At 31.6% G+C, this 144179-nt stretch overlaps 1 protein-coding gene across 6 annotated transcripts; it reads left to right on the forward strand.

Annotated features, from left to right (window-relative positions):
* Positions 1–21816: 21816 nt before the first annotated feature.
* Positions 21817–83825, forward strand: LOC143046228 (cadherin-23-like). Of its 6 annotated transcripts, XR_012969101.1 has the most exons (39): positions 21817–22009; positions 28429–28469; positions 29328–29509; positions 38610–38733; positions 46956–47033; positions 53612–53784; positions 54591–54656; positions 55025–55114; positions 56456–56542; positions 57841–57972; positions 58516–58641; positions 59622–59700; positions 60708–60826; positions 61146–61355; positions 61646–61807; positions 62244–62408; positions 62908–62972; positions 63309–63549; positions 64021–64266; positions 64633–65160; positions 65745–65886; positions 66266–66472; positions 66954–67267; positions 67993–68541; positions 69152–69334; positions 70833–71073; positions 71348–71700; positions 72373–72609; positions 73074–73162; positions 73696–73782; positions 74257–74325; positions 74924–74990; positions 75418–75545; positions 75749–75789; positions 75983–75997; positions 76551–76614; positions 77570–77615; positions 78350–78403; positions 80076–80136. XR_012969101.1 is itself a non-coding variant. In XM_076219272.1 (38 exons), exons 4-38 carry the CDS (start codon positions 38658–38660, stop codon positions 80344–80346), a joined length of 5754 nt encoding a protein of 1917 aa, XP_076075387.1. In that variant the 5' UTR covers positions 21819–22009; positions 28429–28469; positions 29328–29509; positions 38610–38657; the 3' UTR covers positions 80347–83825. The 6 variants fall into 6 exon arrangements, 5 of the variants coding, with proteins under 5 accessions (XP_076075387.1, XP_076075389.1, XP_076075392.1 ...); XM_076219272.1 differs by lacking the exon at positions 77570–77615 and having other exon boundaries at positions 21819–22009; positions 80076–83825; XM_076219274.1 differs by lacking the exon at positions 77570–77615 and having other exon boundaries at positions 21819–22009; positions 29442–29509; positions 80076–83825.
* Positions 83826–144179: the final 60354 nt, after the last annotated feature.

Here is a 144179-nt window from a genome sequence, read left to right on the forward strand (position 1 = left end):
GATAAATTTCATTTCAAAATAAGATAATATTTACATTGCATAGTTGTGTTATTTCATATATTATATATTTCATATTCCCATGGCGTATAAAATGTCATACAAATCATTTTTACTGACATTACATGTACATTGGATTTGGTGTTACTGATTAATGTTTCGTAGCCTCTGTTCAATTAATTCACAGTTTTGGATCTAGGCTCGGTGTGATGATATATGCTTCATTTCTCACTTAATTTACAAGTACAAAGCAAGGTTTAAAAAAGAGATAAGAAAAGGTAAATTAAAACAGTTAACCACATTTCTTTAAAAAAACACACAGCAATATGATACACAGACAACTTAAGATCGATCATCCTGAATCCCACCAAATCGCGTTTGCGTTAATGCTTACTTTTATTAAGCATAGGAGGAGGATAAATTGGAAAAAGAAAGACAGATTCTGCTTGAAGTTAGATCAGGCATCTTCAAAAATAGAGTATCAGTCTAATTGATTAGTTATTCTCAGTTTGCCGTTTTTGTTTCGAGATAGATAAACTCACGAGATAAATCTTCCCACATTGTCATCCTTTAATACTTAGGTGATTATTCTGTCACAAAACAAACGACGCAAATAATGAGACTTTGAATGTTCTCTGTCTAGATTCTAGTAAATTATTTCATGCTCCAAGCTAGAATACTGAATACTGGTTTCAAAACAATTTTTGTAAATATACAGTGTTGATTGTCTGTGGGAGACAGCTTTCTTATTGCTGTTTACGGAAGTCATTTCATCATGTAATTTAGTCTTTTTAAACATTAGAATACAAGTAAACAATTTTTGAACAGAAATCGTATAAACATAGTATTCCGGAATTTTATTCGTAGGTGTAAATTGGTAGCATTTTTTTTTATGTCAATGTACCACTATGAACCTATAGCTAAAAAAACCAAGTTTAAGCCACAAGAAAGTGCTTGTATTGCGTTGTCAGTTTATTTTTGATCTATGAGTTTGAATGTCCTTCTGGTATCTTACGCCCCTCTTTTGAAACAAGTCACAATATGTCCATTGGTTTGATATGTTTAAGTTTTTGATTTTGCAATTTAACAAAGAACTTTCCGGTTGGATTTTTAGCTCACCTGGCCTAAAAGGCCATGTGAGCTTTTCTCATCACTTGGCGTCCGTCGTCGTCGTCGTCGTCGTCGTCGTCTGTCGTCGTTAACAATTTTTCAAACATCTTCTCCTCTGAAACTACTGAATGGATTTGAATGAAACTTAACATGATTGTTCCTTAGTATATTCTGCACAAAATGTGCGCTTCGATTTTTGATCCGTCAAAAAACATGGCCGCCGTTACTTAAAATAGAACATAGGGGTCAAATGCAGTTTTTGGCTTATATCTCAAAAACGAAAGCATTTAGAGCAAATCTGACATGGGGTAAAAATGTTCATTAGGTCAAGATCTATCAGCCCTGAAATTTTCAGATGAATCAAACAAACCATTGTTGGGTTGCTGCCACTTAATTGGTAATTTTAAGGAAATTTTACAGTTTTTGGTCATTATCTTGAATATTATTATAGATAAAGATAAACTGTAAACAGCAAAAAAGATCAGCAAAGTAAGATCTACAAATAAGTTAACATGACCAAAATTGTCAATTGACCCCTTAAGGGGTTATTGTCCTTTAATGACAATTTTTCACAATTTGTTCATCATATTTGCTAACTTTAAAAAATCTTCTCCTCTGAAACTACTGAATGGATTTGGTTAAAACTTAGCATGGTTGTTCCTTAGATTATCCTGCACAAAGTGTGTGCTTTGATTTTTGATCCGTCAAAAAACATGGCCGCTGTTACTTAAAATAGAACATAGGGGTCAAATGCAGTTTTTGGCTTATATCTCAAAAACGAAAGCATTAAGAGCAAATCTGACAGGAGTAAAAATGTTCATTAGGTCAATATCTATCAGCCCTGAAATTTTCAGATGAATCAAACAAACCATTGTTGGGTTGCTGCCACTTAATTGGTAATTTTAAGGAAATTTTGCAGTTTTTGGTCATTATCTTGAATATTATTATAGATAAAGATAAACTGTAAACAGCAAAAAAGATCAGCAAAGTAAGATCTACAAATAAGTTAATATGACCAAAATTGTCAATTGACCCCTTAAGGGGTTATTGTCCTTTAATGACAATTTTTCACAATTTGTTCATCATATTTGCTAACTTTAAAAAATCTTCTCCTCTGAAACTACTGAATGGATTTGGTTAAAACTTAGCATGGTTGTTCCTTAGATTATCCTGCACAAAGTGTGTGCTTTGATTTTTGATCCGTCAAAAAACATGGCCGCCGTTACTTAAAATAGAACATAGGGGTCAAATGCAGTTTTTGGCTTATATCTCAAAAACGAAAGCATTAAGAGCAAATCTGACATGGAGTAAAAATGTTCATTAGGTCAATATCTATCAGCCCTGAAATTTTCAGATGAATCAAACATCCAATTGTTGGGTTGCTGCCACTTAATTGGTAATTTTAAGGAAATTTTGCAGTTTTTGGTCATTATCTTGAATATTATTATAGATAAAGATAAACTGTAAACAGCAAATATGATCAGCAAAGTAAGATCTACAATAAGTCAATTTGACCAAAATTGTCAATTGACCTCTTTAGGAGTTATTGCCCTTTAAAGACTTTTTTCACAATTTGTTCATCATGTTGACTTACTTTAAAAAATCTTCTCTCATGAAACTGCTGTATCAATTTCAGCCAAACTTAGGCTAAATGAGTTTCAGAGTTTCAGAGTATCTAGTATAAATTTTATATTTCATTTCCTTGTATGTCAAGAAACATAGCTCCTATGGCTAAAATAGAACATAGGAGAAAATGATTTTTTTTTGCTTTTGAAGAAAATAGGACGATTCAAAGAACATTTAAATAAATTGAAAAGCCAAAATAATCATTGATGAGAGATTAAACCAAAAAAATTCAGGTGAGCGATTCAGGCTCTTGAGAGCCTCTTGTTTCTTTGAGTTAAGTATTTTTGCTGTTTTATTTTTTGTCATAATTGACTCGTTTACCATGCAATGATCATTTCAGTATGCTGTGTCCGATCAAGGATTTGTATAGTGAAACTATACAAATCTTTGGTTTGACTAGACATGAGCAACATTGTAACTCAAAAAAATGTTTTTCTGATTCAACTGTTGTTTGCAAAAGACCTTGATTGATACTACATATTAGGTTTTACTGCTGTTCAGATCCAAATGGACATTAGATTTCTGAAAATGAGGCTTTTGGGGAGTTTGTTCGGTTTGAACGAAATTTGAAGATGAATATGCGTAAGACAAGCATCTTACATATTATTTATATTTGTTGACAAACGCTATCTCACGAACTGTTTTTCCATTCCTTTTATGTTACTACTGTACATACATTTGTTGTGATAAACAATCTGTTATGCGTTACAAGCCAGGTCCATAACATTTTATATCTTTCCAACTCCACGTACACCCGGTATCTTATTTAAGTTGCTTTTTGTTCTTTATTCAAGATTTCGTATCTTCAAAACTCAGTTAGTTTTCCCGTTTAAGTTTCTGAGTATTCTATAACCGTAGCAAATAAAAGGTACATACACTCGTGACATTAGCTAGGTTGTTTTAATTTGTTTTGAAAAGAATCAGAGCTCTAATATTCCGGGATACAGATTAGAATAAGTTTTAATTTAGAAATACGATTTGTTCTATAGTGAAAATCATATTTATAACTATAGCAATTCCATTCTTGATATCGATAACATTACGGAGTTTCATGACTACAAAGTTATAAATGCTATTGGCTTGGGATCTCACCACCTACGACTGTCTACCAGCACTTTAGGTAAACATCAACTTACTAAAACAACCAACGTCATTAATGAACATTTTAATAACAGGTAAAGCATATTTGAATATACCTTTACCTTGAAGACGTTATTACCTTGATAATTGCAATTTGAGGTCTTTGTCAAGTCAGCTTCTATTGATTTTAAACGGTTGCTAGGTAGAAAAAATATATAACAGAATCAGATTCTCCTCAGGTATATACTTTTCCCACATGGGCGTTGTTCGTCAGTGTTGATCAATCAGTTATGGAATTTTAAGGTAAGCTTAGACTTTTATCTTGCATGATATTGTTTTCGTAGCTATAATAGATGTTGGAAAATTTGGGTTTCAAATTGAAAGAGGTATTTCGTAGATATTTTCAAAACATGAAATAATCGAACACACAATATAAACGTTATTCCATTTTTGGAATATTAACGACGAGACATGTGTACCCTAAATATATAACAGTTATGATAAGTTTGACTATCAATTTCGGTATTCTCCGCTTCTTTTTTTTTTGTAGTTATGGTCAACTTGTCCTTGAGAAGCTTCAAAATTGGTTTTTTAACTGTTTAACTGTAATATATTTTGCATCAAATATAAATTTTCAGTTCCTCTGCATTAAATAGAAAAGAACAAGTACTACAATCTATACTCTAAAATTCAACCAATACTTTTCTGATTTAATAATACATATGGTAAACCTACTAAGACATTACATGTATATTTTAAGACAATAGTTGAGTAGTTGAACAAAGAGAAGTTTTATAATGTTGATTTTAAACTACAACATATAACTTTACAGCTGATGATTTTTCCTGTGATGTTTTTCCATTATTGTCTATGTTTGTTGTGTCTACATTTAACTCGGTAGATGCAAAATACTCTTCAAATATATAATTAATTATAAAATCATAGATAATTTCCTTACTTTGAACGGTTAAATGGGCGTTTGAATGGCACTATACCTGTTATGATTGATACAAATAATATTTGATAATTTTTGCAGCTGTTAATTTTTGCTTTTACTAAATACTTTCTTTCCATTTGAAATACATCGTAAATAGCCAAAACGTCATGATTTTTTTGCAAACAAAACACAGTTTCTAGAACAGGCAGGTTTTATTAATTTTGTTATTTCAACAATAAATTTGAAGAAGTGTGTGTGTTTTATGTTTTTGAAAATATAATTAAAACAATACAATTAAAATATAAATCTCTGATTTTAAATATTTGAGTTCTACAAACACGCGATTTCCGAACGATCTGAATTATTACAAATTGTAACTAATAGTGTACAGACTACCAAACATGACTGATTGCAAGACAAAACCATAAACACCCAGATTGGATATATTACCATGTTTCAATACGATTTTTGAAAGTTGTGTAACAACATAACAATAGAACAAACTGTCATATTCAGGTTGACATTTCCTGAAAGATAATGCAAAGCATAATTGCAGCAAATACACAAACCAAACTTAAGTAGTTTAAAGAAGATTAATTTTCATGTAATTAAATCAGGTTGAAAAACAATTATAAATGTAAATGTAATTTTTTGTTAAAATATAGAAAATAAAATACTACACGTTTTTCAAAGAAACAAAAATATCGCTTAAAATTATTTATTTAACACATGAAATAGCTATTTTTCACTTTTTTGTAATTTTCTTAGAAAATGATACTAGAATATTATTCGCATTTAAATTTTCTGCTCTTAAATTGAGCGATTCAGTAACTTACGTTTATGCAATAATTGTAATTTGCATCACAAATAGTATTGTTTATATTGGCGGGGTCTGTTTGTTCACGTCAACTATTTTAATCTTTTATCAAATGCCATTTGTATGAATGTTTATGCAATATCCGGAGTCATTTAGGTTTTGTGTAAAATGTTAATCACCCTGAAGTCCATTTTTCTATTTAATATGTTATCGTCTTCAATCACGGAATTTTAGGAGAGCAGTTTGACATATCAAATATTTTCTCGTATTACAGGTAGACGGTTATGTTTTACCGCAAAGAATTTCCCACTAGGTAAGTCCTTTTGATTGAATATTTCTATCACGCAGCGGTCTTTATCTCTGTAAAGACAGGATGCTTCGCCAAAAAAGGTCCAGCAATAAATTGGACCAGCAAGGAACATAATGATCTCGTTACCACTGTCCTATTTTTAGCGCGTTCCATTCCGTGATTCATTATAATACAATGCAAAATGTATGATATTTGCAGATTATCGGTGATCATCTCAACGAGATTACTTTTCTCGCTTGAGCCGGTACGGCGAAAGTGAGAAAAACAATCGAGATGAGATAACCAATGATAATCTGTTTATCGCTATTTTACCTATGACGACTTTTTCAATTACATGTCATTTTCATTAGCAACGCCACGTGCCTCCTTAGTTTTTAGCGATAATTTTCCATCTCAAGCGAGTAGCATGATATGAAATATTATCACAAAAAAAAGATCAAAGGCAAAATGCACAAAATAGCAATAATACCTAGTAACACCTATAAAATATGCCCATTTTACATATTTTGGTCAACCTTAAAACACCTTTGATGTAGATGTAGATGTATTTTTGCGATTAATTTTACCTTATTGCTCTTGTATTGTTCGTTGTCTTTTTCATTACTTTGTTTGGTGTAAATAGTTATCAAAGTTACCAGGATTATGATTTAATACACCATACGCGCGTTTCGTCGACATAAGACTCATCATTAAAATGTAAAAAAAAGTATGATCCATTATTAACAATATATAGACATTGCTTGAAATGATTTTGATGCTTGTGATTAAGTTTTAATCTTAACAATTACTGTGACTTAGCTGTAAGTGTTGCTCCACCCTATTGCAATATATTCAAAATTCTAACCGAGTTACAATTTTGATTTACTAGTATCAAACCAATTAACAATATATAGACATTGCTTGAAATGATTTTGATGCTTGTGATTAAGTTTTAATCTTAACAATTACTGTGACTTAGCTGTAAGTGTTGCTCCACCCTATTGCAATATATTCAAAATTCTAACCGAGTTACAATTTTGATTTACTAGTATCAAACCAAACTGTTCATCTGGTAAGAACTTTAAACAAACAACAGTGAAGTGGTGACCAACACTTACAGTCAGGTCAAAGCATGCATACATTCGATTGCTATATCAACAGAAGGAACTTTAGTTCATTTGAGACGAAATATGTACAAACATGTAAAAAGTAAAATCACAAAAATACTTAACTCCGACGAAAATTCAAGATTGAAAGTTTCTGATAAAATTGCAAAATCAAAATCTCAGACACATCGAACGAATGGATATATATATATATGTTATATTCCTGACTTGGTACAGGCGTTTTCTTATGTAGAAATTGGTGGATTGAACTTGGTTTTATAGCTGGCTCACCTCTCACTTGTATGACAGTCGCGTCAAATTCCAGTATAATGACAACGATGCGTGAACAAAACAAACAGACACAATTATAGATAAAAATGTAAAAATTAGGGGTACAGCAGTCAACACCGTGTTATAATCTTAATCACTGTAAAAACAAACAAATATGTTACAAAGAACACACAGCTTATTCATTGCCTTTTCAGTATATGCTCTTTTTTTATGTATGTACAATCTACCAATAAGGGATTTATTGATTTTGAGAACTCGGACCGAATCCTACACTGACAGGCACATGGTTAGGTTAACATTAACTCTGACGTAGAATCGCGCGATTGACGTACATTAGTTGATCAGCATATAAACGTCACGCATGTTGTAAATCCTAGTGCTTCACAAACGTAGTCCCAACAGTCATTTCAAAATTACCAGAATTAAACCCAGGAATGAATTGCATTATAAATGAATGAATAAACAATATTCAATATAAAAAAGAAGATGTGGTATGATTGACAATGAGACAACTGTCCACAAGAGACCAAAATGACACAGACATTAACAACTATAGGTCACCGTACGACCGTCAACAATGAGCAAAGCCCATACCGCATAGTCAGCTATAAAAAGCCCCGATATGACAATGTAAAACAATTCAAACGAGAAAACTAACGGCCTTATTTAAATGAAAAATGAACGAAAAACAAATATGTAACACATAAACAAACGATAACCACTGAATTACAGGCTCCTGACTTTGGACTGGTACATACACAAATAATGAGGTGAGGTTAAACATGTTAGAGGGATCCCACCTCTCCCCCTAACCTGGGACAGTGGTATAACATTACAACATAGGAACGAACTATACAAATCAGTTGAAAAAGGCTTAACTCATCAGATGGACAAACATACAAGTTCGCATAATTTAAAGTAAATATATATATTAAATTGGTCATCATTCAAATAACGTTAGACAATATATGAAAAAAAATCAAAAATGTAGTCATAAAAATATTATAATTTACGACAAGCATGACAATCCTACCAAATGTTATTCTTAAAAGATGCACTCAAATCGTGACAAGATCTTTTGACATACTGAGGCATTTTATATTAACACTCTTATCAAAATGATACCGCTGTTCTTCTATGGGGCTTTCTGTACAGGTTTATGTCAATAAGCTTGTTACTTTCAGCTGACTTTTTATTTTCAGTTTGATTACCAATAAATGTATTAACTGTAGATTGACTGATATTTTGAAAATTGTTCCATACGTTTATTTATATTTTACTGACAGGCATAATTATAATTGAAAGAAAGCTGGATTTGATTGATTTTTAAGATGTTGTAAACCGGCATTGCGTGATTTTATACCACATTATATTCATTAGGTAAGGAAGATGTAAACAAAAATAACAAATGCATCTTAAAGATAGCAAAGGACACCTGAACACCATTGACTTTAAGATATCTGATGTATACAAAAATTATACGCGTTGAAACGTTTGAACAGAAAATCCTATCCTTCTGAATTATATAAAATACTTCAAGTACACATGTGGTAAAATTTTTAATTCTTGTTAATTTTAAAAGATTTTCATATGGTGATTTATAAATTTCTTTCCCTGAATTTTGTATTATTATGAGTGACCTGTGCTCTTCGTATCATTTATAGCCTCATTTTCAAGCGAGTTGAAAGTTACAAAAGGCATATTTAAACGTACAAGTCGAAAATAAACTGAACAATGTCGTGACAAAAAAAAAACAAGACCACAAGACCAAAAATCAGAAAAAAGATATAGAAAACTAAAGACTGAGTATCTCGCTGTTTTCCCCCACAATAATACTTCAACATAGTGTCAAAGCTCACAGCTGACAATTATTAAGGCGAGGGCGACCGCTAGCATCGCTGCTCTATCTGCAACAATTCCTTAGAACGATTGTTTTAACCAACAAAATATTTCAGTTTGATTATACCAGTAAGCCAAAACATAACATTTTAATAAGACGAAATAAATTTTTCACTATTTACAGCGGTTACTCAAGGTATTGTCTATTCTGCCATTATCTCCGATTACTTAACGCAGTGTTATATGTTTTCTAATTGCATGTAGAATTGTGGTATTTTTGTGAAATCTTATTTGAGTTAAGTTTGTTCGGTTAAAGAAACGCGCGCTCAATTGATATGCATTAATAAGATTTAATAAATGCGTGTCCAAATGATACCTTATTCAGATTGCCTTTATTCTTGTCTATTAAAAATCCGTAACTGTTAAAATTGCTTTATTTATATGAATACCATGTGCAGAAATACGCTTAAACAATCGCAATTTTCTCGAAATTAGTTTAGATGAACATAAAATAGTCACACAAAGAATGATATTAGACAAATTCCTACGCTTACAAAAAATAATCTCCATTAATGCTTATTTTTCTATTATTTCAACCTTAATCATTCTTCATCTGATTGTTAACCAAAGCATCAGTAAAATCTATTACAGAAACACCCCAGCAATTTACAAAATATAAGTTGCTGAAATAGAGTATATATGGATATTAAAGGACAAACTTGCGATACCATAGTATAATATATCTGGCATCAATAATTCAGGAACAACTAACGGTCTTATCAATTGATATATCATGAATAAGATGAACACTTTTACAATTAACATATACAGTAATAAGGAGAGGAACATTTGGGTGAACACATTCTGGGGAGGATTTGTTTTACAGAAAAAGGGAACGTTATGGTAGCTAAAATATCTCTCCGACATTAATTTTAATTTAAAGGATGGGGTAGTTTTAAAACTCAATTCAATTTGCTTATTCAAAGTTGGAACACGACGTGGCGTGTACCTTCTATAATGTTTTGTCCAATGAGGAATTTGATGTAGACAGCAGAATTTTTGTTAGGCCTGTGTGTGCGTTCTTCGCTGAATACCTATCTATTTGTTGGGTTTTATTTTGTGTGATTTTGTTACTTTATAATTTACATTTTTGAAATCATCTTTTTATTCGCATTAATTGCTTACCATGAGCTGGTGTTATTTTGTAAAATATTTGTTTTTTAGAACTTCTGTTAACTACAGCTGCCTATTATATAATTGCATACACAATCTTATTTCTTGAAACTGTTGGTTTTTTTTCAACACGAATGAGATTTCGAATCATCTAACGGATGATGAAAAATTCTGTTTAGATTAAATTAGTAGTCATAAAATATGGTGTTTAAACCTGATTCAAAGTTAAGAGCTTACCTTATGCTGTCTAGATGGAGTGTTATTGATGATACTGTCATTACAAAAGTGAGAGGGTTAGCGCTATAGAACCAGGTTTAATCCACCATTTTCTACATTTGAAAATGCCTGTACCAAGTCAGGAATATGACAGTTCTTGTCCATTCGTTTTTGATGCGTTTTGTTATTTGATTTTGCCATGTGATTATGGACTTTCCCAATTGATCTTCCTCTAAGTTCAGTATTTTTGTGATTTTACTTTTTAGTGAAGATATATATTTAATGTTTTATATCATCAATATCAAATGCTGAAACATTATTTAAAAATTTGAAAGGTGTTGGAAAAAACTAAACTTAAGATATCATATGGATATGAAAAATAAGAGTCGGAGACAAACTGACAATGTCTTTGTAAAATAAAACAAAAAAACGACATAAAGACAAACAACATCACACAAAACACAACACAAAAAAGTTGAGTGTGACCAAACAAACACCGTTAAAACTTGGGTGATCTCAGGGATGTTCCGAAAACATAAGTATAGTTGGGTGCATCTGTGAGTCCCGTCGTGTTACTCATGCGAGTACACACTTGTTAATAAGTCTAATTCAAGAATGCAACATTGAAGGATAAGAGGACAAGTTGTTTCTTTCGACAATTGAAACATATCCATCTTCATCTGTGAAACCGATAATGCATAACTGTCAACTAATTCGTGATAGTGTCCGTACAATTTCATCGGCATGACTTCAACAGCAGCACTTGAAACCAATAGATGTTATAGTTGCCTTGTACGCTGCGACCTTCTATCAACTTGATAGGAAATGTAGCGCTAGAATATCGTATCATTTGTGAGATTTATATTCAATATATAGGCGCTGCACGAGTGAATTTGAGAAACTGAAACCATCTCTTTTGAACATCTGCAAACTACTGTCGCTTTTATTTATTGCAAAGTTTTGTTTTTGATCACCTTTTTTGTCATTTTCTGTATGAGATTACATATATAAGGAAGATGTAACTGTATATAATGTATATTCTATTTCAAGTTCGATAGGATAAATGCGATGCGTTCAACAAAGTCACATAATAGTAACTTTGAACTATTAAAACGACATTGAAAGTTAAAAAGAAAACAATTTCAATTTCCCGAAAACTTAACAAAAGTTGTTTTGAAACATAAATAAAAGTTCCCAAACATTTTTTTAAGTTTAGAAAGAACACACGCTCATATGTATGAACAGACACAATAGTTATTCCATCCAATTCATCAAAACATGCATCTCTAATAACATATAACTTCGATAAGTTCTAATGAATTATTTAAATATTTTATCCATTTCCTCTAATAATTATCGTGATCATATAAATTATCTAATTGAAACACGAACACCAATGATAGGATAATCCCATCAGGTATGAATAAATTCTGTAAATAATATATTATCTTCCCTAGGATTCTACCACCTACGTTAGTTAACTACAGGACAATAAGGAGTGTTCCGGACAAGAAATAAAATGGCATCACTCCCTGCTTTTGGTGCTTTTGTTGCTCAGTCTTTAGTTTTCTCTATAGTATTAGTGGAGTTTTGTTTGTTATTTCATATTTCATCTTTTTTGGCATGTCGTTGTCTGTTTTCGACAACTCAAGTATATTGATTTCACATTGTTAAAGGCATAATTCTTAAATGGAAAAAAATATATTTTTATTTTTTAATCGTCTATTGGAAATACAAGTATGCATCTGACTATTTTTTTATTTTTTAAAAGAAAAAATTATCAATTTAAATGAATAAAACGTTATTTAAAAGGTTTTTATTTCATCTTCTTATTTTATTTGGTCGTTTTGCTATATTGGAAAAATATAGATCTTAAAAAAATTATAAAATCTCGTTAACATTTGCTGAGTTGTGGAATATGTTCAGGTAAATATTATTGATTTGGATTTGTTCCCAGGTTAGCACCTAATCAGTTGTAGTTTTCCATCAAGTGGACTGTTATTGTTATTTTAGGGCGTTTTCCTTCTTTTTCAACTGCTGTATTGATAGTTATAAGGGTAAGCAGAAAATGTATTCTTTAAGAAAATATTATTTTGCTATTGGTGTGTTGTATTTTTTCATGCATGTTTGGGGTTCAATGCTGTTTGAAAATAAGAAAATGTCTGTACCAAGTCAGAAATATGACAGTTGTTATCCATTCGTTGGGTGTGTTTAAGCTTTTGATTTTGCCATTCGATAAGGGACTTTCCGTTTTGAATTTTCCACGGAGTTCAGTATGTTTGTGACTTTACTATTTTGAAAACTTGGATTATGAGTTGGCCTTTCAACTGTTTTGATTCGCGCGCCACTAAATAGCCTTACGTAGACGAATTGCTCGTCTGACGTACAACATTTTGTGACCGGTATCTTTGATGAATTTTAAAATAATATTCATTGTTTTAAAACATTAAGCTTGATTATCATTGTATTCCTTATAGGGAATTCGTTCAAATATGTTATCAAAAAAGAAATATTAAGAAATTATGAGCATAAATAAATTCCTTCTGTCAAAGGCTTTATTATCTCTTATCTAAAGAGGTATATACATTTCTAAATGATGGCTGAATGAACTAAGTTGTTACTACTGTGATTACTAGCCAGTCAACACTGAGATTGTGAGTTCGAGCTTCGATCGTGCGGGTGCACTCGAGTCATAATTGACTAGGGTTGTCAGTTTTCCTATCGAAGGTCTGTGGTGTTCTTCGGGCACTCCGGCTTCCTCTGCAAATTAAAAGTAGCCGCCACGATGTAGCCCAAAAGCGATGCTTAAAAGTGGCGTAAAACCCCGAAAATCAAAATCAAATCAAATCATTACTTGATGCTAGGTAGTAACTGATATACTTATGTAATAATAAACACGTGGAGCGTTTTTATATTTAGGAGTTTCCCAGAAATAACTTAACGTAAAAATATTATTAAATATTTATTAATTGTTGATCATTAACGTAAGATTATTAAGAGTAGCTTTAATAGCTATTGAATCTGTATTAAATATCATGAGAGTTACCATACTCTCGATTTTATTAGTTTTTCCAGATATTCGATTCCCTTGTTATGTATTACATTTGTAGATTTTCAATTATCATAAATACACAAGATGGATGATTGCTGATGTTTCAGATGGAAGATGATAAGGATCATTAAGATGGCAATAACAGTACATCGATGCTCAAAACTTATAAATTTTCAGTTTTTGATATACAAATCGCGAAAACAAAACAATATGGGAATCGCAAGAACTCCAAATGGACTAGGTGTTTCCAGAGAGTACGGATCTCTTACATTTCAAGTCAAAATATTTCTAAAAGGCAAAGATACAATTGATAAAATTTCTCAGTTAAGAAAACAAGCTTATAATTTTTGCAATATTTCTTGGATCCGATTCAATTAAGAGAAGAAAAACACTGACTATCTTTTGAGTTCAAAACTTCAATTGACAGTACCCTAAATTTACAATTAGATATCAAAATGATTCATTCTTCACTGTTTAGTCTCACCAAAGATACCAGGCTTATCTTTCCGTCAAGAATTGCTACTGATTGCCCTGGAATATATTGCAAAATTCTAAGTACATCAAGAGAGACAGAATTGAAGATACTGATGTGAAAATACCCAACAATAAACCCTATCTAATCATTGCATATCTCGTTTGATACGTAACGCTTGTGCATCATTAGTTTATACGAAATTCTTAAGTGATATGCTCCTTAAAAAAACCCTGCTCAAACAGGATTTTGAAGGAGAACTACTGGAATTGACACTTCGTTAGATTAACGGTGACAATGACTGATTGTTTGGTCAATACGACATGTTTGTGTCTGAATTTACTTGCGACGTTGTTTTTGTTACAGCCTTGTACCAGAAAAGTAGTCTTATCTCTAGTTTTATCGATTATGTTTTATTCACGATTTATAAATGTCGACTAGGTGTAGATTCGCATGTTGGTTTATGCGTGCAAATCAGTGCGCTAGCCTCTGCGACTCATCCATCTTCTTCGTTTTGTGGTTCATACGATTTCATTCTAGCGTGTTTGTCGCCTTGATTTGTCTCCAAAAGCAATGCGTGGGGTTTAAACATCGGTAAAGTACTGTTTTTATTTTGTTCAGTCCGTTAGATTCTTATGTGGTACTTCAAAATATATTTCTAGTGGCAATTTCAAACATTATTTTAATTGTTAATTGACCACAACGCTTATTTATAAATGATTATATACATGATATATGTAATATCAAATATAACTTTGAAATTATTCTAAAATGTTTGTAATTTGAGGAATTTTTCCCAAATTTAGTTTGCTTTTTGAATTAATGCCAACGACATACATTTTAAAATAATATTTCAAAAACAACTAAAACTTGAGAAGAATCAACATTAAATTAGATTTTTTATGATAGGAGAAACAAGGAAAATATTGCATATTCCCTACTAATTTTCATCTTAAAAACAGAAAATAGCGATATGATCATAAAATTCTAAAAGATGTGACAGTCCCTTTTTGAAATTCAAATAAAACAAAATAACAAACAAACAAACAAATAATCAAATATTTGATTTGCCAATTAGGACGCCCAAAATGAGCAGAATGATTTCAATATAATTTTCAAACATAATATAAAGTAAATTAAAAATAGGTTAAACCGAGTACATAATATGATGGATTTTTGTTTAATTAATATTAAATATCAAAGTAAATAAAGTAAGCAATTTGTAATAATAAAAATATATAATATGACCAATCGTCTGTTCAACAAGTATCAGTGGTAAGAATATAATACATACAATATGGTGACATTTAATGTAAATCAATTTGTCAGCTTTTTCATTTCCCTACTAGATTGCTAATTTTGTACGTAAAGCAAATTTTAATCTTTCCCAAGTTTAAGGCAAACACAGACCTTGTATAAGATTGATTAAAAAGTCTCCTCGTCGCTAATTTGAAGGCTCAATCATTCCATAACTCGGTAGCATTTGTTGAGGCTGTCATCTACATTATTTTCTGATGTAAAGCCTAACAATGGCTTGTTATTAGTTCGTAAGTTCGTACTTTTCGGTACAGTACAAAAGTGCATACGCAATTGTTGCGCATTTTGTTCATTTTAAAGATTTATTGCAATGATTTCCACATACCCTGTAGAGCAGATCTTAATAAAGACAACATACTTTAACTTCTGAATATTGATATAAACACCAAATATTTATCAGACGCTTACTGTTACATACACATAGATATATTGACATACTCTTGAAAATAAAAACAAAGATGTCAAACACTAATGACTCAACAGCCAAACAGTATTATAATGTAAAAAAAATCCGCTGGCAAATAAAGGCAACAGTAGTATACCGCTGTTCAAAACTCGTAAATATGTACGAAAACGAATTCCAAATGTTTTGTAGATACTTTATTGAGAGCACCCGTCACAGAGAGAATATAACAATCATAAGAAAACTCAGCTCCAGGGTTATAATTCAATACGCAAGACGTGTAATTTGACTGCACAAATCTAACCATTGTCATCCGAATTAAAATGGTTGGATGGCCGATTCATAGAGTATAAAAAAAAAAACTCACGTTCTAAAAAGTATTCCTCATGCCATAATTGTCTGTGTGTAAAAATACTTTTAGCCCTTTTTAGCTCACCTGGCCTAAAAGGCCATGTGAGCTTTTCTCATCACTTGGCGTCCGTCGTCGTCGTCGTCGTCGTCGTCGTCGTCGTCGTCTGTCGTCGTTAACAATTTTTCAAACATCTTCTCCTCTGAAACTACTGAATGGATTTGAATGAAACTTAACATGATTGTTCCTTAGTATATCCTGCATAAAATGTGCGCTTCGATTTTTGATCCGTCAAAAAACATGGCCGCCGTTACTTAAAATAGAACATAGGGGTCAAATGCAGTTTTTGGCTTATATCTCAAAAACGAAAGCATTTAGAGCAAATCTGACATGGGGTTAAAATGTTCATTAGGTCAAGATCTATCAGCCCTGAAATTTTCAGATGAATCAAACAAACCATTGTTGGGTTGCTGCCACTTAATTGGTAATTTTAAGGAAATTTTGCAGTTTTTGGTCATTATCTTGAATATTATTATAGATAAAGATAAGCTGTAAACAGCAAAAAAGATCAGCAAAGTAAGATCTACAAATAAGTTGATATGACCAAAATTGTCAATTGACCCCTTAAGGGGTTATTGTCCTTTAATGACAATTTTTCACAATTTGTTCATCATATTTTCTAACTTTAAAAAATCTTCTCCTCTGAAACTACTGAATGGATTTGGTTAAAACTTAGCATGGTTGTTCCTTAGATTATCCTGCACAAAGTGTGTGCTTTGATTTTTGATCCGTCAAAAAACATGGCCGCCGTTACTTAAAATAGAACATAGGGGTCAAATGCAGTTTTTGGCTTATATCTCAAAAACGAAAGCATTAAGAGCAAATCTGACATGGAGTAAAAATGTTCATTAGGTCAATATCTATCAGCCCTGAAATTTTCAGATGAATCAAATATCCAATTGTTGGGTTGCTGCCACTTAATTGGTAATTTTAAGGAAATTTTGCAGTTTTTGGTCATTATCTTGAATATTATTATAGATAAAGATAAACTGTAAACAGCAAAAAAGATCAGCAAAGTAAGATCTACAAATAAGTTAATATGACCAAAATTGTCAATTGACCCCTTAAGGGGTTATTGTCCTTTAATGACAATTTTTCACAATTTGTTCATCATATTTGCTAACTTTAAAAAATCTTCTCCTCTGAAACTACTGAATGGATTTGGTTAAAACTTAGCATGGTTGTTCCTTAGATTATCCTGCACAAAGTGTGTGCTTTGATTTTTGATCCGTCAAAAAACATGGCCGCCGTTACTTAAAATAGAACATAGGGGTCAAATGCAGTTTTTGGCTTATATCTCAAAAACGAAAGCATTAAGAGCAAATCTGACATGGAGTAAAAATGTTCATTAGGTCAATATCTATCAGCCCTGAAATTTTCAGATGAATCAAACATCCAATTGTTGGGTTGCTGCCACTTAATTGGTAATTTTAAGGAAATTTTGCAGTTTTTGGTCATTATCTTGAATATTATTATAGATAAAGATAACCTGTAAACAGCAAATATGATCAGCAAAGTAAGATCTACAAATAAGTCAATTTGACCAAAATTGTCAATTGACCTCTTTAGGAGTTATTGCCCTTTAAAGACTTTTTTCACAATTTGTTCATCATGTTGACTTACTTTAAAAAATCTTCTCTTATGAAACTGCTGTATCAATTTCAGCCAAACTTAGGCTAAATGAGTTTCAGAGTTTCAGAGTATCTAGTATAAATTTTATATTTCATTTCCTTGTATGTCAAGAAACATAGCTCCTATGGCTAAAATAGAACATAGGAGAAAATGATTTTTTTTTGCTTTTGAAGAAAATAGGACGATTCAAAGAACATTTAAATAAATTGAAAAGACAAAATAATCATTGATGAGAGATTAAACCAAAAAAATTCAGGTGAGCGATTCAGGCTCTTGAGAGCCTCTTGTTTAAATAGTTACTTATAACAATGACCTTTTATTCTACCATGTCATAATCAAGAAAGAGAACTACACAATTATTACAGCAATTGGGACATATCCGTGGCAATATAAGATACAGTTATTTATTAACTGTCAAACAAGATGATGATGTCCTTAAAAGAATCAAAAAAGATTACTTCGACAACACTACGAGAAACCTTTGTTGAATAATTTCTTTGTAAGACGCAACCCTTTTCAAGGAAATAATGATATGAATCGTTAGCTCTGGAATATTAGGTGCTGCGTGCATGTTTTTCTAAAGAAAAGGAAAAAGGTGAATTCATCTCTTTCAACCAAAGGGTTGGTTCGCAACTCGTCCTTGGTAGTCATTTGAGTAATGTTGTTTTGCAATATTGAACTTTCGTCCCATACTATATGTATTCTAACGGTTATAATACTATGAATATATTATTTCAACAGTTTAGTCGGTTCATTTTTGTATAAACTACCATACTGGTACTAATTTGATGCAGTAAAGAAATCCAAATCTTTAACGAAAAATCCATGGAATTAAAACAGTCAAAATTAAATATACTTCAACAAAATCAAGACCAAAATGCAAGGAAAATTTAGACGGAAAGTTCCTAACCAGTGGCAAACGGATTCCCTTAAATATAGGTTTGCAAATGAAAATTGCTTCCTGAACTTGTACGTACAATGTGGTAATGAGTGCCTGTGATGATGGTGAAACAATAGACAATTTGATAATAGATAAGTTCATCAATCAATTAAATCGTGACGTTAAATTATTATATTATCAGTGGAGCAAATGCAAAAATAGCAACGGCATAAGCAATTGAAAATACATTATACCCAGTAAGAATAACGATGACTCTCTGATGTAAAACGAAAACAGCCTGAATTACGAACAGCCACTACTGACACTTCAATTACACTTTGAAACATTCTGCAGAATGTTATCTGTTAATACAACAATTGTGAAGTGTATTATTTGCTTTGCACACATTGATATCAATTGTTTCCTGTTTTTGAAGGGGGGAATCTGATAAACCGGTGACATCTGTTTGTGACCATTGCAATGTAACAGGACTAATAACTCATTATCTTTTCTCTCTCTCTCTCTCTCCCAGACATTTCTGTTGTTCTCTGGATTTTAAAAGAGATAAAGGTTAAATGTTTTCTGTACTTTGACTTATCTGGGAATGTTGACATAAGTTTATGGCAACAAAACATTCAGATCGATTGAAAGCAATTTTCTGCCAGTTGTTTAAACCATAAAATGTGTTGCATTTAATTTAGCGTTCCATTAAAACGTTTAACGACATACCCACGTATGTGTGATAATTATACTAACGGAAGTATTCTTCTACAGTTTGAGTGGAATATATGAACATTGTTTGCAAAAGAACAAAAGTATAGAAAAACAAATTAAATAACAAAACCTTACAAAATCAAACGAAATCAAAATTAAACTAAAAACTGTCTTTTTGAGGATATAAAGTACACTCTGAAGTGTATGTCTGTTGTTTAGAAAGTAAATATGAAGAATAATATTAGAAAAAAATGTGTATATAGAGAATAAAAGTGACATATTGTCGGTTAAGTTTTAACTGTGTGTGAAATCAGACAAAAGAGATGCAAAGGGATAATTGCAATAATTATCTAATCAATGTAGTTGTCTTGGAATTAGCGAATTGCCGGCGCGTATATATATACCTGGTATGATAAAGTTGAGGTTGAAAAAAAATATACGACGAAACATTAGTGGATACACTTAAAGAGAATAATAAAACCGGTATTATAAAACTTAAGTTGGAATGACACAAATGCTGGTTATGAATTTAAAACAAAATGACATACAGAGAAAGAAATGAACTACTTACTTCCACTGGTAGAACCTGAGTTGAATTACCAGTTTTTTTGTGGAGCTCGTTTTGGTGGAACTCAAGTCAGGCATTTGGCATATGTTTTTTACTTGGTTCGTTAATTGATAGCATTTTTTTTAATTTGTCAGATTTTATGGACTTCGCCCTTTTTGAATTTGTCTTGTAGTTTGGTATTTTTTTTTACATTTTTATTAGTTTAGTTTTCTGAATAACTCTTTTTAATTCTATTTGTCTATTGGTTTTCCTGTCTTCTTCAATGAAAGATTCTGTGTATACTTTTAAGAATTTTGGTTCTCAATGCTCTTCAACTTTGTACTTTATTTGGCCTTTTTAACTTTCTTGGATTCGAGCGTCACTAATTAATAAGTCTTTTGTAGACGAAACGCGCGTCTGGCTTATATACAAAATTTAGTCTTGGTATCTATGATAAGTTTATTCAGTAAGACGAAAATCCCACACAAAAAGAAAAGACTTTTTTTCCTCTTAGTTAAAAAGTGGGATCATAACTTTGTAATCAAAATAACAGTGTGAGACCATAAAACTATAAAAAAGATTGAAAGACTTGTAGAAACCTAAAATTATACAGGTATTATATATAGATATGGAGTTAAGTCCGGTTTCATACACATGACGATCGAATGACAAATCTGATGTAGCACGCAATGGTTTAATGACATAGATAAGGTCATACATTGTACGATGTCAGAAGCACAATTAGACAGAAAGTAGTTAAATACGCTCATCATATATAGATACCAGGATTGAATTTTTGTATTTGTGCATGACGCACGTTTCGTCTACAAAAGACTCATCAGTGACGCTCGATTCAAAAGAAGTTTTAAAAAGACCAAATAAAGTACGAAGTAGCTCTCGTGTACTTACGTAAGAGAAAACAATCTTTTTGGATTTTTTTTTCGGTGTGGGACCATAAAACTATAAATTGGTTTTTTTTATAAAACTAGTGAATTTTGATTATAAAAAGAAGAAAGAGGTTTGTCATCCAAAAAGCAATTAAAAAGCAAGGTATCATACATCTATCAATGCACTTATACATTTAGAAAAATTCAACATGTTAATTGAAAGACAAACTCGTAACAAAATGTAAGAAAAAACCAGGGGTTAAAAAAGTGATAAAGATCATAAACTTTCCTGGGGAATGGTGTTTTCAAGAGCTACAGTTTAATAGATATAATGAAATGACATTGCCATACAATATGAGGAATGACAGCAAGAGGGGCTCCAAAACCTAATAAGAGATTAGTCAAATAAAGGTCTATAGGTTAAAGAAATCTTGATTGAGGAATGGCAAATGTATAAAACATTAACTACGAAGAAGTTGGTCTATTTAAGAGCGATAAATCGATAGAAAGAATTACATGGTTAGGATGATAATAAAACCTGTAAAATAAAGGAATGAAAGTCATGGGCCATAAATCTTTAGAGGTAATAACAACGTCAGGGGTCATAAATATATAATGAAAAATCAATCTAAGAGCAAGCATCCTCAATAGTGCATCATGTCAGATCAAGTATTGTTCATATTTGAGAAAACAAACATAAGTAATAAATTACATGCTGGAAAGGTAGTATGACTTTGTTTATACAAGCACACTATGTGTTAAACTGGTGATATTGTAATAAGTTCAATCTCGTGTTATATTTATGGTAGATGACATTTATTTTTGAAAAAGGCTACCGTACAGCGATTATGAATAATCACTTTCACTGTATTGATTTTAAAGTTTTCTTATCTGTGTAGTAAGGGGTATATAGTAAACAATATAGGAATGTTGTATCAAATGAGGTGTCTCGGTTCCGTTCTAACGTAATCTTAATCAAATGTTTGGTGAATATAGAGGATAAATTCACGTAAATATCGGACATAGTTTACAAATAACGGTTTTAATCAAACTTCTGACTGTATTGTTCAGTTTCTGTGATTTAGTTGTCAACCGTATTATATACGTATCCGAGACAGTTTCATTTCGGGATGAATATATTCTTGTAATTTTTTTCAGTTTCATGTTGTGTTCCATAAGAAGATTTTGCATGAAAAGGAAAACATATATTTGCAGGTAAGGAGATTTTAAAATAATTATACTTATTAAAAAAAGATAGGGATAATAACAATGGAAGATGGGATAATTATATGTGTTTATATTTTTTTTCAATTCTTGTCCCTTATGGCATCAATTATCATACCTTGATACGAAATTAAAAAGTATTCTTGATATCAGTCGTCATTTCTTTTAATAATATTTGTTCTAATATAAACTTCCTTTTGCATTAAACATATATAACTTACAAAACAATACCACTATTTTATATAAAATAATCAAGATGTTCTCATTATTATTTACATTTAAAGTAAATGATAAAGAAAAACTGTTTTATTTTCTTTGACTTGGATCAACTACTATGTTTTTCCCTCATATCCACGTTACCCTTAATGATCATTGTTTAATTTAAGAACAACAAAGACTATCTATATTGATAAAATAATGCTTATTTAACCCTCAGTGGCTAATATTTCACTCATATTTTAGACGAAAACTTTATCATAAAAACAAAATATCGTGAATCAAAGTCTTATGATAACGATAACGCTTAAAAAGTGTAGTTGACAATTTTTTTTTTCAATATGAACTGAACTTCAGAAAGTCGATTGATTATAGATTGAGAATTTTTTAGAATTTATTTCCTGTTTTGGCGGATTTTAAACTTTTTTGCAGCCTCAAAAGATAAGAATATTTTGTTAAATTCTATATACAAAAATTTGTATAATAAAGTTCTAAGATTTTCGTTTGATTTACAATGTACAAATAATTGATTGTTACTGACAAATAAGGTAAAAATTAGCATGGAAATAAAAGCAACGACTGATTCTATTATTCCGCTCATTTGAAGCGTTCCAGGCAGCACATTATGCAATACTGTGATAAGAATATTACAACTTAACAAGAGGATTAGTTCAGTATTATAGTTACACGTTGCAGACCTTTCATCGATTAAATGAAATATGTTTTTAAGTGTAACCTTGCACTAATACATAACCAGAAGACAACTACCTGAACAAACTGAGTATGGTATTACATAAAAACGTGTCACTCGCAGTATTCGGAATATCTTCACAACAGAACTACGTGTTGTATTACAACGATTCACTCTATGGCAATATTCCCCAATCAATGAAAGATGTAATACCTTCTGGCTGTAAAGGGATGTCAAAACTTGATAATAGTCACACCTTAATGTAAGGATTCGATAGGCTTTCGTGTTTATATGATTCAGTAACGATACCATCAAAATTCAATTTTTTAGTATGTATTCCGATTTTAATTAAGAAAAAGGGGACGTTGCAGTGATATTTTTCAACAAACTAGTCCGAAGAATAAACAAACAGTACAAAGTGGATAAAAAGCAGGAAATTAAGTATTTAGTTTCCATCACTCCATGACAAAAGTCACCAATCAATAAACGCTATAATTAGCACAGACTGTCAAACTCTGGTGCCATGTAATAACAATATATCACCTTAACACCAGGATTACAGACCTAATTAACTGGAAGATACAAAATTAACTTTAATGATAATATGTCACTGACTTATCTATTAATATGTACGCAAGAAAGATTTCATTATGTCTATCTGCGAAATGTTCAGTGGAGCTAAAATAATGAATCGAAGCTATCAGAGCCGAGGGCAGACAATAATGATCTGATAATATGTATGGGTTAGAAATGACCAACAATTATGTTTGTAGGTTTCTCCGAGGTGTTTTGGGATTCTTTAGATTGCACATTTATGGTTTTTACTGATGGGTATGATACCAAATAATGCAAACAATTTCCTCTGCATCCGATAGTCATTCTAAATTACGGCTTCAAAATCGTTGTAATTTTAGCTTCAAATCGTTGTAATTTTAGAACACTTTGTTTTAAAGCGACTCATGTATATTAAATGTGATTGAAAAATATCTACATCATGTAGATAACGTACACACTGTCGATCCTTGTTCGATAAGATCTGGTTAAAATTGCATCGTCATGAACAAAAGGCCAATATAACGGTTATTCACCAATGATCAAACAGGCACAATTGCTAGGTTATGTACAAATGAGAATTTACTAAAACAATAAAAGCCTGGAGGTAATGTAGGTGTAGATGACTGATTAAAATTGTCACTATTTTTAAGAACAAAAGATTTTGTTTAAGATAAAAAAAATATATATATGAAATAGCATACTATTTTGAATGTTTGAGTGCTATTCAAAATGCATAAAGTAAAAGTCAATCCAATATATTATGTGTGATACATATAGTATAACCACTGTAAAATATCTTTTACTGATCACAAAAATAATCAGAATATAGAATTTACTTGATACGAATTATCTGATAATCTAAATTGTTCAGGTGATTAGAAATCCTTCGTGGCAGATTTGTTCATACATAAAAAAAGACTTAGTAATTGCTTACCAATTAGCAATAAAACTGATGAACGTATATAAGTAATTAGAAAAGGGAATATACTTCAAATAGAACCAATAGGCATAAAAATCCCATGCGAGTTTTTTTTTATCATTTTGAAATACGTTGCTGTACACTTGGATACTTACTCGTTAAGATAGTAAAAATCATGTTATATTCGTTGGCACGATATAATTCTATTTCCTTGATTAAGACACCAACGAAATCGACTTATTAACGATTTTCTGCTTACGAGGAGCAAGAAGACACATACAACTATTTGGGTAGAATTTTTTCTTATCATAAGTAACTGGAACAGGAATTTTCAACTCTTCTGAAGTACAATAGATCATTTCCCGTGTTGTTTTTTTTAGTATAGTTAGTGTTTGTTGCTGTTCTGATTGGTTTGTAATTTCCGTCTTTGAAGTTCGTATTTAATTTTATTTTGGCCGTAGTGGTGTCTGTTCCTTTTAGATTTATTTGTTGCCATCTTTGTATTTCTTTCTTCTTTGTTTTGTTTTCATAAAGCCTTTATTTGTTTCCACATTTTATAGATTTTTTTCTAAAAGTTCCTCACTGGTCCAAGCCAATTAAACTAGAGGCTCTCAAGAGCCTGTGTCGCTCACCTTGGTCTATGTGCATATTAAACAATGGACACAGATAAATTCATGACATAAGTGTGTTTTGGTGATGGTGATGTGTTTGTAGATCTTACTTTACTGAACATTCTTGTTGCTACAATTATCTCTATCTATAATGAACTTGGCCCAGTAATTACAGTGGAAAATATTTTCTAAAAATTTACAAAAAATTATGAAAAATGCTAAAAATTAACTATAAAGGGCAATAACTCCTTAGGGGGTCAATTGACTATTTTGGTCATGAAAACTTCTTTGTAGATCTTGTTTTGCTGAACATTATTGCTGTTTACAGTTTATCTCTATCTATAATAATATTCAAGATAATAACAAAAAACGGCAAAATTTCCTTAAAATTACCAACTCAGGGCAGTAACCTAACAACGGGTTGTCCGATCCATGTGAAAATATCAGGGCAGATAGATCTTGACCTGATAGACAATTTAACCCTGTCAGATTTTCTCTAAACGCTTCGGTTTTTGAGTTATAAGCCAAAAACTGCATTTTACCCCTATGTTCTATTTTTAGCTGTGGCAGCCATTTTGGTTGGATTGCCGGGTCACCGGACACATTTTTTTTAATTAGATACCCTAAAGATGATTGTGGCCAAGTTTGGATTAATTTGGCCCAGTAGTTTCAGAGGAGAAGATTTTTGTAAAAGATTTCTAAGATTTACGAAAAATGGTTAAAAATTGACTATAAAGGTCGATAACTCCTAAAGGGGTCAACTGACCATTTTGGTAATGTTGATTTATTTGTAAATCTAACTTTGCTGAACATTATTGCTGTTTACAGTTTATCTCTATCTATAATAATATTCAAGATAATAACCAAAAACAGCAAAAATTCCCTAAAATTACCAATTCAGGGGCAGCAACCCAACAACGGGTTGTCGGATTCATCTGAAAATTCGAGGGCAGAAAGATCTTGACCTGATAAACAAATTTTCCCCGTCAGATTTGCTCTAAATGCTTTTGTTTTTGAGTTATAAGCCAAAAACTGCATTTTACCCCTATGTTCTATTTTTAGCCATGGGGGCCATCTTGGTTGGTTGGCCGGGTCACGCCACACTTTTTTAAACTAGATACTCCAATGATGATTGTGGCCAAGTTTGGTTTAATTTGGCCCAGTAGTTTCAGAGGAGAAGATTTTTGTAAAAGATTACTAAGATTTACGAAAAAATGGTTAAAATTTGACTATAAAGGGCAATAACTCCTAAAGGAGTCAACTGACCATTTCGTTCGTGTTGACGTATTTGTAAATCTTACATTGCTGAACATTATTGCTGTTTACAGTTTATCTCTATCTATAGTAATATTCAAGATAACCAAAAACAGCAAAATTTCCTTAAAAATACCAATTCAAGGGCAGCAACCCAACAACAGATTATCCGATTCATCTGAAAATTTCAGCACAGATAGATCTTCACCTGATAAACACTTTTAACCCATGTCAGATTTGCTCAGATTTGCTCTAAATGCTTTGGTTTTTGAGTTATAAGCCAAAAACTGCATTTTACCGCCTATGTTCTATTTTTAGCCATGGCGGCCATCTTGGTGTTGGCCGGGTCACGCCACACATTTTTAAACTAAATACCCCAAAGATGATTGTGGCCAAGTTTGGATTAATTTGGCCCAGTAGTTTCAGAGGAGAAGATTTTTGTAAAAGTTAACGACGACGGACGACGACGACGACGGACGACGGACGACGGACGACGGACGACAAGTGATGGGAAAAGCTCACTTGGCCCTTCGGGCCAGGTGAGCTAAAAAAGTCTTAGCATAAGAAATAAAAGAAGATGATGGCAATCGCCGATGAAACAGTAGTCTAACGACAAAAGTAACCCAAATAACATATTAAAAATAGTCATAAAGTACAATTAAAATTGAGATACATTAAAGCAAAAAATCTAAGACGAGTAACAACAACGATGTATTCTTCTTTTATTCTTGGATTTCTATTTGGATTTATTATAGGGCAAATTTATATCAAAAAGGATAAGTATTTATCGAAAACAACAAAACCGAAAACTACAATGGGTTTCAGTTGAATTGTGCATTGACTTTTCCATGTTCGTACAAATCCGTAATTGGTCCAATTCAATTTATTTTCCTATTTAAACATTCATTTTCTATTCTGTTCATGTTTAGGATGATATTCTAAGGTGTAGCATTTGAATTTAAGCTATAATAATCTCAAGTGTCTACTGATATTTAAAATAATGCACCAGATATCTGTATACCTCTGTTTATTAGATATATAGATATGTAAGTAGTTATACACACCCAATATTTACTATTTACCTGAAACGAAATTGTTCTTATTTGAAGATTATTTGACTTGATCCGCATTTCTCTGTTGAATCATTTTCCCACTCCATAACACTGTTTATTTTGGCGGGAACGTCGTGATCTTGTAATGTTTGGACGGCCTTTGACACCATGCACGACAACACGACAGACATTTAAGTGCGTTTGACTTCAGACGTGAAAAACATCGTTTAACTTATTTCAAATTTCTTAACGTTTAAACTGAAGGTAAAAAAAAATCTTAACTTGTGGAAGGATCGGCAGCTTTGGTGAATCCTTAAAAACCTACGAAAAATCAAGTCAAGTACGAAATTTATCCTTACAGGAGTTTTTGAACCAGATTGATTGATTGTTGGTTGTAAAAAGGCCATCGGCAAATCTTTCATGCATATTCAGGACGATTTGGAACTGGACACCGAACAGGCAATACTATTAGGCGTGTATGTAAGACCCCCTAGTAGAAACCTTTTTTAAAGCAGATACCAGAATCTATATTGCGGAATAATTTGCTCTCAAAGCTATGACCGTTAAATTCTTAATTGCAGATAAATTTTCCAAGCACTGGATCTCTTTATCCTGACGAGATTATATTGTCACTGTTCTAGAATACTAAATAACCTCAACAATAAAACCAACCATTACTCTGTGCTATTTATTGAAACTTCATTTATATAAACTAAGTTACCATGTTATCTTTTAAACGTTTTAATTGAATTAATGATAAACAGAGAGAAGGAGATATAAACGACTGTAAGTGAATTATGAAGGCAAGAGTGACTTAATCAAATAACTAGACATTCTATCATTCTTTGTGAAGAAATTAATGCTATCAAAAAGGCCAGAAATTAATGAATATTTACTCTACAGATAGGATCATGTAGCATGCTGTCCGGTGGGAGATCCATATTTGTGATGTGAATTCTCCAATGATTTATATCGCTGGGTTTTGTCAACAATCGTTTATATGATCGTCTATTGTCTTAAGGGTAGATCATGTGATTAGGACATCTGGTATGTGACCAATGAGGTGTAATTTTGATAAACATAATTAAACATTGTCATCTTTTGAATTTCAGACATCGTTTACAGTGCTTTTAGGATTAATGACTTTTTAGAGGTAAGTCTAGTTATTTTTCACTAAAATATACACCACTTGGGACACTTACGTGATATACCAATCGGGCCACTTAAATGATATGCCATTCAGAACACTTAAATATGTACTAATCAAAACAGAAGCAGCAACAGCAGTAGTGGCAGCAAAATAATAATAAAAAAACGCTTGTGACTTGAATCAATCGAGCTCTGCTATGATTATCACGTGATTCAAGCTATTTTCAACTGTGGTGTCCAAATATGCTGGATGAATAATAAAATAAATAAGTTAAAACACAGACATCTTTATGATACATGTACTTAAAATAATGATTACCCGTAAATGATATTGAACATTTCTGCTTAAATTGTTAATATCTTGAAATAATTGTTGAGTGTGGGAAACTTTAAGTGTTCAAATTATGCATAACGATAGAAAACTTTCAATTCATAAATAGATAATGGTTTAAAAATTAAAGCTGCCTTTTCAACTAGAAAATTTGACTTCAGTCGATATCAACTGTTCAGAAGGTTATTCTGAGTTTTATTCTCTTTTAATGATTTATTTATTTGGTTCTCAAACATGCAACTTGTGAAAGCTTTTTTCATACACACGCACGGGGCGCATTGTAATCATTATTATGCATTTACAATTGTAAAATCAATTGACAATAAATCACATAATCAATTGCGTATCACCATTTATGCATTTGCTTTGAAAAAAAAATAAAAATTCTCGCCTACATTGGTCTTCCCCCACCCAAAACGAGTCACAGAACAATTTTGTTTGAACATATGTACAGGATATGGATATCGAACTTAGTTTACAAATAAACAGTTTTAATCAAACAAGATAAACACCATGTTGTAATATTTTCAGAGAGACCCTGTCAACGTACATTTCGACGTATCTTAGTTTTATATTAGAATTACTTTGGAGTATTACTTGTGCTAGCCAGGAATATTTATTATTGTGAATTTTTCGAATAAACAGATTCCCTTAAACTCTTTGGATTATATGTGACGTTTGGAGTATTCAAGAAAAGAGAAACACAGAAATAGGTAAGATGGTATTTCACCAAATCAATACATTGTTGTAAAAGTTATAAAAGCAGTAAAATAAAAGATTGTTAAAATTGGAGGACTTCGATAATAAAAAATATAAAAAACAAGAAAGTTAAAAAACGAAACATTAGAAATAACCATTGCATGTACAAAACACTAAATATATCTTCAATTGTTTCTCGAGTATTGATAAAAGAAAAGAAAGCAACTAATGGATTTTTGAATTTAGATGCTTGCGTGTATTTCATTCACTGGATCTCGCCTGATTGTATTCATGTTTAAGTATGAATTGTTCAGTTAATAGAGGGTCAATAATAAGATATCCTCGTTTTTTTTTAAAATCATTACATCTTTTAAAAACCAAAGTTCAATATATTAAATTGTGCACGTTTTATACAAAACATTACACACGTTATATTAAAATGTGAAAATAGTTATCCAACTTAATGATTATAATGTACATATGCAAGGTCCAATTGCAATGCATAAACATCGATATAACTAAACACAGAAACCCCCAAAAGTTTGTAAAACTTGTTCTAACACATAAAAAATTCATTTTGATACCCTGTTGTGAGAATAATCTCTCGGACCCGAGAGTGATCAAAACAAAAGTAAGCTTTTTATCTACCCATAACTTGGGTCGTGTATATAAACTAAACTTAGATAGATTAAAGTCTTACGAATCTTTATCACCATTTTTATACAAACTGAAAACGAGTTTCAGCTTGATTAGATTCCAGTGCTTCATTCAACGTAGAATGTTTGATGGCACAGTACCATTTTATGCTTTTATATAAAAATAAGTAAATGTGGTATAATTGCCATCGAGGCAACCCAAGAGTAAGCCATTATTTCCTTTTTGAATTTTTGTTACTCTGTGTTAAATAGTGTAAGCATTATTTTTTATTTTCATTGCGTTTGATAATGGTCTCATTTGGCAACTATCATGGATCTCCTTATTCTTATATTTTGTCATAAGCATCATAGTTATTACGTCATCAATAGGGAATAATAGGTTACTCTACTGTCATCACATTACACCACAATCAATACAATGTAATAACTGTTGACTGTTAAAATCTGTCACAACCAAATAATCATATTCCACCTTAACAAAGGAATTACAGACTTAATTAACTATAAGATAGTAAGTGTGATGGTATCATGTCATTGATCACATATCTATCATTATACACGCTACATCTCAGTCCTTATTCCTATATCAGAAAACTTCGGTCAAGCAAGAAAATTTATGATAGCAATGATTCTATCTTATATTAGAACAGTGGACAATTGCAAGTACATATAGTAATACTATCCCCTGAAGGACATGCCCTTGACTTACAATAGAGGATAGCATGATTCTATCTTATATTAGAACATTGGACAAGTACATATAGTAATACTATTCCCTAAAGAACATGCCCTTGACTTACAATAGAGGATAGCATGATTCTATCTTATATTAGAACAGTGGACAAGTACATATAGTAATACTATCCCCTGAAGGACATGTCATTGACTTATGATAGAGGATAGCATGTCACATCTTAGAATGGAGATCTTTTTATGGCTGACTATGCTGTATGGGTTTTGCTCATTGTTGAAGGTCGTACGGTGATCTATAGTTGTTTAATACCTTAATGACATTTGTATTTGTTCTCTGGTTGATAGTTGTGTCATTTGCAACACTACCACATCTTCATATTTTTATATACCTGAATCGATACATCAATCAGGTATATTCTATACTATAGAAAGTCCCTGCATCAATTAACTGGTTCGGTCTGTAGACAATCCCGTATCAGATGCAGAAAAAGTTGAATTCACAGTTCTTACTCCTTACATATACTGTTGATAGTTCTGTTAACTGGTGGTTAACTAACGAAGTTAACTGGTGAATCTGCGATTAACTCTTATTTGTGATCCGATTTAACTAACGAAGAATACTAGTTTTTCGGTACATCTGGTTTTCAAACTTTCTAACATTAAATTGGTATATATTATTAATTTGTATCCTATTTTTAATCTAATTGGCAAGTAATTATTGTACCTGTGTAAAGCTCGTCATTTTTTATGATTTAAAATCACTTATATAATGTTTTTTTCATATGATTAAATTGAAATTCCAATAAAACGTATAAACAGTTAGTGGCGTATATCCAACAATATCATTAAAGCATGGATATAAATCATAACTAATAGGTTTTCAAAAAGCAAATTAAAATCTTCAAAAAGAGCTTCTGCATGCTTTAAATTATAAAAGTTATATAAATATATATGTAATGCAATTTCCGTAAGGAGGAATCATTCTAAATATTCAGATTAATATTTAGAGGTAATCGAACGGAACACGGATGAAATAATAGTAAATCTATTACATAACAGCTTTGTTGGTGTCATTACTGGAATGTTTTATTGTCAGTCAACTATATTTAGCAGTAACGTCTCTGTTATATGTTTCTTGTAATCACACTGGATTTGACTTGCAAACAGAAATTACAAATGACTGGAATTTTGTGTTATTTGGTTGCCGTCTAGTCAACGTATGTACACAACACATTTATGCATTTATAATACAACTTTGCCCATACGTAGCAATATATATTATACAACCAGTAGGGAAAAGCATCCAACACCATGCAAATTAAAACGGTTCTAAAAGACATACAACAGTATGCAAATATACACAAACCTAAATATTAAGCAACACAATTCCTACCACCAAAGAGAATAAACTAAACTTAAATAAATTAGGCAACAAAGATAAAAGGAAAAGAAAAATGCCAGACAAACGAGACGATATAATGGAATAATAAATGGCTTTGGAAACTGTTTACATCACATATCCATCTTTATATAATTTTCAATAAGACAGTTTCCAGTCACGTTCGGTTTAACTTTACAAGCTGTTCTATATGTCAGGCCTCTCTATGCGAAACCTTTGTATGATTGTATCATTGACAGTTACATAAGCTCTGAATTAAACCTTTTTTGCACGTCTCAACTAGGATTTTTCCAAATAAAGGAATCGATTGTGCTCCGGTTTTCTTGTGTTCGTTTTGATTCTTTAACACAACTGTTATGTTTTTGACTGATCAGATAAACAATCCGGCGACGAAACCAGTTTCGCTTCTTTTTGTGAAATCATGTGATTCCCTCTGTGTTTTTCTTTATTATAGATGGGTGTCTTCAATTTGTTTTTTTATTATATTTGAACATAGTAAAATACTGTTATGACACGATTGTATACTGTCTCGATTCTTTTTGCCAGAAGCTGTTATTAAGAAAGACGAAACTGAAGCAAAAAAAAAGGGTAACAGGTTGCGAGATTTGATGTTAAAAGAATATGAGATTTGATGATTAAGTTATAAGAATTGATTGTAATTAATTACGAGATTTGATAGTAGAAAGTTAAGTAATGAGATTTGATGGTAAAAAGTTATTAGAAATGTTGGTAAAAGGTTATGAAATTTTTACATTCTTCATCGTTTAAAATGATACAGGAAATGAACAGAACTAAAAGCTTATGGCATTTGTCATACAAGTATTATTCAAACAATTGTGATATCATGAATGTGTAGTATCTCTAATTTCTTATCCAACAATTAAACTAGTTCTTTGAAATGATTCATAATTCAAAGTTTATCGTTGACAAAAAGGGATTACGTATTCATCAACAGTGCGTACACAAATCGGCTCACCGAATTTTCTCACTACAGTCACGACATTTTCTTTTTATTCAATCCTTCCAGTAATAACTTGTATTCCATTGTTCACATGGAAATCTGTATCTGACATGAGCCACGTGACATGAGCACGTAAAGTGAATTAGATAACCGTGTTACTTCTTTCTTTTTCATTATCTTGTATGAAGGAACAGCGCGGTTATGTATTTTATTTTCAGTCGTATAAATTCTTTGCTTTTCTTTGATTTAATGATTTTGAATTTAAATTTCTTATTCAACATTTTAACTGCATGGCTACGTTTTAATTGGGATTTTCCCTTCATTCATCTTGCAACTGTTAAATTTAGACTTATTTATTTTCATCTGGAGCATTTATCTTTCGAATTAAGTTGTCTTGAAAAAAAAATATTCAGTAATAACTTTCAAAATTAAAAATTGATTGAACAAAAAGTAGTTTGGAAGTAACAGGGCAGAATGAATTTGATAGGGATTCGATGGCAACATTTTACGTGCAATTAGCGACATTGTCCATTACATAACATGCTCTGTTCTCTGCGTGTATGATACTATGATCGATTCGTTTTTGCTCGTCTTTATAAATGTTGCATTCTATGTTTGATAACAAACATGCAATCTGAATGCATAGCTATATATCACTCCCATAGGGTTAATGCTATATATCACTCTCGTGGAGCTATAAATCACTCTCTTGGGTTATTAACTGCCAGCTATATAAGGAACGATTAAGCAAATCTCTGTGAAAGTTTTAACTATTAATAAATCTTCGGAGATATGGTATGATTCAGGTCAATGGGACAAATATCCAGAGATGTGGTATGATTCAGGTCAATGGGACAAATATCCACCAAAATTCATATGAAGTGAATGGAGTCTGGTGCCAACCTTCACCTTAACCTTTGACAGGTGTGCATGTAACAGTAAAGCATAAGAACAAACTTTAACATTCAGTTGGAAAGGGTGGTTAACATTTAAAAAGGTTTAATAATTTGAATTTAAAGTTACTTTCTGTCCAGTACGCAGCTACATTATAAACTCAGAAAGAACATATCTATTAATGGCTGCATGGTGTCTGTATGTAACCTTTTTCGTATCTGTAAATTTCTGATTCTTAAGCTTTAATATATATGTGGGTTTTTTTCAAGTGTATAAAGCATGTTGAATGATGTGTACATTTTACAACGTTATTTATACCCGATTGTAAATCACGAAAAGATAACAGAAACATTCTCTGTATTATGCCCAAAGGTTTTTAATGATTTCACACTACATTTTATATATGATTTACTAACTGATTTTTTAACCCTACAAGTTCAAAACAAGACGATTGCAATCTTTTCCTGGGGTACTTCACATAACATTGTTATACAATGCATGTATGAGCACACCTGTATAATATTTTTATTTGTATTTCAAACAAATTGGAAATTAGATACTTAAACTGTAAGTGGTGAACATTTTAATTAAGTTTTCTAAATTTAAATCGATGTTATAAGTATGTTTTGTCCATTGTACTTATTACAATGATCTGATTTGAAGATAACGATATATTTTTTTATTTAGATTTAATATCGAATAAAAAGTGTTAATAATATGGCTAAGTGTTATATAGATGTAAATTGTCGTTAAATCAGTACCAAAGTGTCCAGAACTGTTAAAACTGTCCATCGCACCTGCTAATTATTATCCATCATACGACAAGCTGATTGATTTTACACTTTAACAAACCAAATCATCAACGTAAACCAAGTTTTAAATATGTACATAACCAAATAGCTTTAGTATACTATCATGAATTTGTAAATAGTCCAGAGATGATAATTACTTTTAAAGCATTCTATTTAGTGTACGTGGTATTCATAATTCAATAGCAACACGTGTCCATTTGGGACGTTAAAGTATGTTAGTGCTATAAACTTTGACAAAAATCATTACCTGCATTAGGATACTAATCACTAATATTTTCTAAAATTTTATTTAACACGGCACCTAGGTAGAAAGTGACCCAGTGAGGGTACACAACATCATCAACTTTGAGAACGTATCGACCAGAGAGGTCTGTGATGTTAGTACACTCGTTAATGTAAAGTAATGTGTCATCAAGGAGCTTTTTGTTCACTTAAAATAATCAACCGTATTAATCGGTCGTAATTTAATGCAAATAATCGTTAAAAGCCTTTAACTGTGAACACAGGAAATATGACACTACTTTTGTTATAAAGTAATAATATTTACCCTTGGAATAAATGTGTTGCAACAATGGAAATAAAAATTATTTTAATATGGATAAACATGCTCGTGTCATTATAAGTGGGTATGTACACTTTCTTTTTTTGTCTTTATTTGACTCTTGTAATCACCATTGATTGTGCTATTGAACTATTACATTCCTTCTAACCTTTTTTCAGTAATATAAAAACTGAGGTTTGAAAATTTAATTTCATTATTTAATGTCACAAAGTGATTCTGTAACAAAAGACCTGTGAGTTGCTTGTGTGGTCGTTCAGTACTGTTTACCCATTACTGTGGTACCACAAAAGTGAAACTGAGATATGTCTTACAGAAAATTACAATCTGTTCAAAATCATTGTGACTTTCGATAATATATACTAGGTACCATAATATGTTTTGAGTTTAATGATATGGAAATTATAGATTCAGAATTTAATGAGTAAATTTGCCGATACGACTATCAAAATAAGAATTAAAAATAATTCAATTTATATAAAGGTTTTAAAGTTCAAAAGATTGCCGCTGTATAAAATTTAATATGCATAATTCATTTTAAATGGTTGAATTGGTTAAATGATAGTTGAATAAAGTGAAATCTATATCCTCTGTTAAAACAATTGATGTAATTCTATTGAAATTAAAGTCATTTTACACAGATGAAAGTAAGAAATCGTGCAATTATTGGCGGCACGCTGCTGTGTATTAGACTAAATTGTCATAGAATTTGTTAACTGAAGATAAAATATTCACTTATTTAGAGATCATAGGATGAAATGTCAAACAATTTATGAAGTCAACTCCGAGAAATATTTGTCATTATTACAGTTTTATGTTACTACTCTAAACCTGATTAAGAACTTGTCCTGTGGTCAGGTCCAGTACAATACATCAATAAAACCTTGTCTGACCATAGCCTAACAACTATGTCCTGAAAACAATGAAGACCGTCACTCTAGTGTCCAAAATCTGTAAAGATAGCAAACTTTATTGAGGCTACAGGAAATTGAATTAAAGATTTGGTGGAAAATAAAGATAAATAAGGCGAATCAATGAGTGAAAGGATATTGTTTATTACAGGATAATATCTGTTTGTCCCTCCAACACCAGCATGCGATCTGTATAGATTGCTTGAAGGAAATTTGCTAAGAAAAATATTGTTCCAGATTTATAGTGATGATTTTACGATTGCTTATGGATATAATCAGAGTATCGTATTATCAATCACAATCTTATCTTTCCACAAGAAACAAGAGACATGTATTGTTTACAATTGAATTCGTGGACCGTCGAGTAATTGGTTTTCGGTCCATTCTTAATTGATTTTGAGAAATTGTGCGTTGTTTAATATAATGTCTTGTCAACAGATGAATAGTAGTTGTTTGGTTAACTACATTCTGTCAAATAGTTCAAAGAATCTTATTTTCTTTCCTTGGTAAAGCTTGCTTGATTGTACGGAAAGATGTTATTACAATACTGGCTTAACCCTGCAACCATATTAGTCTTCAAAACAGTCACGATTGAGTAATGAGATATTGAAAATAGAAATAGAACAATAGAAAGAGTATTCCATTAAATACGATAGACACTGAATGTATAAAACTGAACTATACTATAGTCGCGACTGCCTAGTCGTGAATGATCATTCGAGTTATGCTTGCTAGTCGTTTATGTGCATTCCTGTCAAGTGTTTTACAGCTATGCTTGAGTTGGGGTTACTTAGAACTTGACATATCATATTGACACTTGTTGACGACAATACGTTAATTTTTTTGCTTTAGAATTTTATTTTCTATCGTTGGATTGTTGTCACGTTAACGTAATCCCCGTAACTGATTTTATTCAACCGTATGAAGTACATCTTGCATAATGAATTATTACCTTCTGCACATGTATTCCTATTGTAAGCAACCTCACATTTTTCCTTTGGATAGATACAGTGCTTAGTTAATGTAAGCTTCAGACTTCGCTCGGTTTGCAATATTTGTTGATGGAGAAGAAAAATTATAGGGTAGTGAATCATTACAAACATGACAAGACAAAATCAAGAAATTAAAATTCCCTGCAGAATATTGCGTAACAGTGTCAGCATAAATAACATCTGTGTTCCTGCAATAAAATTAAAACTGCTTTTCAAATTCGCTAACCTTATTGAAACATCATGTAGAAAATATAATTGATACGGAATTAATTTTAATACTAATAATAGGGTCATGTTTCAATATTGAGTTAAGAAACGTATTTGTAGGAGGCATTCTATATTTTTCTGATTCAACTCTCTCAAGCGGTCGTATTTGTTAGTCATTAATTTAATATGTCGCGAGCTCCGCATAGAGAAAATAAGTTGACCAAATCGAGACGAGTTTAAACAACATTCACAATGATTTAGATGTCAAATAACATTTACAGGTACAACTATACTTCACCAGATATGAGTCAGATATATATATATATATATATATATATATATATATATATATATATATATATATATATATATATATATAAGCATTTCGACAGTTACTCTCTCTTCAGTTATGCTCGATGCAAAACAATTGGAAAAACCCCAAACCTATAATGCAAATGTATTAATACATTGAATCAGCATCTTCTATGGATGTTTCTGATTTAAAAGAAAATACTTCTTGGTTTCGGGTTTTCTATTTTGAAGTTTCTTCGGAAGTAACAGACATTCTTTCAGGAACCAACATTTTTCGCCTCTCTATTTAATCAAGCCTTTATTATGATATTTAATTTATTATTATACATGATATTTCTGTTTTATTAATGTATACACCAGCTGTTTGTATATAGTAGTGCAGAACTGCATCTGTCGTATGTAAAACAATAACATGCTCGGGGATAAAACCATACTATCTATCAAACTACCAAATCTATCACACCCAATTTTATTTATTTTTTATCATTTATATTAAACGTAATTTGGTACATGCTTTTTCTACAATATAATAGGAAAGAAACCACTCAACCTATCGTTTATGCTAAAGTGAAAAGCAGTACTTTAACAAAAGGCAACTATTTTGTGAATTTATGCGAAGAAAAACAATTTATATATACAAGTAATTTTTATAAATTGTTTTCAACAATAATTTGCATGTAATTTTATCTCTATTATACATTGATTATTACTATTTCAGTTAAACATGGATTAAACTAATATAAAGTGAAGAAAGTTTCCAACGACAATGAAATATAACAGTGCTATATTACAGAACATGTCTGTGACCGTGTTTATATTCCTGTGCTCACTGCTACAATTCGGTATGTATATTATTATGAAACCTGCATGGCTGCTTACACATGTTAACATATTTTTAAATATGCATGCAATGCATGCAATACATAATGTCATTTTTAAGTATAATGATTGCAATATTATAGTTATGGAAGTAAACATCAATGCAATTATATATCCAATGGCCAATACCTTTTTCATCAATCCTCAGTCATACACAGTCAGTATGTGTATTCCATTGTACACAGATATCTGTATTCTCGTAAGCCAAAATCTATGGAACAGAGACATCAGCATTAATATTATAACTTTTAATAATTTGATACGAATTATTGAAAAGCAGCCATTTTCACCATTTGGTACCCTTCATGAAGTCAATGTCAGCCTCTTATGGTTTATGTACTATGCTTTTGTTGCTGTGCTCAACGTAATTGCTAGTTTAAAATTAGGAGAGAACGACAGTATGTTGCATTGGTTATTATCGGGAGATCGAAGTCTTGTTGTTGAAATCTCTAGTGTTATCAGTGCTAAATTGGGCTCATCTGCTGGTTTGACAGTACACATTTAGTTCTACAAAACGGTAAATTAGTAAATTACTAGGTCTGTCATACAGTAATGACTCAACTTATGGCTTGAAACGTAAACTGCAATCTTGTGGTTAGGAATGGGAAAATGCTCTTTAAATGGTCATGATGTACTGAAACATTGTTAAACAATATTTACTGATCAAATCACATCTGAAAGTAACCAATTTAATTAAATATCAGAACAGAACACTGGAACTAATGGACATTTTTTAGGCATCATTTTGACCATTTTTGTGTAATTCTAGTATAGCGTTGGGATGAATAAATCTTAATAGAAACATATTATTTTCAACGTAAAACTTGTACTGTGTGAAAAATGATAAGTATTTCTGTAGCCAGTATTGACCAGATATTTAGCTAAGTAGAAAATGAAATACGATACATCATTCCGCTTACCAATTTGTAAACCCACTTTGCATTAAAGTAGATTTGTCCATTTAGCAGGGATGATCAACTTTATTAGATTAGGTCACACGATCAGATTGTTGCTGAATATTTCATTTCCCTTTGAAGTTAAGGACGGGTTCATTTCCCTAAAAAAAAGCAGATAGCGACAAGACCTTATTGCTATTCTTTGTTTCTGTTTTATTCGGGGAAAAAATACTCATACAAAGGGGACTCGAAATCTGTGAAAGAATATTGAATTACTCAAAAATTTCTATTTGTACATAGTAACATATTTACAATTTGAAGCCCATTTGAAAATAGATTCAGACCTCTCCTGTTTACTATGACGTTGGGCGCAAATTTTGGGTTTAATGCAAAGTATATGTAATTTGGAGCGATTGTGGATTTTGATTACATTTTATATTCATTTAGAACTTGTTGAACAAAATAAAATATCGAAAAAAGAGACGAATATATGTCTCTGGTATGGCATTACAATATTATACTTCCAGAGATAAAGTCAATTGAAAAAATAGTGAAATAACGTTCTAAATGAGAGCTCGCGATTCCTGCCATTATGCTTTAGATTTATAAGTCTTCCTATTACATAAAAAATAAATCAACGATTCTGGTAATACAAATTATCATGATTATCATGATATTCGTTTCACTCCCCGTCGCCTGTCTATTCCAATCACTGTGTTTGTGCAAGGAATTGTGTATATAACACATGTATATTTAAACATCGAGAGCGCTGAAGAGTTTTATAACAGAAAAGGCAAATGATTGGTCGTTGCTTGCTTAATGTCCAGTGGCAGATATTTCATTTTCAAGATGTGAACAAATCTATTAACAATCGATACCATGTGTAAGTTCTGCCATAGATGTAATATGGGTATTACATCTATGGTTCTGCAAAGATATTTTGGTTCTGCAAAGATATTTTGGTTCTGCAAAGATATTTTGACCAGGGTGAAAAAGAGGTGTGCTAGTACAAAGGATATGAGATTTTGAATGCCACTGGAAAAAAGTGTACCAGTAATGAGTATGTTAAACTTTGGAACACTCAACAGTGGCAGATCAAGAAATTCTAAAACAAAGCCAAGCCTTGGGTTTAACAAAATGAATATGAGTTGCATGTATAGCATCATGTTAAAAATGTAAAGTAAAATAAAATTATTATTAGATAAATTTTGTATTTTCTAGGATAACATCTTTTGAATAGATGTAAGGTCTACTAACACATTTGAATTTGCAGCTACAGATCATACAAGTAAAAATTGCATTCATTCTATATTCATGTTTCAAATTTTAGAATCAAATTTTTTTCACAAGAAAAAAGCTATATTTAATAACTACCTGTGATCATAGAGTATGGCTCTTTTTATAAGAAAAGCATGTTATGTTTCACTTCAATTTTCCTGTGTTCATGCTCATTTAGATTACAGTCAAACTCATAATTCAAAAAATAAACTGACAACGCCATGGCTAAAAATGAAAAAGACAAACAGACAAACAATAGTACACATGACACAACATAAAAAACTAAAGAATTTAACAACACAAACCCCACTAAAACTAGGGGTGATCTCAGGTGCTCCGGAAGGGTAAGCAGATCCTGCTCCACATGTGGCACCTGTAACATGTATAATCAAAGCATATTTATAATACATATATAGTCTTGTTCATAATGCAGCTATTTATTAAAAATGATGCAATGTCTTAATATAACAACACTATGTCCAGGGCCTATGTATGTTATGTATTGTTGATTTTTGTCTTGTTTATTGTCATGTTGTGTATGTTAATTGTACAGTATGTATTATGTGTTATATGCATGTAGGCGTTTCGCAAGGTAAGGGGACATAATTCACATTTTTGCACAAATGAGTCAAACTGCTGTGTTAATTTTGTTTTTCAGTTATTTAGACTTATTAGTAGTAAGTTATGATAGAACAATTATTTTCTTTTGATTCTATATAAATATCATGAAATATGTACTTCCATAGCAAAAATAAATACAGAAGTTTGTAGCTAAACCCAAGAAACAGAAACCTAGGTGACATATAGAATAATGCATGCTGTATCACCACGAGAAACCAATATCAGTCCCAAGGTCTGATATTGGTAGAGTGGTGATACAGCATGCGATATGGATTTTGCCATGTTTTATTCTGTTTATCATATATTTTAATAGAATCAGATTCATGGGATATCCATTGGTTTTTATCAATCGTCCGAAATTGTAAGCTAGAAATGAACATTATGATCTTCCTGTATTTTTTCTGCTGCCTTTTTTTTTTTTATAGACTTCCTTGAATTTGCTTAATATCCACAGCGTAATGTACCCTATGACCTTATTTCATTCTCAATATATGTTAAAGACCATGTATTTAAATGCATCCACTAACGATACTGTCCTATTTCAACTCAGCTAGATGTAGAAAGGCTCTGTACTATTCTAACAAAATTAAAATCGTAAAAAATTGTATTTTTGTTTAATCCATCAGGTAATGAAAATAAACTGTACGAAAATTATGACAAAATGAACAATACAACTTTAAATATTACTTCATCTTATTGTCTTTTTTACTTTTTTTAAGTTACTGAGTAATTATCGATTTTAGTTGAAATGATAGGACTTTTTGTAAGTGGGAACTTATTTTTTTCCTTTCATGCAAGGAAATACAGCAACTGGACGTCATAGTTCAAACATTGACGTCATTAAAAATATGACGTCACGCCAGGTATGCGATACAGGTTTTGCTATGCGATCCAGGTATGCGATACAGGTTTAGCTATGGGATACGGGGTATGCGATACAAAGTAGGTGATACAGGCTGAAAAAAAGAACCATTATTAGATATACAAAATTGCTGTATTTTGTACTAAATATATGATAACTTCAAATATCGAATTTCTTCATAACCTCAATTCATAAGTTTTATGGTACATTTTCATTTATTTTAATCTCCTATAAGTTTGTATTATTATTTAAGGACTGATAAATAAATGATTTTTGTAAAAAGTTCTTTAAGCATTTCTATTAAAGGCATTGGGTATTACAATTTCGATCCCAAAAAAGTTAATCAATTGAAAATTAAAAAAATACAAAATATGATCTTGTGCATGTTTTATGACTATGGAACTAGATAACTATAATCTTGTTAAGCTTACTGTGCGAACCCTAATATTTTGTGTTATTTTAACCATATTGAAGACCCTATAGCTGTTTTTATATTTATAGACTAAATTATTTAGGATTTATCTACATTTTCCTTCATAGATAATGCATTGGTTCAATTTTCCATTCATAGCGTTTTTTCGCAGGAGTTTAACATTCAAATAGCAGTTTTTGTTGAAATTATAAATTTTTAATGAGTTGGAAAAAAGTTTTGTTTTTAATGAGAAATTATGTTGTCACAAATTCCCATGTACAAAATGTAATATTCAGTTTATATACCTTTCATATCAACTACATCTGCAGATTATTGTCCCAGAGTGCTAATTTTTTTTTGAATGCCAAGTTGTGGTAGGATGCTGCCTAATTGAGAAATAAATGTTGAAAAAATAAAAGCCAAAAAAGGTTAAGGCATTTAGTTATAGATAATGGTTTACTTTTTTTAAATTGTTATTTGGATGGAAAGTTGTCTCATTGGCACTCACACCAAATCTTCCTATATATATGTTACAGTAAATAGGTGAAATTAGGAATTACATGTAATTACTAAAATTTAGGAATTACAGGTAATTCCCGATGCACTTAGTTAATACAAGTAATTCCTGAAACGGCCCAGTTATTACCAGTAATTACTAATTTTAAAATGAGTTTTTACACCTATTTACTGACTGCTAAAACAATGTTGTATTATTGTAAGATGATCAAAAGTTATGGTTATACTAACTAGAAGATCAGTTAGTACTCTTAAAATATTGAATGGTTGATTTGTATTCAAAATATCATGAATAAATATGGACTTTCAAATATTTGGTTGAATCAGAGTAACTTTAGTTTTAATCCAAAATGGTTGAAGTTGAGCATTATACAGATAATTTTTGACCAATATCAGCAGACATGGAAATCAGAAATGGAAAATTCTCCCAAAGCATTATGTTTTAACTTTAAAAAAAAATATTTGAGTTTGAAGAATATTTAGACTTATTAACTTATATAGATCAGATAACATTGTGAAGGTTAAGAACAGGAATGAACTGTTATGTGCATTAGCTTCGAGATATAAAAAAATATATATATATATTTTTTTTTTGTTAAATCATTAATAAAAATGATATAGTGAAATTATAATTCACTGTTAGTAGCTAATCTAGTTCTATTTTGTTAAATTAGCTGAGAAACAAGGTTGATGAGTTGTGCACTTGCGAGTGAATATTTGGACTTCATTGAATACGTATTCATGTAACCTTCAATTCAACCCCTAGCTGAAGATGGGTTATCGATGTATTAAGCTTTAAAAATTGTATGGGTTTTGCAGAACAAATAGTCTCATCTACTTTTGCTGTTAATCCCAGGCTCAACAAAAATGAGGAAAAAATATTAAAATTTTCCTCCAGATACATGTACTATCTTTTGACTAGTACTATAAGAAGCTTCTGTCAAAATTGGGTAAAAATCCAGGATGGTTTATAAAATCTAATGTTTTAAAAACTTTAACTGCAGAGTGTATGTAATGTTAACTGGGAAAAAAATAGTCCATTTATCATGTTTATGAGTAATATAGGAAAAAAGGATTTTTTTTACAATCTTTACTTTCGGATATTATCTTATGATCATAAACATTTAGCTTCTGTCCAAGTTTGATAGAAATCCAAGATATTTAGAGAAAGTTATTGTAAAGTTTTAAACCACAGTGCATGATTGAGATTTGAGTTTAAAAAAAATTATGAAAATCAATTTTGGATTGATATCATTGTCTTGCATGCATATATTTACGGAAATTCAAGACTTATAAAACAACCGTTTTCCAGTTTCAATTCACAATCACTAAAGAGTATGCACTTTAGATGTGCTTTATATTCCTACATCCTCAAGTAAGCTCACTTAAAATCCCTACCCCTTTACTTTCTTATTTGGTATCTTGAGTTATGTTTTTAATTTTAAAACAAAAACATCAAGTTAGTAAATAGCTGTAAAAATGACAAAAAAAATCAGTAATTACCAGTAATCACTGAAACAACTAGTAAATACATGTAATTACTAAATTTGCTAGTAATTACAGGTATTTACTGAAATGTTTAGTAATTACATGTAATTCCTAATTTCACCTATTTACTGTAACATATATAATAGTAAAAATAAAACAAAGCAAAATACGAAAAAAAAAAAGACATTCAACATTATTCTGGGACAATCCGAGCTGAAATCTACAAATGAAGTTGATATGAATTTCTGTGTTGTGTAATGTAATATTTTTTGGTTGAAATGAGAATTCCATGAAGAATTGTCATATATTGGACAATCACTGGTGCTCTGGTTTTAGTTAATTCGTTGCAGTCTTCAGGGAATTGTACCAATTTATAAAACATAATTGTTTTGGAGTGTACAGAACATATCATGTTCAAATTATCAGCTTTATCAATCTGATTTTGTGTAATTGGAAAGAAATGGAAAATGAAAGAGAAGAAATAAAGTTGATGTAACAGTTAATTGTATATTGCTTTGAGAATAAAATAGTTCTGTTGTAAATTTAAGTCATGTGGAAGATGTATTGTAGAAGTAACAAAGACTAAATCATGGTGAAATAAATGACATTTATTATCTAAAGAATCTTCAAAGTTGAGCATAAAGTTGCACAATCAATAACCTAAGCCATAAAAGTCAAGTGCAAATGGTTATGTAATTTAGCAGAAATCTTTTTTAACAGTAAAAATCAAATGACAAGTAAAATAGTAAGAAGCATGAAACAAAGACAGCCTCTAAATGTCTTGAGTGATTGATTTGTACAGGCACACTGTGACAGGGTTAAGTTTATGATAGAAGTCTTCTTAGACCTTACTCAAAGGTGACTCATAGTAAATAAATTGACATACAATAAACCTCATTTCAGAGTATTTAAAGTATTATGATCAGGGGCACTTTTCACAAAAAAAATCTCTTGACTCAAATTGATCTGATGTTAAACTGGAGTATTCATGACTTACGATTGCAAGTGCTTTTTAACTACCAAGATTTTTGTGAACAATTACTATTATATTATGATAATTACACTACTCACAGACTGAGACTTAACATCAAACTATTTCATCATTCTGTGACAGAGACGGTCTAACCTGTAAATGTTATGACCATTCTTTACATCATCCCACACTTCGGTATTGACCATCAAAACAGTGTCTACGATTTACAAATTAGCCACTATTTTACATTCTGACTTAGTTCTGGTCGGTTTATCATTGTGACAGGATTTGTCTGTAAAGCACTTGATACAAATAAATCATTGATTGGATAATAAGCTGTTTGGCAGTATGTATAGCATTGACCACTGACAGATCGGTTTGTAAATCTTACCAGTATCAGAGTGGTGAAATCACTTCCATCAAATTGACTGTATTTGTCAGAATGTTAAGTCCATTACATACAAATTAGATCATTCTTGACCCATGTGCTAATCTATAATGAAGTGTTTCACAGTAGACAGATATTGACCAGGCTGGCTGATCATTTAATGGTTCAACCAATTCATAGTCCTGAGATATTTATACATTCTATAATTTGATTTGTTTGTATAGAATGCTCTTAACATTCACAACTAGACAGTCACTGTCACAGAATAATGTAACACTGAACACAGTGCAGGTAATTTATTCTGACTTAACAGTTGAGTTTGAATTCCTCTAAGAGAACTTAATATATATTTATACACAGGCAAATGGAAGAGGAAGAATTTGTTTTGCTTACACATGCACATATGAAAACACAAGGACAAGTGCTTTTATTGCTGTCCGTCATCAGAAAATTACAGGGACAATTAAAATATCTATCAAATTGCAAATAACTCTATAAAAATTTTCACACAACTAAACCCTATAGAAATATTACAAAATATGTTACTAGCAATAATTTTATATTCATTTATTTCTAATAATTTAAGATTTTATAAAAATTTGAATGTTTTGCAGTTTCGATATATAGCAAATGTTGCACTTTATAATCAAGATCCTATTGCAGGATCATCATAACAGTGAAAGTCATATCAATTATTACTGAAGCATTAATATTTCACATTTATTATTTTATTCATTAATTTATTTGACAGTTGTGACCAATGATGCGCCAAAACAGTTAGAATTCTCAGCTACGAATACGATAATCATTCCAGAAAACACTGCTTTAAGTAAGTATAACTCACATTTGACATTTCAGAAATTTACATACTTTTTATGAACAAATTTTGACAGGTTTCATATATGTATCAAGTTTTCATGGACAATGCTGTAAATTATTTACAAGGATTTTGTTATTTCCACCTGGTTTCATGTTTTACAATCATGTGTAAATGTTGCATAATGGTATCTGTCATTGTTGTTACTGAGACAACAGTCATAAAAATAATGGTGATAAAACTCTGCATTGATGCAGTGGTGTAATATTGTAACTTTCATTCATTCATAAATATCTATACAGTTCAGAGTTCACGCACGTGTTGTGTTGATGGACATAGCAGATAAGGTCGCGTCGTATTGCTTTATGTATTTGTGTTGATTACTTAGCTCTAGCATTATATTAAAGTATGTTAATCAGTACACATGGCTTGTCTCTTAGTTAATATATATAGGCTACCAACGTTACATTGGCGACGAGGATAAAAACTAAAGTTGGAAATGTTAAAAATGTATTTCAATGGATTTAATAATTAGTGACACTGATAATCAAACCATGGCTGCATCTTTACCAATTTTTCCGAGTTTTCCGGTACATGAGAATAATGCTGAAATAAGGTGGCGTAAATGGATAAGTAGACTTGAAAATTTATTCATCGGTTTAAACATAAAGGACAGCAAAAGACAAAGAGCACTCTTGTTGCATTACGCTGGAGAAGATGTCAACGAAGTCTTTGATACCCTTGACAATACAGGAGAAGACTTTGCTGCCGCTAAACACAAGTTAACCGCTTACTTTGCTCCGAAAAAGAATACGGAATATGAAATCTACAAATTTAGGCAAGCCAAACAAACATCTGATGAAACTATCGACAGTTTTCACACGAGATTACGCCAGCTAGCTGTAAACTGTGAATTTACGGAAACATCTAAAGAAGTGAAATCGCAAATAATCCAAGGTTGTCATTCAACTAGACTAAGAAGAAAGGCTCTTCGGGAAGACACGACCCTTGAAGGATTAATTTCATCAGCTAGAGCGTTAGAACTTTCCGAAAAACAGGCAACGGAAATTGAACAATCAGACAAACAATCCGCAAATGCTGTTAGAAAAGGAGTTGGAAAACGTCGAAACGGACCACGATTTCTACAGACACAAACTGACCACAACGTAAAGAAAAAGACTACTTGCAGAAACTGCGGAGGTGATTTCCCACATGCAAACAAGTGTCCGGCATTTGGAAAAAGTTGCAACTCATGTAAAAAGTTGAATCATTTCGCTTCTGTATGTAGATCTAAACGTATGGATGGAACTAGCACTTTTAAAAGAAAAGTAAACAAAGTTGACAATTACAAACATGATGATGATCGTGATAGCAGTTCTGACGATGGTTACGTTTTTGGATTACGAGAAAATACTGTGAATAAAGTACAGAAAGGACAACCGAAAATCAACGTGAAAATCAATAATTCTAATGTGGATATCTTAATTGACACAGGATCAAGTATTAATGTTATTGATGAAAGCACATTCGAGAACATCAAGTGTAAACCCAAACTTTCTCACGCCGACACTAAAGTCTTCGCATATGGTTCAGATAAAAACTTGAAATTAATGGGAAAATTTCACGCTACAATAGAGACTGACCATAAAATAACAACCGCACCGGTGTATGTGATGAAAGGAAGATACGGGAATTTATTGTGCTATGATACATCTGTTGACTTAAGCATAGTGCCAGTCATTTCGTCAGTAGCAGATAAACATGAAATATTATGCAATAAATATAGCGATGTGTTCAATGGAATTGGAAAATTAAAAGATGAAAAAGTGAAAATTCATATTGATGGAAGTGTAAAACCAGTAATACAACCACATAGGCGTATTCCGTTTCACATTCGCAAGCAAGTAGAAGCAGAACTCGAGAAACTCGAAAAACAGGATATAATAGAAAAGGTGGATGGACCAACACCTTGGGTGTCCCCGATAGTTGTGGCCCCTAAACCGAAAAACAAGAACGAAATTCGATTATGCGTGGATATGAGAGAACCGAACAAAGCTATTTTGCGTTCACGTCATATTACACCAACACTCGATGACATGATCTTAGATTTAAACGGATCTACAGTATTCTCGAAAATGGACCTTCGAAGTGGATATCATCAATTGAGTTAAACGAAGAATCCCGGAACATCACAACCTTCACGACACACGTAGGATTACGTAGATACAAACGACTCAGTTTTGGTGTTTCTTCAGCCGCAGAGTTATTTCAAAACACACTGAGTAATGCACTGGAAGGATTAGATGGAGTCCGAAATATATCCGACGATATAATCGTATTTGGAAGGAACCAGGCCGAACATGATAAACGATTGGAAAAATTATTTGCACGTCTTAAAGAGAAGAACTTGACATTAAATAAGGCAAAATGTGAATTTAATAAGAACAAACTTGAATTCTATGGTCACATTTTTAGTGCAGATGGCATATCAGCCGATCCAAGAAAAATAAGCGCTATCAGGAACACGACAATACCGAAAGACGTAGGTGAAATCCGTAGTTTCTTAGCAATGACCAATTATGTTGGACGTTTCATTCCAAATTACTCAACTATTACTGAACCGCTCCGCAGATTAACAAAGCAGGATTCCAAGTGGGAATGGACATCTGAACAACAGGAATCATTTGACAAGCTAAAGAATGAACTTGTTGCTAACCGTGTGATGTCATACTTTGACCCTAACAAAGAAACAATGTTAATAGTAGATGCAAGTCCCGTTGGATTAGCTGGATTATTAACACAAAATGGGAAAATAATCGCATACGCAAGCCGATCATTGACAGACGTTGAAACACGCTATTCGCAAACAGAAAAGGAAGCATTAGCAATTGTATGGGCAATTGAACATTTTCACCTTTATTTGTACGGACAATCATTTACATTGGTATCCGATCACCAACCGCTTGAAACTATATTCAACAGTCCAAAGGCAAAAACACCAGCACGCATTGAACGATGGAGATTAAGATTACAGGGATACAATTTCAAAGTACAGTACAAACCAGGAAAGGTGAACGCAGCTGATTATTTATCAAGACATCCGACCCCGACTACATCTATTGCATGTAAACATTCTCAATTAGCTGAAGAGTATGTTCGATACTTAACTGACAACGCTGTGCCGAAGGCAATGACCCTTAATGAAATAGCTGACAGTACACAAAAAGATAAAGATCTACAAACTGTTATTACTGCATTAAAATCAAACAGGTGGGACAAGTATGAGAGTAATACGCTAGATACATTCTCAAGATTACGATACGAATTAACAGTCGTTCCCGTTAATGATATGGAGATCATACTTCATGATAATAGAATTGTCATTCCGAAAGATTTACAGATGCGTGTAATTGACCTTGCACATGAAGGGCACCAGGGCATAGTACGTACAAAACAGTTGTTACGTGAAAAGGTATACTTCCCTGGAATAGACAAACTTGTAGAACAAACGTGTAAATCATGTATACCATGTTTAGCGTCAACCCCGAAAAATGTTTTCGAACCGTTACAAATGTCTGAGATACCGAATAATGTATGGGAGAATCTCAGCATGGACTTTTGTGGACCATTTCCGAATGGATATTACGTTATGGTAATAATTGATGAATACTCAAGGTATCCTGTAATAGAAACCTTAACCAGTTTAACCGCAAAATCCGTCATACCGCTATTAGACAAAACTTTCTCAATTTTTGGAATACCGAAAGAACTGAAAACAGACAACGGACCGCCGTTTAATTCAGGAGAGTTCCGAAATTTTGCAGATAACATGGGTTTTAAGCACCGCAAAATAACTCCGTTATGGCCTCGCGCTAACGCGGAAAGTGAAAGATTTATGAGAACTATAGGAAAAGCAATTCGTGCAGCTCAAACGGAACATCGTAGTTGGAGACAAGAAATACACACATTTCTTCGCAATTATAGAGCAACACCGCACTCAACAACTAATGTGTCCCCGGCAGAACTTTTATTTGGAAGGAAAATTAATACCAAAATGCCGAACATTTCAATAAATAACCAGGCCGACAGTGAAGTTCGAAAAGAAGACCACAAGAACAAAAGTAAAATGAAATTATACTTCGAGAAAAAACATTCAGTAAAAGTACCTAATTTTACAGTTGGAGATACAGTACTAGTTAAACAGGAAAAGAAAGATAAACTATCTACCCCGTACAATCCTCAACCATTAACAATCAAGAATAAAAAGGGTAGTATGATTACGGCAACGAACGAACAACAAAAAGATATAACTCGAAATTCGTCACACTTCAAAATGGTTGGGAAATCTAAGATAATGACTGATGAGGAAATAGAAGAAATCATTGATGATGACATTATACCAAACACACCATTAAGAAGATCGTCGCGAGAAAAACAAACACCGAAACATCTCGATGATTATGTGCGTTAAAGAGCTGTGTTACAGGCATAATAATCCTGTGCTCTTTCTGATGTATCAGTTAGGTTTGATGTTGATTTATATGTTTGTGAATTTATGATACAAATCGATTTTGTGGAATTTACTATTCACACTCGTAATGATAGCCTTATCAGATTGATCAGACGATCCACTAATTATAATGACATTACAGTACGCGTACCAGATAATTTACATTTATCACAGACTATAAAGTTCTAATTTTCTATTGATACAATTTTATGCATCTTATCACTTAATTTGTTTACACAGACAGTTAAAGATTTTATGACTACACAGACAGTAATATAATTAATTAAAGTAGAAGTTTAATCTGAGAAAAGAAGAGATGTAATATTGTAACTTTCATTCATTCATAAATATCTATACAGTTCAGAGTTCACGCACGTGTTGTGTTGATGGACATAGCAGATAAGGTCGCGTCGTATTGCTTTATGTATTTGTGTTGATTACTTAGCTCTAGCATTATATTAAAGTATGTTAATCAGTACACATGGCTTGTTTCTTAGTTAATATATATAGGCTACCAACGTTACAAGTAGTTGATTTTATAGTGATGAAACCAATGGAAGAATTAGTTTTACACAGTTCAATATTTCATAATTGGAAAATGATTTTTATTGTAATTGCATCATTAATTGTTAAAGTAAAACAGTTAGAATTTTATTCTTCTCTGTTATTTTTATGCTGACTTTTACTATGCTTTTTAGTATGGCAATATCCATGAAGATTGCAATTTAAGATAGATTTTAAGAAAATATTGTTTTCCAGGTGTCAAATTTTTTTCAATTTGACATTGTGTTAAAAAAATTCAAGCTTTAATCTCTTCCTGCATGTAGTGAATGTTTTCATTTAGTCATTTTTATGAAATCTTCATTCTTATAAGCATATTATGGTGTATCCTATGGCACGCCGTTATTATATTTATTCAATTTCGAGATATCTTATTTAGTTAAATAAGATATCTTATAAACTAATTGAGATATCTTAATAACAAAATGAGATATCTTATATATTAATTGAGATATCTGATTTATTAAATAAGATATCTTATATATTAAACTGTTTATAAAGATATCTTATTAAATATATAAGATATCTTATTTAAAATATAAGATATCTCTATTAATTTATAAGATATCTTATTAACTATATAAGATATCTTTTATATAGTTAATAATAGAGATATCTTATTTACTTAATAAGATATCTCCATAAGTTAATAAGATATCTCTATTAGTTTATAAGATATCTCTATTAATTAATAAGATATCTCTATTAGTTTATAAGATATCTCTATTAATTAATAAGATATCTTATAAAGTATGTATTTAAAAGATATCTTTATAAAGAAGTAAGATATCTTATATACTTTATAAGATATCTTATTAATTAATAGAGATATCTTATTAACTTATAGAGATATCTTATAAACTAATAGAGATATCTTATAAACTTTTAGATATATCTTATTAACTTATAGAGATATCTTATTAACTTATAGAGATATCTTATAAACTAATAGAGATATCTTATAAACTAATAGAGATATCTTATAAACTAATAGAGATATCTTATAAACTTTTAGAGATATCTTATTAACTTATAGAGATATCTTATTTAATTGGTTATAAAGATATCTTATTTAATATATAAGATATCTCCATAAGTTAATAAGATATCTGTATTAGTTTATAAGATATCTCTATTAATTGATAAGATATCTTATAAAGTATGTATTTAAAAGATATCTTTATAAAGAAGTAAGATATCTTATATACTTTATAAGATATCTTATTAATTAATAGAGATATCTTATTAACTTATAGAGATATCTTATAAACTAATAGAGATATCTTATAAACTAATAGAGATATCTTATTTACTTTCAAATTAAATAAGATATCTTATAAAAATTAAAGATATCTTAATACTTAATAAGATATCTTGTTAAATAAATAAGATATCTTCAAATTTGAATAAATATAAAAACAGCGTGCCATAGTATCCACTGTATATACTGGGTTATGGTAGAAACTATACATCTGGAGAGACAGATGACAAACATTAATACTGCTAAATATCTTTCCAGATTCCACTATAGGTACTATTAAAGCCAGAGATTTAGATGGACCTATGCCGATAATATTTTCTATACAAGATGAGAAAACTAGACAACTAGTTCGATTAGGAACAACCACGGGTGATAGTACTCAAACAAGAAAAGTTGACATCATATTAATAGCACCGCTGGACAGAGATAGGGTCAGTTGAAAAAATATACCTGATTTGATTGGTTCATTATTGATTGCCAATGAAACAACTCTCCTAAAGAGACCAAAATGACACAGTTATTAACAACTATAGGTCACAGTATGACCTTTATCAATGGGAAAAGCTTATACGACAGAGTCAGCTATAAAAGTCACAGAAATGACAGATGTAAAACATTTCATAGGAGAAAACTAACGGCCTAATTTATGTACAAGACTATAATTAAATAAACAAAAAACAAATATGTTACACAGCAACAAACGACAACCACTGAATTACAGGCTACTAACTTGGAACAGGCACACTTTTAAATATAACAATACAGTTAAAATGAATTTAATCTGGAAAGGCTGTACATTCTCTGATGAACAGCACACGTGTTGTAAGTAATTTACATCCAATAAACCAATAACAAATAGTTCACATAAATATAGATGGAGCTTTAGTGCAATGCATGTATTGCATGTTGTAAAAAAGACAATGATACACCAACTTTATAAATGCTTAGCTAATCAACAATACTTTTTGTATTGATCTGAATTTATACTTTTTGACTACCCTATTTCTTCAGAATTTATACATTGAAATTGAGAATGGAAATTGGGAATATGTCAAATAGACAACAACCCGACCAAAGAGCAGATAACAGCCGAAGGCCACCAATGAGTCTTCAACGCAGCGAGTAAATCCCATACTTTTTTAATTTCCAGAACCCGGCGGGCATGAAGTATAATATTATTGTTTCCTTTTCATGTTTGTTTTTCATGTATATAAGAATTATTTTGTTTATTATTCAGGACCCTTCAGACAGAAAGTTATATTTTATCATGGCAGATGGAGACAATACTATAGAACATAATCAGGTATAATAGTTATTACTGATCAGACTTAAGAAGTTGTCATGTATGATATACAAGTAATGAAGTTCAATTGTTTCAATAATAGTTTCTGTGAGAAATTAATGAAAAATTTCAAAACTTTAATATTTAACATGGGATTGGGGAATAACATTTTGTTCTGTGGTTCCATTTATCCATCTATTTTTTTAACATTTTATTTCTCATTTAGCTTTTACTTCTATTTTTTTTTTTTTCAAAATGTACCTAAAACTTTTATTGGATTTCTGAGTGAATGTTTGTAATTATTTTAATAACCACATAAGTTCAATATTTTTAAGTGGAATATACTACATTTATTATCATACTTTTAACTAACTTTCTTTGTTTTTCAGCTAATTATTACCATATCACTATATATAACTGACGTAAATGACGAACATCCAGAATTTCATACTAGACGATATAAAGAATCAGTTTTAGAGGTAATGTTTGTTAGTGGCTCTAATTAGCACAAAACAAGAAGTATCTACTACTTAATGGAGGCAATCCAGTAAGAGCAGAATATAAGAAAAAAACTGTGAAAAAAGTTTAAAATGGACTAACTGAATAGATTGAAAAGAAACTAACTTAAAAACTAAAGACTCAAAGTACCAATCTGAGATTACTTACAGTTAAAAAAAGCATTTATAGCTTACTATGCAGTATGAGATTTTTGTCATTGTTGAAGGCTGTTTGGTGACTTGTAGCTGTCATTTTGTCAAAGGGTCATGTTTTCTCCTTTTGCCATGCCCCAGTCCTGAACTTCATACTTTTATTTTAAAGACAGAAAGGGACATTCCTTTGGATTTTGTAGACATTTTATATGGTACAAACTTTAATCTTTATGTGTCACGTTAACCTATGTAAAGGATGTGACCAGTATTTGTAATTGAACATGTTCTTTGCATCACAATGTAGAACTGTCTAATAACATAAGTCTGGGACCTTAATTTCCTTATTAATAAAAGATATTTTAGTCTCACCAGATAATTGATTTTGTGAGGAGACTGCTAATTCATTTCATCTTTATTTCAAACTATATATGTCATGTAGCATCCTTATATAATGCAGTTCTATTATAAGGAAAATAAGATTAGAGGACTAATTTACCAGCATGTCCAGGGAAATGATTCCATAAGTAAAAAAAAGAAATGCATCTGATTTTGATCAGGTGTTGGGTGGTTGTCTCAATATCTTCATTAATGAGAGAAAACAATTACTGCATAGCAAGCTATAAAAGGTTTGACATGATGAATGTAAAACAATGCCAACAAAAAAACTGATGTCCTCAATTATGTTTAAAACAAACAAAAATCAAATATAACATTCAGCATTCTGCAACAAATGACAATCACTGAACACGATGTTGACTGCTGTACCCCTATTATTGACTTTTTAAACTATTATGTCTGTATGTTTTGTTCACACATTGTCAATTTAATAAATTTTGATGTGATTGTCATACAAGTGAGAGGTTTAGCTAGTTTTAAAACCAGGTTTAATCCATTATTTTCTACATAAGAAAATGCCTTCTACTAAGATAAGAATATGACAGTTGTTATCCATTTGTTTGATGTCTTTGAGCAAATGGTTTTGCTGTTTGATTAGGGAGTTTCCATTTTGGATTTTCCTTGGACTTCAGTATTTTTGTAATTATACTTTTTACATGCTTCTGACTCTGTGTCATAAGCTTTTGGATTCTAAACTATAATAGTTATGTAAGATATGTGTTTACAAACCATGAACATGATGAATCAAATTAAAAAATGTTTTGTTTTTTCCAGAATGCTGCTATAGGGACAACAGTAGGTCGTGTTTCAGCTATAGATGAAGATAATGGATTAGGAGGAAAAGTCACTTATTCAATGCAGGTATTTGTCTCTTTCTGTTTCATTGTGAACTTATTTAAGTGTGAAAAGAAATTGAGTCATACTTATCATATTGTTATTTTTGTTATTAGAGATTCTAATATGACGTTCTTCTTTAGCTTTGGGTACAAAGCAATGTTCTAATTCGAATAGAACATGGGCTGCACATGATTGACGTCACAATTGAAATTGCAATGTCAGATGAATTTTGAACAACGCCAGAGATCAAAATTAATGGACATTTTTGTTGGTGTTGCTCGCTAGGAAAATAAATAAAAGCATTCAAAAAGTAAGTTTAAATGTTTTGTTCTTTTTTTATTGATAAACTGTTGATTTTTCTATAACATTTTTGTTTCATAAAATCAAAATGGCAACATTTCGACAATCTACTATAGGTCCGCTTCGAAGTACAAAAGTTTAATATATTCCTATTAGAATCAAAATAATTCTATCATGCCATGCTCTATGCTCATTTTAACATGGGTAGGCATTATATTTGTAAACATTTAATACCTTGCTAACGCTCGGTATTAAGATATTAACAAATATAATGCCTACACATGTTAAAATGAGCATAGTGCATGGCATGAAAGAATTATTTCTTAATTGATTCATAATGTGTGTCTCAGAGATTGACAAAATTTGTTTTCTTTCTTTATCCATGATTTTTACTTTATATGGAAATGTTTCTTATAGATTAACCTATTTAATTATTGAAATTACATCAAACTTTTTATCCTCTTCATTCAGCATTCAGGATGAAAAATATCACAAGTTCTGCCTGTAAACATTTAAAAACATGATTCAGAAACCTGAGGCAAAACAACTGCATGTAATAACAAAATCAATAAATATTATCAAAGATTTTCCCTTTCCTCACAAGCTCCTCTTATGAATTTCATGTAAAACAATATGTCATTCTTCATTGTCATGCATAAACCATTACATATTGTCATAAAAAGTGATGTTTTTATATTTTTAAATCAACTATCTCAGAAGAAGAAATAGATATTTTGATTAGATTAAAACATTATATTAATGCCCAAAAGGTACAAAATATATATCTACAGTGAGACCTGTATACAAAGGTCATCTTTTAGGAACTGAGGTAACCAACCTTGAAAGAGATGTGACCTTTGAATTTAGGTTCTAAATGATAAGATATTTCAACAGGTAGACAAAAAGGTGACATGACAAAATAGGTTTTAGCATTCTAGAGGTGACCTTTAATGCAGGTTTGACTGTATATATATTGATTGTTATCAGATTCATTTTATACAAGTTATAAACTTATTTTTCAGCCAGCAGCACAAACAGCCGACGACACCTATAAAAATGCATTTCGAATCGACCCAAACACAGGTGATGTCATCATCAACAATCTACTGGATTATGAAAGACACAACTTTTATGAATTTGTGATCAGTGCTCAGGTAATTCACATGAATAATCAAAAAACGTTATTTTGATGTAAGTCCCCCTTTGGTGATGATATTGTAAATAAATCAGATGTAAAACATTGGTACTTTTGTATTTGTTTTAGAAATCTGTATTTATTCAGTAAATTTTCAGACATATCTGCTGCAGTTTATTCAGTACTTATGTAGAGACACTTCACTTGCAGCCAGTTCAGTACTGTTACTTATGTATTTTGTTTATTCACATCTCAATATGAGGCTCCAGAAGGACACCCTCATGTCACAAGGTTACATTTAGAAATATTCAGGTCACTGGATCACTTTATGCAACTTTAAGCAAATCAGTTTTGAACATATTCAAAAGTCACAGGTCCTTTTAGATGAGACTTCAGGTTACAACTGGTCACTCACAAAAACTACAAGGTCTAAGGGTGAGATTTAACCTTGTTGGAGACACTTATATTGTGTTAATACTTAGGAACAAAATCTTACTACTATATATTCTTATCTTATCTTAGCAATGATATAAAACATTTCCTAATAATTTTATCATTTTAGGATGGAATGGGACTTAAGAGTACAGCTGATGCAGATTTTGTTGTCACAGTAACAGATATACAGGATACACCTCCTGCTTTCTTTAACTTACCATACAGTGTATCAGTAAAAGAAAACATATCTTTGGTGAGTTATTCTTTATTCTTGTTATATAAATGTCTTATCATCTTTTAAGGTTATAACACAAACATATTTAGGAATGATGTTGATAATAATATTGCAACCCTACTTATGTTGGCTTAGTCTAGTGTAATAGAAAAAGATTCTACCTTAAAGTAATAAATTTATAAAAAAATTATATTGTCAGTAAAAAGAAAAAAAAATAATTATCAGTATCCACCCACTGAGGTATAGATTGATGATGGATAAAATTGCTAAATCATCGTTTTTTCTGACATTTGTGAGTAAATTAGATAAGTCTGTTGTTGTCACCTGGTAACAGATGTTTAATTGTGATATATACTTTGTTTGTATTACTTAATATGTCCTTGGTAAATACAATCATCATTAAATGGTTTTTATTGATTACAATATGTTTTAATGATTTTCCCACTAACAATTATTTTAAGCCAATTTGAAATGAAGGCCTGTTATGAAGGAAATAATCCTATATAATGATCAATTTTACAAAATACAAGATTTTTTTTTATCTAAGTGTGTAAACTTGTTGACTTTAAAAAAAAAATAATAAGCTTGTGCAAAAATAACCCACATTAAGTTTTTACAGCCAGAAGCAAGAAGTTTTTTTAAGCAATGGTTTAATCACAGCATAAGAAATTTAACTTGAAAATCAATGTGGATAATTCCTTCATTATTTTTACCATATATCTAAAAAAGTTTATTAGGTCAAAATATGTCCAGTTAAGAGGTTCTTGATGTTCAATGAAATATGACATATGGGATATAGAACCAGCGGGCTCTGCCTCATCATATAGGGCTGCACAGGTTATTTAATTTTAATTATGCTTGTCTACTGTACATAAACACTTGTTGATTAAGCAAGCCCTTAGTCTTTTAGAAAAATAGTTTTAATTTACATGTATATGGCTTCTAATTATATTCTATTTGTATGGACTAGCTTTTACTTATTTATTTTTCTTAAAAAGGGTGAAAAAGTTTTACAAGTGACGGCTTTAGATGGAGATAGAGGAGTTCCTAATAATATTACATACAAATTTACACAGGGTAAGTTTGGAAACTTAATGATTAATATTGTTTTAAGTTGGCATCAATGGTTTCTGATGGGACATTAATGGCTTTCCCAAAAAATTGATTGCATCTGAAGTCAAGATGCAAAACAAAGACATATGCTTTCGTTATTTCAAATTGAAGAAAACATCTAGTAACTTTTTATATGAAATATTATTAATTTTTTTAATATATAAAAAAGAAGATGTGGTATGATTGCCAATGAGACAACTATCCACAAAAGACCAAAATGACACAGACATTAACAACTATAGGTCACTGTACGGCCTTCAACAATGAGCAAAGCCCATACCGCATAGTCAGCTATAAAAGGCCCAGATAAGACAATGTAAAACAATTCAAACGAGAAAACTAACGGCCTTATTTATGTAAAAAAATGAACGAAAAACAAATATGTAACTCATAAACAAACCACAACCACTGAATTACAGGCTCCTGACTTGGGACAGGCACATACATAAATAATGTGGTGGGGTTAAACATGTTAGCAGGATCCCAACCCTCCCCTAACCTGGGACAGTGGTATAACAGTACAACATAAGAACGAACTATAAAAATCAGTTGAAAAAGGCTTAACTCATCAGATAGACAAAAATACAAGTGGACATGGCCTGGTACTTATACATCCCGACACAAAAAGACACAATGAACAGATCTGAGAGTACTCGCAGTTATCTGACAGCTAGTTCAAAGCCACTAACAACTAATAAAAAAATCATGCAACTAAGACTAAACGCTTTTTAAAATAACAATAAAATACTTTGAAATGCAACTTCAATATAAATAAAAATGATAAAAAGAAATGATTTTACTAGAATTATGTATTGAATATTTGGGAATAACTTAGTCTAGTTTAACCAATTATTTACCAATGTTTTCGTCCAATATGATTGTGTGTTTTGTTATAAATTGTTTGCTTGGTCAATTGTTAAATACTTTAAAATTGTCACCTTTTCTAGCTACTTTTGCATATTTCTATTTAGGTGATTTTGCAAACTTTTCATTGAATGAAAATAGTGGTTGGATCACCATAAAAAGTGCTTTGGACAGAGATGATGATGCTGTCACACAGAAAGGAGGGGTATATGCCATGTATGTACAGGTAAGTTTTGCTGTAGGTAGGGAGAAAATGCTGTCAAACAGAAGGGAGGGGTATATGCTATGTATTTGCAGGTAAGTGTTACTGGTGTGTGGAATTATATGAAAATTTGGCGAAAAATGTCACTTTAAAAAATTCAGAACAATGTTTTTAAAAACAATTAAAAACAAATGCATAATTTATTAAAAAAATCAAATTGAATTGAGTTCAAAGTTATTTATTGTTTATACTAATTTTGTTTGAATAAACAATATTAAACTCACATTGTACACAAAGATCTACCCCTACATTATGTTGATGAGATTTTGTTAATCCTTTACAGGCATCAGAAGTTGTGAAACAAGGATCGGCTAATCATGGTCCAACAACTACATCAACACTTGTAACTATAACTGTCGAAGATATCAACGATAACAAACCTGAATTCAACGCCAACACTTACACAGCAAAGATCCTGGAGAACATGCAGGATGGGGTACCAGTTACCTTGACTGGTGTAACAACTACTATGTCTGTTAGTGACAAAGATCAGGTAGGTACCAGTAATTATATATCATCAGTAATTATAAACCTGAGCTGAGTGAGGTATCAGTTATTATACTTAGCTTGGTTTATTATAGCATCATTTAATGATTGATGACTGGGTGGTGGTTGTTTAATGTACAGTGGCAAATATGTCATACATGTTCAAGACAAATGTCATACACTGCTGTTTATTTAAAAAAAAAATAATCCTCAGGCTAAAGCATTTGTTATGTACTGTTTATCTGATAATATCTGATACATAGTGCCTCCATGTAACTTTTATTTATTTGTTAACAGGGACAGAACAGTATATTCAGTTTAAGTTTTGAGAAGAATGGACAGCCTTATAATGATTTTTCACCACAGCCCAGCACAGTATACTCTCTATCACCTATTTTAATTAGAGTCAATAATTCCAAAAATCTGGACTACGAGAAGATGAATTCAACAACATTTCAGGTTTGTAAATTATGGTTGCATTTTACATAAAGTATCTAAAAAAAGGAATGAAAAATAAAAATACCAATTAGGTGTTCGATTATCTTAACTGATCTACAAGATGTTAGAAATTACAAAGATCTGTTCAGACTGAATGCATATTTTATTTGTATGCATAAATGTAAATTTATTTTATTACATTGTGAATAGTGAATTTTTTATAGTACTTTTTAAAAAGACAGAACAAATTCTTACAACTTACTTTTTGTGTCAAAAATTAAAGAACAGTGTGATAAAAGACTCACATTTTTATAACTTGAAGTGAAATAAATAAGATTTATATCTTTTTTGTTACAATAAGTCTTAAAAAGAACAGTATGAGGAAAGCCTCACATTTTTATCATGTTTATAACTTGATATGAAATGAATATCATTTACCTATTTTCTGTTACCATAGGTCATAGCCAGAGAAATACACACTGTTGAGAAGAAATCTAGTGTTGCTACTGTTACTGTGAACATCATAGATGTAAATGATATTCCTCCTCAGTTCCAATCTGAGATATTCAGTGCTACTATATCTGAAAACTCTGCAGCAAATACACCCGTCATCATTGTTAATGTAAGTTAATACAATATATTTTAAAAGAAGTCAATGATATGATGTCAGTCTGGGTAAAATTCAACAGATCAACACAACAACCCTATGTACTAAATAATGTAAATAGGAGATGGAAAGTTAAAAATCAGTCGCACAGCAAACAAAATAAAAAAATGTAGTTTTAAAAGGATGGAATTAAAATCACCTTGGGTCAGGTTGAATTTTTGTTAGTTAATTTAGTTATGACTTATGTACTTTCTGTCAGTCAACACTCTTGACTATAATTTAGAAGATGTACAGTGATCTATAGTTATTTAAATCATCCTTCCTCGGTCTCTTTCACATAGATTTTGAAAAAGTACCACATCTCATTTGATATATATTGAATATATACCAAAACAGTTATTCAAAACAATTATATAGGTATCACAGTTACTAAATCATTAATTTATTAAGATAAAAATTTCCTTTGATACATTATGCATGTGACAGTTTTTTTCACAACACTTTCTGTTTCCAGGCAACAGATGAAGACTCAGGTATATTTGGACAGTTGACTTATTCATTGAGGGGAGGAAATGGGAAGTAAGTTGTTCGTTTGAATGAAACAAAAAATGTAAACTTCAATTAGACATCAACATAAAATAACAGTATCCAAGGGGTTTTATTTTGTTTTACACATATAAAATGCTTCTACTATTGAGACACACCAACAAATGCTGCTGTCAGGCATAAACATCTGCATATGAATTAGTTAGTTAAAAGAGTATTTAGCTTCCTTAGGTGTTTAAAATTCATTTCAATATTGAAAAATTATTTACATTAGAAAAATTGTAAACTTATTTGAGCAGCAACAAATTTAAAAAGTCAAAATCTAGTATGTATCCATTAATATTTCAACTATCATTTGTGTAATTTTAGGTTTATTATAAATGACAAGACTGGTGAGGTTTCTGTAGCAGGAGATTTAGATAGAGAGAAGGTTGATGAATACTATCTTACTGTAGAGGCTAAAGATGGTGGAGGATTCCGTTCTACCACAGAGTTACGAATCAATGTCACCGATGAGAACGATAACTCTCCAGAATTCAGAAGAGAGGAGTATTTCAGTACAATTAAGGAGAAAGCCAGTGATTTCCAAAGAGGAAAACTTATTGTGGAGGTATTTTTTGCTTTTAGATAAAAAAAAAGTGAATTTGCTGAAAGTTGAAGAAAAAGAGGCAATATATGATAATAGTTTTACAACAGTAACTACATTTAAAAAAAAAATGGAGTTATTTCCCTTCATTGTGATAGTTCTATCAATCTTTATTCAAAAGATTTATGCTAAAATGGATAGCTAATCTTTATTTTATTATCGCAAGCTTGATGAAATGAAAACTTATTCCAGCAGTCATTACCATCAGTACACTGAACTGTCATTGTATTAAGTAGCAAAAATTCAATATTATTTTTTTATATTGATTATAGATGTGTTGAACTGGAGTCATTTCACAAAAAAACTTAAAACTAAGATTGATTGTAAGTATACTGAATTGTTCATGACTTACGACAAATCTTAGTTGTAAGTTTTTTTTGTGAAATTGACTCCTGTATTTTAAGTATTCATTTTGATTGAATGACATTATTTCAGGCCTTTGATATAGATGAACCTAACACACCTAACAGCTTAATAAAGTATGAGATTAACAAAACACCACCAGGACTAGAAAACAACTTTGCCATAGATATACTGTCAGGGGAGATTACTGTCAAATCACCTCTAGATTATGAAGCACTGGATCCAAAACTCAATGGAAAGGTTGTGTTAATTGTAGAGGCCATGGATTGGGGAAATCCTAGGAGGTCAAAGGTCATCAATGTTACCATAGAAGTAGAGGTACATAACCACTTTACATATTAGCACTTAGATGGCACAATGTTTTATTGAGATCACTACAGCCATAGAAAAATACTAAAATTTCATACTTCAAGAAGCTATTAACGATAGCTTGATGTTTAATCTCTTATTCTTAATCATTTCTTTTTTGTTTAAAAAGCTTTATTACGCAATAAAATTTCTAGACTTTTTATATGATCTTTGTTTTATTTTGACCTGTTGAAAATGACAAATACACTTCTTCATAATCATTATATAGTAAACAAGAAATTCTCACATAGATTTATCTCTTGCTTATGAAAACAAAATAGTTTTATTTAATATATTTTTTTTTGCAAATTGATAGATAATGTATTTTATCTTCAGGATGTAAATGATAATGCTCCCATATTTAACCAGCCAAGTTATACAGCCAATGTTTTAGAGAATGCCACAGATACAACGGTTGTCACACAGATCAAGGCCACTGATGCTGACGGCACATTCCCTAACAATGAATTTGTTTACAGAATAGACAGTGGATCACAAGACCAGTTCAGGATTAACTTTAAAACGGGAGAAATAAGTGTAGAAACTGGCGCTAAGTTAGACCGGGAAACTAAGAGTTTATATATTCTGAATGTCTCTGCGACAGATAGAGGGTCTACAACTCTAGTTGGATATTGTCAAGTAAAGATAAATGTAGATGATGTTAACGATGAAAGTCCAATATTCACTTCATCAAGGACTGTACATGTTAGTGAGAACTCTCCTAAACCATCTGAGGTGGTGACAACCTTCACTGCGACAGATCCTGATTCTGATGCTGATCTACATTATAGTTTGATAGAGAATAGAACTACAGCATTTGATGAGAATGGATTTGAAGTTGATGTAGGAAAATACAACATTCAGGTATGGATCAAAAAGTTGTTTCATTAGGTTAATTTAATTTTACTTCACTCTACAAGTAAGAGGTAAAGCTAGCTACAAAACTATGTTTAAGCAACAATTTTCTACATAAGAAAATGCCTGTACCAAGTCAGGAATATATTATCCATTTGTTTCATGGGTTTGAGCTTTTGATTTGGACATTTGATAAGGGACTTTCCATTTTGAATTTTTCTTTGAGTTCAGTATTTTTATTATTCTACGTTTGAAAATGAGAATGATATAGGACAAAGTCAATATTGAACACCTGATTGGTATGAAATATATAATATACTATGGAAAAGGTTAAGATATTTATGAAAATAGAAATTAATAAATAAAAGTGAACGACAAGCTAAAAGAAGATTAGAAAAATACAAACTTTTATATTATATGTTCTGTATCAACAAATCCATATCCCAGAAGTTGAAGTTTAAAATTTCTGATGTTACTATCACATTTCTTGGTTGAATGGTTATAATTGTTACTGATAGATTTTGTTGAAGTGTATATTCTTAGATATTCTATGATAGTTTTTTATTTAGTCCTTTTTTATTTTCTATTTTTAGGACTACTTTATTGTTGAAGAAAACAGTGGAATAATTAAAATAAACAAGGACAATATAGACCGAGAAACAGCAGAGAAAATAGTTCTACAAATATTAGTGGAGGACAAAAATGGTGTCATGCATAATCCACAAACAGCTACAGGTAATATATGTTAATTATTGAATAGACGAAGGTTATGAATGTCATGAAAATTGTGGTTATTTAAAAAAAAAAAAAAAAAAAAAGGAACGAAAAAGATACCAGAGGGACATTCAAACTCATATGTCAAAAATAAACTGAAAACAACATGGCTAAAAAAAGAAAAAAAAAAGACCAATAGACAAACCATAACATAGAAAACTAAAGACTGAGCAACATAAACCCCAACAAAAAACTGGTAAAAGTTATAATTTGACTGTTTGCTGCAATATGGATTTATTATGAATATAAAAAAAGAAATATTTATGATAATAATCATCTTTATACATTTATGCAGGCCATTTCAAACCACTTTCTAATTATTTCCCTTTTTATTAATCAGGTACCCTTACAATAATTCTTGACGACAAAAATGACAACCCACCCACATTTACACCAAGCAGTGACTACCACGTCAACATATCTGAAGGAAGAGACATCTTGGACGTGGTAACAACGATATCAGCCATAGATGTGGATAAAAACCAACAAATCAAGTTCTCTGTAGCTCCATCTGATTCCACAACATTTCAAATAGATTCTAATACCGGTAAGACAACTAATTGTTCATTTAAGTCCTGAATACTTGGAACCCCTGCAAATTATTACAGAAAACATATTTCTGAAGATTGTTTTTCTTATCATTATATAAATGGCCTTCATCATTACAGTTTATGAAAAGAGTAGAGATATATTTGATTATTTTATATGTTGTGTTTACAATTTTCAATATCATTCAATGTAAGATCTGTAAAACCAAAGTCGAGAGATCATCACATGAGAAAGACATAATTCCTATTCAAAAATGTTAAGCAATTATTAAAGAATGATTACACTTGAACCACTAATTTGAAACTATGAAAATTGAATCAAGATTTAAAGGTGCATTCAAAAACACTATATTTGTTGGTGAGTAATGTAGTATACATCATACTTCTAAGTCTTAGAAGCTCCTGGGACTGAAATGTTCTCAACAATATGGATATGCCCTAGAAAGTTAATAATATAACAATATCAATTGCATTTTTAAGGAACAGTTAGACTTGTGAAGAAACTAGATAGGGAACAGAATGCTGAGGTCAATTTCAAGGTCATTGCTACTGACAATGGTGTACCTGTACTGTCGTCCACAGCAACAGTAACCGTGACAGTTCTAGATGTTAACGATGAATCCCCTATATTTAATGCATACCAGAGTACCTATAGTATATCTGAGTCCGCTGCTAATGGTACTAGGATAGCAGTGATTGATGCTACAGACAAAGACATTGGAGAGTTTGGAAGTCTTCAGTACTCTTTACAAATTAACAATGATGATGGCTGCTTGGTCATTAATGAGTTCACTGTAAGTTTGACTTGACTTCAGAACATGAATAGTAACAAGAGAACAGACCTTAGGGTCATAAAACTTTCGAGCAGCTGCTATACTCAGACTCAGAAATCAACCAATTAACCAATCAATAGTTGATTTGATGTTTCAAGTACATTTTATATACTTTGAGTTCTGAGTAAAGTTTTATATATCCCTGGTATAGATAGAAATAAAATAAATCGACTTTTGCAGATAAGCTTTACATTTTTATTTCTGAAGTCTGACTGGCCGTCTTAATCTATCATTATCTTAAAATACAATTGGTGCTTTCAAATTTTTCTTGTGCTACGTCTGAAGGAATTATAGATATTTATGATAAGTAGTGCATTACATGATAAACTGGAAACACATACACTGACTTACTATATTATACCAAGTCAAAAATCTAAATTGAATAGATAGAATCTGTTTATCACATATTGAAATTTAAAAGCAGTATATCATTCATGTATTATCATTGTATCAAAATTGTAGATTTTCAGAAAAGTAAAAATTATTCAAAAAATTCTAAAAATGATATTATTATATGTTCTTACCCAAAGCAACATGTTTGTACAAATAATTGTAAGCTATGAATTTTAATTTGCAATTCAACAACCCAAAAAAAAACCAAAGAAATCTTTAAAAACCCAAGCAAACAACATTCTCTACAATGCTAATATATTTGTGAAAGACCTAATTTTGTCTTGTCTTATTAGGGGGAAATTACTGTGGATTGTAACTTAGATTATGAGACCAGAAAAGAATACAGTATATATGTTGTTGCCAGGGACAATGTGAACGATCCAACCAATCAAAAGTCAAAACAAACAGGACAGATTATGATCCGTTTGTTGGATGTGAACGACAACGCACCTGACCTCAAGGGTATAACAAGTGATCAGATACCAATTTACGAGAATGCTGCCGATGGATCCACTGTAGCTAATATCTTTGCAACAGATCCTGACAACGGAGACAACGGCACTGTGGATTATTCATTAACATCCGATACTAATGCTACAGTCCAGTTTACAATAGCTACCATATTTAATCCTGATAGAAAACAATATGAAGGTGTTGTTAAATTAAAAGGTAGTTTATTAGGTCAGGTGGGAATATTATATGTGACAGTGAAAGCTACAGATCGGGGATCACCACAAAAGTCGTCAGAGAAAAAAATGTACTTTACGATACTTGATGTGAATTTACATCAGCCAGTTTTCACTGTACCACAAGGACCACAAGCTACCATAAGTATAGAAGAGGTATGTATTAGGCTTATTTTTTTGTTAGTTTGAATAGTTAAATTAATGTTATATCAAAGATAAAATAATTTAGTTTTAGGGTCAAATGCTAATTGTCAGAGTATTTTTGTGACAAAATAAAGCTGTTATTTAGATATATTCACTTAAAGATGCATTCAATCTTTAGCAAACTTGATACTTTACTAGACCATGGGTGAACACTATTCATTTCTCTTCATGACTTGCACTGTTTGAATCTGAAAAAAAGTGCTGTAATTTTTTAGAAATTAGAATATATTAAGGTGGTACCCAACACTTTCACTAAAATTAATTTGGCTCGCTTAATTTTTATAAAATTTTGTCAAAGTATTTACTTTGACCCTTTAACAAAAATATAAAAAATTCAAAAATTTTGAACCAACCTTTTTTTCAGAAAAATTACACTGGTTATATTGCAGTTTGACAAATACCAATTTTGATCATTGAGAAGCTTAATATTCCTTTTACAACACAACGTATAAACTAAAACGTTCAGCTAGGTGACTTTATCTCCCTGTAGTGTTAGATACCACCTGTAAAGTTATCATCACTGTTATGGCTCTTATACTATCCTATTGAATTGACATTTTAGCAACAAGATCTCAATACTTTGGTAATAAAAGTAGTTGCTAACGATGAAGACCATGGGAGGAATGGAGAAGTTAGATACAGTCTGGTACCAGAAGATGATTATCTTAAATTTACCCTCAATAATGATACAGGAGAGCTAAGCAACAAAGTCATACTGGACAGGGAAGTCACTGCCCAGTATAGGGTAAATATAACGTAATAGATATAACAGTAAAATGTTAAAATAGTATGTATATTGACTAAGGATTGTCAGTTTTCCTGTTGAATGGTTCTCGCTGGGTTCTCCACTTATTTAAATGACTACCACGATATACCAAATAGTATTGAAAGTGGAATTTCACATAAACTAACAATCAATCAATCATTCTATTTAAGTCTGTAAATTTATGCTTTCATGATGAAAAATAATTGTCCATACTCTCTAAAAGAGTGGAGAAAGATCCTTAAAGGACATTCAGTTCTACATGTCCTTTGTCTTATTTGATTAGTCTAAGAGCTAATTTACTAATGCTTGAAAGAAAGACTTTGGTTGACCTGCTTGCTTTGTTTGTATGAATGTTTGCTCAAGCATTGTAATTAAGATTGACATCTGCAAAGGATGTTAATGAGATTTAATTCTGTACATTAGTTTTAGATTCCTAACCTAATATTAGCTCTAAGATTGTAATTTCTGTAAGGGTAAATGGTTCTTTACAGGAAATCTATCTTCCTCACCTTATAAAAAACTGACTGTCATTATATATAGCCAAGAGTAATGAAAGATGTGTTAGACACCAACACTCAATCATTCACTTAATCAATAACTCAGTCAATCAATCAATCAATCAATCAATCAATCAATCAATCAATCAATCAATCAATAACTCAGTCATTAAATCAATCAATCAATCAATCAAAAGTTTGTGTATCTTTAGTTGTGGTCTTATTGATATACTTGACGTTTCTTTTTCATACTGTGTTGTATTGTAGATTGTAATAATATATAACATCAGCTCCTTACTACTAAACTGTGTTGTATTGTAGATTATAATAATATATAACATCAGCTCCTTACTACTAAACTGTGTTGTATTGTAGATTATAATAATATATAACATCAGCTCCTTACTACTAAACTGTGTTGTATTGTAGATTATAATAATATATAACATCAGCTCCTTACTACTAAACTGTGTTGTATTGTAGATTATAATAATATATAACATCAGCTCCTTACTACTAAACTGTGTTGTATTGTAGATTATAATAATATATAACATCAGCTCCTTACTACTCAACTGTGTTGTATTGTAGATTGTAATAATATATAACATCAGCTCCTTACTACTAAACTGTGACTTATGATACAAATGAACTTAAAATTGAGAATGGAACATGCGAATTTGTTAAAGAGACAACCGACCCACCAAAGAGCAGAAGGTCACCAATGTGTCTCCAACACAGGGAGAAAATCCTGCACCAGGAAATGGACTGCAGCTAGCATTTAAAAAAAATATTAAGACTAGTTCAGTGAAAGTAAACATCACACTAAACTCCGAAACATATACATAAACTAAAATTTAAAAAAAAACATACAAGACTAACAAATGTCGGACATTCCAGTTATATGACAATTTACTATACACTGGTAAAAACACATAAAAACATTTCCTTAAATCTCATTCATGATGCTGAATTTGCAGGTAAAAATAATAGCATATGACAATGGTCTACCAAATAGACTGGAAACACCGTTATCACTTACAATCAGCCTGATAGATATCAATGATAAAGACCCAGAATTTCCACGAGACGTCCAGTATCAGCCGTACTATGTTGGCAGTGTGCCAGAGGAGAGCACAGGGGCATTAATTGGTAGTGTTGATGTAGCCGTGGACAAGGACAGTGATGCCAACAATAGCCAGATATTTTATTATATTATTGGTAAGTCGGTAAAAATTAATTTGAAGTAATAAACAAGTTTTCAAACTCACAAATGAAATGAATTATAATTAAAACTAAAGCTACAATTTTTTTTTCTTCTTCAAAATACCAATAGTTTATGGGTTATTAGAAAGATTTAGTATTGAAGGTTAGACAATTTTATGATAATATCAATAGCTGGTACAGCATGAGCTACATAAATACATGGTCTGGTTCTGTGTTCAAAAAAATGTTGCTTATTAACTAACCCTTATATAAGAAAATATAATTTCAGGAGGAGAAATGCAGGATCACTTCCATCTGAATGAGACAGGACAACTTTATTTAATGAAATCAATAGATAGAGATGGAGATAAAAATACTTTCAAACGACAGATCAATTTTATCAACTTGGTAATATGGGCCACACCTTATAACTACCTTAAGATAACTCCCGGACCAATCGGAGAACCTGCCACATCTGAAGCAGTGGTGCCATCTATATATAAACCTTTAAATGTGACACAGATGTGGGTGAGGGTCACAATTCAGGACATTAATGACCACCCTCCAAGATTTCGTGAGGATACGCTCAGTATTGGAATAACAAGGAAAACACAGTTTGGAGAACTTATATTTAATTTAAAGGTAAGGTTACAATTGAAGTCAACATACATTGTGATATAACCCAAACAGGTACATGCATGGAAACCTAAACTGGACCCTATAATGGTTTACTTTTATAGATTGTTATTTAGATGGAGAGTTGTCTCATTGGCACTCACACCACAACTTCCTATATCTCTTTACATATGATATAGCACAAGTGGGATATATATGGTAAATATAATTATTGGATTTATCTACCTTTGACAACTTTTACTATGTGTTTTGTTTCTCATTTATATTTTGGATGTGCTACATAATAATTTCAGGTGTTGTTAAGAAATTTTAGTTTCAATTAATCTGTCTATTAAAAATTATATTTAACATGTAGAATTTAATTATTTTTTTTGGAGAATGTCACATTGCATGCAAAAGTATATGCATGCTCATAAAACTCACCAAATAACACTTCAACAGTGATCAATATCAAGCCAACTGCTAGAAATGTCTAAGACTATTTATTGAAAATTCTTTTTGTTTTTAAGTCAGTTATAGTTCAGTGTCACATTCAGCAATCAGTACCATTATTAATAAGCTAGGAAATGTGTTGTTTTATAATTTTATCCATCTAAATCGACCAGAATGTTGATATACCTGTATTTCTTGGTTGTGTGTGTAGTTATGGATATCAATGAAAATATTTTATTTTTTCAGAGTGAAATAATTGACTTGGACATTGGAGAGAATAAGAATCATACGTTTGTACAAAGTCGTCCATTGGTTGTCTACCCTGATAGTCTGAGTCAGTCTATAGGGTCTACTCCATTCAAGTTCTTCAGTAACGGGACATTGAAAACAAACACATACTTCCAAGCTGATATGAATGGCTACTTCCTAATGAGTGTCCAAGCTAAAGATAAAGACATGCAGCTGGCTAATGCTACTCTTAGGGTAGGTTCACTTATGAATTTGTCATTTATTGCAAAACTAGTGCTCCAAAGGATATTTTATAATTATAAAAAAAACCTTTGTACACCTGGTTGTGCCTGTAATGTCACTTACAAATGTATGTGAAAAGCAGAAAAGTATGCCTATCTTAGGCTGCATCAGTGATTTTGAATATGAGAAATTTGATAATAAATTATGAAATGGCAATAAGGGAGACTGTCAGAATTATATGAATTGCGCTTTCTTTTTTTTAATCAAATAAGAAAACGATGAATACCTTTATGCAGCTGTTTATCACCGTTTTATTGTAAAATATTGAAATGTATTTGATTATAAGTTTCACTTGGGTGATGTGTATTTTGGTATATGTATTTGATTATAAGTTTCACTTTGGTGAATGTATGCTGATATATGAACTTATGCACAATCGTAATATTAAGTGAAAGTTTTGATCTTTTTTTTTTCAGATATCTTTGATTAATGATGACCAAAGGTTAAAGGTCATATTCCGTATGTTTCCAGAACAAGTCAGGAATTTTTCCACAGAGTTTAAAAAGTAAGTTTGACTTAGTTGTTTGCTTAAAATTTACAGTTCTATTGGCCAGATTTGTGTTTGGTCTATTACAATCCTAAGATTGAATCTCATTAGGGTATAGTGGTATGAGTGACCCATATTATAACCTAGTAACAAAATTGTAATTGCTGAAGCTATGGTGCTATTGAAACAATTGATTGCTTGTTTATATACTCCCCAATTTTAGAATTAATTTGTTTGTTAAAAGCTGTACAAATGAATATGGGCATATTGTTTTTTAATTAAATAATCCAAAACAAAGTTCTTAATTGGAGAGAGTAAAAGAATTCATCATAATGCTAATCTAACTTAGGTTTATCTGTTGTAATTTCTCTGTCCTACTTGTTCTGTTTGGTTTTTTTTGCAGCAGTGACACACTTTTGGACACCTGGCTGTTACAAGTTCTTGTTCAAATAATATAAAAAGCACTAGTTCAAATTATTGTGTTTATATTTTTGCTTTAAGTAAATGACAATGATTGACCATAAAATGAAAGTTTCTGAATTTATTTACAGTCGACTAGAGAAGATTACTGGTTACAGAATAGTTGTTGATAAAATACAGACACATGAAAATATACAAGGCAAACCAGAGGTTGATAAGTAGGTGCATTTTCTCATACTTCAGTCGTTTTAAATTTTTTCAACAAAATTAAATGTTAGAATATCTAAACTGCATAATTATGATACAATATGAAACCTTTTATTTTTTATCAAGGATAATATAAATATGCATTTTATTTTCTCCAAACATTTTACAGCAACTTTGCATTTGAATACTGTAAACTCAGAAATTATTGCGTGCATTTATTATTGCGATTTTGTCATTTTTGACTTCAATGCGATTTCAATTTTTTACGATTTTGAGAAAAATCATGTTTAATTCATATAAAATATTTTAAAATGCGAGTTGAAATTATTGGTTTACAACTCTGTTGCATTTTTCGCAATAATAAAAACCTCGCAATAATTTCTGAATTTACAGTATGTGACTTACTCAATATTCAATTCATTTTGAACTTTGATTGATTAACCTTTGTAAGATATGACTCTGACAATTTAATATTTTATTTACAGAACTGATATGTTTATACATGGAGAAGTCATAAATCCTTTTAGAATTGTGGATTCTTCAGAACTTTTAAGGTAACTGTAGTGCAGGATAAGGAAAACAAATATATTTCTTTCATGATTTCTATTATAAACTTTGTTAAAATCTTTTCCTCAGAAACTTCCAGGTAATCATGCATATTTCTTCATCCAATATGAAATATTCTAAACAATTACACCAAATACAAGATTGAATATTAAAAAAGGACTTGGTTTTAAAAACTTTTAAAATAGAGGTTTAACCAGAAAGATACTGTAATATGTGTTAGATAATGTACATATAAGAAAACAGAACAGTTTGCTACATACTTCTTTTGTTTTATGATGATTATCATGCTTTATTGTGTTTGAAAAATTGTGGCCCAGGCGAAAACCATATTTGCCACTGGATGTTAACACTAATCCATCTGTTCACCTTTCCATATTTTTTATCCAACTATTTATGCCTTAGGTATTTAAATACTGAAGTCTAAATGGGTTTAATTATTATATGTGAAAAATTTAATGAAAATTTGTTATTGATAATGTTATACAAAATATACCACATACAATATGAGTGTATTTTAATTTATTAATTAATTAAGTTCCATAACAACAAACAATATATAACTTACTTTTAATTTTGTGTTTACAGTGCTATAGATGGCAGTGCAAGTGCTTTAGTCAGTGTCCTAAATGACTATAACATTGTCCAGATAGTGGTAAGTTACCAGATAAATTTTACATTAAAACATGTCCAAACTGGACCCTGACAAAATTGAAAAAATGACCTTCTCCCAAAAAACAACTTTCTAGATGGCAGAAATTGTTAGTCTTTCAACAGTTTGTCTTGGATAGGAATCACTGTATTTGATAAAACAAACAAATTATTTATTTTAATCTGATTTCGTTGTGTGTAAGCCATTTTCAGAAATAGAAAATAAAAAAATTGGTTTATTTATTGTTTCTTTGTTTCTTTGACATATTCATCGGTTAAAATTCTCAATTCTATCATCTCTTTGAATAGATCTATCATCAATCTTTTTCTCAAAACTTCCAACTAAATAATGGTCATGGGGTAACAGACATACCGGTACTAGCGTAGATACTCCATACATGATAAACATATGACCTGTTTATATATTACAGCCAACAACAACACAAGCTCAAGAAGATGATAGCAAGAGACAATTAACTATGGCTATAATTCTGTTAGCTATAATCCTGGGCGTACCAGCAATCGCCATGATGTTTGTTATCTATTTTATGTATAAAAAGTAAGTGTGACCTTTTATCATCGAATTTAGTTTTGTGATAATTATAAATTGTTCATCCTTTTCAGATGAATATAGTTTTTACTTCCAATGGTTTGGTAAAGTTGTAACAACTAGTGGACAATTAAATAATAATAATATTTGATCATGTATTCACTTTATTCAATTTGTCACAATATATTCAATTAACCTTGTTACTATTACAGATATCAAAGAAAATTAAAAGCAGCCACAGCTATGGCATATGGTAAGTTTGATCAAATATATATTATATATTGTTGTCTCAAACTTTAGTTACTGTTTCCATCAATGATAGATATTTAATGCTTAAAAAGTATTAATATTGAAAGTTTTGATGCTTTTAAACAATAAACGATTGGCTCTGTCAAATTTTCACATATTCCAAAATTATTACATATCTTCTTGTATTTTTCATGCAGCTTACAAAGGAAATGGTAAGATTGATTGTTGTCTTTTGTTTTTTGTAAATCTGTGTTTTAATTTTGATCATTTGAAAGGGTTTTGAATGTGTTCACTACAATGTCTACAAGTGTATAGTTTATTATGTTCCTTATGATTTGTAAGATTAAGATTTTTGTGATTATTTGGGAAGAAAGAAACCTCAATTTTTAGGTTTTTTTTAATAATGAGAAGTGATAAGCCAAGAATTCTCCTGAAAATGACACACATCCAATACTTTAAGCCAAGCTGCTTGTTTGAAATTTAATAACAACCTTTTTGTGAACACAAACAGGTTTTATAATTACAACTTTACACTTTATTTTGCATTTCCAGACAATTATTTGGAAAAAAAGCTGAAAAGTTATCAATGCTTATATATATTGTTAATATTAAGTGATTCCTAAAGTTAACCATTAAATGTTTTATACAATGGGATGGTTTGTTTACTAAATGAATAATGTACCTATGCAATAAAATTATCAATACTACTTTAGCATAGATGTCTTATTTTAAGAAATAATGTAATTTGATTTAACTATTATTTAGATTCAAGAGATTCAGATATGCAGAAATTACAATTACCAGGAACAAATCTTCACTCATATGAAAAGTAAGTTATTTTACAACATTCAATATCTGTGACCACTTAACTTGGATATTAGAGTGCACCTTTCTCACTGTACAAAGTTATCTCCCTTTAACATTTCACATCAGAAATCACATAACTTGGAAATTAAAGAGAAAGTTTCTAACAATGATGAGTTATCTCCCCTCAACAAACATTTAACTTTAAAAATCACATAACTTAAAAATTAAAGTGACTGTTTCTGACAATTCAGAATTGTCTCCCCTCATCAAACAATTTACGTCAGAAATTGCATAACTTTGAAATTCAAGTGAATGGTTCTAACAATGATGAGTTATCTCCCCTCAACACACATTTTAAATCATAAATTACACAACTTGAAATTAACTGAACGTTTCTAACAATGATGAGTTCAAAGTTGTCTCCCCTCAACAAACATTTTACATCAGGAATCACATAACTTTAATATATGGGTGAACCTTTCTCATTCTTTAGAATTTTCTCTCCTCAACAAACATTTTATATATATAACATAACCTTAATTAAACTGTTCCCCCTCTTTGTTATTTCCCCTCAACTGACATTTTAAAGTTTCAAGCTTTATTTCGATTCAAGATTTTGTCCACATTAAGGCGTTCGGGGTATGTAAATAACAAATATATTTAACAAATCAACATTACATACATACAGTAAGGAAAGTTGATAGATAATTTATGATTTTATTAATTATATTAGTGACTTGAGCAGGTAATACTTTTCTTAACTTTTCCTGAAATCCTGGTGAAAGGAATTATAATTCACACATAATTTTATTAACACATATAAATGCATGTTCACTGTTCACTTAAACAAATCTGTTAGGTCCTTATTCAATGATTATTTTAGATAATCTTGAAAAGTAATTTAAATAGTTGGATATGATATAAAAGAAACACTATTACATTTTTAACGTATAATATTTTATTGTTTAACATTGAAGTGGTGGTGGTAATAGAGTCTATATGACTGAAACCAGATTTTAATGGGTAACCAGTCTGTTGTCTATTGTTAATCCCTCATTGCATGGTTGTTACAATTTGATGATATAAAGCAGTGTAAAGAAGGATATTAAGAGAGAGCATGTGGATATTTTCTGCCTGTTATCCCCACCAGAAATTTATTCATTTGATTTTATTCCTACAGTTTATTTTGTCTTGTGCATGTTTAATATATGTTGGTAATGTTTTTTGTTGTGCCTTTAAAATATTTTTGAAATTTTGATTAAAATTATTAAAATAGTTTTAATAAAAAAGAAAAGCCAAGAAACATGTGACAAGTTTAGTAATTTAACATTTATATATTTTAATTTTGCTAAAAAAAACCAGTACATTTATTTGTTAAAAGTTATGAACTAATGAGAAGACTGCTAATTTAGGATGGTGTCGATCTGTTTCAAACAGACTGAAACTTTTTACATCGAATAAAAAAAACTTTAAAAAAACAATGTACCAAGAGTTCATAACACACAGACTTTGAACAAAATACTGACTGCAATGTACATACCAGAAGGCTTAAGATTAACATTAAATGTAAAAAGTGTTAATAATAAACTCATCATAGATTCTAAGGTTGAAATAATGTATTTGTGCCAGAAGCATGTTTTGTCTACAAAAGACTCACCAGTGATGCTCGAATCAAAAAAGGTCGAAAAGGCAGGCTCCTGTTGCAGTTTTTTCTGTATTAAATTGACAGTATTTAACCATATTTTGCTCTATTTTAGTGCTAATCCTATTTTTCTGGAGAAAATTTTACTGGAGGAATCAGGAGAACAGGCGTAAGTATTACAGTCCCAAGTACTATTAGAGTTCTACGTAATAATGCGTTACTGCCATGAGAGTTCCTCCTTGACTTTTGAGTTTTAATGTCCTTATATTATTGTCTTAAATGAAAACCCTCCTAGTATATCAAATGTAAGAATTCAATGCCATCCCTGGTCGTCTTAGGAAAAAAATTCAAAAATAGACAATGAATCACAATATTTAAAAAGGTTTACATTTCTTTTGTTCATGACGGAATTTTTGTTCAGACTTGATCTTTATACCTTTATAATAATTCATTGTAAAGACTTTAAATAATGATAGGTTCTTTAAACTTCTTTTTTTATCAGTGAAATTCAGCAGATCTCTGAGACATGGTATATATAAATATCCTTAACACTATGTAACGTTTATCACAAGTCATGGAAAATATCACATTTTTAGTTCAATCACACCACAGCCTATATGTATGAATGATTCATTTAGTCAAGTGCTTTAAAAATCACAATTCATTTAGTCAAGTGCTTTAAAAATCACAATTTCCTTGCCGGTATGACATAAGTAGTAAAAGGATTAAAAAAAATCACTGAGGTTAACTGCTGTGATTTGAATTTATTTGTCTTTATTTATTTTTTGTTGTTTAATTGAGAAACATAAATTGAGGCAAACTTTACAGTGACTTTTAGTTATTACATAATCTTTATTAATACACAATATCGCAATATATTTAATTAACTTCTTCAAAGAAGTGCATATTAAAAAGGAATAGCCTTTTGTTGTTGCATATAATTGATAGAATTGACTTAATTCTGTTTCAAAAATGACTTCGTAAACTATGAAAAATAAAGTTATTAATTTCAACATGAATCAAGCCATTTGTTTTACTCTTTTGTATTGTTTCTATTTTATCATACTGAAATTGGCTTTTAACAGCTTATTTATATATATAGTATACAGTATGAGTTTTGCTCATTATCGAAGACTGTATATTTATGTCCCATGCATTGTTTACGTTATGCCACTCTTCCAGTCACTTGTATGAGGTCTTTAATGTGCAGTCACATATTTGCATGTTTTAATAATAATTTAAGAAAATTAATCATGAAATCTGAATTTGAAGAAATATTGAAGGAGATAATCTAGCAGAAAATAGAAATTAAATAAGCAGAGATAAAGCTTTTTACATTTATTTTGTAAATCTTTAGTTTTAGGATTATACACACAGCAACTTGACCCTAAATCATGGCATTTGTTTAAACCCATGAGCTATAAGGATTGACTTTAAATAAGAGAGGATAAAAGCTTATCTTATAACTTCAAAATATATAAGCGTTTCCAACTTTACATGTTGAACTATACTTCTTTATACCACTTTCAAAATTTATTTTAAATGTTTTCTTGTAAATGTTCTCAAAACAAAAATGAATGAAAACTAAAATTTACTGTTTGGAATACAATTTTACAGCAATAATAAAAACTTTAGCCTCCCTTGGTCCATATATATCAAATTGAAAATTGCTTTTACATAAGTTAAATATGTCAAAGAAGAAAATAGATAAAAACTTTTGATGTGCTTCAGATGGAAAGATAAGTAAATATTGTTTGTGTATTATGATATTGTTATTTTTTTTGGGTGTATTTTGATCTTATATATCTGAATATTGATACAGATTTCTTTCTTTTTTACAGAGATTATGATGCTATTGATGATAATGCTGTCGGACCTCCAAACCCTAATCGTTACGATGAACAAGAAGCTTCTTTACAATTCGCTGAGGAAAATAATAAACATAACGATATTGGTTCTCCTGATATGAACATTAAAGCTGCACTTCAGGCACACAATGCTATGAGAAATAATAACAATGAGACTAAAAACGGGAAAATTTCTAATGGCAACATGCCAAATGGTGCTTTGGATACCAGAATGATAGAAGGTTTACAGACAACGGAGATATAACCATGCTTTCATTTTATATCGCCAAATTATATGATAAACTTGCCATTGACCTAATATGGTAGATTTAGAATTTTGTCTATTAATAGGCTTTCTGTGATCCTTGTGTTTATAAATAGATATTTTGGGATCCTGTGCCCATAAGCGTTTTCAAATCAGATTTTAATGACAGCATTTAACTGTGATGGAAATACATGAACAAAGACAGCTATTCCTACATACATATCAATCAGTGCTAGAATCTTATAATTATAGAAGAGTGGTTATATTTTACTAGAAGTTTGTAGAATTATGTTTTAGGCCAAGGATGATACTTTCACAGACGACACATTTTGTGTTAAGCTAAACCTGATACATGTAAACAAGACTTTAACAAACATTCTGTGATATGTCTCACATGTAAGGTAATGAATTATAGAAGAATCTGAACCAAATTTTCTTTTCAATTAAACTTTTTGGCAACTTGACAATCTGTTTTAATGTATTTCTACTAGTATAATATTTAAAAAAGGAACACATATGTTTGTGAATGGTCAAAAGGGAGATGTTGCCAGACTGCTTTTCCTTTGAATAATTTAATTCATGATTTTCATGACCAATTTTATTTGCATTTGAATTTATAGTTTGTTAGAACAAGGTTGTCTCTGCCTTAATGTTTGCCCCAAAATTAAGTAGCCTGGGCCTTAAGTCATGGACTCTTGTAACACAGACCTACTTGGCCTAAATATTGTCTCTGGCCTTGGAACAGAGATCTGTTTGACTTGGCCTGAACAATTGTCTTTCACAAGTTGTTGTATAGATATTTAATTTATTTATGTGTGAGTTTGTCAGCATTATAATTTTGTTGTAAATCAAATGTTTAGCAACGGGTATGCATCACAAAATTAAGTTTTTTTTTTGTTTTGTTTTTAGATGTATGGGTTAGATCATTTTCAATTTTAGACATGCCATTTAATTTGTTTGAGTCTTTGTCTGTGAATACAGGCATCTATTGTTCAACAGAATTAAACATAGATTAAACTAGTTAATTTTTTTTACTTTTTACAAAAAAAGTTGATATTAAATGAAACCTCTGTATATAATGTGTTTTAAAGAGGCCACTTTATGGGGACAAAGATTTATAATTATTGCCCTGGACCAGTTAACATGGTAAAGAATTATAATTAAACTCAAAATAAATAATGACTTATAAAAACATTTGAAAACAGTTTCATTTAGAGTTCTTCATGGATATTCCCTTCATAGATCTTAGTCAACTAGAAGGAATAACAGATATTAAAATAATAAAATGGGGCACTTACAGAAAAAAATATTTGTGCTATTTTTCATTTATCTTAAAGTCTCTTAAATGTCAATGGTTAATTTCCCTAAAGAAATGTGATAATCGGGGTTAACATAAGTGTTTTATTCAATTTATTACTTAAACTTATGTCCTTAAATTCCTGTGTATTTAATATTTATAATTTATATTACATCAGGATTTGTTTGGTAACAGAAACAACAAATTTAAAAACTAAATTAATTACAAGTGATTACAAACTTTGATGGAGTGAAAGATGAAACAATGAAACAAGAGACTAACAAACTCTAATATTGATATTAAATGAATCCACAATGTTTGGTTAAATGATACTATATAAGCATCAAGACCATAGATCTGTCACCATATGATATTAAAATGAAGATTTTGTTGCTTAAATGTATTTGAGTTATTATTAACTATTCTTTTTAATTAATTCAATTATGTATATTTATTTACGGTAAATAATTGACCCAATTATTGCTCAAAATAATCTGTAAGCCAAAATGTATTTAATGTCAGCTAGGCGCAATTCAAAGGAAAAATATAAGAATTCAAAATATTTTTTATAAGAGGATGTGGTTTTAATAATGAATGTATGATTTTAGAAAATTGGAGTTTTATTTTTATAATTGTCATACGCTTTTGCACATTTTTTTAACTAAAAGATTGATTAAAGTTTTAAAACTTGACTAACAGTTCATTAACATTAAGGGTACCAACTATAATGCATCAGATTCATATTTTGACAATTAATGTCTCTTTAGTGATGCTCTAGGTCAATATTTGAAACAGAGTACATCAAATTGAAAAGGAATTAGAAAGGTTTTCACATGATTTTCAGGCAGTTAAGTTATTTTATTTAGAAAGAGTATGTTTACTTCTTTTTTAGGGATAACATTTAACCTTCTATAGAATTTAAAAAAAACCTACTTAACTTAAAAATCGAGAATGTTTGTAATGACTATGAATATTTTGATAAAAAAACAACAGGACTAAAAATAAGTTTATATGTATGATGAATGAATTGTTAAAAGATTTTTATACATTTTGTAATATAAAGATAAAAAATATTTATTTTTATACCTTTATAAATAAATTTGCTTGAATTTTGCATGAACGAAAGCTAAGAAATGATTTATAAATGTATGTTGTTAATGTGTTCAGCTTGTATCTCAAATGAGAATATCAATCTTTTGTGCTTAAAGGTATTAAAATCCAAGAAGATTTTTGTGTGTATTTGTTAAAAGAAATCAAATTTGATGTAGAAATTCGGAAATAAATGAACATTTTTGACACAATAGTGAAAATTTTATACATTGCTTATCAACTCAAAGTTCCTCATAATGGCATATAACAGATATTATTGCTTTTTACACAGATTATATACACTTTGTGTAATATCAATTTTTAAATATGTTAAAAATTGTCAGAAAAAAATGTATTTTTGTTACAGTGTACATGTATCTTGTGTATTTATTTCTTACTTCAAGTAATCTAGTCAATTTATCAAAATATTTTTTATTGAGACTGAAGTATTTTCTCCTTCTTATATTCATAATTTTATACTTTTTCACATCTAAAGTTGTTTATGTATGAAGGTTTTTCCTTGCATGTTTTCATATTCATGATCATAGCCCATTCAAAAGAATGATTTAATTGTTTGGACCAAATTCCTCTTTTAGACATCTTGAATATATATTTTCTTGTTTGCTTTATTTGAAAAGATTCAGTTAGAGGTAGTTTTGCAAACTACTTTATTAATTTATTCAGGACTTGCAGTCAAATACCATTAGTCAATATACATGTCAAACTTTTGTTTTAGATTTCTACATTTTATAAAAGTTTTAACAAAACTTGTAGAATCAAAAGAAGAAATATTATAATGTTCCTGTAAGATTCACAAATATTGTCACACGTGTTGGTTTTGCAAAGAAATCTTTTGTAAAATATTCTTGATTAGTATGTTACATACACATTAATTTTTACACAACAGGAAGTAAATTGTCTGTATTGTATTTGTGGAAGTTAATTAAGTGAAAGAGATATTAGAATGTTTATTGTCCTTAGTTTGGACAATTCTAGGTGCTAAATATAGAATGTTGATCACAATCCTTTTGTACTCATTGCCATTTTCTATGCAGGTGATTATGTTAAATAAAAATGTTTAGTTGACAGTAAACCTTGTCTATTTCTTTTACTTGAATGTGTACTGAAGACCATATCATTGTGCCTGTTATTTTTATACACATTACTGTTAAAGATGGATGTTGGTTGTGAGTTGGGATCATTTACATTACTTTGTGCATTCCTCTCTTTGTCATCTGTACAATTTTTGTATTTGTGAAACTGGTTCTAATTAATTTGGCTGAAGTTTGTAAATTTCACAAAATCTTACTCATAGAAAAATTCCAAAGTGTTTACAATTGTCTTTGGCTCTTCGAAAATACTTTTTTGTTTAATTTTAGAAGGACATTATGCAGCATGATTGTCAATGAGAAAACTCACCTAACTTTAAATGAACTGGTTGTCAGCAATTATAGGACACCATACTGCTTCAACAATAAGAAAAACCCATAACTTGTAGTTTGCTATAAAAAGCCCTGATGATGTTAGATATGCAAACGACAGTTTACATCTACATCTGCCTCTCCTCCTAAACCCTTTATAACTTACTTTGAATCTTCATTGCATACCTATTTTTTTATTTTAATTATTTATGGAGTTTCCATCAGCAAAACATGGACTTTGGCGTTGCTTTATCTTTTGGTACCTATCAAAAAGTATCATGTGTCTTCCTCTCCTAGACCTAAATACCCTTAACTTAAATTAATTTAATTGTAACTCACACAAAGTTGGAACCATTTTGCCAATTCATTTTTTTCTTTTTATCTGGGTAAGCTTTAATAGAATTTTCCCTTTTTTGTTGTTGTGATAAACATATCATTGTGTAAGCTCTGTTCATAGCACCTCTAGTTTTCATTAGAAATCAATTGTAAACACTTTAAAAGTTCTTCGAAAAACTGAAGAGAACCAGACTTAAGTCTAAAAAATACACCCACCTTTTTAGGAAAGTTGTTTAAATCTTCATTAAATTTGTCATAGCTTTCATTTTTGCAACAGATAAGCTACAGGGGATAAAAAAGGTGATTTTCATTGTTAAGCAACTTTTAAATAAACATGATATTTTCATTCATCTAAACGTATATTTGGTATATAACATCATTACAAGGTATTCATATCCATCAGATATATGCTAGGATCCATACAGCCTTAACTTCGTTTTCATTGTGAACTGATCGACTTTTAGATTTTTTTATTAAGTCTCTTTTGCAGATATTGGAACATGTAGAGGCAAAAGGCAAATGTTCAAAATGGAATTTTGGTAAGGGTTATAAGTTTACCTGACAGATGTTTTCTGACCTATTCACCTGCATGGTTTATTGGTTAGTTAAAACAATATAATGGTTTGAATTGTTATTTGGATGGAGAGTTGTCTCATTGGCACTCACACCACATCTACATATATCTAAGGACAGTTTTCAAATACTATAAGCAATAGATTAGGCTAACTTTACCTTGTTGAATGATTCACGGTATGGTGTTTATGACCCTTGGGTGGGGTGCATATGGCCTTCATCTTATTTTCAAGAATCATAAGTTTTATGAAACGGTATGTTTAGGTACTACAACTAAGACGTCAATAAAATAGATAGGGGGTAATTGTAAACATGTTTTAGTCCATCATGCATTGTTACTAATTTAGTCTATTGGTCAAAAACCCAGGTAAAAATAAATTGCGTCACACGTAAATAAACAGTTGCATGTGTGAGGACATAAGTAAGTTAATTTATGCTTATCTATATAAGGTAGTGTTCCCGACCTCTTTATTCAAAAAAAGTATTGAAAATTGCTCTATATCAAATTCAGAAATCGTATAATAATGAATTTTCCTACAAATGATAGAAATTCAGTTTTACAAATTTATTGACCGCTAGCACATGAAACATATCATTGGAATTAATTATTAATAATTTATGTTTTTACATATTTAGGAAATGATTTGATGACCAGCCTAATTAATTTGATAAGATGAAGTGGTAACAGCGATTAAAGCATGCATCAGATTTTGTGTTTTGTATTTTGAATCTTTAAACTTTATCGAATTCCCCTCTAAATTAATGTTTTTTTGCCTAACATATAAAATTAAGATAAACGTATTTACCATAGTAAAAAAAATGACCTATGTTTGTCATTTCCCAAAGGCAAAGCGTAAAGTGATATATAACTTCATATCTGCACGAATTTAAGCTTGATTATTGAAAACAAAGTAAAATCACAAAAATTCTGAACTCCGAGGAAAATTCAAAACGGAAAGTCCCTAATCAAATAGCAAAATCAAAATCTCAATCACATCAAATGAATTGATAACAACTGTCTGAATCCTGACTTGGTATAGGCATTTTCTTATGTTACAGTATTGTACTTACATGTACTATCTAATGAATGGATAACAACTGTCTGATTCCTGACTTGGTATAGGCATTTTCTTATGTTACAGTATTGTACTTACATGTACTGTCTAATGAATGGATAACAACTGTCTGATTCCTGACTTGGTATAGGCATTTTCTTATGTTACTGTATTGTACTTACATGTACTATCTAATGAATGGATAACAACTGTCTGATTCCTGACTTGGTATAGGCATTTTCTTATGTGAGTTATTGTACTTACATGTTCTATCTAATATCAATGCTGATATAACCTTTTTTTGATAATTTCTTTTCGTTTAGGTTGCAAATATATGTTTTCTCTCTAAACGTACTATTTTGCCGTTGCTCTCATTATTGCCCCTTTTATACTTTTTCTTTTTAACTTCCTAATAATAAATATATAGATATAATACTTGCCGTTTTCAATCACTATATCTGCCACTGTGGAAATCGAGCAATTGAAATTTTGATTCAACAGCCTTTTGATAATAGCCGAATATCAATTCATATTTGAATAGTTATCGTAAATAGATAAAGGAAGATGTTGTATGAGTGACAATGAGACAACTCTCCATCCAAGTCACAATTTATAAAAGTAAACCATTATAGGTCAAGGTATGGTTTTCAACAAAGAGCCTTGGCTCACACCAAACAGCAAGCTATAAAGGGCAAAAAACAATTAATAGTGTCTAACGACCGACAGTGCAAGGGCTGTATAGCCAGTCAAGGTCGTTAAAAACTTCCATTTGTTGTTGTTGTAGTGTCTAACCATTCCAACGGGAAAACCAACGGTCTAGATAATATAAAAATACGAGCAACGAGAAACATATTTGAACCACATCAACAAACGACAACTACTGAACATCTATTTGATGTTTATTTATCTTATTGTCATAAAGCTCAATTCAAGAAAAAAAAAATCGGTTTCACAGAATTTTTGTAACATACATGACACAGACTAAGCTGATTTGATGAAGTTTTGTGTATGATACCACAATTTTGTATTTATTACTCAGCTGCACTTCGAAGAATCATCATATAATATCTGGATTATATTAGTTTTACCCCAAATAGGACTGGTTTGCTGTATGCTAAACAATATTCATATAACATATACATTCATTACATAAGATAAGTTTTAGTTGAGTTTGAATTACATCATCCCAACAGGCGCCCCAAAAAAGTGGTTTCCCTACTTCAAACAAGTACAAACAGAGTATATTTTGTATTGTTGTGTGCAATCTTGTTCTGACGTGCATTTAACTGTACGATTAGAGATACAGATATTTATAAATATTATTTCAGATGGAGATTAATAAAGAAGTTTGTAGAAGACTTTATAATCATTTGTGTAAGACAATAGGATCAGAAGAAGTTGTAACACAAAGACGACGATTTTTCGCTTCAGTAGATTACCTCACAGAAAGAACAGATTTAACACCGATCACCAGTGGTAGTAGAGCAGAAGGCCTAGACATGGGGAGCGATCTAGACATTATGGGGTTATATCCAAATGTGCATATAAGTGAAGAAAGAACAGAAGACTCGTTCCTAATTCCGAATAATATCGTGATGGATACTGATGAATGTAAACCTTGCTTTTCTCAACTTAAAGGGTACAGCTGTCATTTTGATTCACTTGTAAAATTGGCTCTTACTCCACATGGACAGGAATATCGACTTGAAAGTGAACGGATTCGGTATTTACTGATTTCGGTTATCTGGCTCTTTAAACCAGTTCGCTTCCATGGTCCGTGTGTTTCAGACGAGGCATATGCGGGCCTTTGTGATCTAACTGTTTGTCTGAGATGTCCAGTTTGGATTAATCAGGCGAAGCCATGGATTAAAAGGGAGCGTTACTGGCCGTCTCCATTTTTAGTGTCACGTATATATAGCTATGGTACTTTGTTTGTTCCCATAGGTTGCAAGGACTCACCAAATGAACATTTGGAATGGAGAATTTCTTTTTCTGTTGCAGAAAAACTTTTGATTTTTTCGTTCACACATACTCAGTTTTTATGCTATTCCCTTATGAAACTTTTATTGAAACAAGTTATTGACAAAAATAAGCAATTCAACGCTTTACTTTGTTCATATTTTATGAAAACCGTCGTGTTTTGGGTTTGTGAGGAATCTAACCCATCCTTTTGGCGATCAGAAAATCTATGGCCATGTTTCATGAAATGCTTAAAACGACTCATATATTGTATCACTTACAAATGTCTTCCTCATTATTTTATAATTGAGAATAATTTGTTTGAGTGCAGATTTAATCGACAGCATCCTGAATTTCTTAAATTTTTAAATGACTTATGGTCAAGGGGAATATATATGTTTAGTTGCTGTGATGTGTTTTCGAACTTCTTCAACGACGTTCTTTTTGCACAAAATATGTCTGCTATTGAAGTTGTTTGTTCGAATCTTACAGCTGTAAGTCTTCAGATATCACGACCCTTTATTCGGATATTTGGATTGGTCAGTCTCTTACACCCACCTGATCGTCAAATGAACAGAGGAAAATTGTTTATCAAACGATTTTTGAAATATGCAACAACTGATTTCATGCCATTAATTGTTTTTACTCAGTTCTGTCAGCTTGTAGGTAAAACTATGAATATTCATTACGAATGTCCTAACAAACTTAAATATAAATTAGTGAAGCAATATTTGCCGTACTTAATCATTGGATTACGTGTGGACGCGGTGTCAGGGTGGATGTATTTGGCAACATACTACTATTGTATTGGAAAATACAAAGTTTCTCTACAACTTATACATCATGCTTTAAGTGAATGTACTTCGGATAAATTATTTCATGTAAATACTATAGGCATCGCTAATAATTTGTCAGAGATTGAGAAAGATGGAATAAGAAGAAAACTATGGAAATGCAGACATCTCTACAAGAAACACGTTATACATGAGATTTCTTTTTACTATAATTCTAGAGTCATTCCGCCAGAACTAGATGTACAGTTAACAACAGCAACCTTTATACCCCCATTGGTATATATTCATTTTTTACGTTTTCTCTGTTTTTTTCGTTTAAATAAAAAGTTTAAATTTAAGCAGGCCATACTGGATCTACGATCTTCTATCGATGAGGGATATTTTAATTGTGAGGATTCTTCATATGGCGAAGCCTGCAAATGTTTAGCAATAGCGTTGGAAATTTATGGAGAAAAGAAAGACGCTAAAAAATACTATGATATATATGATTTCCGCAGAAAAAAAGCATTTGACGGCTTTTATTTTTAATATGTTTTAAAACATATAAGAGACTTGTATAAAAAATAAAAGTTATTAAGAATAACTTTAGTGTTGTGCCTGCCAAACATAAATGCATAAGGGAGTAGTCATCAAAGTGACTGTCTCAAATCAAGCTTTGACGACCAACACCTTCGATTTGTTTAATCTTCACAAATAGACGAAATCACAAATAATATTCGAAATTTTCAAAAACAACATAAAGCCGAACGACAAAACATACTGGCTTTTAATAACACATTATACAGAATAAACATCAAAATGAGTAGGACAAGTACAAAGAAGAATAAAGAAATACTAAACTGCAGAGAAAATTCAAATCGTATAGTCGGAAAATAAAGTCAATAAAAACAAATTGGAAGATATAAATGCATTGAAAGTAAAATAAATAAATAAAAAAACTCCGATGAAAATTTGAAACAGAAGGCTACTAATCAAATGGCAATATTAAAGCTCAAACCCATCAAAGGAATGTATAACAACTTATATTCCTGACTTAACAGGCATTAACGATAGAACTGATTTATATATGTGCAAACCGTTCATCATCAGTAAACTATTATCGTATTCATATGAATGCATTTGCTTACATGTTAAAGTCTTACTTACTAATTTAAAAAAGTGAATAAATACAAAACTCTAAGTTAATTTTTAGAAGGAGCAGATATTTCAAGGTTACAACAACAAAAATGAGACCCCAAAACAGCTCGACTCTGAATTAATGGAACGATTGGAAACCAACTTTGGTATTACTTACTTGAAACAGGCATGTTCTAATTGTTATTTCGCACAGCATAGTAAAACATATGACAAACACTTTTTAAACATAAAGGACACATTTTGTAAAATGCGGGAGAAGTTTGAATATTCCCGCCAAAGTGAGAAAATAAACTGATCATAGATACCTAAAATATATAATTTAAACATTGAATTAATCTTGTTTGTCAAATACTATAGTACTTAGGTGACCGCTGGAATCAAATTTGATGTACATGTTTGCAAAATAAGATAATTTATTAATATCAATTGGACACAATCAGAACATTTTTCATTATTAATTAAAAGAACATCATCAATACATCTGTATGTTAAAAAAATGATGAAGCGTCTTAAACCTTCTTGTTTTATCATCACCCTAATTCAACAAATATATTGTCATCGAGAAACTCATTTGTTATTAGACTAAAATTTTTAATTCTCCGGTTCCATGTAAACAAATTATGCCGTATGGTATCCAAAACTTTTTTTATGATGAAATACAACATCATGTAGTAGACGGGTTGTTCATTTTCATCTGGTATGGTGGTGTAAAGGGTGAAAATATGGTATTTAAATATTTATTGTTAGGAATTGACCGAGATTCAACATAGTCAAGAAATTAGGCAACAATAGTATATCCCTATTCAAAAGTCATAAATCGATTGAGAGAAAATAAATCCGGGTTACAAACTAAAACCGACGGAAACACTATAACCATAAGAGGAAAACAATGAAACAACAGAACCCTAAAGTGCAACAAAAAAAAAAAAGAACAGAAATGACAATGCAACATTCATAGAAACGAACTATAATATACCAATTGTCATATTTCTGACTTGGTAAAGGACACTTCAGAGCTAAACACAGGAAATAAATAATTCATATTCCTCTAGACTAGAGTATCAACCATTCCACATCTAAATGCAAACCCGGTTATAAGTATCAGTATGTAGGTCAAATTAAGGAAAATTAGACACGATTGTAGTTACTACATAATGCAGGGTTCACACACTGCCGATTATTGCTCCCGTTTGAGATCAGACAGAGATACGACACGAAAAGTGAAAAAGTCGGATTAGTATTCTCAATTATCTGGAATGTCCTATTATTGTCTGAACGCAGTCGTTTTAGTTCGTAACAGATTCCTACTGGTCGGGACGGGTCCGAATAGTTCGACAAAGCACCCCGACAGTTAGGTGCGTCCCGTAACATTCGGGGAAACTAAGCCGATTTTGTCTAGTCGGATTACAATCGTGCCTATGTCGTGAGAGATTCTGCTGTATCGGATCAAATTCCTAACAATGTTCTGTGTATTCGGGACGGTGTCCTGTGGAACGGGAATGATCTGGAGAAAATTTTCATTGCTGTTTTTCTGCCGATTAAGTCCAGATTGCATCCAGATCTTGTCGATTGCGAACCGTTTTTGCCGAAACCGTTCCGAAACAGTCCCGTTATTAATTCTAAATTCGTCAATGATACCCACGTCAGAGTCCCGACAATTACAGAACACAATACGACTGAGACCAGACAAAGCCGTTTGCAATGCGATAGAGCGGACAGTGATAGGAATACGTTCCGACAGTACCCGATCATCCCGAGTATGCCGACAGTTTTCGAACGGATAACTTCCGTCAGCGTCGGTTCACTGTCTTGTCACTATCTGTCGGATTACATTCGGTAGAATCGGGACGCACTCGTGACAGACTCGGTCGAATTTTACCTGGCGAAAGATACAAATCGGATTAGAAGTGGATTTAGAACGAGATTATCGAACTTTACAAATTTTAATTAAAGTTTGAACTTCCATCCACGATTCATAGGATCTTGATCAGACTTTTAATAAATTTTAATCGGGAATGGTCCTGTCAAGAACGGCAGTAAACATCGTGAATGTGTGACCCCAGCTTTAGGAAAAAGTAAAATCACAAAAAATACCGAACTCCTAGGAAAATTCGGCTGAACGTATGCGATCTGCGAACTTGTAATGGCCTAACCATTAAGTATAACCACGTTTGGGCTCAAGCAATAAGAATATCAGGTACTGACAATTTATTCTCAAACCAATATAATAAATGGTAAAAAGATGAAATACAAACAAAATACAATTTTACAATATGTTGAATTAATGGTTATGATAACAAAAAGTCATATATATTGATAACACAGTCCTTTGAATCCGAGAAAATGTTTTACTTTCAAGAGCGGTTAAAGTTCCAGTATTGCACGGAGAAAAGGTTCAAATATATGAAGAGCACTTTGAAGGCTTCAAATACAATGTTATATAATTAATCACTCTGTGGTTAGCCACAAATTGTGACCAAGATGACGTCTCAACGAAATGTTTCTCGTGGTTGTAATGACCTTGCCGATTTCCTGTAACGGATACGTGTGAGAAAGGGAACAGTAATGATACGATGTTTTAAAGTTCTTATCAGGTTACAGATGAATAATCCTCCTAAACTGGAACACATAAACAGATTAAGAATATAATCAAACGAGCTACGTAAATTGAGGAACGGTGTAACAGAGTACTCCGCGTCTGATGTCTATCTGATATCACTATTCCATAACTTAATCGCATATGAATATATGATAATAAATAAATAAACATAATTGATTATGTACAAGAGTGTGTGAGAAATATCAGGTCTCAACTTACTACCTTTCAATATAAAGTTTCCAGAATAGATTAATTACACGGGAAACTTGGTTTGGCACAGTTTCTTGACCCAAGAAAAAGGCTCTCCACAATGAGGTTGCTGTGATTTGTAGAATGTTCCATAGCTGCTATTGAGATGGTAGGAACTGTTTTCTCTAACGTTGTTAGACGGAGACGACGATTGAAGGTGGTCCTCCGGTCGATATGACGAGAGCTCATACTTAATCCTCTTCCGGTTTGGTGAAATGTCACATCTTTTTGAGTATTAAACGAAATCAATCGTTTCGTCCTAATAGTCCATCTAGCTTATCTTGCTGTTCTATCTGTGAAGTGGCGACCTCGATGTTTGATTTCGTTGTAGTAATGTCCAACAAAGGATGTTGCTTTGTGATGATGTCCAGATAAGACCACTGGTTCCCTTTCACTAATATCCAGGTTAGAGTTATCGATATTGCTTCTTACTCGGAGTAGACGTTGATTGTTCACAGGCATATTGAAATTGGCAATCGGTCCTTCTTTCGGAATAAGTTTGTGGAAGCAAATGATTTCCTCTCCATGAACTTCAGGTCTTGTTGATTTCAGAATGAAATTTTCTTTATCTATGGAATTTTCTAGTGACACGATTGCTGTCCCTTTAGAGGAATTCGTGCGTATATCAGGCTTGGTACTAGGTCATGTATATTCAAAGAATTGTATGGAATGCAACTTTGAAACCTTGGCATTCGAATGAAAGTATTGGTCATTAGCCTGAACAACAAATAGATTCTTGTCCTTGAAGGCTATTTCTGGTCTTGAGGTAAGACGTTGTTCTGGTTCCGTGATTGAAACTTTAGTTATCTTTTTGTTGACTTCAATAGGAACAGTTTGATTGTCAATGAATGTATTTCCAATTACGACTCAACCATGTCTCAAATTTTGGGCAAATGGAGTTAGGGATAGTCCTAGGCGTTGTTCAAGGATGTGGTGTGCCTCTATGAGTTCTCTACCAATTAAGAGTAGAATTTGACAACGTTCCTCTATTGGTGGAATGCTTCCTCCGAGTTCTTTCAGATGAGGATGATGCATTGCAACTTAAGAGTAGGAATCTCGTCTCGATTATTGGGAATATTATTACAGTCAATTAATGTAGGCAGATCAAACTGTACGTCACCATGTACAGATGTTATGACGAAATCTTTTCCTCTTTTCCCGGAAGTAGCTACTCTGCCGGAGCATGTTGTAAGAGAGTAGTTTTCAGGTTTTTCTTGAACGTTGAACAGACTGAAGAATTCAGGCGAGGCAAGAGACCGGTTGCTTTGGTTGTCAATAATGGCGTACATCCTGATAATTTTGTCTTCCTGGTCCTTGTGGTACATGTCCACAGGTATTATCTTGGCATAATATTTCTCGCTCTTATGATCTTTGTAGATCTTTGTGCAGGTCGAACTCACAGATGTTAACTTTGTTTCAGCCGTAGACTTGTGTTGGCTCCCCGTCGTACGGTTGTCTGGGTGAGCTAAACTGGGAACTTTCAGATTGTTGTGGTCTAGTATTATAAAGTGCTGTGGTATGTCATTCACTTCCACACTCGTTACAACTGATACTTGCGTTGCAGTCCCGACTTCTGTGTGTGGTTGACTCACAACATTTATAGCACACATTATTCTGTCTTAACAGTTCCTTGCGGTCCTCGATAGTTTTGGCTTGGAACGCTCGGCATTCATTTAAGGGATGCTGATGCTTTGTCTTATGTAGGATAAACTTATCTTGTTGACTGCTACCTCCAGATTGCTGTTCAACAGCCGCAGGCCTCTACAATAACTTTTTGTTCAACTTGTCCAGCAGGACAAGTACATACCAAAACTTACTTGTCCGAATGAAATTGTAACTTGTCCAAAAAAAATCTTAATAATAACCTTATTTTACCTTTATATTAAGTCAATGCAAGGAACAAAATAAAATAAAACAATAGAACAGAACTTGATTCCATAGCGTTTGATTCATACATAGTTTATCTTTTGAAATATTTTTCAAAATATGAGATGGAACAACTGAATCTAGTCATGTCACAGGTTCTAGTTTTCATAAATGCCAAAGTCTCATAGACTATGTACATGAAACACGCACTGTCTGATTGGCCTGTGAATGTTGTTTTTTTAAGTTGAAAAAGTTTATTCAAATGCAATCAATACAAAAATGAAGATGAGGTATGATTGCCAAAGAGACAACTCTCTGCAAGAAATTAACAACTATAGGTCACCGTATTGCAAGTATTGTTTTTTTCTACGTAGGATTAAATATGATTTAGTGAATTTTATGGTAAATAATTTCTTCATTTTTATAAAAAAAAGTATTTTTGTTAAAAAAAATTACCGGTATGATTTATTTTAAAGCAATAGAATAAGGTAGGAAAAGATGGATGTACAGATTTGTCTTAGTCCCGATATGTCTCCGGTGTTGCCAAACTGTCTATGAAAAATGTCTCATACGGTGCCAAACTGTTTATAAGCTTGGAGTCAAATCGTTTCCCAGTTTGTGACGAACTGTCTTGTAAAGTTATGTTATCTGCAAAGCTCATCACTGATTCAGATCAGTATGACTGGTTTACGGCAATAGTATGCCTTTTACCTCTTAAATAGTACCTGACAAAGAACCAGTTTTAAATATTCGATTGCAAGTAAACATGACAAATCAAAATTTTATTTTTATCTTCTCTTCTCTTCTTGTTTTTTGTTTTGTTTATAATTACTTTGTTCATCGAACTAATTTTCTGCAGAATTAGTTTTACTTGTCCCGTCGGACAAGCTTGACATAGCTTTTACTTGTCCGACCTTTTTTTGCTCTGGTACCGGACAATCGGACAAGCGTTATTGTCGAGGCCTGAGCCGTCTTATGTACATTGACTTAGAGTACCTCTGAGGTGTGAACTTTGGCACTGCACCTTTTGTATTTGGTGAAACTTTTGATCCAAAGATGAAACCAGGATCGTTCTTAATTTTGCTAATTTCCCTGATGAAGACAGAGAAATCTATGAAAGGCGGAAGGCAACTTCGTATTTAGACTAGTATCTTGAAGCCCATATCATCCACTTTTCTTGGGGTCAATACGGCAGTTTTTTCACTATAGGATTTATCCCAGACGAAGAGTCGAAATACGCAAGCAAACATCTCAGCTTGTGATTTTCCTTGTAATATGTTATTTCTGATAGAATATCAGACAGTTCATAGAGACGTGCATTGTCCTTATTTGTCAAGGTTGGAAAATTGATCAGTTTACTCGTGATACACGGTGTATATTCATAACGCTTCCTTTCCGATAAAATCGGCGTTTTTGCTTCCTTTCCGATACTTTAACGCTTCCTTTCGGAGTTCCGATGACGACATCGCACAGGAGCACGATCTAATAATGAATAATGCTACTATGAAGAGATAAGTTAAATAAAAATATGTAGCTCACGGAACATTTGAATGTTTAATCTTAATTTATACTAAGTTGATTTCATTAAAAAAATAGCATAAACCAGTTTAAACAGTTCCTAAATCTCAGCGTCGTTACAGATTACAGATAAAGAATACCATTGTTTCGTTAGAAGCTATTTTAAAATGCATGAAGCATATTGATTCGCAAACTTTTCATTAAATTTTTACTTATCAAATGGTTTTACCTTGTCCCGCTTACCTGAAACATCCGTATAACTCTTAATAAAAAATATCAAGGAAACACTTCCTTTCCGATAAATCAGTCCCAGCGTCAATTTCGGAAACAATTCCTTTCAGATTAACGTATATGTAATGCTATTTTAAATAAAAATGTAGCCGTACGCGCTAAGAAGTAAGCACGACTTTCACTTATTGTTTTTACGATATAAAAAAATATGGACTTTGTGTTAACATTTCATTAATATAGAACATGATAAAATGTCACCGTAAATGAATAAATGATCATATTTTCGGTCAAGGTTGCATCCATCACCCATATCCTTTTTATACATTAGTAAAATTGTAAAGCAGAACTTTGTATTTTGACATTATTTAAAGAACAAAGTGCAGATTCTCAATGAAATGCATATATATACTGTTACTTCATTTCATTGAGAATCTGCACTTTGTTCTTTAAATAATGTGAATGTGTTGTATTAGACGGATTTTCTTATAGTATAGAGAATAATACATGTCAAAATCCGTATCATATGTCGTATCATCCCAAGACACCAATATCAGCCCAAGGGCCTTTAGGCCCGAGGGATGATATTGGTCGAGGGTGATACGGCATGTGATACAGATTTTGCCATGTTTTATACGCTTTATCATATATTTCAACAGGAGAGTATTATATTATATGAACTGATTTCTGATCCCTAGCACTGGGTTACCTTCAGTTCTACTTTTGTCTTGTTTCAAAGGCCTTAAAAGAACTGCTCAATTACTTATCCGAAGCACCTGGGTTACCTTACAATTTGCGTGCTGTTGTTTTAAAAATATTTTGTTTATTTTTGTATTTTTTATAGTTCCATTTAGTGTGCCAAAAATATGAAAACTTGACGTTCGTGACGTCATCTACCAAACAATGACGTCATTCAATAATTGCGTCACGCCCGAATGACCGTTCTATTGGACCAGCAGGCTCCATCTATTTATCAAAGATGCAAAACTACTGTATTTACTACTAAAAATATGATAAATAGGGATATCTACCTCTGGGGACTGAATCTCTTCTTGCTGTTCCACGTGACTGGGTTTCATGTTGACTCAACGTTGTTAGGTTGTTGCCTAGTACACACACGTAATGTAGTCCACTGTCAGTGTAAAGGTATGTACGTTGCTACGTTGTCGTTCCTGTACCCATATGTAATGACAGGTTGACGTCAATTTACTGTACGTCAAGGGATGACGCGTACATGCAGGGCTCTACAGGTAGGTTGTTATGTAGCTGTAGAACTATCGTGGAGTGCCGTTATCTGTGAGACACAACAAGCAAGTTGTAGACTTTTTACTGTAATAGCCTGACCATTAAGTATAACCACAATTGGGCTCAATCAATAAGAATATCAGGTGCTGACAATTTATTCTCAAACCAATCTAACAAATGGTAAAAAGCTGAAATACAAATAAAATACAATTTTACAATATGTTGAATTAGTATTATGATAACGCAAAAGTCATATATTAGTCCATCTAATATTTCACTTAAGAACTCGTTTTCATCATTGTCATAAGAATTTGGTTTCTATGCTCCAGGATATGGTTTTACTTTATCAGTTTTATCTTTATCGGCTTTTGCAAATGTTATATCTTTGACTCTTTTTGAACTTGGTTTTCTTGCTATAGGTCTGGGACGATCCCACTGACAAGCATCACTGGTACATGAATTTTGTGTTTTCTCTAATGTTTATAAAAGAGCACCAACATATGCACAAAAACCAGCATCACCTGCCTTGCAATTGCAATGTCCGGATAAAATATACCCTGTCTTTTTTGAAAGACACACATGTAATGAGTAAAAGGTAGACATTTGGTCAGAATTTCCAACTTGAACCTTTAGTCTCATTGATGGCAAGCAATTGGCCTTAAAATAACAATGATCTTATTGATTTTATTGTAAAATATATCATAAACAAAATTTTCATTGCAAAATCTTTTAGCTTTAATCATGTGTTTATCAAAACTTATTCTAGTCCCGGTTGTAGGATTCTTTTGTAGTTATCTACATCTATAGAGGTGGAATATCTAGTGTGTCTATTTTTTCCGACGTAGTCGGTATAGCTTCGGTTTGTGCCCTTTGAACTTAAGGACGCTTAACTATGGCAACAGAATACGCATGCTCAAAAATCCTTTCTGTGATTGGACAAAATGCTGTAAATCTCGGTAATTATATCGTGATAGAAAGCAAGTGAAAAACTATAAATATTTGAACTAGATCTTACAAACATTTATATTTTTATTAAAATAATTGTTTCTCCAATAGCTCTTTGCATCCATGACATGTGTTTATTCGGGACAATTATATAATTTTTAATGTAAACTTTGTTGTACGAACGTACATGACTTTTAAAACGCACCTACGCATGTGAGATTTCCGCGAGGTTTTGGTGAATGTAAACAGAAAAATACGAAAACCGAGAATACTGAACACAAACAGAGAAAACGTTATATAAATAGTAAATCACTTATTTAAATATCATCGGAATATTCACAAAACAGTTTGTAACGTTCTTTTGTTGGTAATTCATTGATTTTTAGATAGTTAAAGCATTGTTTGTTGTTCACAAGACGAAGGTAGTGAACGGGCGTTGCCACCAAGGACAAATTGTGTCAAACTATGCAGGTTTTCAGTGCACTACAATCGCCTTCTTGTAGTTACATTCAGATGGAGATTTAATTAAAGAGGTCCTGCATCATTAAGTCATTGTGCTTCTGAAGGTTATCGAAATGATAGTTTAAAAAATATACTCAAATTTAAATACGTCGGATATCTTTTTTAAAGATAGTTCTTGTTTCCAATCATCTTTGAGTAATTCAAAATCCTGAATATTACATGTGACTGCATCTATCCCACCATCTTCACCAGATTCTTGACCAGATTTCAATGCTCTATATACCCTGTTTACAAGAGTCCTTGGTTCCACTAATTTTCAATTTTTTTGCTCGAAGCCATTCTCTCAGATCTGGTACCTTCCAAGTTTTAAGTTCTTGCACAGATAGGAAGCACTCTGCATCTTCTGAATCAGAATCACTTGCATTCAACATCTGAAAGGGATGAAGCAAATAGTAACCAGGTAAATACATGTAGAGTGGGTCTTATAGAGGTTCAACATGATCCGGGATCAAATAAATTTTGTTAAGCATGAAAATGAGATATGAAGTAAACAAAGCATAATCAGTGGAATAAAACATTTATTTCCCTTGGCCTCGGGAGATATGAAGATGTGTTCACCGTCCAAAAATAATATTTCCCTCCGGCAGAGCCCTCGTGAAATATTAATATTCTTGGGTGAACAAATCTTCACATCTGCCTCAGGCACAGTAAATAAATGTACAGTATCACCCTTATTGAAAGTCAATTTTTGTGTAATGTTATAGGACGGTACAAGATTTCAGTGTTTTAAAAGAACTTTAGTCTATATATACATGTAGATAGAATATGAGTAATTCGGTATTGGACATTTTACATAAGCGGGGCCTGCTAAATTCATGCTTCAATGGTTCCCTTTATAATCAACCATTTTTTTCACACAAAAAGGGTGGGGGCTTGGATCTGCCTATGTTTAATATTTGACATCTTTGGTTGAAGCAAACACATCTTGTATGTTTTTATAGAAGTGTATGGGGCTGATCATTTTATATTCCCAATGCATGGCTAACAATAGTTGAAAACTGAGCATATGACCAGTGAAAAGAGGGGCTGGGATCGGCCTTTGATGGCATGAGCCCAGAGGAAAATGAATTATAGAATTTTATATAGATAAGACCTTTATTTCCCGCTTGAACGGTTTCACACTAATAATTTTTGGGGCCCTTTAATTTATAGCTTGCTGTTAGGTGTGAGCGATAGCTCCGTGTTGAAGGCCATACCTTGATCGACCTATAGGTTTACTTTTATAAAGTGTTACTTGGATCCGAGACATATTAATTATAATACAATATCATTATATGTCTCTGCTTGGATGGAGATGTTATTTCAGCCGTTAGGGATTTTCGTTGTTCTCTTCATTCCAAGGTTGACAATGTCTTTTCGAGGGGCAACAATTTGCTATATAACCATTTCAGCTATGTGTTATTTACTTGAGGGCTGTATTAAACTCAATTATTGCTCTTTTCAATTTTAAATGCAAAGTAATAAACTATGACATCTTTTACGTAACAATCATCCCTATTTAGTAAATCGCACTCATGATCAAGCGTCCCCCTAATTGGTAATAGAGCATTTGCCATGGGATAGAGCCAATTGTCTCCTTCGTATTGACCAATCATAAGCCCACATTTTGACATTATTAAAAAGGTATAATAAAATATAATGTTTTATGTAGCGCGATATTTTGTGTGTTTACCCATGATGGTGCGTTTTTAGGATGCCCAGTGTGTTTACCCATGGTGCTTTTTAAAGATGCTCAGCGTGCTTTGATTAATTGCGGGTATTACATCGCCTACACATCTAGATACTATACGAATCCTTGCTTAAACTGCGTCCATATAAATATTTCTTTTGAATATTTCTTTCCGTTTCCGTTCCGTATTCGGTTTCCGCTGTTTATCAACCCCCCCCCCCCCCCCCTATATATAGTGGTCTTGATTTATTTTCGATAGTCTTCTTATAAGAATATTTGTGGAATGATCCAAGTGTGTATTTGTTGAACAATCTAGCTGTAGAGGCATTGCCTCCTTTAACACAATGGTCTCTATTGTGAAATTGTGCTTAGTTTTTAAGATAATTTCAACTAGCGGCAGTGGAATTTAGTTATTCAAGCGACTTTTAAAACAATAGCCATGTGGATATAAGAAGAGACATGCACGGAGAGTTTTTAACTTGATATTTTACCTTTAAAAAAATCATGATTCATATAGTTCAAGTAAAAGTTGATAAGTTTTAAAATGGCTGGATCCGCCCCTGCCCATTATTCTCTCTTCTTTGGCGGAATTTTAGCATCCCATTATTTTTTTTTTCCCAAATTATTATCTTTTCATTTTTTGTCAATTCTGTCTTCTATGTCCATTATTTTCTTTTATATCAAAACCCTATCCAGACCCTCATTCATGTGTATGACAGGCATCATTATTTGGTTAATTAGAACGAGATTTACATTTTAGTCTTTAAGTTGTAGTTTACATAAATTATTCTCTATTTTCATCCTATTGTTTTTTATTCCCTTTTTGTGTCAATTCTGTTGTCTTTGTCCATCATTGTCTAATATATATATATAAACACCCCATCCAGAACTTCATTTATATATATGACAGGGCAGGCATCGTTATTTGTGAGTTATATTAAAAATATTTAGAACGAACATTAAATCTTATTCTGTAAGCTTATAGTTTACATTTTATTTAGATCTGAAGAAGATACTTCTACAAATCCAATTAAAAAATAGTTATATTTTCAAAGTATTTATTCAAATAAATCCCGACAAAACAATTTAAATTAAATTTAAATTATGTTAAAATGAGAAGAAAATAGTTGTATATTATATGGTTGTGGAAGAACACATTTCGTAAAATGTTTTTTTTTTTGGCAATTACTAGTAGTTAAAGGATATCAATAATAGTTTTTTCTCTAAAAACTTAAGACACTGTGCAAAGGTAGGCAAATCAAATTTTCCAAAAAAGGTGCTGGATCGCCAGCTGATGGTGCTATATCAGCAGGTACTCTATCAGCAGGTGAGTGATCTAGACCTTACTGAGTATACAAGACACAACATAGAAAAATAAAGACTAAGCAACACGATCCCCACAAAAAGTAAAATCACAAAGATACTGAACTCCGAGGAAAATTCAACACGGAAAGTCCCTAATCAAATAGCAAAATCAAAAGCTCAAACACATCAAACGAATTGATAACAACTGTCTGAATCCTGACTTGGTATAGGCATTTTCTTATGTTACTGTATTGTACTTACATGTACTATCTAATGAATGGATAACAACTGTCTGATTCCTGACTTGGTATAGGCATTTTCTTATGTTACTGTATTGTACTTACATGTACTATCTAATATCAATACTGATATAACCTTATTTTGATAATTTCTTTTCGTTTAAGTTGCAAATATATGTTTTCTCTCTAAACGTACTATTTTGCCGTTGCTTTCATTATTGCCCTTTTTATACTTTTTCTTTTTAACTTCCTAATAATAAATATATAGATATAATACTTGCCGTTTTCCATCACTATATCTGAAACTGTGGAAATCGGGCAATTGAAATTTTGATTCAAACAGTCTTTTGATAATAGCCGATTATCAATTCATATTTGAATAATTATCGTAAATAGATAAAGGAATATGTTGTATGAGTGCCAATGAGACAACTCTCCATCCAAGTCACAATTTATAAAAGTAAACCATTATAGGTCAAGGTATGGTCTCCAACAAAGAGCCTTGGCTCACACCAAACAGCAAGCTATAAAGGGTCCAAAAAATTAATAGTTTCTAACCATTCCAACTGGAAAACCAACGGTCTAGTTAATATAAAAATACGAGCAACGAGAAACATATTTGAACCACATCAACAAACGACAACTACTGAACATCTATTTGATGTTTATTTATGTTATTGTCATAAAGCTCAATTCAAGAAAAGAAATCGGTTTCACAGAATTTTTGTAACATACATGACATAGACTAAGCTGATGAAGTGTTAAGTTTTGTGTATGATACCACAATTTTGTATTTATTACTCAGCTGCACTTCGAAGAATCATCATGTAGTATCTGGATTATATTAGTTTTACCCCAAATAGGACTGGTTTGTTGTATGCTAAACAATATACATATAACATATACATTCATTACATAAGGTAAGTTTTAGTTGAGTTTGAATTACATCATCCCAACAGGCGCTCCAAAAAAGTGGTTTTCCTACTTCAAACAAGTACACACAGAGTATATTTTGTATTGTTGTGTAGAATCTTGTTCTGACGTGCATTTAACTGTACGATTAGAGATACAGATATTTATAAATATTATTTCAGATGGAGATTAATAAAGATGCTTGTAGAAGACTTTATAATCATTTGTGTAAGACAATAGGATCAGAAGAAGTTGTAACAAAAGGACGACGATTTTTCGCTTCAGTAGATTACTTCACAGAAAGAACAGATTTAACACCGATCACCAGTGGTAGTAGAGCAGAAGGCCTAGACATGGGGAGTGATCTAGACATTATGGGGTTATTTCCAAATGTGCATATAAGTGAAGAAAGAACAGAAGACTCGTTTCTAATTCCGAATAATATCGTGATGGATACTGATGAATGTAAACCTTGCTTTTCTCAACTTAAAGGGTACAGCTGTCATTTTGATTCACTTATAAAATTGGCTCTTACTCCACATGGACAGGAATATCGGCTTGAAAGTGAACGGATTCGGTATTTACTGCTTTCGGTTATCGGACTCTTTAGACCATTTTGCTTTCACGGTCCGTGTGTTTCAGACGAGACCGAACGGGGCCTTTGTGATATAACTGTTTGTCTAAGATGTCCAGTTTGGATTAATCAGGCGAAGCCATGGATTAAAAGGGAGCGTTACTGGCCGTCTCCATTTTTAGTGTCACGTATATATAGCTATGGTACTTTGTTTGTTCCAATAGGTTGCAAAGACTCACCAAATGAACATTTGGAAAGGAGAATTTCTTTTTCTGTTGCAGAAAAACATTTGATTTTTTCGTTCACACATACTCAGTTTTTATGTTATGCACTTATGAAACTTTTATTGAAACAAGTTATAGACAAAAATAAGCAATTCAACGATTTACTTTGTTCATATTTTATGAAAACCGTCGTGTTTTGGGTTTGTGAGGAATCTAACCCATCCTTTTGGCGATCAGAAAATCTATGGCCATGTTTTATGAAATGCTTAAAACGACTCATATATTGTATCACTTACAAATGTCTTCCTCATTATTTTATAATTGAGAATAATTTGTTTGAGTGCAGATTTAATCGACAGCATCCTGAATTTCTTAAATTTTTAAATGACTTGTGGTCAAGGGGAATATATATGTTTAGTTGCTGTGCTGTGTTTTCGAACTTCTTCAACGACGTTCTTTTTGCACAAAATATGTCTGTTATTGAAGTTGTTTGTTCGAATCTTACAGCTGTAAGTCTTCAGATATCACGACCTTTTATTCGGATATTTGGATTGGTCAGTCTCTTACACCCACCTGATCGTCAATTGAACAGAGGAAAATTGTTTATCAAACGATTTATGAAATATGCAACAACTGATTTCATGCCATTAATAGTTTTTACTCAATTCTGTCAGCTTGTAGGTAAAACTATGAATATTCATAGCGAATGTCCTAGCAAACTGAAATATAAATTAGTGAAGCAATATTTGCCGTACTTAATCACTGGATTACGTGTGGACGCGGTATCAGGGTGGATGTATTTAGCAACATACTACTATTGTATTGGAAAATACAAAGTTTCTCTACAACTTATACATCATGCTTTAAGTGAATGTACCTCGGATAAATTATTTCATGTAAATAATATACGCATCGCTAATGATTTGTCAGAGATTGAGAAAGATGGAATACGAAGAAAACTATGGAAATGCAGACATCTTTACAAGAAACACGTTATACATGAGATTTCTTTTTACTATAATTCTAGAGTCATTCCGCCAGAACTAGATGTACAGTTAACAACAGCAACTTTTATACCTCCATTGGTATATATTCATTTTTTACGTTTTCTCTGTTTTTTTTCGTATAGATAAAAAGTTTAAATTTAAGCAGGCCATACTGGACCTGCGATCTTCTATCGATGAGAGATACTTTAATTGTGAGGAGTCTTCATATGGCGAAGCCTACAAATGTTTAGCAATAGCGTTGGAAATTTATGGAGAAAAGGAAGACGCTGAAAGATACTATCATGAATATCGTCTACGTAGAAATGGCTTTGATGCTTTTATTTTTGATATGCTTAAAAACATATAAGCGACTTGTAAAAAAATAAAAGTTATTAAGAATAACTCTAGTTTTGTTCCTGCCAAACATAAATACATCAGGGAGTAGTCATCAAAGTGACTGTCTCAAATCAAGCTTTGACGACCAGCACCTTCGATTTGTTTAATCTTCAAAAATAGACGAAATCACAAATAATATTCGAAATTTTCGAAAACAGCATAAAGCCGAACGACAAAACATACTGGATTTTAATAACACATAATACAGAATAAACATCAAAATGAGTAGAAAAATACAAAGAAGAATAAAGAAATACTAAACTGCAGAGAAAATTCAAATCCTATAGTCGGAAAATGGAGTCAATAAAACAAATTGGAAGATATAAATGCATTAAAAGTAAAATAAATAAATAAAAAAACACCGACGCCGATGAAAATTTGAAACGGAAGGTTACTAATCAAATGGCAAAATTTAAGCTCAAACCCATCAAAGGAATGTATAACATCTTATATTCCTGACTTAGTACAGGCATTAACGATAGAACTGATTTATATATGTGCAAAACGTTCATCACCAGTAAACTATTATCGTATTCATATGAATACATTGGCTAACATGTTGAGGTCTTACTTCATCATTTAAAAAAGTGAATAAAAACAAAACTCTAAGTTAATTTTTAGAAGGGAAAATCCATAAAATGTTACAAAAACAGACCCCAAAACAGCTCGACTCTTTGAATTAATGGAACGAATAGAAGCCAACTTTGGTATTCCTTACTTGGAACAGGCATGTTCCGATTAATATTTCGCACAGCATAGTAGATATATTACGACAGACACATTTTAAACATAAAGCACAAATGTTGTCAAATATGAATACACGGGTAGACAAAGTGAAAAAAAAAAACACTTCAAAAACAACCTGCGTCTGAATCTCGCATCTGGAATAAACTGCATCAGTGATGTCAACAGATGTGTCTATAGTTTGGTTATTGTTGATGATTTATGTCTGTAAATAAACTCATCATAGATACCAGGATTGAAATTTTGTATATGCACCAGGCGCGCGTTTCGTCTGCAAAAGGCTCGTCAGTGAACCTCGAATAAAGTTAAGAAGGCCAATTAAAGTACGAAGTTGAAGAGCATTTGGGACCAAAATCTGTAATATTTGTTTAAATTGTTTTAATTTCTTTAATGTCGGGGCTTTTTTTAAATTGTTTATACATTTTAGGGTTTTCTCGTTATCTAAGGACGTTTCGTGACCTGAACAAGCTTATAATAATATTCACCTAATTGAACTATAGTTCTAGTTGTCTCACCGGCAAACATCTCTGCATTGCAATATCTAATAGAGAGAAAACTGACAAGTTATTAAAAAATGGTACACGACATTAGTACATTGAATCAATCACCTAGCCCATTCTGAACTATTTGTTAAACAGACACTGAATATTTTTCTATTAGGTTATGGTACTTTCCAATGAGCTTTGTTGGAGTCTTTTATTACCAAGGCCTGGCTCATTTATATTTTGCGCAGACCTCTATACCGTTTTACAAAGTATGAGAAGCAGCAGCTGCAAGCTCTTGTGTATCGGAAAAGTTGAGAAATGTATACCCCATATGCGGCCAAAGTGAGTAAATAAACTCATCATAAATACCTAAAATATATAATTAAAAAAATGAAATAATCTTGTTTGTCAAAGACAATAGTAATAAAGTGACTGTTGTTATCAAGTCGAGGTACATGTTTAAAAATAAGAGGATTTACCAATAGCAATTGAACCCAATCAGAACATTTTGTATTTTTAATTAAAAGACGATCATCAATATATCTGTATGTTAAAAAAAAGATGAAGCATCTTAAATCTTGTTTTACCATCCTTCTAATTCAACAAATATATTGTCATCGAGAAACTCATTTGTTATTCGATTAAAAAAGTTAATTCACGGGTTTCATGTTAAAAAATATTCCAAACAATTTTAATGGTGAAATACAATGTAGTATATTCAAAAGTCATCAATTAATTTCGTGAAAAGAAATCCGGGTTAAAAATTAAAACCGACAGAAACACTTCAACCATATGAGGAAAACAATGAAACAACAGAACACTGAGGTGCCAAAAAAAAAAGAAATGACAATGCAAAATACATAGAAACATATATACCAATTGCATTATTCCTGACTTAGTACAGGAGATTTAAAAAAAAATGGTAGGTTGAACCTAGTTTTTTTAGGCTAGCCTACATTTGATCGCAGGAAAAATTTATGTCATAATCATATATCTTGGGTGTTTCAAAGCACCATTATTTTTTTATTTGGTGTTTCTATAGAATATTTTGGAAACTTGAGGTAACCTGGTTACTAAAGCTTGTACACACAGAGAGAAAAATGGTGAAGATTTGATTGATTCTTTTTTAGTTTTTAGTTTTTTTTCTTAAACATGTATGCATTAAAACATTCTGTGATTTGTTTTCTATAGTGGTGGACAAAATCAAACTTTACTCATGCCAAATATAAGATAAAATCTGCACAATTTTTTGAAAATGTGCAAATTTAAAAGGACTTGTTGGGAAAATCAATGGTGATATTATACTAGTAAACAATTTCTGTTATCTCTCTTTCACTGCAATCATTTGGTCAATCTTACGGACAAGTCCTTCGTCTAACATGAAGATGAGTCTGCAATCTACCGTTGGTTTAACGGAGTTTGATGAAGTATTCGTATCCAATATAAAACAAGGAATATGTTATTTAATGGAATTCTTATTGTAGACACGAAAGACTTATCACTTGCTTATATATCAGCCTTATAAAAAAAAACCCAGTTTGGTTCATGTGATTATCAGATCAATTTTGTATTCCTAATTCTTTAACTACAAACAACACAGTATAAAAAACTGTCAAATTCAGAAAGAAATGGATTTAATCAACAGATTGGCATAAAGCAATATACATACATTAACAGGAAGCACTCAAAATGTGACACTCAAGTCCAATCTGTAAGGACTCACAGTTATTGAAAACTACGTCAGGGCTTAATACGGGAAATAAATAAATCATATTCTTCATGACTAGAATATCAACCATTCCACATGTTAGTGCAAACCCGGTTATAAGTATAAGTATGTAGGTCACATTAAGGAAAAGTAGACACGATTGTAGTTACGACATTAGGAAAAAGTAGTATCACAAAAAATACCCCACTATGAGAAAAATTCAGCACAAAAAGTCCCTTATCCAATGGTACAATCGAAAAATCAAACATATCCGCTACGATCTGCGAATTCGATATTTCATAATGGTCACGTGACGGTTTCCATAAAATTTACGAAATGATGATTTAAACTTCACCATTTGAAACTCTTTGTTTAGTAGCTTTCTTGCGAGCAGCAACCCTCTATCAAGGAAATTATGATAGGAAAAAACTTTTGTATTACTTTGAGGATAATAACACCCCCATAAATTCCTCGGGAATACAATAATTAATGCTTCTATTTTTAAGAAAGATTTGTAAACAGTTAAAGGTGAAAAACAAAAATATCAGACTCCATGAGAAAAACAGAAAGTTCATTTTCAAATGACGAAATCAAAATCGCACCTCAAACGAATAGAAAACAACTGTCATATTCCTGACTTGGCACGGTAGGTCCTTCATGGAATGACGAAATGAAATACAACCATCAAAGGAATGGGAAACAACTGTCATATTCCGGACTTGGTTCGGGCATTATCTTATGCAGTAAATGGTAGAGTCAAACCTAGTTTTATAGGTATTTCTTTATGATAAAGACCACATCAATGATGATTCATGTCACCACTGAAGTTGTGACTTCTGATTTATATAAAGAACGAATTAGTCCTCCCTGTGCCAAGATTCTCTTACTTGCATACATTTCTAAAATTTTAAACAAATCTTTTGATACTATCATGATATAAATTCATATTTGTATGGTTATCGTTAAATCTATTCTTGTTTTTTTTTTTATCTTATTGTCATAAATAGATACTTCGATAAAAAGTTAACATACTGGTAAAAATACAGAAATATGTGTCTATTGGATATATTATGTGAATAATATTAGTTTAACCCCTAGTAGTACAAAACATATATTCGTTACCGAAGATAAGTTTAAGGCCGTGTTCACATTGACCTATCGTCCTGAATATGCATAAAATATTTGCCACTGGACGTTAAGCAACCAAATCAATCAATCAATCACATTGACCTAAACTCGGTGTTGTGTAAGTGTAACTCACTCGTAAACTAAACAAAATTACGTTCCCATTGATAAAATTCAATGTTTACATGTAGTGTAAAACATGTTTTATCTACATGCAGTCGATACTCGATATAGGCCTTGTGTAGATTAAGTGTACACAACACTAGGCATTTGAAACATTAGTTTCACCGTGTTTATTTAAGGAAGAAACAATTTTTGAATAAAATTGATATTTATAACAATTATTAATACAGTTCTTTACAGAAATATTTGTCTAAACTTGATATATTTATTTTTTTAAAACTTAACGTAGCTTTATTAAGCCCTTATCAAGACTCAAAGCAGCATCATTGCCGAACACAAAATTCATTTAAAAATTAAGGTATTTCCGAATCGACATGACTTGCACAGAAGTGTTTGCCACTGGTCTTTACTCAAACAACGATTCACTCATAAATGCATTACTTAAAAAGTGTGAGGCAAATGTATTGTTTGTCTAGTACATGTATCTCGGATCCGTTAAATTACCCTTAAAACTAAAAAAAAAAAAACCATTACCCCCTCCCTTTGCCAAATACTCCTTGGAGAAGAAATACCATTTGAAACAAACAGAAAAGATAGGAATATTGTGATCCCTAATATATCATTCCTTCTTCTCCTTCAATATCTGTACTGATGTAATGCATTGGCTTTATTAGATTAAAAATATATATTCTTCGCCTGTAAGCACGCTGCTGCAGCCTACGTTTTCTAATGCTTAATCGAGAGGGCCTAATCGAGACATCTTTATTATTTTTAAACTACTGCAAATCATCAAAATGGCTTTCATAAAGAAACAACCACTTAACTTAAAAAAAGGGGGGGGGGGGTAATTTTGTTAAATTATCTGAGCCAGAAATTTTTCCGCGCAAACGTTTTATTCCGGGGTTATTTTTCGATGCTGGTAATCATTTTTTTTCCTTCAACATTTAACACTATAATGTATGGGGAAACTCTTGATTTAGAATATTTTTGTATCATCTGTAAGACCCTTTTTCTTTTATCCAATTGGGGTTCGGAATATTTCCATCGATACCCCCGCCCCCGGATTTGAAGTCAATTGGTCGTTCCCTTACTGCTAGAAAAGTTGTCCGAAAACTTTGCATTCGGTTCTACGTAATGAACATTTAAATGACATAGAGTTTACAAGTGTGAACAAATCTTATGTACAGGTAATTAAACAAGTTGTATAGATGTGAACAAATTTAATGTGAAACCAATGTCCAGTACATTACAATAATTGTAAACAAGTTTACTGTACATGGCGTTTGGTGTGAACACGGCCTTAGTTTAAATTAAATCATTTCAACAGACGACTCCAGTAAGTGTTTTTCTACTTCAGATAGATACACACGTGATAGAAAATTAAGTGTATTGTATTGTGGAATCTTGTTCCGATTTGCAATTAACTATCTAATTTACATTCTATTACATATATAGTTATTTATAGGAAATAAGAAATAGTTTAGATGGAGATTGATAAAGAAGTTTGTAGAAGACTTTATGATTATTTATGTAAGACAATAGGATCAGAGGAAGTTGTAAATATAAGACGAAGATTTTATGCTTCAGTAGATTATTTCACAGAGAGATCAGACTACACCCTTATCACTAGTGGAAGCAGATCAGAAGGTCTAGAAATGGGGAGCGATCTAGACATTATGTGGCTATTTAAAAATGTGCATATAAGTGAAGAAAAAACAGAAGACTCGTTCCTAATTCCGAATAATATCGTGATGGATACTGATGAGTGTAAACCTTGCTTTTCTCAACTTAAAGGGCACAGCTGTCATTTTGACACAGTACTAAATTGGGTTTTAACTCCACATGGACATGAGTTGCGGCTTGAAAGTGGACGGATGCGATATTTGCTTCTTTCGATTACCAGACTATTTAGACCATTTAACTCACATGGTCCATGTGTTTCAGACGAGACTAACTTAGGCCTTTGTGATTTAACTGTGTGTCTACGATGCCCAGTTTGGATTAACCAAGTACAACCATGGATTAAAAGAGAACGTTACTGGCCGTCCACATATCTGGTTTCCCATATATGTAGCTATGGTATTCTCTTTGTTCCCATAGGTTCCAAAGACTCACCAAACGAGCATTTAGAATGGAGAATTTCATTTTCCGTTGCAGAAAAACTTATGATATTTTCGTTCACACATACTCAGTTTTTATGTTATGCGCTCATGAAACTTTTATTAAAGAAAGTTATTGACAAAAATCAGCAATATAAAGGTTTACTTTGTTCATATTTTATGAAAACCGTTATGTTCTGGGTTTCTGAGGAATCACATCCATCTATATGGCGACCAGAAAATATATGGCCATGTTTCATGAAATGCTTAAAACGACTTGTATATTGTATAACATACAGATATCTTCCTCACTATTTTATAATCGAGAACAATTTGTTTGAGTGCAGATTTAATCAACAACACTCTGATTTTCTAAAATTTCTGAAATACTTGTTGTCAAGGGGAATATATATGTTTAGGAATTGTTATGCACTTTCGGACTTTTTTTACAACGCCCCTCTTGTAGCAATAATGTCTGAAATCGAAATTGTTTGTTGTAAACTTAAAGCTATAAGTCTTCAAATATCACGACCGTTAATTCTGGTATTTGGAGTTTTCACTATGTTTTACTCACCGGTTCGTCAATTGAGCAGAGGACAATTGTTTATCACAAGATTTTTAAAAATTGCGTCAAAGGATTTCATGCCATTTATAGTTTTTGCCGAATTCTGTCAGCTTGTAGGTAAAAGTATGAATATTCACACCAACTGCCCCAACAAACTTAGATATCAATTAACAAAGCAATATTTGCCATACTTATATATTGGACTATGCGGGGATGCAGTTTCAGGTTGGATGTATTTGGCAACATACTACTATTGTATTGGAAAATATAAGGTGTCTCTTCAACTTATAAATCATGCTTTGAGAGAATGCACCAATGATAAGCTATTTTATGTAAATCACAAACTTACTGCCAATAGATTTTCCGAATTTGTGAAAGATGGAATACGACAAAAAATATGGAAATTAAGACATCTGTACAAAAATCATGTCATACATGAAATATCGTTTTACTATAATTCTAGAGTGATTCCACCAGAACTTGATGTTCAGTTTACTACAGGAACTTATATACCTCCATTGGTATATATTCAATTTTTAAGATTTCTCTGCTTATATCGTTTACATGAAGAGTTTCAGTGTGAGCAGGCCATTCATGACCTGTTGTTATCGATCGATTGTCAACATTTTAATTGTAATGAATCCGTATTCGGAGAAGCCTATAAATGTTTAGCAGTAGCGTTTGCAATTTATGGCAAAACGGAAAAAGCTAGATATTATTTTGATGCATATGATCTTTATAAAGAAAGATGGAAGGACTTGTATTTTTGATTAAATCATAAGAATACTTAAATAAATATAATGTTATACCGACAAAAAGTATAATTTTATTTCTGCATATTCGAACACTGATAAAAAATGTAGAATTCATCAAAGTGAATGTCAGAGGTTACAGCAAGGCGATCTATACCATAGTTTTATGACAAAATGACGAAAATACATACGACGAAACTCAAAACATTACAAACGAACTTATATTAAGCATCATGAAACCCATCAACAAAAACATAATGACTTAGGTAAAACATAATGAAAAATATATATCACAATGTTTAAGAGAGTACAAAAATGTCCAAAACTATAAAATGAAGATAAAAATTGTTAAAATAAAAACAATACCCATATATGTATGTAAAACGAACTTCAAAACATATATCATATATAAATCTAGATACATAAATCACACAACTTTCACCGTAAAAAAAAACACGATCCCGTTTAAAATCACAATATGTTATTATATGTAAGAGTCAATCTATGTCTGACATACAATGCTTGACTTTCCATCAAACCATAACATTCAAATTTGTGACCTTTTGACCATCTCCAAATCTATTTTGTCTACAGATCGGTGTGTCGGGATGTCATTACATTCATTGTTTAAAAATGTGGTGACATCCATAGATACCGGGTTTAGTAACGATATGGAGCTTATTAAAGGCTGCATTTTTCTAAAGCAACCGGTGTTCTCCTGTGTTCTCAAAGCTCTTTATCTTCGTACTTTGCAAATGTTGACATAATTTATATAAGAAAATCCAATTTCATGTAATTGACGAACGAACAGTTGTTGGTTTCACGTCAAGAAAACAGCAATCCAACAACACAATTTAAAATATGTAGAAGTCAATATGTTATATCAAACGATTAAAGTATGCATATATTTATGCACGGTTTTGAATGAAAAAAAAAACGTCACAGATACCAGTTCACAGTTGTATACATCAACAGCGATGATAAGTTCTCAAACAAGATTAAATCTAATCAAAAGTTTAGGAACATTGAAAACCAAACAATTGTACCAAATACAATAATATGATTTAAGAGAAGAAAACAAGTCAATGTTTGAAACTATCAAATATTTCCTAAACAGATAATGTAGAGAAAAGATATAAGCAATGCTATAGTATGTCAACACATAAAAGTTACTATATATATATATGTGGTATGATTGCCAATGAGACAACTCTCCACAAGAGACTAAATGACACAGAAATTAACAACTTAAGGTCACCATAAGGCCTTCAACGATGAGCAAAGCCCATACTACATAGTCAACTATAAAAGTCCCCGAAATGACAAATAGAAAAAACACAAATTCAAACGAGAACACTAACGGCCTAATTTATGTACCAAAAATAAGCGAAAAACAAATATGTAATAGGTCAACACACGACAACCACTGTATCACAGACTTCTGACTTGAGACAGGCACATACAGGATGAATGTGACGGGGTAAAACATGTTAGCAAGATCCCAACCCTCTTCTAACCTGGAACAGTGGTGTAACAGTACAACATAAGAACGAACTATAAAAAATCAGTTGAAAAAGGCTTAACTCTTCAGATAAATATAAATAGATATATGTCTAACAAAAACACAGAATGAACTAATAAATTAAATCATGCATCTTAGACTAAATTTTCAATCAGTACACTTCCAACATCGATTTAGTGTTAAGACGTCATAAACAGTCAGAGAAAACATGACCTTGTACTTAGCTTGTAATAAAAGATATATAATAGAATCTTCTGCGAAGTTAGAGGAAACAAGATGTTTCAATGTTATATTTATTGTCTCAATTGAATTGGATTCATAATGTATATTATTATATTGTTTTTAAAGTTTTAGCCTATTAGCAAATTACTTGAATAATCTATAACTTATTTGTATAAAAATTCCTAACGCCACAAACACTCGGATTTCCTTAAGTGTGATTTTGCTCTTGAAATCATATGTTATTTTGAAATGAGTATTATTGTTTTATAAAGTACAGTCAAATAACCCATGATCGTTATGTTCAAAAGTGTCAAGAAGTGAGTTCCGGTTGTTGTTTTATAATAAAAATGTCCGGTTAAGGACACAGTCATGGAAAGATCATTTAAACAGAGTAGACAATATGGGAACTTAAAAACATTTGCATAGTAAACCCCCATTTGCAATCCTCTTTGTTTTTATTAAGATTATAACACACTGTTGACTGCTGTACCACTTTGCTTTTATTTTGATTAAGATTATAACACACTGTTGACTGCTGTACCCCTTTGTTACATTATAACACACTGTTGACTACTGTACCCCTTTGTTACATTATAACACACTGTTGACTGCTGTACCACTATGTTACATTATAACACAGTGTTGACTGCTGTACCCCTTTGATACATTATTACACACTGTTGCCTGATGTACCCTTTGTTACATTATAACACACTGTTGACTGCTGTACCCCTTTGTTACATCATAACACACAGTTGACTGCTGTACCCCTTTGTTACATTATAACACACTGTTGACTGATGTACCCCTTTGTTACATTATAACACACTGTTGACTGCTGTACCCCTTTGTTACATTATAGCACACTGTTGACTGCTGTACCCCTTTGATACATTATAACACACTGTTGCCTGATGTACCCGTTTGTTACATTATATTAGGGAGCTACCATTTGATTTTTAGGGGGGGGGGGGCTAGGATAAAATTTTAAAAAAATAGGCAGGACAGGAGTTCTGAGTTAAAAAAAAAGGCAGGATGAGACACTTGCAAAAAAAAAAGTCAGGACTACAATTTAGGTAATAAAAAGTCAGGATATACTAAAAAAAAAAGCAGGACCGAACAGAGTGAAAAATAAAAAGGCAGGACAGAGATTACAACTAAAAGAAAATGCAGGACAACATTTTTCATCCTAGCCCCCCCCCCCCCTCCCCCCATAAAAATCAAATGGTAGCTCCCTAACACACTGTTGACTGCTGTACCCTTTTGTTACATTATAACACACTGTTGACTGCTGTACCCTTTGTTACATTATAACACACTGTTGACTGCTGTACCCCTTTGTTACATTATAACACACTGTTGACTGCTGTACCCCTTTGTTACATCATAACACACTGTTGACTGCTGTACCCCTTTGTTACATTATAACACACTGTTGACTGATGTACCCCTTTGTTACATTATAACACACTGTTGACTGCTGTACCCCTTTGATACATTATAACACACTGTTGCCTGATGTACCCCTTTGTTACATTATAACACACTGTTGACTGCTGTACCCCTTTGTTACATCATAACACACTGTTGACTGCTGTACCCCTTTGTTACATTATAATACACTGTTGACTGCTGTACCCCTTTGTTACATCATAACACACTGTTGACTGATGTACCCCTTTGTTACATTATAACACACTGTTGACTGCTGTACCCGTTTGATACATTATAACACACTGTTGCCTGATGTTTTCCTTTGTTACATTATAACACACTGTTGATTGCTGTACCCCTTTGTAACATCATAACACACTGTTGACTGCTGTACCCTTTTGTTACATTATAACACACTGTTGACTGCTGTACCCCTTTGATACATTATAACACACTGTTGCCTGATGTACCCCTTTGTTACATTATAACACACTGTAGACTGCTGTACCCCTTTGTTACATCATAGCACACTGTTGACTGCTGTACCCCTTTATTACATTATAACACACTGTTGACTGCTGTACCCCTTTGTTACATTATAACACACTGTTGACTGCTGTACCCCTTTGTTACATCATAACACACTGTTGACTGCTGTACCCCTTTGTTACATTAAAACACACTAGTGACTGCTGTACCCCTTTGTTACATTAAAACACACTGTTGACTGCTGTACCCCTTTGATACATTATAACACACTGTTGACTGCTGTACCCCTTTGTTACATTATAACACACGGTTGACTGCTGTACCCCTTTGTTACATCATAACACACTGTTGACTGCTGTACCCCTTTGTTACATTATAATACACTGTTGACTGCTGTACCCCTTTGTTACACACCTTTTATCTCTGTTTGTTACATTCACACACCGTTGTCAATATAATGGAATTTTATGCCACTGCCATACAAGTGAATTCAATATAGAAAAACCGACCTTCTTAGTCTATTAAGATTAAAGTTGAACGTACTGGCCATATGCAGGTTTCGAATTTACGACCTCAACGTTCACAGGCTACTAATAAAGATTACAAAAATACTTAGACTACGCTTTACGAATAAGGTAATTCTATGACTATTGTTGTTGTAACTTCAAGAAAACTGATTCGGACGTATGACATTTATATAACGTGTTGTTTTCATTTTTTAACAACAATTCATCTAGCATCAAAATATCCTTTTTAAGAACCGTTTTTAATATTGCATTCAGCATATTTAAAAAGAACATTTTTGTTCAATTCAGTTAGTGTCCAGCATGATCATGCAGTATTCAAATGACATATTTATATTTGATATTTAATATGAAAGATAGAAGATGTCGGGTGGTTGTCAATAAGATAGACAATGCACACAAGCGTAAAACACATATATGTTTTAAGGCCTACACAATATGTAAAGCAAGTAAACACTAAAGTTTTTGAAAATGTTCTGAAGGATTTACCATCCACTTCAAATTGTATAAAGGACACAAATCATAAACATTTCAACTTAAGATAACCTCTGACGAGATATTTGACTTGATACGGACATATAAACATGTTGATCTGCTCAGTAATATAGCATTATATAAATGCAAAAAAACATGGTGGTCTTTTAAATAGAATGTACTGAGCATTTTCATTAGTTAAGTAAAACGGTTAATTCACTTTAATACCGGCATAACATATAATGAAGCAACTAAATAAGTAAAACATAAGCAGATGATACAATACCAAAGAATTTTCAAATATTGTCGACAACTAAATTTTTGCGGAAACCTTTAAATAGACTTATTAAGAAGGGATATAGTTACGATACTGTTGTCAGGTCATTAAAGATTGCATATTTTGGCGTCAATATTGATTCACTTATAGGGTCTTTGCATCGGAACTAAACACATTTATTATTAATAAACCAGTTGTTGGCATGACACGGGTTATGTTTTTTCATATATGTTATGATGGTATGATACTAAACCCCTCACGGGGAGGATTGTGCCTGATATTCATATGATGAAGACATAATTTTTCAATCAGTTTAATTGAGGTCCGGAGCTGGCATGTCAGTTAACTGCTAGTAGTCTGATGTTATTTATGTATTATTGTCATTTTGTTTATTTTCTTTGGTTACATCTTCTGACATCAGACTCGGACTTCTCTTAAACTGAATTTTAATGTGCGTACTGTTATGCGTTTACTTTTCTGCATTGGCTAGAGGTATAGGGGAGGGTTGAGATCTCACAAAAATGTTTAACCCCGTCGCATTTTTGCGCCTGTCCCAAGTCAGGAGCCTCTGGCCTTTGTTAGTCTTGTACTATTTTAATTTTTAGTTTCTTGTGTACAATTTGGAGTTTAGTATGGTGTTCATTATCACTGAACCAGTATATATGTGACCCGCCATGACATTTGCAGGCTTATGGAGGTAGAACGTCATTGTTAGAAAAATATAAACTTGAGATTCAATGAAATAAGTATTTGTGAAGAAGAGATAAACACTTTCCTTAGCTTCTTTTTTGCTGACGCAGAACTATACATCATATATAAGTTTTGAAGAAGTTTTACGTTATCGTTTGAAGTGAAAAATATTTGAATCTACATTTTAAATTGATGCAAAAAAAAAATCAAATTTCTGCTCTATAGATTTCCTTTCATAAATGAAATCTGAAATATATCCCTAACAAATGCACCGTATAAAATGCATATAAGAGAACACCTACTTATAAACTGTTACACGTCGCATACAAAGTATAGAGACATGCATAATAAATCTAAATTAAAAAAAGGAATTCGTAAAGCTTACTTTGACAAATTTTAAACTAACTTCATTTCAACAAGTTTAAATTACATGTTCTAAAATAGAGCTACAAAAAAAAAAAAAAATGCTCTGCTTTATAAATTTTCTTTCATAAATGGAGTCTGAAATATATCCATAATAAATGCACCGTATCAAATGCATATATGATATGAGAACACCTACTTATAAACTGTTACGCGTCGCATACTATGTTAAACAGTTTAGAGACATGCATGATAAATCTAAATTAAAAGACGAATTTAAAAAAAAAAGGAATTCTTAAAGCTTACTTTGACAAATTTTAAACTAACTTCATTTCAACAAGTTTATATTACATGTTCTAAAATAGAGCTAAGAATTGTTTGTATTTTATTAAATTTAAGTCTTTGAAATTTTATTCAATTACGCTATTGAACATTACTATAAGAGCCAATAAATACATTAATTTTGTATTTTATAAATTAGTGCCTTCAATAAATAAAAGCCGTCATAAAACAGTCTCATTTTCATACCGATATTCGAAATGACTCGTTTCATTGCTATTACAACAAATATGTCATAATAACATGACAGAGAGTTTTGTTTCGAAATATTCTAGATAGATATAAAAAGCAAATTTTAGACAATGTACCCTCCTAAGCCTGGACGTGGCTAGTCACATATAGTTAACGGCGTTTTTCTCACAATGACGTTCTACCTTCATAAGCCTGGATATGTCGTGGCTGGTCACATATTTGTTTAGGGGCCAGCTGAAGGACGCCTCCGGGTGCGAGAATTTCTCGTTGCATTGAAGACCTGTTGGTGACCTTCTGCTGTTGTCTGCTCTATGGTCGGGTTGTTGTCTCTTTGGCACATTCCCGATTTCCATTCTCAATTTTATTGTAGTGCTTGTGATAAATAATATCTCAGATATTTTATACAATTGTGCAATGTAGACAAAAAGTATTAAGTTAATCATATTTGGTCTCAATTACCATACACATGTATTTTATTCCAACTAGCTGATATATAGTCAAGCATTCATTTACCGTCTAATAATTTTGAGTTGTTGATCTTCGGCCACCTATTTCAAGAAGTAAACAATAATGAGATATTTCATGTTATAGCTATAGATTAAGTAAGACTAACACCATAAACGGAAATTGAAGGGAAATCCATCAACGTTCAACCATTGTTTTGTAATCCAAGGACATTCATGCAAGTTTTTCATCTGTCAAATCAAATTGTTAAGTTGTATTTCTAATAATGCATAACGCACTAAATCGTTGATAAATTTTATAGTCTTTTCTGATCTCATACTACAGTGTAATAATTTTATAATAAAATTGAGAATGGAAATGGGGAATGTGCCAAAGAGACAACAACCCGATCATAGAAAAAAAAAACAACAGCAGAAGGTCACCAACAGGTCTTCAATGTAGCGAGAAATTCCCGCACCCGGAGGCGTCCTTCAGCTGGCCCCTAAACAAATATATACTAGTTCAGTGATAATGAACGCCATACTAATTTCCAAATTGTACACAAGAAACTAAAATTAAAATAATACAAGACTAACAAAGGCCAGAGGCTCCTGACTTGGGACAGGCATAGTTTGTTTTATTCCAGACATTGCCTATGCATTTATTAGACTAATGGATCAATTATCTGATCATCAACAGAGATGTATTTGAATAAAAAGTGGACATTAACATCTTTCTAGAGCAGGGGAACAAAATAAAATTTAACAAAGTTCATTTTGGGGTCAATTATTTAAACACTATTTCTAAAGTCGTTCAATTCAGTTTCTTTAAATGAACATTCTTGATTAAATTGAAACCAGAAAAGAACTTAAGGTGCACGCAAAATTATACCTCTCGATACATTGAGTGTTGTAAGCGTTTTGTTTTATTTAGCTTCATCGGTCACACCCAGACCTGGACAGAGATGTATAAAAACGAAGAATCATCAGCTGCTTTAGTGAACCCACTAATGTCGATAATATTTATGTCGATGACTGTCCACTTTGTACCTTCTTGTGTTTGTACATTTTGGACCTAGTGGCTTATCATATAGTGAGGTTGGGCTGGTAGACGAGTTTAAATGGATACCTCATCATATATACCAGGATTAAACTTTGTATTTACGCCAGACGCACGTTTCGTCTTCAACAGACTCATCAGTGACGCTCGAATCCAAAAAAGTTAAAAAGGCAAAATAAAGTACGACGTTGAAGGGAATTGAGGCCCAAAATTCTTAAACGTTATGCCAAATACAGCTAAGGTTATCTATTCCTGAGGTAGGAAAAAACTTAGTATTTAAAAATTTCAAAAGTTTTGTAAACAGTTAATTTAAAGATATGAACATATCAATGATAACTCATGTCAGCACAGAATACTGACTATTGGGCTGGTGATACTCTCGGAGAATTAAAACTCCCCCAGCGGTGGCATCGACCCAGTGGTTGTAAATAAACTCATCATAGATACCAGAATATTTATTTCATTATTTCATGTTTCTACTCCTTATACAGATTGCAACCCAGATTCCACGAATTCACAAGAAATTTTTATATTTTGAAGTTTTGTACATGTTATTAGAAAATTGTATGTTGAAAACTTGTCTTATGGCTTCATTTCGAGTAGTATGGTATTGATTTGTGCATTTCTCTGTGATAAAAGTCTGATCACCCTTCTTGTTAATTTCTAGCTAGGTCGTTGTGTTTTGATACACACCGTTTGGAAAACATGAAGGTATAACCTGCAAAGTGCAGTTTGGACTTTTATATGCATTTGCTAGGGATAAATCTATCAAAATGTGTATTGTAACTTTTGAAGATGCAATGTAGCGCGTGATTATTACATTTTAATCTTAAACATACTATGTGTCAAAGCAGTCAGTGGGGTATGGCTAGGCTAAATTATGATAATCTACGTTGATAGAACAATATATCATTCTGTCTTTCTCATTTATAAACTAAGCTCAAATTAGATGAATATAACATCCAAACAGGTGGTACAACGCTTAAGAGAAGAACAAAACTGTACTGAGTGAACCTTAAATGGTCATTATGAAATGACATTTTCAATAGTAATCTAACAGCACACCATTTAATTGAAGTGATTGCTAATATATAATTCTAATGCAATTTTTATGTAACAATTTTTTTCATTGGCTAAAAGTTGTCGTCAATTCCACAGTTGACCAGACGTAACTACGGAGGGACCCGCTATTTGAAATTGATTGGATCAACATCTGTTCGATTACTACAGTATTATCGAAAATAGAACAATACCTACCTCGAATTCGCCGTTTTATAGTGATTTTATCCGAAATTGAATCGTAGAGGTAACGTTATAACCTCCAGTTTGTAAGTTTTCATGTGTATGACTCACGTTTAGCCATGAAGTCTTTGTGCCAAAATCATTTATAAAGTTTCGCGGAATTTTTTTGGTTGTCAAATTTATACATACATGTATTTGCAAGCTCTAAGATATTATTTCTTTTGCAATGCATTAGAATCGGAATATCAGTACTGTAGTTGAAGAGTTGCTAACTTGTGATTTGACGGTTGCAAATGTCCGTTTTACTGTCTCCCGTACGCGCCGCCAGTAAAACTACATTTGCGACCGTCAAATCGACAATTTACAACTCTTCAACTACAATCCTTAAATGTATGTATTAACGAAGTCTGTTTATATTTACAGCACGCCTTGTCCATCGTAACAATCAAATAGAATGTTTTGGTTGAGGTTCATATTGCTAATAGTTTGGTTTTATGTAGTGTGTTGTGAATTAGTAAGCCGGTTCTTTTCTTGTTTTGTTTCTTATCTTCAACTGATAGATTCTAAAGTTGTCCTTGGTATCACCAACCCTTTGTTATCATTTAACACATCTCCTCAACGCAATTACAAATTGAAATATACAATAATTCCCTGAAGATATTTCATAATCAACTATATCTAATGAAATTATATTCATGTTGATGAAATTCTAATATTTTCTGTATACTTTTTATTTTTATTTTTATCAGTATTTTCTTTAGATAATTGAATGAGCTGTCTTTTGTCTATTTAAAAAAACCCACAACTTTTCTCCTAGTTTTACCTTCCGACATTTTATAAGTTGAATCTATATTAGACTAATATCCCACATATTCAAGTACTAAGAAATAAACTGAAAGATAATCTCTTATCTTGCTTTTAATTCCGAGTTCTTTAATTTTTTGTTTGAAAATATTGTTGATGCTCTTATTCGACAAGCAACTTTTCACAAAGTGTTTGCAAATTACTAACAATTATTTCTTGAAACTATCATAGACGGATGACTTCAACCAGGAGGTTTTCAAAAATTGATTTTGATTTCAAGTTTTATTTAATACCTTGTTTATAGTTAAAAATAATTATGATGAGACGAATAAACTTCTGAAACAATTACTAAAAAGAAAGAGAATGGAACAATGAATAAAAATATTCCTAGATTTATGAGAGACACATCGAGCTAAAAGATAATGTCAACCTCCCAATTATCAATTTCCCATTTGACATTAATAACATACACTCTGCTCCGTCATATAATGTTTACATATCTCAATTGATACGTTATGCTCATGTATGTTTACAATATACCGACTTAATGCACATGATCGTACTTCTTACGCAGAAACCGTTCGAAAATAGTTTAGAGCAAAGATTAAAAATGACACAACAAATATAAACACAATCATAAATTTGTTGATCTATATAATGTGTCTATATCAAACTAACTAATAAAATTTTTACCACGTATTAGATTGTGGTTCAACATCTTTCGTATGTTGGCTAATTACCGACCGTGACCTATTCCCGACTTTCACTGTTGTATCGAGTAAAAATTTGCATTGCTAAACGATGTGTTTCAGTATTTCTGTACATCTAACATTCATGTATTTATTTTTTATGTTTCGGTTATGGTTTCAGTGGGATATTCTGTTATGAATTAACAGTTCAAATACTTATAATGTTTGCATTCCATAAAATTATTGTCATGAACATTGTTTAGACAAATATTGTGAAAATAACTGTTAAAAATTCGAGATTGCATGTTAGTGACGTAAGCGCTTGAGGAGTATATCGGTGTTCAAAAGTCATAAATCGATTGAGAGAAAACAAAACCGAGGAAACATAAACTATGAGAGTAAAACGAAGTAAGCACAGGAACACCGAAGTGCAACAAAAGCAAACACCAACACACATAGAAACGAACTATTTGAAAACAACTGCCATATTCCTGACTTGGTACAGGACATTTTATATAAAAAAGACAGATGGAATCGAATGAACTGTTAAAGGTACTAGACCAAATGCATCAACTGAATCTGTCTCTTGTATTTATGCTATTCCCGATAAAATATTGAACTTGTGTTAGTTAATGTGTTTCATTGAGAGAATACAAATGACACCAGATGAAGAGCGTATTCATGGTGGAGTAATACGAAAAAAACCAACATTTATGACAGTTAAACAAACACATTGTATCTTCTATTATTATAAAGGTATCTTATCCGTTTAATATTCTCTTTGTAGTGGTTAAAATGAGCCAACAACATTAAATTTATTTCATGTTCGTTTACATCTACCTGTATCTGACAAAAAACAGATGCAAACTAAACATTTACTTTCCCAAACATAAAGAGCTCAATCTTCCTCGCTTACGCTAGACGAACAATCAAACAAAGTAAAAAAGCAATTGTATGAGTAGCTCTTCAGCACAAAACAAAAATCAAACGCGCATGCGCTGGTTGCAGGAAGTACGACCAAATAACACCAACTCTCAAGTCTCTCCATTGGCTGCCTGTAACATATCGATGCCAGTATAGACTTCTTGTGTATGTGTTCAAGGCTTTGCACCCGGAGGCACCGGTCTACCTTTCATAACTCGTTCAAATATATAAACCAATGCGAGCACTTAGATCTGAAAATTCCATGATTTTAACAACGCCACGTGTAAGAACTAAAACATATGGGGAAAGAAGATTCGACAAAGCAGCAGCCGTTCTGTGGAATGACTAACCAAGTGATCTACGGAACATCCATTTTGTGAACGTTTTTAAGAAAAACCTGAACATTTATTTAGACATGCTATAGTTTTTAAACTATTCTATTTCATTGTATTTTTTTAAAGATTTTTTTAAGAAATTACTTTATTTTTGAATATTTAACTTACTTTGATTGGTTATTTTAAAATTTATTCATCAAATATTTTTGAAGTTTTAACTTAATTTTATTGGTACGGATTCAATATCTCCTCAATTTTATCACGCCCATTTTATATCAAATTTTATTATTTATCAATGCTATATTTTTATAACCTGTTTGTGTTAGAAATTTTTAACATCGGCTTTCATATTTTCTTGTTAATACTTATATATGTGAATGAATATATGTTGTAAAGCGCTTAGGGTAATTTTAATGCTTTTCAACTTTGTACTTGTTTGGCTTTATAAATATTTTGATATGAGCGTCACTGATGAGTCTTATGTAGACGAAACGCGCGTCTGGCGTACTAAATTATAATCCTGGTACCTTTGATAACTATTTACACCACTGGGTCGATGCCACTGCTGGTGGACGTTTCGTCCCCGAGGGTATCACCAGCCCAGTAGTCAACACTTCGGTGTTGACATGAATATCAATAATGGGGTCATTTGTTTTATAAATTTCCTGTCTACAAATCATTGAATTTTTCGAAGAACAAAAAAAAAAAGATTTTCTTATCCCAGGCATAGATAACCTTAGCTGTATATGGCACAACTTTTTGGAATTTTGGATCCTCAATGCTCTTCAACTTTGTACTTGTTTACCTTTATAAATATTTTGATATGAGCGTCACTGATGCGTCTTATGTAGACGAAACGCGCGTCCGGCATACTAAATTTATAATCCTGGTACCTTTGATAACTATTAATATTATATAATGCGCTGTTATAAATACTGCATAATGATAATAATTGCATTTTGTAAATACATTTGTTTCTTAAACTACGCCTTTTTTATGAGATATCAAATAAGTGATGTGTGAATCTTAATAATTTAAAAGATAAAAAGATAATGTGTCATTCTGAAAAAAATGACAATAACTCTGAATGTATATGTATCTAAAGGCCTTTTTTTAGATTAACCTCGATCGTTAATGTCCTGGCTAAAAACGTAATTTTTACATACAATTTATTACTATAACTGATATATTTAGATTCTGCTACTGCATCGAGTGGGATACAATATTTACACTCGAAACAGTTAGGATCAGTTATTTTTTTTTAAATTTTTGACAAAATTTAGCAGAAACACAAACAAGCATCACTAGGTAATGTGGACAAATAAGCAAACTAAAGTGGTTTGGAGGTTGATAATTATTTGAACATAATACTCTAGCAGTTATATACACTTCTCCTATATGATGAACTTAAATAAAAACTTTACAAGGCCAAAACATTTACCAAACTATCAAACATTCAAAGAATGTATCAACAAAGGTTTAGAATTAAGTAGAACTTTAAAGTACTAGTCGATAGTATACATCATCATAAAAAGGTCAATCGAAGTAAAAAAAAAAGGAAAAAAGAGAGGGCGACAGATACCAGAGAGACTTTTCTTTCAAGATTAGAATTTTGTGACAATAGTTATCAAGTTATAGGTACCAGGATTGTAATTTAGTACGCAAGACGCGCGTTTCGTCTACATAAAACTCATCAGTGATGCTCATATCAAAATTGTTATAAAGCCAAACAAATACAAAGTTGAAGAGCATTGAGATCCAAAATTCCAAAAAGTTGTGCCAAATATCGTCATATTTCCAAATTATTGCAACTCAAAGAAACGTATATCATAAGTATATCATACGCTTTGCTTAAACAGGACAATAGCGATATCTGTTATTGTCCTCCTGGGAAATAATAGTAAATTTACTAAACACGCGGTCGCTAGCTTAACCTTATCGTGTAGTTATTTAAAACAATTAACGAATATAATTCCCAACTGCAGATAGTTTTCTCGCCAGCTATTTTCAAGCTAAAATAATATCATTCATTAAAAGTCAAATAACCTACAGCACTGTACAGCATGACTAAAACCAATGGTGGAAAATCGTCCATGATACAGGCTTCTAACATCCACTAAGCTGAAAATATATTTTCAAACATAACAAGGGCAACATTGTAACAACGGACATGGACACTGACAATGTTTTAGAAGCTCTAAATCTTCAATCAAATATACAAAAATGAGGAGTCTGGAACAATCTAAGAGAATACTCATGGATTTTAGGACAGACCCATCAAGACGTTCCGTTTTTAACAAAAAGGTTTTATGGTACTCACCCTTCCATTTTTATCATCGCGCCTAATAGAATAACAACATTTTTATATAAATTAAGATAACAGTAGATTACCGATGTTGAAATCTTGTAAATTGATTAGGAAGAATAAAAATAATATTACCGATAATTTACAGATTAATCTTCAAACCACAGGTTTAACACACCATTTTTTCCTAAAAACCAAGTCAGAAAAATGGCAATTGTTATCTTAAAGCTCGTTTCTGTGTGTGTTTCCTTAAGTTTTAGTTTGTAACCTGGATTTGTTTCCTCTCAATCGATTAATGACTTTCGGACCGCAATATACTCCTGTTGCTTTTATAAATTATATTTTTTTTTTATCTGTTTATGTAGTTCAAACGTGTTCCCGGTTCTCGTTTTTATATAGATTAGACCGTTGGTTTTCCCATTTGAATGGTTTTACATTAGTAATTATTGGGGCCCGTTATAGCGTATGCTTTGTGTTGAACAAAGTACCTTGATCTATAATAGTTTACTTTTATAAATTGTTATTTGGATGGAGAATTATCTCATTGGCACTCATACCACATTTTCCTATATCTATAATCTAGCGTTAAGAGTTTGTACCACTGAGAGAATATACTTGTAAGGTTATAGTTTTATGAGGTTGTTTCTTCGGAAGAATATCAACTAATATTGTTAAGAATAAAGGCAACAGTAGTATACCGCTGTTCAAAACTCATAAATCTATGTACAAAAAACAAAATCGGGGAAAAAAACTAAAACTGAGGGAAACGCATTAAATATTAGAGGAGCTTGTTTCTCCGACAAATTATAAACTGATAGCGTTAAGAGGTTGTTTCTCCGAGGGAATATAAATAATAGTATTCAGAGGTTGTTTCACGGAGAGAATATACACTATAACAAATATTACTGCTCCGTCTTCATGAATGGTTTATTCAGTCTCGAATTATGCAAAATAACAAATGTTCTTGACAGTTCTAAAAATAGAAGGCTTTCCTATTCTTAAAACGCAGATCAACTTACTCATGGAATGTACCCTTCGACGTTCCAAAAGCTTTTATGATTCCAAATTAATCCAACAAAATCAAATTATAATATATACATATACATCCACCTATAACTGTCGGAAAACAAATGCAAAGGAACTTTCCCAAAATTTTGACAACTTATTATTTATCAAGATTTATAATTGAACAAAGGGAAACATCACCTTTCTGAGCAATCTCTTCAACAGATAACAAAACCCAGACTCGTATCTACATGTTGCATTCTGTAAATACAGCTGTTTCACAAACCACGCCCTTTAGGTTAAACTATACTTAAAATATTTTGTTTTGTTTTCTAGGACATGACATACTCGGATATGATACCTAGGCTTCATCTAATAGGGACAAAATTGTTTACCAGCATAAATACACATGGATATTGAAAATATGAATTCTGGAGAAGACCCAAAGTGATGAGAAGGGTAGTACAGAATTTTATGATAAATTAAAACTCAATTTTGAGGCGTATTAATGACGAAAACATGTCACAGAGCACTATATTATCACAGTTGCCAAACCAACGAGTGAATATAAACATTCCATAATAGGATATATTGTTTTACGAAAATTCATATATAAAAAATGAAACAGTCGTTTATGGGACATTGCATTTTATGTAATAACGAAAGTCCAACCTGTATTAACCCAATCAGTGACGTTCGAACCTAAAAAGTTTAAAAAACCAAATGAAGTATGGCACTTTGAAAAATTACATAAAATTGAACGTCCAGACTCATGATATGCCTTTTCAGTTCAATTCAGAATATGAATACGATAGATAAAAAAGTATTATAATAGAAAAGCGTGCCTCTTAATGTGGAGTACTTTTCTTTTTCTTTTTTAGTCTGACGTATTAAATTATAATCCTGGTACCTTTGATAAATATTAGTCATGTTTGTAAAAAACAAGATAAAATGCATATTATGTTTCCATTTGGAAATCGTACACTCTTTAAATTACATTAAGAAAATATGTTAGTTTTTGCCAGACTTTGATGAATCTAATAATTGAGCGTGTTACTGCTGCTATGTTCGTTTCTCTCGTTTAACCTCTATTTTCCACACAGAAGCATTAGTAATAAATCGTTTACTGCAATAACTCATTATTTCGGACAAACACGTTTTATTTTTGGATTCTCTGTCTTTCAGGCTATTGAAAGAGCAACAATTAAAAATCTTATATCATCAGAAGAGTTGTTAGTTATTGTAAGTCGTCTAAAGATAAACGTTTTGATATGGTTTCTAAGTCCTATATGGATGTATGCAACACAGTCGTAGACATTAAAGCCATGCTAGGACCTGTCATACTCAATGTATCTCGTTTAATTTTCAATGTTCAATCAATATTGTGCTAGTGGGATGTATAATATATGTATAGATATTCATAACAGTGTAATCACCGTTAAACTGTAAAAATGTTCCAAAAAACCCCATACTTTTTCATATGGCAATTTTGCCTCTAATTTTTTCGATTTATTTTCAATTGTGTAACAAATAAGAAAAACAATATGCTAAAATCAAAAAAAGAAATAGGAAAGCAATTTTCCAAGGTTAATAGTTATTAGGTCTTTCCACTATTTTGTGGGAAAAGCTGTTGTAATTGTTCTGGTTATTTTTTTTTTTCTTCTTCCGCCACATTTTAAAACTTTTTTGGTTTCGCAAGATGTCACTTTTTTTTTTTGCTTATGGTATCGAACAGTTATTGAGTTTTTGAGACTGACCCGGTTGTCTTTGTTTTGAGATTTTCACCGTTACCGTAAAATAAAGCGACAAATTTATTTTACTTAATTGCTACATGTAGTTACATCCTGAGGATGATTTAACTTAATTAATTCATATGACATTTATTTCCCCTTTTCAAGTTGACATAAGTCATATGTATATATGTATCACATGAATGGTAAGTAATGCAGAACTAAGATATGTGTATTTGAGGTCTTGGGTTCCAAAAAAATAAATTGAAGGTCAAGGTCAAACATCAAGGTCATGTTCTAAGTTTTAACGTTTCATTGTTCCGATATCTCATCCGTTAACGTAAAAGACAGCGACAATTTTTTTATCCTAAAATGCTCGTTATATCCAAAAGATGATTGTCAAATTTAACCAAATCAATTTGTAGACTCTATATCACAGTTATTTCCCCTTTTGAATTTGATATAAGTGATATGTCTATGAATCACATGAATGGAAAGTAAAACAGACTTATGGAACATGTATTTGAGGTCATGGGTTCATACAAATGTTTTGAGGTTAGGGTCTTTAATCAAGGTACAGTTGTCAATTTTGACTTTTTCCTTGTATTTGCAATTTTTCGACACTTTTAAAGATGGAAGTGACCTTGGGAAAACTGGAAGAGCCATTTTTCCTTTTTTTCATGGAAAAGTACTCGGAATCCATATATTTGTAATATGAATACACAAACGTATCCCTAAACACCAGAAGTGACTTTCAATAAACCAGAAGTGGCAAATTATATCCTGTTTACAGGCAAAAAATATAGAAACTATATATTTTTGGAATCAATGTGCAAGAAGCTATTATATGAGACCGGAAGAGACAACCACTTCACCGGAAGTAACACATTATATCCTTTTTTTCACTCAAAAGTATACAGAAACCATTTATTTATCGCATCAGTATGAAGAAACTAATAATTAGATGCCAATTTTAACTTTGCGTAAACCGAAACTTGCTTTTTTCAAAAACTTTGAAAATTGATGTTAATTTTGAGTAATTTTCGTCTGAGTTAACAAACATAACATAAGCAAATTCATTTCCGGTTTTGGTTGTTGTCAACAATTTTCTTGCACTTTTATATTCTAAAAGTACAACCATTCCTTAGTCTTTATAATTTTACATGAATATATCGCATGATTACCATTTCCTATCGAATCAGTATGCTACTTCCAACAGTGCGACAGTTTTAGTACTTATGCACTTATAATACAATAACATAATGTCCCTAATGAATAAATGGAAATGTTGGGTATATGACAATGAAACTATGAATCAACAACATAAATTGCCATCAAATGGTCATCAGCATTACTCCAATGTATATTACACTTGTAATAAAATACTGCGCATGCAATAGTCATTGTAGCTTTGTAAGAATCAGATCTATAATGTGGCAAAAGACAATGTTTATGGCTAAAAGAGGGGCAAAAGATACCAAAGGTTCATTCAAACTCTTAAATTGAAAATAAACTGACAACACCATGGCTCAGAGAGAACAAAAAACAACACAACAAACAAAAAGAAAACAAAACATAGAGGAAAAGAACATACTGAACATATACTCTATTATCTGTGAAACGGATATCCTGAAACGGTCAACCAACTCGTTATGGTGTCCGTAAAATTTACGAAGAGGTAATTTCAACTTCACCATTTAGAACTCTTAGTTTAATAGCGTCCTTGTGAGCATCAACTCTCTGTTAAGGGAATAATGGTAGGAAATACAAGCCCGGTAATATAGTATCAAGATGGAGATATATACTGCGTATGCAAGTGCTGCTAGAATTTTGCCACATTTTTTAAATAGAATGTTCCAAGATTGGGAAGCAGAAATAGTCTTTGTTTTCGTAAAGTTTGTTTTCAACTGACCCTCAATGTCAATTTCTTATATGACAGTCGCATTAAATTCCATTATATTGAGAACACATCGAAACAAAACAAAAGAACATAACAGGTAAACATTTAAAAAAAAAGGGTACAACAGACAACATTGTGTTATTATCTTAGAACGTCAAGATGTGAAGCAGATTTAGCTCTATCTATTGCGTCATTTATCTAAGGTTCGATGATGGGATAAATACGTTTAACATAGTCACCAATTTGAAGTATTTAGTGAGAGAACATCATCAACATAGCGAAAATAAAAGTTAAAAGATTCTGCGAACTTCTTTTCTTTCTTCCTTAAATGTTTCTGTCGGATGTTAGCCTCGTAAGAATAAAGGAACAAGTCTGCAAGAGGAAGTTTTGGTTTTTGTGTTGGTATTTAGGGTTGGTTAGTGTGTTGGTAATTAGGGTTGGTATTTAGGGTTGGTTTTTGTGTTGGTATTTAGGGTTAATGAAAAGGTCTATAGAAACGAAAATATTGATATTCCCAAAAGCTTTATTATTGTCCTTAATTATCTAAAATAATTAACCCAATCACAATGACTATTATTTTCATAAATAATTATATTTTCAAAAAAGTAATAAAGAAGACAGGGTCTTCAATCCAAAAAAAGGGGGGGGGGGGTCAAATAATATTCGCTTAAAAATTAAGCTGACAATTAAATGAAGAAAACAATAATGTGACTCACGCTTAACACCTTTAAGTACGTCTAAATGTGCCGCTGACGTAAGAACAACAAAACGGGAACTAACCTCACTGCTCGCATCAAAATATCAATGCATTTACTTGTAATCTACATATTGAATAACACACTTGATTTGAATATCATTGACATGGCAATGTTATTTATTACTGTATTGAATAAAACATGTCTTAGACAAGGACGACTTATGTTAAATGAAGATAAATCTGTAACGATGTTGATGTCAGAGGCATTGATTGTTACCCTATACGTTTAAAATGTAACAAATTAAATGTGAAATGCGTTAAAAATCCGAAACACTAGAACCCAACGAAATGTTTACTGCTTACAGTTTTGGCAATTTCAAAGAAATTTTGTTTTCTTAAAAATCAAAAAGCCAAGTGTGTACATAAAGTTGGATCAAAGTTGTAAATTGGAGATATAAAAAACAATTTGTCGATATTCATCAGTTACATGATTAATAATTAAATGTCGTGTAGCACTTTAAAATGGATTCAGAGTACCCTGCCGGACAACATTGTCTTTTAATTGTATTTGGGATACATCGACGCGACTTGCACTGACTGTGATGCATTTCAATCTCATTTCTGTCAGAATAGTCATAGTATAGAAATTCGTATTCAATTGATATGTAAGCCTTGTGGAAATCCCCAAGCACTTGGGTGCGATGAAATACCAGAATGAAACTTTTGATTAAAGCATATGCCTTGAAATTAAATTTAGTGATGTAGTTAAACAATGGTTTGTATGGTCAATATATACTATATACACTCACCCTCTGTGTGTCACTTTAGAGTGAAGTTGGACAGTGAATGACCTTTATTGAAGTGTATATCTCCTAGTTGAAACGATATGATTTATAATGCTAACAATAACGCTTTTAAGCTAATTGTTTCCAGTTATACAGTATGAATTATCTCATTGAGAGTTAAAGCATTAGTTAACCATTGTTTAATACTAGTATATATGTCACAAACAACCACATTCACGCAATTTGTATCCTGTTTTCAAGAATGTGCAATAATGATTTCAAAGTATTCTTGTTCTTGCCATGCGTAATCAGACTGACTTCAAATGTGAGTAAGGAACTCGGGCTCATCCCAATTATACTGCGGGTCACTTCGTAAGGTCTACGAGGTGTGACTACTGTTTGCCAATTTCCCCTTTTTATGAAGTCCTTGTAGCTGCAATTGGTTGACTCATGATTTTTAATTTCTCCGTGATATCTTTATCTTCATACTTAATTTTTTTTATCAAATTTCTACTGTGAAATCTTAAGAACAATATTATTTCACAAATAGTAAAAGTTAAATAAAAAATAACCTCTTAAAAGGGGGCGAAAGATACTAGAGGGACAGTCAAAATCGAAAATAAACTGGCAACGCCATGGCTAACAAAGAAAAAGACAAACAGACAAATGATAGTACACAAAACACAACATAAACAAATAAAGACTAAGGAATACAAATCCCCAAAAAACTGGGGTTGATCGCAGGTGCTCCGGAAGGGCAAGCAGATCCTGTTCCACATGTGGCATCCGTCGTGTTGCTCATGTTATTACAAACCCAGTAAATAGTCTTATTCGGTAGGTCACATTCGTGAAAAGGGAAGGGGATTGCTGTTACTTAGTATGACATAATGAACATATTCGATATCATCCATAACGGTCAACCAATACGTGATATCGTCCGTAAAATGTACGAAGGGATAATTTCAACTTCACCATCTTGTTTTAATGGCTTCTTTGTGAGCAGCAACCGTCCTGACATCGTATCAATTGAGAGATCTATATTTCTTCTGTTATCTCCTCCAAAAAGGAAGGTGTTAACGCAAAGTCGAAAGGGATTAATATAAGTTGCAAAACTTGTTTCCCAATCCACTATAAATAAATATGTTTAAACTAAACTAACGGTCGAAATTTGTTATTTTTATTTCATTTTGGAATATTAGTTTGTTAAAAGAGAGTTATACTAAAGGAATAATCGAACTCCAAGTTTGAATTAATCTCGAACATCTTTATTATTGTAACATGAGCCAGTTTTTTTTTTTAACTAATAAGCATAATAAATGACTTGAGATAACCAACCTCAATTCAAATTCAACTTTATTACTTGTACGTTGAATCTCTCCTGCTAATTGTGATTGCATTCTTCTTGATACATCTTTGAATTTTTATTCAGTGCTTAATCCAGAATAGTGTTAAAACAGCATAACACTTTACGGAATGCTGTAGAAAAGTTTAAATTAAATTGTAACAGTTTTTAATGTAGAAGAGATTAAGTACTACAAAATATAATTGGTAGTTTTATATTGCAACTTATTTTTGCAATACTTTAAACTACAGGCTTTATTTCTTTATTTCATGATCAATATTTAAAAAAAAATTTCGTCACTTATCCAAAATATATAGAATAATGTCATTTTTTATACTGACTTTTATCGGCAAAAATATCAAGCAAGCCCGCAATGTTTTTAATTTTTACATATTATTTATTTACGTGACAATCGAGAAAAGTTGGCTTGCAAACAAATATTATCATAAATGAACTTGACACAATGATAAAACAATTATTCATTAAGAACAGACACCAATAAATCAAATTCTAATGCATTAACGTTTGTAACGTTCATTTTGATTGGATAACGTCACTTTTTTACATGACAATTGATGCTATGGAACGTACGCGCAGGCGCAGACTGCATATGACAGATTGTTTTCTGTCGGTTTCATTCGAATGGAGATAACAATATTATATTTTAATGTCCGACGGCATCAATTGGGGATTTGATGGTCGCAAATACCCGTTTACTGTCTCCGCTACCGCGTCGCGAGTAAACTTAATTTGCGACCATCAAATCCCCAATTGATGCCGTCGGAGCTTAAAATACAATACAGCTATCTCCTAAAATAGATAAAAAAAAAAAAAAAAAAAAAACCATCAGTTTTATTCATTGAAATTAAGAATGGAAAAGGATAATGTGTCCATTCCATTGTTTACTCATTATGATATATCTTTTTTTATCACCAAATGAATATATTGAACGCTTCATTCAAATGGTACTCTCTTTTAACAAACTAATATTCCAAAATGAAATAAAAATAACAAATTTCGACCTTTAACCCCCTTCCTTTTTGGAGGAGATAACAGAAGAACATTATCAAGTAACTAAGTAACTAAAGGTTTAATGTTTTTTGAAAAAATATCGGTCTTATATAGGAAAGAACTTATGAAAGAAATGTTAAAAATAAGTAAAAAAAAAACCAAACCAAAATATAATTTAGCATGTCGATTCTTGTGACGCTGGAAGTGTTAACTTGACTGGCTTCATAGTCTTTGTACGGTCGATTCTTGAAAGCTGGCAGAATAAAAAATAAAAAAATAAAAGATGAACTCGGCTATTTACATCTATCAGTATCTTGTGTATGTCTTTTTGTACTAATTTGTCTGTGTTATAATTTACTTAGCGCCATCATTTCTCATGAGACAGTCATTACATTTATTTTATGGTTTCGTTTAATGAATGATTACTTGTATAGACTCATAAAGAAAAGTTTATACGTAAAGCACTGAATGTTCGGAAAAACAGTTTCTATTCATTAAACTATTTCATAATATAAAATATATGATTGCTATTAATTTTCAGCAGATAAAGTGGTATACAGATAATACTTTAATAATGTTTGCTATTAATTTTCAGCAGATAAAGTGGTATACAGATAATACTTTAATAATGTAAGAAATAAATCCACATGTAAAGCTGTAAGAACATCGTCTGGAAGTGCGTTTGAATACCTACTAACGAACATAGTCTTTCAATCAGTTTATTTGGGGACCATACGTGTATTATTTCTGCTTCTCCACTCAGGACCAAGTTGGAACCAATCGGTTTATCTCTTCCCTATCCAGATGCAGAAGATTAATACTGTAAATAAATATAGGAAGATATGGTGAAAGTACCAATGAGACAACTCTCCATCCAAATAACAATTTTAAAAAAGTAAACCATTATAGGTTAATGTACGGCCTTCAACACGGAGCACAATTAACTTACTGAGATTGTGATTTGTTTTTACAAAGCAGGTTTTATTTCAAGCCGCAAAGACAAATCCCGCGTATACCGTACGTGTAGGATTAAAGAGTGTCTCCCATGAAATGATGTCCCATGGACAAACTTTAACGGACAATTTTTCACTAAGGTAGACACTATTTTATAGTTAACAAATGTGATATTCTTTTCTTTGAACGAAATTTCACAGATGAACTGTGAAATATAGTTCAAGAAGACACAATTTCATGGGACACTTTTTTTGCTTACATACACACTTAAGCCTAGTATATATATTGAGTTTATTTACAAAGTTTTGAGACTGGTATATATATGATGAGTTTATTTACACAATTTGAAACCTAGTATGTATGATGAGTTTATTTACACAATTTCAAGCCTGGTATTAATACCGTATATATGACGAGTTTATTTGTATCTGTATGTTCTCATCTCTGTAATTAACAAAAGTACATAATCCTATCCATAATAATTTGTTTATTTTGATGACAGGCTTTTAAAACAATTGTATGTTCTATTTACGTTGTTTTCGTTTAATACCCTTTTACAAAACACGTGTTGTTATGAAAAATCTGTATCTAAGTGATAAGTTTTAATGATATCTTTTTTGAGATGCTACCGTCCAGAAGTTAGTACGCCAATAAGGCCTGACTGTTCTCCTATTGCAAATATTCTTCTCATATATGTTATGATGGTATGATACTAAACCCCAAAACGGGAAGGATTGTGCCTGATGTTCATATGATGAAATCATAATCTTTCAGTCAGTTTAATTGAAGTCTGGAGCTGGCATGTCAGTTAACTGCTAGTAGTCTGTTGTTATTTATGTATTATTGTCATTTTGTTTATTTTCTTTGGTTACATCTTCTGACATCAGACTCGGACTTCTCTTGAACTGATTTTTAATGTGCGTATTGTTATGCGTTTACTTTTCTACATTGGTTAGAGGTATAGGGGGAGGGTTGAGATCTCACAAACATGTTTAACCCCGCCGCATTTTTGCGCCTGTCCCAAGTCAGGAGCCTCTTGCCTTTGTTAGTCTTGTATTATTTTAATTTTAGTTTCTTGTGTACAATTTGGAAATTAGTATGGCGTTCATTATCACTGGACTAGTATATATTTGTTTAGGGGCCAGCTGAAGGACGCCTCCGGGTGCGGGAATTTCTCGCTACATTGAAGACCTGTTGGTGACCCTCTGTTGTTGTTTTTTATTTGGTCGGGTTGTTGTCTCTTTGACACATTCCCCATTTCCATTCTCAATTTTATGTTCATTTAAAATCATGGATTACTGTATATTGATTAAATTCACAAAACCTTTAATGACATTTTCCACAATGAAGCAGTTACTTTGGCGAAATATCCTTTAAACACTATCAAGTTTTTTCAGTATAGAAATATTAGATAACCTGAACCAATTTACAAACTGCAACGTTAACAGTAATCGCTTTCCTTGCCACTGTAATCCTCATACATAAGTTGATAAACATTTTAGCGAATTTTAACATAAGAAAACCAGACAATCTTATTGAACAAATAATAGGGACTATGATTTTAAGATTTATCAATTACTGGATTTAGTCAAATTGATTGGATCAAAATTCTCAGACTTTCTAGCTTTATTTATCATATCACACTTAACAGATTGGTCTGAAATATTACATTTGATTAAAATCTGACTTTCCACGATAATTTTTTATGTTCGATTTTAAATTCTACAATTATTTTGGACAAATGTATGATATCTTTATTCCTACTGTAAATTACGTTTAGTGAACGAATTTTACGTTCATTGACACAAAAGATGTCAATAAATATGAACATTAATAGAAAGAACACAGAAAATTATACCCTCTAGTAAAGGCGATAAAAGGATATCACCGTCAAGCGGACAAATATTAACACAAAAAGCCAAACTGTCTAGTTGATTATAATATGTGGTAAGATATTGCAAAATGAATGCATGGCTTGAAGGTCTAAAAAGATGTCAGACACTAAAACTGTTGAATTAGCAATTCAGCGTGTAAATTGGACAAAACAAGTGGAGAATACAAGAGATCGGATCAAAATAATGTTAAATTAAGGATATATAAATCATGGCAAAACATTATGACAAAGACAAACTCAGTCTTCAAAACACAGCGTATGAAACTAATGTCAGACCCATAATGAATCTAACCAAAACCTGGTTGTGATTTCAGGTGCTATGGTGACTAGTTAAAAGAACCTGTTCCATATGTGGTACACATCGTTTTCATCTTATAAATATGATATGGATCATTTTCGTTTGTATTCAGGTATTCACAAAAACATTTACTGAAAATACTTAATCTAAAAATGTATTAATGTTCTTCTCATATATTTTATGATGGTATAATACTAAACCTCTAACGGGAGGGATCGTGCCTGATATTCATATGATGAAGACATAATTTTTCAATCAGTTTAATTGAGGTGTGGATATGGCATGTAAGTAAAGGCTAGTAGTCTGTTGTTATTTATGTATTATTGTCATTTTGTTTATTTTCTTTTGTTACCTCTTTTGACATCGGACTCGGACTCTTGAATTGAATTTTGCTGTGCGTATTGTTATGCGTTTACTTTTCTATATTGGCTGCGGGAGTTACTTGCTGTGTTGAAGACCTATTGGTGACCTTATGTTCTATGGTCGGGTATTTGTCTTTTTGACACATTCCCCATTTTAATTTTCAATTTTATTGTTGAAAAATTTATCAAGGGTTGTATTTTTTGTGAAATTAACCCCTATATTCATAAAAGTACCAATCAGCACTTGGAGTTGCATATATTGTCACAACCGATGATTTCATTCAATTGAGTTATAAAATGAACAATCTATTTTTACATATTCACTCTGTTCTTTGGTAGACAATAACAATAAGGAAATTACACATTTCCTGACATACAATGTTTACTTTTTTTCCTATTTTTGAAATAATTCATTTCAATTTTTTTTTCTCCAAATTTCGGTCAACTAAACAAGATCTATTTGAACTTCTCGATATTATGTCATACATATAACTATCTTTTTATCTAAATAGACACAGACTATTTAAGTTTTCATAGCCGATCGTATGAATCAGTTAATTGTCAGATATTAGTCCCTTGGTCATTATAACTAATCCATAATAATGTTTCATAGTTTCTTTATAGTATTCCAATTACCCTGTTACTCCAATGAATGGTGTTAATAATGTCTCAGGACTAAACTGAAAAGCAAATTTCGATTTAACAACAACATAAATCAACACGATAGTTTACCGTCTGTTTAAAGACTATTATTATTAAATATGATCAAAATGAGACATGGGTCATAAGTAAATACGATGGTAACCGACCGACCGATCTTTCAAAAGATACTTAGATAATGCTTGTATTTCCTATCATGATTTTCTTGACAAGGAAACTATTAAACCAAGAGTTCCAAATGGTAAAGTTGAAATCATCCCTTCGTAAATTTTACGGACGCCATCAAAAGTTCGTTGACCATTATGGAATAACTGTTTCACAGATGATATCGGATATGTTCCTTACGTCGTAACTACAATCCCCTTCCCTTTAATGAATGTGACCTACCGAATTAGACTATTTACCAGATTTGTTATAACATGAGCAACACGACGGATGACACAGGTGGAGTAGGATCTGCTTACCCTTCCGGAGCACCTGAGATCACCCCCTCAAGTTTTTGGTGGAGTTCGTGTTGCTTATTCTTTAGTTTTATATGTTGTGTCATGTGTACCATTGTTTGTCTGTTTGTCTTTTTCATTTGAAGCCATGGCGTTGTCAGTTTATTTTTGATTTATGAGTTTGACTGTCCCTCTGGTTTCTTTCGTCTCTCTTTTATAAAACATGGGAAGCATATGTAAAATCAATCTAGCGGTATTTTCGAATTATCAGGAAGCAAGCATATGTCTATTGAAGACTGCAAGTTGATCTCTAGACGCCACCTGTTATCTTTAATTTATTAGTATGCACCACTTATTCCATGTAAAAACTGTAAATAATGTCTACTTTTCATTAATTTACCATCGCTGTATTTGTATGTGAGGGAACACGGCTCGATAAGCGTCTTCAAAGTCGAATTTTGAATATTATTTCTTTACATCTGTGTGTGGTTTGTAGTTTCATATTAATATACTATTTGATTGAAAAATATCTTGCATTGTTTGTGACGTTTACTTGAATACATTAAAATTAATTAGAGTCACTCCCCTGTAAGAAAAGGTACATGAAGATTTGGCGAGGTATTTTAATTAACGTAAAACAAAAACCAGTTAAAATAGCACTTCATTTATTTGATACCGACAAATGATATAACAGAACTACAGATTAAAAACCTCTTTTGATATTTTCCTATGAATTTGTTCAATTAAGCAAGATCTATAAAACATGGCATAAAATGTACCAGACATTATTACATACATAACTTTGACTTCCCCAATAAAATGATTTCATATGAGTCTTAACTATATATGTTGCATTATTCAGTTTTTATAAGGCATTATTTCCTAAATCGTCATTACGAATCAAGTATTTAATATTTATAGAATATTTCTCTGTTCAAACCTACGTATATAGTGAATTAAGTCTTTTGAAAAATCTTAAACGTTCTCAATTGTTCGATTAGGCACAACATTATTCTTGAAATTGGATTAATATAACGAATACCAGACATTTCAAAATACTGTTTGCTTTTTGACTCGTTAAAGATTACGTCAAAACCCATTAATTTTTATTAACTCTTACTGTTAAATCATCAATTTTTGTTATGTGAATCGTTGTGAAAGTGTCTATGTAATATGTAACGTGACACCAATCGTATTCAAATTTATGAGTGAATTTTTTGTATTTAGTATTTCCTCATATCGCAATAACAAATATCGTAACAGTGCCAATTGGTTAACCATCGCAATAATATATACATGAATCGTTTCTGAATTTACAGTTTTCGATGTAAATATTTTATAATTTTCTCTAAAATTGATAATTGAAATTTTTGAATATTTGTTATGAATAACATGTATATATCAACATCTATGACACTAAATTTCTGTAACTGTAAAGCTTATTATGATAGCGGCCCTTATGGTACATAAAGAGGAAGACTCTGAATATACAGTCAAAGTGATAAGTTGATATGTGAAATGTCAGCTTCCTAAAGATTAAAATCGGAGGTAATCTTATTGAGACTACCAAATAACAGATCAATGTAATTTTTTGCAAATGATTTATGATATGTTGCACTAAAAAGTAAAATCACATAAATACTGAACTCCAAGGAAAATTAAAAACGGAAAGTCCGTAATCAAAAGGCAAAATCAAAAGCTCAAATACATCTTACGAATGGATAACAACTGTCATATTCCTGACTTGGTACAGGCATTTATCGTTTAAAGTTTTCCAAGAACTATCTGACCGGAATAAATCGTAGCTAATTGTAATTGATACACAAATCTAAAGTAAATAAATTAAATTAATTTTAAATTGAAAGACATTCTAGTTAAGAACATGTTTAAATGCATTGTTGAAAGAGGTTTGGCGCTTTCAAACTAGTTTAACCTCTCTACATTCTGTATGTGCCTGTTCCAAGTCAGATGCATGTAATTCAGATCGTTAGTTTTCTCGTTTTAATTGTTTTACATTTGTTCTTTTGAGTCCATTAATGGCTGACTAAGTGGTATGTGCTTAGCTCATTGTTGAAGGCCATACGGTGATCTAAACATGTTAATTTTGTGTCATTTATTCTGCTAAAGAGAGTTGTCAAAATCGCAATCCCACCACATTTTCATTTTAATAATGAAAAAATAGGTGTATACGTCATTATTTTATGATTATGAAATAAAATAAGATGAATGACGAGTTTATTTACAACCACATGGTTGATAACATTGCTCGGGAAGTTTAATACCCGATGGTCTCACCAGCTCAGCAGTCAGAATTTATGTGTTGACATGAATTGTCATTGATATTGTAATGCTTATAAATTAACTGTTTTCACATTTTGTAAACGAAAAACTAGGGATTTTTTACCTCAGGAATAAATTACCTTATATGTATTTGGCAAACCCGTTCTGAATTATGCATATTGGACCTCATTGCTCTTCAACTGTTTATCTAAATTGACCTTTTTTACTCTTTTGATTCCAGTGTCACTGGTGACTCTTTAGTATACGAAACGCACCTCTGACATACACAGTCGTATTTATCCTGGTATCTTTGATGAGTTTATCTATTTTTTTTAGTATATTTGGATTAATGAATAAATGAGTGAATTATATAAAAAAAAAAAAAAAACAGATGTTTGTTTCATAAGCGGATTCAGGGGGCCCTGGGAGGGGGCCCAGTCCCTACCTTTCGTGGGAAACATTTGTTGATTATATAGGGAATTACTGAAGCGTGACTGGAGTGGCCCCCTTAGGTCCGTTAGTGGGCCCCCCTTAAAAAAAGTTCAGGATCCGCCATTGTGTTTTACAGTCAGGCATGCTAATGATTTTGTTATAAATGTTACCGGCTACCTCTCAATATTGTACATTATTTTTCTCAGTGAAATTCAACAGCTTTCAGAAGATATCTTTATGATTTCTTTTCTAACTTTAGTATTTAATTCGACAAAAATATTACTAAATCATGTTGATATTAAAGTAAATTTCATATCTATAATACTAAAATTACGAGGTCCAATTTGTCAGCCGTCATCACGTAAAAACGACGAATCAAAGAATTCAACTTTATATATAACTAATATAGTACAAAGGTGTAAATTAAAAATTACACCACTCCAGGCCCTTTTGTTTTCCACGTAATTAATATTGCCAATAATTAAGAAGTTCCGGGTTGAGTCCGATACCGATACCAATAGTATATTCACCTGTTACCTATTACCTTATTTGTACGTTCCGCATCTGACAGGCGCACCACCAAACGGTGTATTCAGGATTAATATGCTATATACACGGGTCATATTCACAGGGTTGACACTACTAGATTGTCAAATTGTTACCTATTGTATCATTTTAATCAGTAAAACTTTCTAAGATAACAATACGAATACTAAAAATCTGGACTAAAATAAGGCGTATAGGTACAGTTTTCAATTTGTTAGCGGGCATGACGTAAAACAGCGAATCAAAGAATTCAACTTTATAACTAATATAGGACAATGCTGTTGATTAAAAAATATTCCATTCCAGGACCTTTTGTTTTCCAACTAATTAATACTACCAATAATTGATAAGTTCCAGTTCGACGGATTCAAACAGAAAGATTTGAAAGCAGAGAAAACTGTGTATCTTATAATCAGCATGACTTTATCAG

This window comes from Mytilus galloprovincialis, chromosome 9 (genome assembly GCF_965363235.1).
Source record: "Mytilus galloprovincialis chromosome 9, xbMytGall1.hap1.1, whole genome shotgun sequence".
NCBI lineage: Eukaryota > Metazoa > Mollusca > Bivalvia > Mytilida > Mytilidae > Mytilus > Mytilus galloprovincialis.

Coding starts and splice junctions, on each gene's coding strand:
- LOC143046228 (XM_076219272.1), top strand. CDS start 38,658: ATGAAATATAACAGTGCTATATTACAGAACATGTCTGTGACCGTGTTT. Junction 65,887..66,265: donor TAATCCACAAACAGCTACAG/GTAATATATGTT, acceptor TTTATTAATCAG/GTACCCTTACAATAATTCTT. Junction 74,326..74,923: donor GATTCTTCAGAACTTTTAAG/GTAACTGTAGTG, acceptor TTGTGTTTACAG/TGCTATAGATGGCAGTGCAA.